This window comes from Drosophila simulans, chromosome 2R, assembly GCF_016746395.2.
Source record: "Drosophila simulans strain w501 chromosome 2R, Prin_Dsim_3.1, whole genome shotgun sequence".
NCBI classification, from domain to species: domain Eukaryota; kingdom Metazoa; phylum Arthropoda; class Insecta; order Diptera; family Drosophilidae; genus Drosophila; species Drosophila simulans.
The window spans coordinates 3,005,440-3,149,618 of record NC_052521.2 but is presented as its reverse complement, the minus strand read 5'-3'; the positions used below and the strand labels follow the sequence as shown (position 1 = coordinate 3,149,618).

At 38.5% G+C, this 144,179-nt stretch overlaps 5 protein-coding genes and 1 long non-coding RNA gene across 14 annotated transcripts in view; 4 read left to right on the top strand and 2 right to left on the bottom strand.

Moving 5' to 3' along the window:
* Nucleotides 1-4,805, bottom strand: part of LOC6733154 (UDP-glucuronosyltransferase 2C1) — a 15,980-nt gene extending 11,175 nt beyond the window's left edge. The window contains exons 1-2 of the mRNA XM_016167504.3: nucleotides 4,723-4,805; nucleotides 2,887-2,944 (exon numbers count right to left, since the gene is read on the bottom strand). Of these exons, the coding sequence (XP_016026029.1) occupies nucleotides 2,887-2,944; nucleotides 4,723-4,801 (137 nt within the window). The 5' untranslated portion in view covers nucleotides 4,802-4,805. The remainder of the gene's footprint in view (nucleotides 1-2,886; nucleotides 2,945-4,722) is intronic.
* Nucleotides 4,806-21,823: 17,018 nt separating this feature from the next.
* On the top strand, nucleotides 21,824-27,758 carry LOC6733153 (troponin C, isoallergen Bla g 6.0201). Its single transcript, XM_016167488.3, has 6 exons — nucleotides 21,824-21,905; nucleotides 21,996-22,053; nucleotides 23,537-23,570; nucleotides 23,620-24,018; nucleotides 24,073-24,093; nucleotides 27,698-27,758. Exons 2-6 carry the CDS (start codon nucleotides 22,051-22,053, stop codon nucleotides 27,700-27,702), a joined length of 462 nt encoding a protein of 153 aa, XP_016026028.1. The 5' UTR covers nucleotides 21,824-21,905; nucleotides 21,996-22,050; the 3' UTR covers nucleotides 27,703-27,758.
* Nucleotides 27,759-35,863: 8,105 nt separating this feature from the next.
* On the top strand, nucleotides 35,864-64,170 carry LOC6733150. 5 transcript variants are annotated; one of them, XM_016167489.3, is made up of 8 exons: nucleotides 35,864-37,860; nucleotides 39,535-39,648; nucleotides 45,526-45,621; nucleotides 46,901-47,077; nucleotides 47,129-47,446; nucleotides 47,509-47,706; nucleotides 52,789-53,232; nucleotides 64,044-64,170. In XM_016167489.3, the coding sequence occupies exons 1-8, from the start codon at nucleotides 36,148-36,150 to the stop codon at nucleotides 64,152-64,154; spliced, it is 3,171 nt and encodes a 1,056-aa protein (XP_016026025.2). In that variant the 5' UTR covers nucleotides 35,864-36,147; the 3' UTR covers nucleotides 64,155-64,170. The 5 variants fall into 5 exon arrangements, with proteins under 5 accessions (XP_016026025.2, XP_039148323.1, XP_039148324.1 ...); XM_039292389.2 differs by lacking the exon at nucleotides 39,535-39,648; XM_039292390.2 differs by lacking the exon at nucleotides 52,789-53,232.
* An 8,931-nt stretch (nucleotides 64,171-73,101) lies between these two features.
* LOC27206146 (laccase-1) lies at nucleotides 73,102-109,495 on the bottom strand. Of its 4 annotated transcripts, none has more exons than XM_016167502.3 (8): nucleotides 109,366-109,495; nucleotides 102,647-103,118; nucleotides 95,299-96,059; nucleotides 92,495-92,679; nucleotides 91,454-91,649; nucleotides 91,189-91,401; nucleotides 80,044-80,274; nucleotides 78,739-79,981 (listed from the first exon to the last, which is right to left on the bottom strand). In XM_016167502.3, exons 1-8 carry the CDS (start codon nucleotides 109,493-109,495, stop codon nucleotides 79,833-79,835), a joined length of 2,337 nt encoding a protein of 778 aa, XP_016026023.1. In that variant the 3' UTR covers nucleotides 78,739-79,832. The 4 variants fall into 4 exon arrangements, with proteins under 4 accessions (XP_016026022.1, XP_016026024.1, XP_016026023.1 ...); XM_039292392.2 differs by lacking the exon at nucleotides 109,366-109,495 and adding an exon at nucleotides 107,046-107,085; XM_016167501.2 differs by lacking the exons at nucleotides 78,739-79,981; nucleotides 80,044-80,274; nucleotides 91,189-91,401; nucleotides 91,454-91,649 and adding exons at nucleotides 73,102-73,706; nucleotides 74,647-74,842.
* On the top strand, nucleotides 80,764-86,500 carry LOC120284445. The gene is made up of 2 exons (XM_039292393.2): nucleotides 80,764-80,800; nucleotides 85,402-86,500. The coding sequence occupies exon 2, from the start codon at nucleotides 85,423-85,425 to the stop codon at nucleotides 86,332-86,334; it is 912 nt and encodes a 303-aa protein (XP_039148327.1). The 5' UTR covers nucleotides 80,764-80,800; nucleotides 85,402-85,422; the 3' UTR covers nucleotides 86,335-86,500.
* On the top strand, nucleotides 105,477-114,013 carry LOC27207197. Of its 2 annotated transcripts, none has more exons than XR_005543704.2 (3): nucleotides 105,477-105,944; nucleotides 107,210-110,232; nucleotides 113,847-114,013. It is a non-coding gene; the product is annotated as an uncharacterized LOC27207197 (long non-coding RNA). The 2 variants fall into 2 exon arrangements; XR_001600321.3 differs by lacking the exon at nucleotides 105,477-105,944 and adding an exon at nucleotides 105,955-107,014.
* Nucleotides 114,014-144,179: the final 30,166 nt, after the last annotated feature.

Below are 144,179 nucleotides of genomic sequence, written 5' to 3'. Positions count from 1 at the left end.
TTTATGATTCGCGCAAAATTGGGCCTATATTACTTTTTTCCCGTTTTTTTCTTCAAAATAATTATTACAAATTACTTATAAACATAAAAAAGAACATTTTGGATTTGCTGTTGTGGTTTTGTATTTAGTTGTGGCCATGAATCATAATTATGAACATGAAATGTGTTGGATCGCGCAGCCGCCAACAATTAATAGCATTATTATTTATTTGAAGCCAACTTTGGATACACAATTAAGCGGGACCTCAACTGTGCCATTATCTTTCCTTATCTAACCTCCTATCACTCTCTCTCTCTCTCGAGTACTTATTCTTGTACTCTCTCATCTAGAATTTGTCTTAGCGTCCTGCAACTATTAAATTTCCGTTCGGTATACTCAATAAACATCTTTTAATTGCTAAAGACATTTAATAAAAAAAAAGCCTGTTTCCAACGTAGGTCCAATCTTAGTTGCCAATGGGGCATCTTAGACTTTCCGTAACGCAATTTCACGCTCGTAGCTAAGAGTTAATATAGCAACTAGATTATATTATTATCCCCAAATATCATATCATCTTAGACTTGAATAAATAATGAACTATGTCCTGCTTGTGTTGCATCCTTTTAGGACAATAGGCTCATGCCATATTTGTGTGCCTTTTAAGAACAGCTTCTCTTGCATTTAATCTCAACCGATTCCTAATGCTTAATACGAATAAATCAGGGGACATTTTCTAACGTGAGCGAAGGGTCGGTGAGCTCCGAAATTATTTTAGCTTTTGTAAAAACCAGCGTTGGTTATTAGAAAATTCTTTATTACTTATACTATGTACACGAAATTATAAAACTCGTTTCTCTTCGCGAATAATTTTGTTTACAATTTTTTTGTGTTTTGCTTACTCTCTCTATGTTCCAAAGTCTAAAGTTCTAGGACAGCAGTCTTCGCTTTAGCGACACATTTAACAGCTCGCTTTCAAGTTTTGATTTTGTGTTTTTGTACAGTGGTCCGTTCAAATCAAATCAAGAGAGAATGCTATAGTCGAGTTTCCCAACTATCAGATACCCGTTACCCATCATTATTCTCTGATATCGATAGATACTAGAAAATTTTGGTTTAAGAAAGCGATAGAAAAGTACAAAACTAATAAAATTATGAAATAATATTAAAAGAGTTAAAAAAAAAAAATCATAAAAAAAATTCGACTCGGCTATTGATCGTAATCAAGAATATATATATATATATTTTTATATATATGATACATATCAAACCTAACTAACTCCTTTAACCAAATTTACGATTGGTGCGACCACTCTGGCTCAGTCTTATCAAAGTACAAGTGTCAAATCATCCAAATCTTCCACAAGCATAACTTCATCGCAAAATATCCCAACAACAGGTACCATAAAAATCCTATGCCTCACAATAAGCCATAATTATAAGTGGCACTCTCTCACATTCGGCCACGCAGCCAAATCTCACCTTAATCAGCTGAAAAGTACTCTTAACTTTGCACTTAGAGTTGGACTGAGGGCATTTCGTTCAAAGCCAGTATACAAGTTACTATTAGAAGCCAACATAAGCACTATCGAAAATAAGGCAGACTTCCTAACCGCTAAACTATCCACAAATCTGCATCAAGATGTCAGGCAAATACTCCATTTGTACTGAATCCCTCTTCTCCATCTCCTCTATAACCAACCACAACGATCACTCCCACTACGCCACCACTGCCAGTAACCTAATCACTAGACACCTCCCTTAAATAACAATAATCTGGATTCCGAGCCCTATATGTAGTCGATGTAGCCAAATAGGCATACCAGCTTCTATTAACCTACACACCAAACAATAACTCAATATTCATATCGCACTTCCTTAAAAAAAAAAACAACATTTTAAGCTACTCCTCAGCTTAACGCGCAGTTGGTTCTAGCAGAACTTTAATCCCTCCATCCCTAACACAGTCTTCAATTCGCCCTTGACTAAGAGGGGGAGCAATTCATTATAACAAGACTTAGATTAGGTCACAGCAATTTAACAAACATTATCAATGCACGCTTGGACGTCCCACACGTAATCTGCTTCTGCCCCTTGCATAACTGCCCAACGCACCCAAACCTTCCAGAACTTAAGACCCACCCTAAGCCCCAACCAATACAATGCCAAAATGGTACTAAAATTCCTTACCAAATCCCAAATTATAAAAAATAAAAAGAATAAATAAAAAATAAAAAATAAAACAACTTCAACAATGTAAATGCAATTACGTTAATAATATCTATTAGTTTAGAACATTAGCTTAAGTCATTTATTTAATCATGTTTCTTTACTTAGCCTGTAACTTGTAATTTCTTTTTAGCATTAAATAATAATAATAACTTATTGTGGTTAAATAAATAGAAAATTATATATTTAATATACCCGGATTTAGTTTGTAATATTAGAAGGATTAGAAAAACTGTTCTTTCATTTTGAGTAAAGCTTACGAAGGTATAGTAAATAGTAAATATTCTCAAAATCTTGTTTTTAAATGTTGAAGGTGTTTTGGAATAATTTCACTTTCGACTGGAAATACCGTTAAACGAAATCTAAAGAAAACAAAAAAGAACTCGTTAAGCGTGGCGATATTCCAAGGTGATTCTAGTGCGTTTGGATACGCTGTGTAGACGCTTCAAAGTTCTCGAGATTAATCTAACATTCCAAATTTGTTTATTTATGATGTCATCGATGTCCCTGGACAGACGAACGGACGAACGGATATGGCTTATTTACAATACAAGGACGGAAAGTTACATAATTTTAACTTAGGAAAAACAACATTTACTTCAAAAGAACAGGTTTTCAAAATAAATAAATATTGTTAACATAACATGATACAAACATTTTTAAATAATTATTCATATATACCTGGATATTAATCCCTTAGCCAATTCCCAGAATGGTATCTTGTGTGACTTCGTTCCGCCTGAAAATTGTTAAAAATATAGTTTTACTTTGCTTATCGTATTTTGTAAGCACTAGAAAATAAAGTAAGAATTATACCGTGACTCGTGGAAGAAAAAGGTATACTAGACTTGTTGATAGGTATGTAACAGGCAGAAGGAATCGTTTCCGTCCATATTAAGTATACATTTTCTTGATTAGAATAGCCGTGTCGAACTGGATGTGTCCGTCTGTCTGTCCATCCGTATGAACCTCGAGATCTCGGGAACTTTAAGAGCTAGAATGTTGAAACATAGGCACAGCGCATGTTACCACGCCCACTCTACCGCCCAAAAGTGCCAGGCACACACTTTTGCTAAATATTTTGATAATTTTTTCATATTTCTATTAGTACTGTAAATTTATATCGATATGCCCACAAGCCATCCAAAACTCCACGCCCACAAGTCATCGAAAACTGCCACTCCCAAATTGTTGAAAAATGTTCCGATTTTTCTTCGTTTTATTGTTTTTCTTGCCAATTTCTATCTGTATACCAAAACCACTTTAGACGCCAACACAGCTTAGGCGTCACTGGAATCTACAGGCTTAAACTAAAATTTCTAGATCGTGTAGCTCCCACATCGCTTATACGGGCGGACTGACGAACGGACATGGTCAGATCGACTTTGCTTGAAATTAGCAGATTTCACAGACACACACGTGGCGCACGTTTATAATACACGTTACTCGTAGAGTAGAAGGGTATACTAGTTTCGTTGAAAAGTATGAAACAGAAGAAGCAAGCGTTTCCGACTATATAAAGTATATATATTCGTCGAGATCTCAGGAACTATAAAAGCTAAACGGTTGAGATTCAGCATACAGATTCTAGATTCAAACATGCAGCGCAAGTTTTTTGACCCATGTTGCCACGCCCGCTCTAACGCCCTACAACCGCCCAAAACTGCCGCGCCCTCATTTCGAACCAGTTTTAAATTTTTTCTCATCTTATTCCCCAATTTCTATCCATATCCCAGAAAAATGATGTAATTTCGCGTTCGCATTTACACTAGCTGAGTAACGAGTATCTGATATTCGGGAAACTCGACTATAGCATTCTCTCTTGTTTAGTGAGGTTGCCACGCCCACAATCCAACCATTTAATTTCATTATTTGACTTGCCATTTTATATTATATTATATTATATTATATTATATTATATTATATTATATTATATTATATTATAAATCTTAAACATTGTTGACATGCTCCTTTCTAACGCCCACAAGGGTTTTATAATTTTTTTAATTACTAGTCGTCCAACGAAAAATGTGAAAGTTTTATAGTTATCAATATACATATTGACAAATAGTTTTTCCCGACAACGAAAAGTACAACTCATTTCAACCAATTTGGACTTTTGGACAATGGACATTGTTGTTGCTCAACTCGAAGAACAATCAAATAAAATGAGTAGGAAAAGTTCGTTTTGTAATATGCATTAATAGCAAGAGCGATTAGAAAACAAAACAAAAATGAGCTCCCTTGGAATATATCGGTGTATGAAAATAAAGTTGCATAATATACTTTAAGGAAAACGCCAATGTAATTTATTTACATGATGAGATAATGTCATATCGGTATCAGAATTAACTGTTAAATGAACTATTTAATCAATAACCCAATATAGACGCATATAAATTTCAATTGAATAGAAGACTTTTTTTGGAGAAACAATTTGAAGGAAGCTACCATTTCGATTTTTAACTACTAAAACTACCAAAAATCAAAAATTATGAAGTCTTAGACTATTCTTACCTTGTGTGGCCATTAGGATGTCCGCAGCCAATGTGCCGCAACTCCAGATAGTAAGAAGCAATGCAATTTTTTGAAGCATGTTGCTAAAAAAGAAGTTAATTTCTATTTAGTGGACTTCGGACGTGGACTTCTTAGATTCTACACGGGCTTTTTTGTTTTAAAACATTTGCCGCGACGTCAAGTCAGTACGTGGGCTTCGGCCTAATAGACTTTTTATCTATTTGGCTTGCTATTTAAGTCTTTTAATCGACCGTATAGTACACGGCTCAAAATTACATAATGTATATATAATTGATGCGATTCCATTTAAATTAACTTTTAATGTCGTACAGTGTCAGCAAAAAGTCAACAGGGTAGTAAACTGGATTTCACCTAAAAACAAGCAACACACACTTGGGTAATAAAAAGGTGTAACTCCAAAACGAAGACCCTTTTAAAACCCATACTTCCTAGTCTCTAATTGCATTTTTTACTACTCGGCGCAAAAAACTAATGCTGAAAAAGTGCTTTAGTCTAAGCGATTACAGTACTGCCCCCGAGTATATAAGATTATTACACGAGAACAAAAATACTTTAAAAAGCCATAGCTTTAATACGCTTTTTTCTTTACGCCTGAGACAAAATGTGAAAAAAATGCATAAAAAACATTGAGAAATTACATTTAAAATCTTGGAAAATTTTAATAGCAGATAATAGCAGACAAATTTTTAAATCAATAGGCGATCAACTTTTAAAATCCATTGAAACAAAGGAAAATGGCATTGTGTTTTTCAAAGGTAGAACAAATTTATCTATTAAGCGTAGGAATATCAAGAAGATATTAGATATATTGCTATAGTTTAGTCCATTTACTACCAGCTCAGTTAATTTCCAAATAAATATTCATTCTAAGCCGCTTCACTATCTTAAACTTTAACTAATTTCATAATTATACAAGAAAGGAAAATAGGCTCACCCGAAATACCTTTACACTATATATATAATTAAAAAACATGATATACTAGACTATCAGAAGCTGGGAGTGCGAACGAGAAACTGAACTTTTTTTGGCAAATCTATATAAATTGCGGTTTGTGGGCGTAAGATGTATGCCGACATACAAACTATATATAAATTTACATACCAAATAATAAAACGAAAAAAAAAAAATTTATTTCAAAAGTGTGGTCGTGGCCACGTTTTTTGGCGCATCGGTAGAAATTTACAAGACCAATGGATAATTATCAATACATTAAAAGTGAAATCGTGGTAGTTTTATGCGGTTGGGCATTACATTGGGCGTGGCAACTTTATAAAACAATGGCGTTACTAGAATCTTAACTCTCTACCTCTTATGCATAGTCCCCCATATCTTCACATTCATACGGACGGAACTTAAATACTCTTTAACAAATCTAGTTTACCCGCATACTCTGCGAGAGGTATATAAAAGGAAGTACGGAATACAATTTTCTTTTCTATTATTTTTCTGAGTTTTTTAATTAAACAAAAGCATATAACTATATAATATAGCTGCCATAGAATAGTTGAGAAAAAAAAATAATAAAAGGGTATACGAGATTCTCTGAAATGTATGTAACTGATAAAAAGAAGCAAATCGACAGAAATTTAAGTGACTTATAAAATTATGAAATATTATCCAACAATTTTTCAAAAATGTGTACGTGGCAGTTTTGAGCGGTTTATGGGCTTTAGAGCAAGCGTGGCAAAATGGGTCAACAAACTTGAGCTGCGTATATGTCTCGAGAATATTTATGCTTAATCTAAACATCCAAGTTTTTACAGTTCCTGAGATCGAGCCGTTTATACGGACAGACGGAAATGTGTAGATCGACTCGGCTTTGATCCTGGTCAAAAATAAAATCTATATAGTCGGAAACGCTTCCTTCTGCCTTTTACATACTTTTAAACGAATGTAGTATACCCTTTTACTCTCCGAGTAACGGGTATAATTACGAGTATGCCTGATTGACACAGCGCAGGTTTGTTTTCAAATGTTGTCACGCCTACTCTAACGCCCACAAACCACAAAAATATTCCACGCCCACACTTTGCAAAAAGTTTTGATATTTTGTCATATTTTTTTTAATATTTCTTTTATTATTTTTATTATTGTTTATCTTGTAGACTTCTAGCGAATTGCCAAAAAACTTTTTGACACATCCAAAACTGTCACGTCTACACTGTTGAAAAATGTTTTTGATTTTTCTTCGTTTTATTATCAGTATACGAAAAAGACTAAGGCCACGCCCCTCCTTTCACTTACAAAATATTACCTGATGTCCATCGATATCCCAGAAAAATTTTTAAATTTTGCGTTTGCATTTCCAATAGCTGAGTTACGGTTATCAGGTAATCGGGGAACTCGATTATAGCATTCTCCCTTGTTTTAGGTCAATTCGTCATGTGGCGAAAACAGGACGCCCAAGAATTTAATAAAGAATATAAATATAGTGACGTTCGAACCTTAAGCATGCAAAAATGCTGACATCATATCATGACGTAAAATTATGTATTGTAGAAAATTATCAAGTTTTTTAAATTTATTTTAAATAGTATATATATTTTGGCCAAAGTAAATTGTTTTCCTCACAATAGTTAATATCAAAATTTTACGGTATTAAATAAGTTTTAATTAAATGTGTATTACGGACTTATACTTCTAAGTTCTTCAAAGGCTTTTTAGTTATAAACAATTTGTCGCGACGTCAGGGGATCTAGCTTGCTATGTAAATCTTTTAATCGACCATATAGCAGACCTCTTAAAATCACATAATGTATATAATTGAAGCGGTTCTATTTAAATTAACTTTTAATGTCGCACAGTTTCATCTAAAAGTCCACAGGTAGTACATTGGAATTGGTAATAAAAAGATGTTAGCCCAATACAAACACATTCTCAGCTTCAAAAAACTAATGTTATATAACTACATTACGGCCTGTGATTATAAGACCCCTTAAAACTACACTGTTAAAATATTATAATATGCTATGCAAAGGTCAAATGAGCATACAGCCAAAAGTATATTTATACCCTTTTTTCGTAGAGTTACATGGTACACTAGATTCGTTGAAAAGTATGTAACAGTAGAAGGAAGCGTTTCCAAAAATGTAAAGTAGATATATTCTCGATCAAGATCAATAGCTGGGTTTAACTGACCATGTCAGTCTGTCCATATGAACGTCTCCGTCTCAGGGTAGACGCAGCGCAAGTTTCTTTCCAAATGTTGCCACGCCTACTCTAAAGCCTACCAACCGCTAAAACCTGCCAGGCCTACACTTTGGAAAAGTTTTTGATATTTTTTCATTTTTGTATTCGTCTTGTAAATTTCTATCGATTTGCCACGACCACACAACGGCCGCAAACCGCCCGAAACTGTCACGCCCATACTGTTGATATTTAACAAGAGAGTTTTCGGACTATCAGATACCCGTTAATCCGCTAGTGTGAATGCGAACGCGAAATTTCATAATTTTTCTGGGATATCGATAGATATTGGGTAAAGTGTGGGCGTTTTGCAGGTGAAAAGAAGGGCGTCGCCCCAGTGTTTTCAGGTAAAAATTGGCAACCCAATGCAGAAAAATCTAAACATTTTTCAAAAGTATGTGCGTGGCAGTTTTGGGGGGTTTTAAGAAATTAGAGTGGGCGTGGCAAATGTTTTATGGTAAATCGATAGAAATTTACAGGACTAGGCAGTTTTGTGCGTTTTTAGGGCGTTAGAGTGGGCGTGGAAAAGAGTATCTTGGCAAATCGATAAAAATTTACAAGACTTATAAAATTATGAAAAAATATTCCACACTTGTTTAAAAATACGAGCGTGGCAGTTTTGATACGTTTTAGGGCGTTAGAGTGGGCGTGTCAAAAATTTCTTTGGCAAATCGATAGAAATTTACAAGACTCATAAAAGTATGACAAATATATTTTTGCAAAGTGTGAGCGTGGCAATTTGGTACGGTTTGTGGGCGTTTAAGTGTGCGTGGCAACATGGGTCAACCCCATCTTGCACTGTGTCTATGTCTCTAGAATCTGTGTCTAACTTTTTTAGTTCCTGAGGTCGAGACGTTCATACGATACGAATATATATACTTTATAAGTTCGGAAAGGCTTCCTTTTATAGTATCGAAGTTTATCAGTTATTCATTAACAAATATTTTGCTAGATCTCATATTATTTACCCGTTTATGAAGTCACAAAGGTTATCTGGTACAAAAATGCGTTACTCAATGTAACTTTGGGATTATATAGAATCATATAGTTTTTATGTTTGTATTTTCATTATATCAATACTTGCATATATGTGTTGTTTCACCGATTTATGGCGATGTATCAAAAGTATCAGGCATGCTCCAGTAATCGTAATATTTTTTAGATTTCGATTTGAGCAAAATCTGTCGATTTCTTTTTCAGTTGAAATGATTTTCGCAAAATTTTTTGGACCGGAATGTTTTGTAAACAGTTAACACCTGTTTAGCTGTTTTCCATACCATTCAGGGTTTTTTTTTACAGTATTAATTCCGATGTGGGCAATTACTTTTTTACGTTTTAAATCGAAATCGTAAAGTTCTTACGAATTCGATTACCGGAGCATGTTGCCAAAACCAGGCCACCTAAAAACGAAACCGAAAGATTTCGCCGAAATCGAAGTCGAAAAAAAATTACGATTACCGGAGCATGCCTGATGAAGTATATGTATATAAATAAAAGATAAAGTATAACAGGATTGCAAGCTGACTTCTCCAGATATAGTGTGTAAAAATCCAATTATTTATTAATTACAAAACAATTGAAAACTTCACACCATCTATTTATTAAAATTTTCCATGTAATTTGTGGGCCTATATTTGCTGACTTCTTTCCTATACAATCGTTTCCTTAATATCCTCAAATATATGTCCTGTGCAATAAAGAGATATCGGGAACTATAAGCTTGCAAATTCAAGGAAGGCGACTTATTTACGTAACTGCTATTTGAAAGTCAAGGTACTCTACTAAATCGATCTCTCTTTTTCTGAATATTTTCCACGTGCTATAATATTCAACATTTTGGTTTTTTGAAATAGCTCGTTTCCTAATCTAAGTATACTCTGAACCAAGACTCTACGAAAGACCAACATATTAACATTACTATTTCTTATAAAATATATGTCTATTAAATTTATATTTCAATTTTAGATTATCTTTAGAATTTAAAATCCATTGAAACAACAAAATAATAAACATTTTCCGACGGATCTGTTTTTATTACGCGCTCTTACATTTCGCCGTCTTCTGAATTCCCAGAATGTCCAAAATCTAAATTTGTCCGAAATCCGATAGGAACCAATTGGTAGTTCTAGGTGATGGCACTCCGTGGTCCCCAGAAGAAAAATCGAAAACTTTTTGGTCGATATTGGATCTTTGTCTTGTAACAAGTCCCGAAAGGGTGTTTCTGTACAGAGTAACACCTCTTATTCAATCGGAAGATCCACATCATCCTACATTCGAGATGACAATAGGTACCGCAAAAAAAGAGAAATCATAGAAGTCAACCAAGCGAATTCATTGTTTTCGAAAGGCAAACTTTCTGAGGCTAAATAATTTTATAGCTGGCTTTAATTAGTCCGATCTTTACTCCTGCAACATAATGGAGTATGTCGTGAATATTTTTTATACCGCAATTAAATTATTTTCAAATTCTTGTGTTCCGATGTCATTGGTTTAATTAAGAGTGACACAGCTAAGAAATGTAAAGTCCAGACATTAGACAACATTTTAAAATGCCGGTTCTCAGTCTATCCTTTTTAAATATTTAAGTGGAAGCAGTCCTTTGTGATCCCTCTCCAAAAATAGGTAGCAATTTGGATGCAAGCAATTACTCAAAATTGTCAGCTTTTTGAAAATGTTATCACTCCTCATGGGCAGCACCTTTGTAGGTCAATTATATCACCATGTCAACACAGGTTTATGAAACGCAGTTCAACAACCACTAACCTTTGGAGCTAACTCGTAATACAGGGCTAAAAAAAAAATCTTCAAACAGATGTCATCTACGCTTACTTCAGTAAAGCATTCGACTCTGTTAATCATTCTCTCCTAGTAAGGAAATTTGATTTATTAGGTTATCTGTTGAACTTCCAAATTTGATTTTAAGTTATCTGAATGGCAAGGGAGCCACCTCGGTCCGCTTCTTCTTAGCTTATTCATTAACCACCTTCCTTTAGTAATAAAACAATTTTTGCCATTTGGACTTACAATCCGATCTAGATAGCTTTCAAATATAATGCCGTGATAATGTACTAATCTTTAATGACTCCAAGTGTAAAGTTATGACCTTTTGTGGTGTCAACCCAATAACACGACTAACACTTTAGGGTTCGCTCTTTGGACAGAAAGAATAACACGGGTTGATGATCTTGTTGTTCTTCTGGACCGTAAACTAACATTGTCAGATCATATTTCGACTATTGTCCATAAGGCCAGGGTTGTGGTTGGTTTTTTAAAAAAGTGGTCAAAGAAAGCAGATTCATTGAAAACTGCACACCCATAGACTTAAATCATTATAGATCTAACTATGAGTTGCATGACCCTTACAGAATGTTCTGACTATAATAGACTTTATCCTATTATCTGTAATCAAATAGGTAATTTTAATAATATATATTTATTTGCTTTAAATAGAGAATATATGTATATACTTTATAGGATAAGAATGTTTCCTTCTATCAGTTACATAATCTACGAGTAACGGATTTAGTTAAATCTACGGGAGTTGGGTTATTACCGAATTGTATTAAAAATCCGAAAATGTATGGAAATTGCATTCAAAAGATTACTTTCGCAAAAGCCTATGGGTTTAAGAATTTACCGAACCAGAAACAGTTTTCCCATAATTGGCTTTTAGAAAGCATAGGTTCATAAAATTGTAAGATTTGATTAAAAAGTTTTGCATCATAATCATCCAACTTTATGACCTATAATATCATGAGCCGTTACGTTTAGATTACGAGCAACCATAAAACTAGTGTGTGTGTCTTATGCAACTGCTTAAGCTTACAATAAACGTTTCTTTTTTGATTATTTCGTGCAGATTGCCTATGAAGTGACATAGAAGGAAACGCAATCATATTTTTTTACCATTAATAAGTTAATTAATAATAACAATATTTATTTTCCAATAAGTGCAACTTCTTAAATCCCTTCCAACGCAAAATACCTTGCTCCCTGTTGTATTAGTTTTGTAAACTTCTATCGATATGCCAAAAACGTGTTGCCACGCCCACAAGCCGCACAAAACTGCCACTTTTGAAAAAATGTTTTAATATTTATCGCTTTTTGTATTCGTGTTTTAAACTTATATCGATATGCCCACACTTTTGAAAAAAGTTATGATATGTATTTATATTTTTATTAGTTTTGTAAATTTTTATCGATTTGTCAAAAATTTTTTTGCCACGCCCAAAGACCGCAAAACTGGCACGCCCACACTTTTAAAAAACGTTTTGATATATTTCTTGAAGTCTTGAACATTTCTATCGATATGCCAAACCACTTTTTGCCACGCCCACTCTAATACCCTCAATTCCTCAAAAACTCCCACTCCCACACTTAAAACTTTTCATTTTTTCTCATTTTATTTATTAGGACAGTGCGAACTAGAAATTTCAACATTTCTAAAAAAACCTTAAAAAGTGAAAGCGTCGCAGCAATAAAAAATTTACAAGACAAAAAATTCGCATTTTTTAAAAGTGAGTATGGAACCGTTTTGGGGCGTAGCAACACTTAGGATAAACTTGCTCAGCGTCTATGCCTCTGGAGTCTTCATGCTTAATCTGAACTCTCTAGCCTTAATAGTTCCTGAGATCAAGGCGCTCATAAGGACAGAGGGATGAACGGGCCCATATCGACCGACTGTTGTTACACACTTTTCAACGAATCCTGTATACCCTTTTACTCAACGAGTAACTGCTATAATAACGAAAAATAGCGTGCTGGGCACGAATCTGTGGTATACCAATTATGTGTACATAGTACAGACATAGCGGCTATAGCGATAATAGATCGTGTAATTATTACATAGTACTCATGTGTTCTTCGGCTTGATACCGTTAGTTTCCTTCTTGCCTGCTGTATTCAAACAATTTCAAAAAAGAATCTTCGTTCGGCTTGCCAAAGTGTAAGACCTTGCTTCTATCCTTGCAATTTGTTGTTATAATTATACAAATGTGACATTGTAATACAAAAAATTCATCTAAATATCTGTTACCGTATCGATTGCAGTATAATTTCATATAATTAGATGAAATCATAATCCAAAATATGTTCCTTTTCTCGGGTTATTCGTACCAAGTGTATAAGTGGATTCAAAAGTTTATGATTCGAAAAAGTAGGACACGCTTTAGTAGACAAATACTCATATTATTAAAGTATCACGTTAATTTTTGTATTTATTTTGTTGCACTTTAATACCCTATGCATATGCATTGCAGTGAGATAATCTTTCTGAGTAACAGAAACAACAGTAATGCTACTGCTGCGTCTGTGTTTGTTCACGGCAGTATATAAAGCTACACGAAACCGTTAGCACACTTTCACCAGGGTAAACGAACTTTAAACACACATTTTAATCAATTTTAAAATACACATATTCCATCCTAACAGCTTATCGCACTGCGCAAGGTATAAAACCTTTTGCAATTGGAAAAGAATGCGGCCCTCTTCCAAACTATCTCATTAGCACATGACACTTAGCCCGATAAACCAAAACAAGCCAACAAGCAGTACGACTTTTAAATTTTCTTTAAAGCTTAAGCTCTTGCCCGACGAAGTTTCTCCGCGAGTTAACTGAAACAAACTGAACGTTGAGCTAGCTTTTTTGGCTCTGTTTAACGTCACAGAGAGAGACCGGTGTTACAGCAATATATGCATACAACGTGTTTAGGTTACGTTTCAATAAATTTAAGTTGACGGCGCTGCATCTGCGCTTCGCAATTTGGAAACTGATCGAATTCCTTAAACTTTGTATAAGTAATTGTTATATTACAGTCTTGTAATAATCACATTTTAAACCAATATGTCTACACTTGGATGCACTTCATAGCCGTTAACTGTTTTTTTTTGTTTTTTGTATCTTATCAGTAGGCATGGGCATGATAAACAAATTCAAATATAGAATTCTAAATATTTCATAAATTAAAATAAGCTAGCATTGGTAAGCAGGTTAAATAATAAATAAAAAACACAAGAGACAACACAAAAGTCCCCGACTATCATATACCCTTTTTTCAGATAGTGTAATAATGTATTCAAAAAATAGGAAAACGCTTTACTTAACTAGTGCAATTGCGAGGGCAAATTTTTAAATCCTTTTGTAATATCTATAAAAACTGGTAAGACAAATACCATTTAAGATAATGAAACAATAAACACAACAAATTAATTATACCATATGCGCGGACTTACATAATGTGCGTATACTAATTGATTAAATGCTAAAATTAACTTTTGTATTGTATTCTGTGTTGCACTGAGTGCAGTCAAAATGCGAACTGCGTTTCTCTCAAGCTCTTCGATATATGTAAGTGCATCTTTTGTCCTATACATCGATTCACAGATCTTAACCGCAGCCTTAACTTCCTTCATCGCCTTAACCTTTTATACCCGTCCCTTGTAGGGTATACTAGATTCGTTGAAAAATATGTAACAGGCAGAAGGATGCGTTTCCGACCATATAAAGTATAAATATTCTTGATCAGGATCGATAGCAGAGTCGAACTGGTCATGTCCGTCTGTGCCTCCTTATGAACGCCAAAATCTCAGGAACTATAAAAGCTAGAATGTTGTGGCAAAAACCGCACAATCCACATCCACTCATTGTATACAATCCATATCCCAAGCGAGCGATCTCGCTCCCGAAATAATATAAACAAATGGGCAACATGTGACATATTCACATAAATAGCACTTTCGGAAGAAATACAGAGTGGCAAATCCTACGCAATGTACACAATCCACATCCGCTAGCTGTATACAATCAATATCCCAAGCGGGCGATCTCGCTCCAAAAATAATGTAAGCAAAAGAACACTATAAAAAAGACGTTTGTCACTAACATTAAGTCATAAGCTGTGATCAAAACAATAAAGACGTTAAAACTATTAGTCCTATAAATTTTTTTTAAGCGTTGTCCTTAGTCATCTGACGGGCCATTAGTTGGACTCAATATTATAACAACTGTTTTACTATATATTCTTGATCAGGATCGATAGCCGAGTCAATCTGGCCACGTCCGTCTGTCTGTATTAAGGTCGAAATTTCAGGAACTATAGAATCTCGAAGGTTGAGATTCAGCACACAGAAGTTTGCTGACCCATGCTGCCACACCCACTCTAACGCCCACAAGCCGCGGAAAATTGCCAAGCCCACACTTTTGAAAAATGCGTTGATTTTTTTTTTACACATTTTTATTAGTCTTCTAAATTTTACCAATTTGCCAAAAAACTTTTTGCCAAATTTTTGTTCTAAGATAGCGATAGATATTGATGTAGATATAGATATTAAATTAAAATATGGAAACTGTTTATTTGCAAAAGTGATTTCTTGAGGGACGAAGCGCGGACAAAAGCAGCAAACAAACACTGTCTTCTTAATTTGTCATAGGTCGCAAGCTGAATACTGCCCATTAATCAAAAATAATATAGATTTAAAGTCTAAGAACTTTTGAAGAGAAGGGCATATTTTGTCAAATTTACAATGCATGCGTAGAAGAGAGCTGCTTGCTATATAGGCATGTCTGGAGCCAGCTCTAGATCCTGCACCAAAAAATCGTGTGCAAAAGGGGTTGGGGATTAGGTAATGCGTCCAACGACTCTTAACCAGTGGTTCCACCTGCGTTGCCTTGTCGCCAGGGTGGGCAGCCCGAGTGTTTGTCCTTTTTGTTCTCCACAGCGACTACGTCCAATGGCGGCGTTCTAACAAGTGCTACCTTGTTAGACACTGAAGGCGCTGCAGATGCGTAGCGTCGACAGCTACAGGGTAGCGATAGCCCTGGGCGTAGCCTATTATATTGAGCATTATGGATAGTGTTCTGTTGTGGGTTATGATATTGGTTTGATTTCTTTTTTCTACGTTTGTAATCTGGATTCTTGTCTGTTTATATCCATGAGATTTTTTGTTTTTCGCAGAACCCTCTTTTCAAAGAGTACCAAAAGGAACATTCAGCTTTCGAGTGTATCCTTTAAAGCTTCTTCAAAGGGATTCAATCCGGGCATGAAGTGACCCAATAGTAATAGGCAGAATTACGAAATATTGTCGACTTCGGAAGACTGCTGCTAATTCTGAATAGCAGGATGCAGTTTTCTGAAGGTCAACGAACTGGAGGATCGCATCATCGTAATGCACAGAAGCCCAAGCTCATCAGCACCAAAACATACTTGCCAAAGCCAAGAGATACAATATACTGTTCCTATACCGAATCAAGGGGAAGCATGGACGTAAGCTCAAGCTCTATTCTACCAATCCTCCTAGATATTAGCGACTTCGGTTTAACAAATATCAGTTAGTCAAGAAGTTAGTGTAATTTCTACAAATCGAAATACAGATTTCGATTAGTCATCATCCTCTTTCGTAATCAAGAAGGCTTACTCTTAATTTCTAGGCTTTCTATTTTCCAAATAAGTTTCATTTTGTCCGGTAGCATTAATTGTGGGTCTGGTTGTATGCCTCTTAGCTTTCTCTTAGAGGATATGGGTTGGCGTGAGGTTTTATTTTCATTCCAAAAGTGTCTTCATGCCAATAGACTCATGCATGCGAAGGGTATAATCAATTCGGATCATTTGTTAATCCCAATTTCGATGATTTGTTGCTGTCATTTACGTGACTCGGTTTCTTCCATAGCTATGGAATAGTTATACCTATGGAATACCTATGTATAGGTCAAAGGTTTGGGGACAACCGCTATAAAACCCTTAGGGTCAGCCTCAAAACCAATAATAAACGTCCATAAGTAAAGTTTTCGGAGGAGTTCCCTTAACTACCCGAAATCACCCAAAAAAAACCCGAGATTCTTACCTCCAAAAACTCAGTAAAGTCTATAACTGATTTTTCTTGTTTCGCAGTGATCCGTGCTCAGAAGATCGTTAGTAACGAGATAATCTCTATTTTGATTCTTTGCGAAGGCAAGTTACGATTGTTTGTTAAAACCAAAAAAGTCGCTGAGAAATTTCTAAAGATCACGCATTTCCCTGACATATGCGATATCAAATGCAAACTCCATGACTCCCTTATTTTTGTGAAAGGCAAAATATATGCGCCGTACCTTATCAACATCCCAGAAGAAGAGATTATACAGGGTGCGACAGAATAATTTTCTTTTTTCAGAGCTCAATGAAAACTATTGTAGACATCGGAAAATATTTATTTATTTTTATAATGTAGGTACATGTCTAAAGTTTTTATTTTTATTTTTTTTGAAGATGGCTTACATCGGTTTACACTACGTAAACCGATTTCTGGCGTTTGTCGTGACTCTTGTTAGCATAGCAGGTGTTATGTTGGCCATTTCTTCTTGGACGTTGGATTTCAAATCTTGTAGGGTTTTTGGACGGTTCACATAAACACAGTATTTAAAAAAACCCTATAGAAAAAAAATACAAGGGCACAAAACTTTGCAGTAGTCCCTCTTGAACGGGGACCACAAGCGCTCCGCTATGAAATCACCTAACTGAATGGCGCGCATTTTGAAAAAGGAAGATATGCTGCCGCACCCTGTACAAGTGATCAAGACAAAAAATGTACACTCTGTGATTAAGCTCTCCAGAACAGTAGTCTGCATCTCTAAACACACAGGAGTTATACTGATCATCTTCGATCTATATAGTCTACCCATCAAACTGGACGTTTCATGGCATGCCGTCAAGGTTGGGGAATACATTCCAAGCCCAATGAGCTGCAAAACATGTCAACTGAAAAGCCACACATCCAATCATTGCAATAACCCCGCCTCATGCGTGTCATATAATCTTACTTCTCACCTCCCCGAGCCGTGCACTTGTACTATCTGTGCAAATTGTTACGGCGATCATCCGGTCTCCTTTTCTTAATGCCCACAACCTTAACTAGAGGGAGCTCTTTTCAACTCCTCAACCTCTCAAGCTGCTACGGCAGCAACCCAACAAATAACAGCAAACTCAAAAATAAAAACATGAGCTGCGACAAGCTGATAGCCTCTCACGCGAGCGGTAACGTGCTCGCCGAATCGGTCGGTGTTTCTTTCGGCAATTCTGCTAGCACTCCGATCAGTCAGGCAGACCAGTCGGTAACCACATCCCCATCTATCTCAAATGAGAGAAAATAAGCTATCACCGAATAAACTCGTGCTGTCATATCAGAAGCACAAGAATTTCTACTATCTACCCTAATCTTAACTCATAGTCGGAACCTTTACCATTGATATGCCCTTGCTATCTATAAAACACATCACTTTATACTTATAATGTCCTTTAAGATTTTACAATGGAATATAAATGGTATTTTCAAGGCATACACTGGCTATCTCTACAACCTGCCTTGAAACGCGTCGTCCAAGCATGGCGCCGGTGTGCTCATAAAACGACACATCCCCTTAGCCACACTATTATTAACTCGAACATTTTCTTTTCCGCCACACAGCTTTGTCTTGGTAGTATAGTTACCATTATAAACGCATACATCCCTCCCTCCCAAGGCTTTACTATTAGGGAAATCAATGACATTCTCAACCAGATCCATGACCCCATTATAATGTTACGGCACTTCAACTCATGGAGCCCGATCTGGGGATCTCCCCATTCTTGTGGTAAAATCGTGGAACGCGCCATCACGGAAAAAAGCTTGGTACTAGTACTTTCACCCATGTCGACATCTCAATGGTATCCGCACAAATAGCTTCGATAATCTTCATGGGAGTGACCACTTCCCTACATCAATGTGCCTCTCTATGATTTTAGCCCAGATTACACTCCTTCTCTACATTACAAGACTTCCTTTGGTCCTGATTAATTATAAACCTAAAAAAAAGATGAAAGTCACTCTCCATATACACATACTCTACTATCAACACGAGCTGCACCAAAACTTACTTCTCACCCAACCTCGTGAGACGAGGATCGCGCACACCCAATGCACCCACAAACACCTGTTAGCCGAAACCACTCCAACTCCGTGCCCATATGCAGGGAAAATCTATCCGTCGAACACATTTTGGACACTTTCAATAAACTTGAGAGCATTAAGTTCTCTCAGTTTGCTTCCCAAATCCCGTCCACCCTTTTAAACATTCCCTGAAAAGAAAACATTATAAATCTGTAAAAAAAAAAAATTGACCCATCAGTCCAAAAAATATTACGCCATTTGGGGCCTGGCTGATCTTATGTAGGTTTTAACGAAGTTAAGCCTTGTGGTCGTCTCCGAATTGTAACGTCGCTGATTCCAAACTTCAGCTCAGACTTCATGTCCCTAGAGAATGCAAAAGGATTGACTTTGCTGTAACGAACAATGCGTCGATCCTCTATATCTTTGGTTTTACGTATGGCACAACGGTTTTCGAGCTTCCATTCATTTTTAATGGCATTGGATGCCATTTTGGCAGAACATTCAAGGATTTTTTGAATTTCTTTGTATGGTTTACCGTCCTTTCTTATCTTAAGAGTGAACATTCTTTTCTCCTAGGAACAGTGCTGTCCTCTACCCACTAAAATAAATTTATTTTTATTTTGTATTTTTTTAATTATTGCCCTTTTAAATATTCGAGTTAACTTAACCAAACTCACTTTTTAGAAAATATTGATATTATCTAGACTTTACGTTTGACAAAACCAGACACTGCTATTCTAATGGACAGCTTATAGGTTGTGAATTGCTCAAGAATGTAAAAAAACAAAGGATAACATGAACAAATAACGGAAATTTTATATTTTGGTATCTACACATTACATTTTATAAAATTAAGTGGAATAAAAAGTCGCTTCCCAAAAGGGACATGGAAAAATAATTTTGTATTTCATAGTTTCTCTTGCACTGCTATTTCATTCTTGATCAGGATCCGTCTGTCCGTATGAACGTCGAGACCTCAGGAACTATAAGAGCTAGAAGATTGAGCACACAGATTCTAGAGACAAAGACATAGCGTTTTTTGGTACGCCCAATCTAACACCCACAAACCACAGAAAACTGCCAATGTTTAGATATTTTCACTCATTTTTATTAGTCTCGTAAATTTCCATCGATTTGCCAAAAAACTGTTTGCCACGCCACATTATTGAAACATTGTGCGATATTTTTTTCATTTTATTCCGTAATATCTACCGATGCCCCGAAAAGTAATGATAATGAACGCGTTCGCATTCACACTAGCCGATTAACGGGTATCTGATAGTCGGGGAACTCGACTATAGCATTCTTTCTTGTCTTGCCTTCATTGGGTCACTTCCGGTCTTGGAAGTGGTCACACTTGGTCACATTATGCGATCGGTACATCGGTATGTAATCAATAAGACCGCTGAGTTAAATCCCTTATTCTCAGCGACCCTCTCTAAAATCTTCAAAATTCTTTGACAAAATCATAAGCCGAGGTTTTATCACGATCTTCAGGAAGTCCAGTTTAAATATAAGCAACTAAGCTGAGAAATGGCACGAATTACAACAGCAAGAGGCTGGAATTGGAAATAGGTTTCTGATCTTGACACCGATTAGGTTGTCATTAATACAAATTATTTCAAATACAGATTATAACCGTGATTCGGTGCAATCTGGGTGTTTGATTCGTACACTCTGCTTTATGGATTCAGTATGACCAGGTACGTGCACTTCCACCTGTGTTGGTGGCGAGGAGATGAGCTGCTCATAGCAAAATGCAGAAAACCCGTAAGAATTTGGATATTGGCAGTAATAAAGTTGTAGTTTTGCGCTGTTTGTGGGCATTATATTATATTATATAAGGCAAAAGAAATTGAAAAGAACTCAACAATTCTTCATATGTGTGCGCCTGGCAGTTTGGGACCACAAACCCCGAAATGGTTGGGAATTTAAAATAAAATTTCACTGCTTAAAATGTAATGCTTTGTCTCTATCTGTCTGGTAATCTCGACCTTCATACGGACGGACAGACATACTCCGATCAAGAATATATACATACATACTTTATACGCTCGGAAACGCTTTCTTCTACGTGTTACAAACTTTTCAACGAAACTAGTACTTTCACTTTACGAGCAACGGGTACAATAAACAATGAGATCACACATTTTTGAAAGTGTGAAGGAAAAATTTGATTCGTGAAGAACTAATTCTACGATAAGATCATATTATTTAACAGCTTTCAGTGAATTAATAAAATTTAAATAGCTTTTAACCCATTCTTTTACACTACGTGCTTGATGAATGTACCTACTTTTGTAAAATATGTGCAATGGTACCGTTTGATACTCATCATCTATCGCTGTTGTGTGCGCATTTAAATTAAGGTAGACCCAAACATTTTCAATAGTGCATCTATAATTTTCCATTGGCTGCGAAGCGCTTGCAAGTAAGACACACTCTTATTAAAGAATACAAATATATGAATTAAAGAGAACCATATTCATGTATGGTTTATGTAGGCTGGTCAAAACCTAAACCCTAAAAGCTTATAAAAATACTGTGGTAAAGGAGGAATCTTTTACCATGACTAAGTACATTAAGACGAAACAGTAACAGGAAAGGAAGTATGATTCAGTAAGTATATTAATTTGGAGATATAAATATTGCTGCGCAACGAGGAACGCGTAAAAATATAAGTTCCGTGTCAAGTCAAAGAAAAAGTTTGTTACTTCCCTTAAAGATTAGGCGGTATGATAGATCATTATTTTAGGAAATATGTTGCCTTAATTGTTCATATATCAAAAACTCTTATAAACATAAAAAAATAAAAAGATAATTAATATTGGATTATTGCTTTTACAATTTAAGGAAAGTTTCGGCATAAAGACCACCCTTACTCTTCGAGCGCTTCTTGCTCTTATTTCCTTATCACCGATTAGGATGAAAATTTAGCCGTTTGTATACAGATGTAGTCGCTTACATTTTTATTGTTAGCGTTCGTTCGGAAAAGCTTTGGCATTTTCCATTGCCGATGAACTTAGCTAACATAAAACACAAATCGAATTGTTTAAAAGCTTGGTGATAATTGAAAGTAGCGTACCCTGTTTCTTTTGCTCCTCTTCTGGGACACTTTTTAGATTATCAGAAATATAAATAAAGTATTTTTATATTATATTTAAAGGGCATTCTTGTACCTTAGCGGTGTAAATTGACTTAACATACAACAACTCTTTAAAATGGTAAGTTACAATATTATAACTTTGGGTGAACTAAAATTTAATGGAGTTGTGAACTGCTCACTATGAATTTCGTAGAAAAGATTTACTGTTGACATATAAAATAATATAAATATAAGTATTTACTTTTCGCTTGAAAAAGCACAATTTATATAAGTACAAGTCCCACACAAAATAAAGACAACATTATTTTCAAATATTAAAGAAAAGTATTAAATTTGTTGAACATAAGCTGTCAAGAGAAAGTGTCAAGGAACTTAATAGTCATCACATCCGTTCAAAACATGAAATGTGGACGCCACTGTGCGCTGTATGTTAATAACCATCCAGTGAAGAAGATATTATTCCTCAAAATTTTTAAATTTATCATTAACATGTAGTTATTGCATTGCATATGTGCGCGTTGCAGCGAGCGTAGTCTACCTTTATTATACCCGTTATTCGTAGAGTAAAGGGTATACTAGATTCGTTGAAAAGTATGTAACAGGCACCACATAAAGTAGATATATTCTTGGTCAGGATTAATAGCCGATATAGCTGTCATGTCCGTCTGTCCGTATGAACGTCGAGATCCCAGGAAATCTAAAAGCTAAAAGGTTGATATTCAGCATACAAATTCTAGAGACAAAGACGCAGCGCAAATTTGTTAACCCATGTGGCCACGCCCTTTCTAACGCCCACAAACCGCACAAAACTGCCAACACTTTTTAAAAATGCGTTGATTTTTTCATATTTTTATTAGTCCTTTTGCCACGCCCACTCTAATGCCACGTCCACATTTTGACCGCCGAACGGTCACGCCCACACTTTGGAACCATTTTTAAATGTTTTCTCATTTTATTCCCAAATATCTATCGATTTCCCAGAAAAATTATGAAATTTCGTGTTCGCGGTTACACCAGCTGAGTAATGGGTATCTGATAGTCGGGGAACTCGACTATAGTATTCTCTCTTGTTTTTATATTTGGGTTGTGCCCGTGTCCTAAAAATTAACAGTGTCCGAGGGAATTATTCTCCGTATTTCGATTATGTGATCTTTGTAAGCTTACGAGCACTAAATTTATAGTGCATGAAAAATAATTCGTTTCTCTACCGTTCGTTAGTCGCTAATACGGACTGTAACAAGCTTAGCTGTTGCTTGATCGTAAGTCGATCGCCCTGTGGTTCCCTCCTAACACATTCGGGTGCCAAATGGATGGTCGCAAACCGCGTAATTCAATGCCCTTTTAAACTTTATTGAATTTTATTAAAAATGTTTACATACCTAGAAGACACTTACTTGAATATATGTAATATCTTTGTACAATATATATTGTATAATACAATATATATATATATATTAACTTGGTTAACAAAAAATACGCAACGTACACTTTTTGAGCATGAATGACATTCATCTGTGTGTTATGACATTATTCTTATAGACACCAGGCTGACATATGTTCATTATCTTAAAGATTTTATTATATATCCATACTTCTTGCAGGCTGATGGAGAATACGACAAGGAACAATTGAGAAGTAGTATCAAATTAAACTTTTATTTACTATTTAAAAAACGACGTATTAGTCCTTAGGAACGCTTTCAAGGCTTTCGACCACGACGGTGCAGGAACGATCGAACATGCTGATGTATCCAGCATTCTTGAAATTTTGGGCCAGAAATTGGAACCACCTGCGGTAAAGGCCCTTATTAAAGAGGTCGACAAAGGAACAACTGGTAAATTGGATTTCAGCCAGTTCTGCAAGCTGGCAGCTCGCTTTATTGAAGTTGAGGAAGATGTGGGAGCTCTTCAAAATGAGTTAAAAGAGGCCTTCCGTGTATACGATAAAGAGGGGAAAGGATACCTGACAGTTGCAACACTAAGAGGCATTCTTCACGAATTGGACGATAAGATTTCTAACCAAGACTTGGATTTGATAATAGAAGAAATTGATGCGGATGGATCCGGTACGGTTGATTTTGACGGTAAGTAGTTTTATATATTTAATCAAACATTCAATAATAACATTTTCATTGCAGAATTTATGCAAGTGATGACAGGTAACACATGAAACCCTTAAACAAATATTAGTTCTTAGTTCTATGTAAAAAAAAACACATTCAAACCAAGCATTATTATTCTGACATTCTTTACGGTTTGCCGTTTAGGGGTAAAGTGACGATAGCACCCACCTACAAAAAATAGTCAACTTTTATGACTACAATTGATTTTCCATATAAATTATAAATTCATAATATAAAATTTACTCAAACGGCGTCCGTTTTTCTAAAGTTATTCCTGTCCACCAGGACATTTTCGATTAAACGATGTGTTATCGTATTACCGTGTAAGAATGTCTTTTTTTCTATATTAATAATTTTCCACTGATTATTTAAGTATACATCAGTATAACAGGTTAAATGTGTTCCGTGTCTTCCGTAAAGATAGGGTCTTCGGCACACTTGGTTTTTAATCGTCTAAAGTAATGACATAAGCAACATCCGTTTTGTCTGTAAAAACTTAGTGTCTCTTTACTTACGGAAAAACTTGGAACACATTCAGATCAAAGAAGAGAGAACGCCACAGTCGATTTTCTCGCCTATCAGATACCCATTACTCTGCATTTCACAATTTTTTGGCAAATCCAAAAAAATTTCACAACATTTTTGAAAAGTTTGGGCGTAGCAGATTTTATCCCGATTCTGCCACATCGCAGCCGTATAATTTTCAGACTTCGATAGGCTTTGTTTAATTATTTTTATAATTATGTTAATTATTTTCTTTGCTATTGTGCCTTGGGATGGGGCAATCTTTATCTTTAGTTTATCCTTCCCAATAAAAATTGCTGCTAGTACGGATTCATTGACTTGTTCACTATTGTTTGCACTTGGCAAATAGTGCATAAGTGTGCAATACTTTATCGACTTAAATTTTTGATATTTTTAAAGCCACCTACAGCTAGCAAATTCTAAAATTTGGCAACAATTAATGGCAGGCTTTGCCTCGTCGACGTCGACGGAATACTCTTTTAAGGTAATTTGTTAAATACACCTACTGGTGTCATCTGTTACATAGGGAATATATAATGTTTCGAAGCATTCGATAAATCATCTTTTTGACCTACATAACGTTCGGAGACTCGTTTTGTCTATTATCATTTTCAGTTGCCTAATATTAATTCGATGTAAAGGATGCTGTGTGAATTGAGATCGGACAGAGTTTTTAACACTGGCGTAACAGAAGATACTGCGAACATCGAAACACTCGAAGAACCAATGTCCTAATTTTAGCAATGCCTCCGCATCTCTGGCTTAAGTTAGGAAAAGGATTTTCTTCCTGTGATCAATTCTGATTGCAAAACTGTCCGTGATTACTTATCTCTTCTCTTAAATTTACTAGAGTACTTCGCGGCCCAAATAAGAAGTTGGGGCAGAGGCTCATCGGATATCCTGGAGAGCTTATTATAAATTCCTTCCCATATGGGCATTCTGTGGAGAATCCTCTGTTAGTTCCATTACTTCGTGTTTGCGTAGCGTTGCGTTGATCGTCGCTTTATCGTCCCACTTTTCATACGACATGCAAGAGGCAACGATATCATTTACTGACATGCCAAATGTTTATTGTCTTTTCTGAGACGTCTACAACATCAGTTTATGGTAATTTCTAAAGTCCTTAAGTCTCATGCAGTCATCCCTACGTTTGACCATGAGTCTGATATATGATCCCAATTGGTCTGAGGGATGCATAACAAAAACCAATGACATATTATTGGGTAATGGATGTCTGCTGAGTTGATTTATCCCAAAAAAGAAGTTAACTTACTTAGGTCCCCTGTTCAATTCAGTAGATTTTTATATATAGCTTTTGCATTGCATAGTAGATGACAACCCTGGAAAGTGGTACAAGTGAAGCACAAAAATTGATAAACTATATGGAAATAGAAGCACTAAAGTAGGCAGTTTAAACTTTTAACAGGCTTTGGCTTGAGTGTTGCTCACCGTACATTAAAGGAGGAGTTGAACAAAGAGCGCAAAGTGATACCTCAATGAGAAAGAATGAAAAGCAGTACGAAGTAAACGGACTTGTTGCGATCAGTGTGGAGTTGGCTTCAGATTAAAGCGAAAATGTCAAGGTCCATACAACGAAGTAAAGAGTAAAGAATCAGATGTAGAGAAGGTTGGAAATGGTGAGGGTCCTTTAAAAAAATCCACCATATCTGAGCTTATGAAGGAGTTCGTGCCGAATAGCCAGTTAAATGGACCAAATGTTGAAATCAGAACCAAGCAAGAAGAGCAAGTAGGCAGAAAGACTGTGGAGCTGTCGTTTATATGTATTAACTTCAAAAGAGCAAGTGTTACAATTGGAAAAGATGAATGCAATAAACTACCATTCAGAGCCGAGATCTCAGCCGTAATCCGTTGCACGAATCCATTTTTGTAAACTCATTAAAATAAAAGCCGCATAACCGTAAATTGATAAATATAATATAATGAACATTAATTATAATATAACGATGTCAAAGAAGTATTTGTCACCAAAAAGAGCCCGGGGAGTCACATACATTCTTGATCAGGATCACTAGCCGAGTCAATCCGGCAACTACATCGCTGGAAGGTTGAGATTAAAACGAGGAAAACTCCATCGGTCACTCTTTTAAAATTTGTTGCATTTTTTATTACTTTCTATAGACTTGCACAGAAAGTGTCAAAAATTTTCGTTCCCACTTCCACCAAATAAGTAACGAGTATCTGATAGTCGAGTTACTCGACTAGAACGGAGATGACAAAATGATTTTTGTATACCGATAGAAATTGGTAGAAAAAACAAGATAGAATGCTATAGTCGAGTGCCTCGACTATCAGATACACATGACTCAGCTGATAAATTTCAAAACAATGAATATGCCTCCATATATTCCGCTCTTATTTTAGCCGCTCGAATGCGCTACCGATTAAACTGTTGAAATCGGTACCCAGGGAACACCACGTGGAGGTGATTTACAGCAGGGTCGTTAAAACCGAAATAAATTTTTGGCACCTACGACACGATTTGAGTTTAATAACTTTGTAAAAATGAGAAAACTCCTTGTTTCCCTAGTATATATGCTAGGAAATGCCAGTTCTTTAAAATAAGCATCAAGACTTACGTCGATAGGCTTTTGGCCCAAGCCTGGATCTATTGTGGGCATCAGAGTAACCAAAATGCCTTTTCCATATCGATAGAAATTTGCAAGGCAAATGATTTGATTTGGGGCGGCTTGAAGGCGTCAGAGTAAGAGTGGACAACATGTGTTTCGTATATCGATAGAAATTGGGAAGACAAATAAAAAAACCAAAAATTTCAACACATTTCTAACAAATGTGGGTGTGGTTTTGATTATACAACAAATTTTTGGCGACTCCCCTTCTAACACCTATAAAATGACCAAAACTGTCACACCCACATATTTTTACTTTTTTATATATTATTCCCCAATTTCTATCGATATGTCAGAAAAATGATGAAAATTCCTTTTCCCTTCCACTGGCTGAATAACGGGTATCTGATAGTCTGTCAACTCCACTATAGCATTCTCTCTTGTTATTACTCATATTTCTTTTTTAACTCTCTTATTTCCTTATAAATATATATATTTTTTTAAACACTAAAACTTTTCATTTCTAGGTTGACCCCGATTGCTCTTATTTGACATGCTGTGCAAAAGCTATGGCAACCAATGCAAAATCAAAAATTTATAAAACAATATTAATAATTGGTATTTAGTCAAATATAATATATAGCATCTGATTGAAATGTATTAGCATTATATTTCTCTTATCGGATTTAAACATAAATAAATACAGCCTTTGGCATATAATTAACGCTTTGCAGAAACATAAAATTATTTATTTTGGTGATTTAATTAACAGTGGCAGTAACATTGGAAAATATGCCAAAATGGAACTCATCGCGGGGTTATTTATGTTCAGTCTTAAATTCCTGTCCGATATTTAAAACAATCTTACAGTGCTCATTTTATAAGATGTTAAATATATCGTGCCAAAAGTCCGAACCAGATTATTAATGCTAGAAATATTTCAGGAGAGTTCAACTGGACGCTCTGCAAACAGCTACATTCTATACTACTCTACTCTGTTCTAGGAAACGCGGCATTGTTCGTGCCTTTTTTGTATAATCAGAATCTTGAAATATCTAGCGCGAAGATAGATATTAAGAAACAAAACAATATTCCATATTTGCAATTACACATCTGTAAGCATATGGCCACAGTCAGATATGAGCATTGTGGCCGTTTGGCGTGTCCAAAATGTTTCTGGCTCATCGGTATTGGGAATTACAAAATCGATACACTATTAAAAATAAGGTGGACAACTACACTCCAAGTCCTGATGACCCGATATCAGAAGTGGGATCTGTGCCGCTCCCTGCGTTTTCCGAGGTGCAGTGGCGTGCAGTCCTCGAAATGCAAAATCGGAATTTCGCTGAACTTGCGAAAATCGTGCAAGCATCGCCGTCTCGTGAGCAGCAGCATAATCATGATGTAGTAAATTGATCATGGCACTGAGCAACTGCATGGAGGGAAGCGCATCACAGTGGCTTAAGCAAATTTCCTATCTAGGTATGACTTGGCTGTAACTCTACAGCACTTATTTCTCCAACGTTTCGAAACCGAAAGAACCCAGCTGCAATGTTCTTCAATTTACTCAACATTCGCCCGACTGGCTTTATTTACCAAATGGATACCTCATACTCGAGTAAATACAGGTGAAATGAAAATTCGGTTAATTGGCCCAATTGGGACCGTTTAAGAGTGAGAAATAGTACGAGTACAGGTGGGCGAGTTAATAAAGTGTAATATTGTCCCAAGTTGCTCTCCCTTTGCTAGCCCCATGTTGCTCGTCAAAAAGAAGAACGGAAAGAACAGAACTGAACTCGAAAACTATTTCGGATAAATACCAGTTGCCGCTTATCAGTAACAAAATAGCTAGACTTCGCTGAGCAAATTATTTGACATATTTGTAAGCAAATTCCGATTCACTCTGAATCTGTGGAATATACTGCATATGTGACACCAGAAGGCCAATTTGAGTTTATGCTTTTTGGCCTTAAAAATGCGCCATCGGTCTTCCAGCGCGCAGTCATGAATAAACTTGGTAATTCTGGCCGTTCTTTTGTAATTGTTTACATGGACGATATAATGGTGGTGTCACCAACCGAGGAGATGGGTTTGGAAAGGCTAAAAACAGTTTTGAATGTTCTTACGAATGTAAGAACGGAGCGGGAGAGATTCGTCCTAGTTCACGAAAGATAGTTCGTTAATCTCCTTGCCTTCTCCTCAAAGTGTTACTGGCGTTAGACACTTCATCGGCTTGACCTCGAATTCTCGCAAATTCGTGCCTAGTATCTCCCAGAATATGAATCCTCTATATTCGCAATCATCTGGTAACGGCGTTACATGGAACGCTGAGCTTGAAGACAGCAGTTTTAAAGTTGTGACGATTCTGTTCTGGTGATTTCCGACACTGAATATCCTATTAAATTGCACACTGATACGAGTGCATGTGGATATGGATCAATACTTTTGCACCGAGTACACAATAAGCCCCATGTGATCGAATACTTCAGTTTAAACGACTACCTCTGTGGAAACCAGGTACCACTCCTATGAGATGAAAACCTTGGCCGCGAGTTCGTAGTCTACACAGATTGTAATTCATTAAAGTTCGTCGCTGGAGGGCCTATTTACAGTCATTTCATTTTGATGTACAATATAGAGAGGGTGAGCGTATGGCTAACGTCGACTTCTTGTCAAGAAATCCCTACAAGTTTTAATTCGTTTCAAATTACATAGCATCACCCTTGGGGAATGTTCAAGCGGAACTGCAGTGTTTACAAACCAACTTTAACTTATCCGAAAAAATACAACATTTTTCTGCCCGATCCACAAATTAGGTATTTGTTAATACATATTTTCGAAACAAGCAGGTCATATCAGTTCCAGCGAGTTTAGGTCCTTATCCTCAACTTTGAATTTAGTCTACGGACTTTTCCAGCTACTGATACTCATAAAAAGATTTTCCTCGACCACTAAGCGAATCTTCTTTCTTACGATCTTGATTGGCAATGAACTATGTATCCCTGTGTCCAAAGTTAAAAACAAATTAGTGTTTGTGTATTTATATATTTTAACGCGTTAGCTTACTCTGTTACTTAAATTTTACATGTTTAGAATCAGCTTCCGAGTCTTATTAAAGAACAGCTTCCGTACCTTTTTAAAGAATAGCGTTGTTACGTCTGCGAATTAGTGCCCTCGTACCGGAATAGGACTTGGGCCGAGGGAGAGGCATCGGATATCCAAGCACCAGGTTGCCAAAGTAAGATCGTCATATTCGGGTCGTAGGATCTGGGTAAGCCTGTCATTGCATCGTAGTTGAATTGGCTAGTACCGTGTGTAATAGAGGAAAATTAAATGCTAGACAACAATTGGTTTAGCGAAGAGTATTGAATTTACCACCGGCCAACGGTGCACACTTCAACAAAAGTTATTGGCTATTCGCGACTACAAACGTCACTCTGAGGGCTCTTTTTTTTGTATTAGTCATTAAACATTTAATTGTTATCAAAGAAATGCACTGTCTGGAAGAGGTTAACACTGAAATATCTTCTATGCCTAAAACCCTTTGGTGTTTCGTTCGCAATTAAGTCGCTCATTACCATTCGCTATCATTAACTTGTGCATATCGCATCGTTGCAAAATCTCGTTCGCTTTCGTTTGAAATCGCTATATAAGCCTCGTTTTTCATTGCTTTAAAATAGATATTAAAAAAGCTTATTAGCTCAACAATGTCTTCTCTGGGCTCTTTGGACTTCTATTGATCTTGACTACGAAATGACCACCTTCCACTTTGGACCGAAATTTCAGCTCTCGAGACTGTCTCCTTTAGGGAATGACTCCTTTGGGCTGTCGCAACCGCCGCCTACCTAGAAGGTCTCTTCCTGAGAATTCTCTGCCCCATCGGGGGTTGAGGTCCTTTAATACCTTGCAGAACATATTTTGAGTGACAATGCACTACTGATGAACTGTGCCAATTACACAGGAATTTCTATGTGAACGATGGCGGCCACTCGTTTATGGTCGGACTGCATTTTTTGTTGTTGCATTTAGTGTGGTTTAACCAAAGACACTAGAATAGCAAGATGCGTACATTAGTTTGGCAATATGCAGCCACTTTTTTGGTGACGGCCAAAATTGCTCTCTGTCCGCTCGCTTACGCTGAGAGCGTAAGAAATCTAAAAATGGAATTAGCTTGCTTGTGTGAGTAGAAACAATAGACGAGAACGTGAGTATGTGTGTGCGTACTTGTGCTAGAAGACGATTTTCGGGCCGAAATCAATTATATCACATACAGTTGTCTGCTATCACAGTATGCGTAGAAAAGACCTGTTCGCTGTAGCGCTCTCCGCTCTCTCGCTCTCGAACAAAAATTCGAGAGAGCCTGGAGTCACCTCTAAAGCCACAGCGAAAAATCGTGTGCCAAAAAATCGTATGGCGTTACGCATCTTGTTTTTCTAGTGTCTTTGGAATTACGAGGTAGCTGAATTTGTAATCATGTTAGGAATTATGGTCATGAAGGTCATGAACTTATTTACATTTTTCACTTACATCCATAAAAAGTTTTTAAAATTAATATTAATTAAAAATAATTTAAAATAAAATAATTTTAAACAACAATGGATTGGTCGGTTGGCGGTGTAATTAACCTACTTAAAAAAATTTTTTATCATTGTCTTTGATAACGAATTTTTCTTAAAATTATTAAACAATACTTTATATTATAAAACTCCTTTAACTATATGATAACAAAAGAGAATGCTAAAGTCGAGTTCCCCGACTATCATATACCTGTTAACCAGCTTGTGTGAATGCTAACGGGAAATTTCATCATTGTTCTGAGAAAAAATTTAAAAATTGTTGAAAAGTGTGACTGTTACCATTTTGGGCGTTTTGTAGGTGAAACTGTTTTTGGTATAAAGAAAAAAATTGGCAAGAAAAACAATAAAACTAACGCTTTTCAAAAGTGTGGTCGTGACAGTTTTGGGCGGCTTTAGGGACATGGCAAATCGATAGAAATTTACAAGACTAATAAAATTATGAAAAATATCCAACAATGCACAGTGGTTCCCATTGTATGAGGAAAGCGGCCAAAAATAATTCTAGTTGAGGTAGACACTTGAAACTTATCACAAAATATTTTTATTTCTGTAGCAAAATTATATGAAAAAATCAGCCGGATCGGACCACTATATCATATAGCTGTCATATGTCATATGAACGATCAGTTTGAAATTAGGTATTAGTATGGAAAACTTTTTTGTTTTCAATTATTTTGAAAACTTGGAATTCTACATAAGAAATTAGTATATATATCCAGGGCGAGCGAAAGTAAATTGTATGCTATATCATATAGCTGCTATAGGAACAATAAGTCGAAAATCGTGATTTTGTTTGAAAAATCATTTTGTAGCAAACAATATTGGATGCAAATTTTTCATTCATTTAATAACAACAACTAGAAAATATTTTTTTAGGTTATGTACATTGATATACTTATATTTTAATTATTCAAAATTAAAAAAAATATAATACATTTATATGTGCATATGTACAAGTTGAAACAATATATAATTTAAAAAGATTGCTCAGGTAAATCAATGGCTGATTTTAAAAGCTTTGACTTGGGTTTGCATGGAAGTTTTCTTTGACCAGTGATAAATGTATCAGAGCTCAATAGAAGTCTGTTCAAAAGGTCCGTATTTGTCAGAACACTTGATATTTTTCGCGTATGTCTCATTCTAAACAATTTTATGTCCTTATTTTGTGCCTCCGCAGCTTCTTCGGAAAGTTCTCCAATTCTCCAACACTAAGCAATTTTCTTTTATTTCTGGTGCCTGTAATAAAACCTTGTTCACTGAGGGAGGAGGTAGTACCAAGGATATTTCTCAATTAGAAGTTTTGCGGTGTCTAGAGCATAGTCTCTGAATTTTGACGGATTTATGTTGTAGCGGGTAACATGGCTTACAAAATCGATGAGCATCTTATAATCAAGTTTTTGGCAAGGCCTGTTATATTGGCAGACATGTCAGGATTGCTAAAAAATTTCCTGGCAGTATTTCCATCATTAGACGTCCCGCTTCCGTCTGCCTTCTGTACGATTAAGTCCATTTTTATTTTGAATATTTTTTTCCGGATTAATAGGTTTTCCTTAGCTTTTAGAGACAGTATTTGCCAAACTTTTTCTTCCAGTCTATATTATACGTGTAGAAAGTACTCAAAACATCCTATGTACGAATGCAATGGCGACAGTCCAAATTCATACCGTTATTCATTTGCGTTGGAGTTGCTTCGCATGTATAAAATTTCGCTGATGATGTATCGCTTAAAGCAATACATATTTTGCGGTCAACCATATTGAGTTGTAATGAATTGTTGAAGTTGAATTTAAATTTTTTGATCTCCTTGAGAAATATTGTGGGTTTAAGCTAGGCACCTGTCGGAACTTAATTTAAACGTTTTTTTAATTTAAAAATATTAATAAACAATACACAAACAAAATTATTAAGTTACTCCAACGAAAGATAACAAACATAAACAAAGAACATCTGCAACTATATAGTAAACAACACTAATTTACGCAAAACACAGAACGTCGTACAAATAATTTTTGTTTTAAAAATATACTAAATTAAATTATTTATTTATATATATTTATAAGGTTTTTTATCGACTTTACGAACAGCTTCACTTGCAAGTTGCTCCCGATTAATAACAAGCTGTCTCTTTTAATGCTATTCTTGATCATAACAAAAACATGAATAAATTTGAATAGCTAGACCAATTATGAGAAAGTAATAATACATTTAAAGTCAAAACTTGGACTTTGATTTTTTTATTTTTGGCCTACGGGGGGAACTACTGTGCAAAGTTTCAAAAACAGTGGCAGTGTTGGTCGAATTAAAGAATTGGTGAAAGCTCTTTTAAATAAAATAAAATATGCAAGTCAGTTTACTTATTTGTCACGTATTTTGATCATAAATGGTTACTATTCGGTAGGCACCACATTAAGAAATATAGATATAATTTCTGTTATATTTTGATTAAAATAACAACATAAAATGGGTGTAATTAAGGCAGTCGGGATATGAATTGAGAATAATAGAAAGGATATCACAGAATAGTTCTTTTTGATCATTATGTGGTCTTATTATAATTATAAGATTTATTACTGATAGGTTCAATTGAGACGGGCAGCTGTTGTTAATGATTTAGAATATATAATGCCCCTTCGCAAAGGGGACTTTATTACGTTGCAAACTATTACGTGAAATTAATGTACCCTCTGCAAAAATGTGAAAATTAAGAGAAATAGTTATATTGTTTACATTTCTTAAAACTAATTGTTTCTCACAGGAAATGTAGTCCGCATTCGTATCGTGTCGGGTCAGAAAACTTTGTAATAAGTCAAAATGCAACACCCTGTTTTATTTAAAACTACAAATTAATCGGGAAACCGACTTTTAACTGACGTCTTATTGACCACGATTCGCCACGATGGTATACATATGGTACTTATTATTGATGTAATCGGACTTTAAAAAAATAAACATTCAATAATTTGTTTAGGAAATCAACTTTTCACATGCAGTGGTGCTATTATTTTAACCGCAGCTGTACGTCTTACAACATATAGTTACTTTTTATTGATGTTCAGTTGCAATGTAACGCAGCCAAACTGTAGTATTTCAATGTACAAAACTTTTATTCCGAAGACATATGTAATTTAAAGTTGCTTCTGTCATTAAACACATAAAGGCATTTGAACATCTCAAAAACCGGCAGCTTAAAGCTTACTCGATCCAAATTCATATACATATATGTATAGCATGGGACAGATATTACGGCCAATTTACAGTTTAATCTTGGCCTCAAACAAAAACTTGCTAAGAAAGCCTGGAGTAAGTGAACTCTAAACAAGTTTTATCAAACTTGCAGTAACAGAAAACTCTCCACAGGTTGCTGCTCTTAACAGAGCTGTAGCGCCAAACTGGTTGCGATAAACGCACATACCCGACCCTAACACCATGATGGTACACAAAACAACATACTCAAACCAAAAACCTTAAATATATATCCCAACTAAATGGTTATCTCCAAAACAATCATTTGTGCATAATAAGATGCCATTTTTACCGAAGCTTATCTTGCCAATAAAACAGCGCCAAAAATCGTAATATTATCACAAAATATATCATAAATTGATTTAAATATAGAGTAACGGACAGAGAGAGTTTCGGTGAGAGCGGCATAAGCAACCGGCTTCGTGAAGGTTTCGGGAAATGCTGAATTGTGGAAATGCAGGGAAAAACTTATGCTTCAAGCTTAGGCTTTGAACGAAAGTAAATCCAATTAACTTTTAAGCATATCGTAAACAAAGTTTTCGAATATTGCTTAAATTTACGGACAGAAACAACAAAACTAAAAGCAAATGTATCCCTAATGTTTAGAAATCATCAGTTAAATACATTTTTTTCTCTATTAATTTTTTTTTCGTACGTGTCGAAATTAAAAATAAATTTGTAAATTTTAGATTGGAAATTAAAAAGACACTTTTTTAAAAAGCTTTTCTGAAAATGTATACCCCACCGTATTAACATCCAATTTGGTCTTTAAAACGAACTCTCTCTTTTCAAACAATCTATCCCAATCATCAGTTTGGGGAACATACCAGACCTTAACAGTAGTTTCTAACAGCGGATGTAAAATCACTGAGAGCGCAACCTCTGTTACTTGCTTTCGCAGTAACAGTGTGATTTGATCTTTTGATGTAGCAACTACATTGCGTCGCGTCGGAATGTTTTTGGACGCAAAGGCGAGTGCCTGGCTTCAACAAAATAAACCCTATTCGATTTTGTTTAAATAAATGTGCAAAAAAACCCAGCTTCTCTATGTGAAAAGAACAAAAGCACCAGCTTTTTAAAAATGTTACAAGAAAATAATTAGTAACAAGCCAGGCGCGAAACACTTTTTATTGTATCACAAACCATTTAACCAAAATATGTCTGCTCCCAAAATGCAAATGCACCCCCCGACTAAGGTGGAAGAAGATTCAGATTCCCGTAACGGTGCCTATGTACCCAAAATGGAACTGCTTATGACCCATTATATACACGAAGGCAAGAACGCTATTATGTACAGGTCGAGCGAGCCACAGTTCGCTGCGCGTCGTAATAAAAAGACTCGTTTTGTAGGAAACCGCCGGCAACTAAGAAATCTTTCTCAACCCGAGAATAGCCATAAAACCAGTCGAAGTCTCTGCCCTGATACCGCTAAGAGTGAACCAAAAGTTTATTCTTTGCGATTTGTTTTGAACAAAAGTGAAGACAAGGAGTATAGGTCAATGCTCAAGGCGCCGGACGATTTCTCACAATCCTCTTGCCTTTGCCACAATCTAAGCAATGCCAACACAGAGGCTGGTTATCAAAATGATGGTAGCTTAAAAGGGCAGTGTGACTATTCGGATTTTCTGACCACGGCTGGCGGAATTCAATCGCGAGCAGATCGCATCGCACGCATTGAGACCTGCGGGATAAGAACTCATCTACAACCAGAGGCCCAGATTCTTAAGCCGGTAACGGAACTTAACGAAACTCGCTTCGATCAACATTCGCCAGACTGGGTATTTAAAAACTCAAGAATTGGAGACGTCAGTAACAGCAGTAAAGTAATCGCCTATAACTCCGAGTCACCTCCCGAAGAATATAAGGGGAGAACTCTATACCAGGCAACAAAGTTAGAATGTGCGTATAAAAAAAATCGTCGGCCGCTGATAACCACTGAGCGCAAGATGTCCATTGCAGAAGCAGAACGTCCCCAGACCAATTATACCGATATAAAGTGCGACTACAAAACTTGCTCAATTTCCCAAGGCTTACATCAGAACAAAGCAGTTCTTAATAAAGTTCCTCCTAGCAAGCAGTGCAAACCTTTCCACAGCGTAGATTATGATTATTACGAAAATATTCAAAAACTGCATCTGAGCAAGGAATCTGAACGACAAATAAGGGACAATGGGGACCCAAACGATTTGCAGAACTTTTTGAAAAAGAATTTAATTAAGGCTACAACCAATGAATTGCTTAAAGCTGCCGCGCAAAGCACAAAAAAGTGTAACATTGACTTAGAGCGCAAATTAAATGATCTGAATATAAGAGAAGAGGATCACAATTTCAATGACAGCGGAAACTCCTACAAGAACGATCCCTATCTAGTATCTATGAGCAAAATGAACTCTTGTAAATTTATGAGATCATATAATAGAGATTGTGAAACTATTTTTCCCACTGATGACCACAGTGACCTAAATGAATTTAGAAAGTCTTTTAGGCCACAATCCGTTGACTTATCATCAAGCGCTTCTGTTTCGTTGTCTAGTTGCGATGGGTCTTGCCTAAACAACGATTCTATGTGCGGTTCAGAAGAAGATTGCTGCGAATGTAATGAATACCAATGTATCGCAAGTCCGCCAAACGACCTTTCCAAGGATTGCCTAAATGCAGTTGAAGGTGTTTTTTGTAACACGGAGTATGATGACTTTCCTGAAAACATAACATCTAGCTGTTGCTGCAGCGGGTCTTTGTGTAATGATGATGATGGTGGTTCATACTTTGATGAAGGTTTAAGCGTTGACATAAAATCCAAAAACGTACAAAGCCTACATGAGAGCGGCGCAGATGAAAAACTTACACGGAAAACAATTCTTCTGGTAAAGGTTAGTATTATAGAACTGAAGAGATGATGGTGCACTTTTGTAAAATAAAGTGAGAAATTCTGTAACAACGAACCAAATCGAAAAGTCTGCTTTGATAAAATTTGCAATTGTTTCACACAAGTTTCTGTTTAAAAATTTGATGGTATACATTACTTAAAAAAAAAAAGAAATTTGTGTCATAAAAGGAAAAACTTTGATTACGCTTTCTGTTGCTGTTCGTTTGCGTTTTAAGTGCAGTCTCTGAATATACAACAACAATTGTGATGTATATACATATGTATATATCGTGTGTAATAAAATTTTTGTCAGCGATGCAATTGAGAGAGGAGTTCGCTAAGGCATGTGTTAGTAGTCATTAAGTATCAGTGAAATTAAAAAATGGAAGAAAGTGAGCTCTGGCAAGCCTTATATACTTATATATATATATTTATATATGTACATATATAATATACACAATCTATGACCGCAAACAACGAAGCTCTAAGATTTCTTTTCCATTATAATCTAGTAATTTTTCAATTATTTCTATGGCAGATATTGTCTTATTGTCTTCCGATGCTTATCAAATTAAAACCAAAATAAAATATAATGATTATTGTTTCAATATTTATACCCGTTACTCGTAGAGTAAATTGGTATACCAGATTCGTTTAAATAAATATAACAGTCATTAGGAAGCGTTTCCGACTATATAAGGTAGATATATCAGGATCAATAGCCGAGTCGATCTGGCTATATCCGTCTCTCCGTCTGTCCATATGAATGTCTCGATCTCAGGAACTATAAATGTTAAGAAGGTTAAGATTAAGAATACAGATTCCAGAGATATTTATATATTCATAAATTTATTAGTCTTGTAAATTTCTATCGAATTGCCAAAAAACTTTAGTATTGTAAATTTTTATTGATTTGCGAAAAACATTTTTGCCACGTCCCTTTTAACGCCCACAAACCGCCCAAAACTCTAATGCCCAAATTGTTTTTCACAATTTCTATCGATAATTTTTCCTGTTCTACTTGTCACGTTTAATAGTAAGGCATAAATAATTCTAAAAATTTATCCCACGCACTCCCAGTATCTGAGTAACGGAGTATCTCTTAGTCGAGGATCTTTTTTTCTTTTTATACCCGGTACTCGTAAGATAAAAGGGTATACTATATTTGTTGAAAAGTATGAAAAAAGGCAGAAGGAAGCGTTTCTGGTCATATAAAGTATACATATATATTCTTTATCAGGATCAATAGCCGAGTCGATCTGGCCATGTCCGTCTGTTCGTCAGCACGTATGAAAACTAGATTCAGCATACAGATTCTATTAGACTTGTAAATTTCTATTGACTTGCAAAAAAAATTGTTTGCCACGCCCGCTCTAACGCCCTAAAACCGCCCAAAACACATTTTTGAATATATTTTCATAATTTTGTTAGTCGTGTAAATTTCTAGCGATTTGCCAAAAAACAATTTGCCACGCCTACTCTAACGCCCTAAAGCCGCCAAACCGACAAACATTTTTTATATCTATGGATATCCCAGAAAAAGTATGATATTTAGCTTTTGCATGCACACTAGTAACGGGTATCTTATAGTCGGGAAACTCTCTTTCTTTTGTTTTCTCTTTTTGAGTTTTTTTTTTTTTTTTTTAGTTTTAAGTTTAATTTTCAATTTATCTTGCAGACTGAGGATATAAATGATGTAACACAAGGAATCAGCGATGGCACCACTTATTTCACTGGCTCTTTAAATATAACGCATCTTCCAAAATCCAGTGAAATATTTAAGAGTCCGCAGGTAATTCACTTTTAAGTCGGATACAATTTTAAATGGAAATAGGGTCATTAGTGGCGAAAAAATTCAAATTGAGGGAGTTAATGTTTTGGATCGTTTTGTAGGCGTCGGAAGGGCAAAGTGTTTTAGGTATAGCAAAACCTTTTTTTTTAAAGATTCGGGTGTTAGACTGGGCGTAGCAAAAAAAATTATTTTGAAGGCGCCAGAGTGGGCGGGGCAACATAAGTAAGGAAACTTGGGCTGCGTCTATGTCAAGTAAGCACGGTAAAATTTAACCAAACATTTAAAGTAGAAGACTGTACTAGTTTCGTTAAAAAGTTAAAAGATCTCAGGAACTTTATAAGCTAGAATGGAAAGATTAGGCGTGCAGCTTTTCCAAAAACATAGACACAGAGCAAGTTATTGAAAAATGTTTTGATATTTGCTTGTATTTTTATTAGTCTTGTAGATTTTTATCGATTTGCCAAAAACTTTTTGCCACGCCCACTCTAACGCCCTAAACTTTTGAAATCCTTTGATATTTTTTCATTTTTTCTCTGCTTTTGATCAGCTGAAGACTCCTGGCGATCATTTGCCGGAGGCTGCGGGGCAAATTGTGTTTCTGAAGGGCCAACTTGTGCTGGCAATCCGGACCTGGCTTGTTGCAGTAAGAAAAATGTAAAAGAAGCGATCGGGGTCCTGAAATATCGCTAATTAACAAAACAAACTAACGGTTGCAAACCAAAGCTATTAAAATATACGTAGAGCTGAGTAGTGCATTGCGGCAAGGCCTGAAAGAATGTCTCCATAAAGAACACGAATCTAGCAGAGAGTAGTGTAGATAAAGAAGCTACGGGGCAAAAAACTTTAAGGGTAATGAAATAGGAATTCTGGCAGAAATGAAAACGATATCCGTGACGTCGGAGGCGAGGGGACTAAAAAACTTTCTGAATCTTCTCATTGCGTTGAAAGGGATCTTTGTCAGGAACACAATGAACACGAACTGGCGGTACCACAAGTGAAAAATAAATTAATAGCAGTGCACGGCATCCATAATTTCCGGAATCGACTAAAGATGCGTACACATACTGAGTATTTTCCATTTTAATATCTAGTCAAGATCGACTCATGCTCAGCATCTTAGATCGATATGAAAACATTCTCAGGTTGACTTTCGATAATTGAGAAAATGCCTTCTCCCTATCGAGACGAGCCGATATCATTATCAAGAAGGGCCCTTTGAGAAGGATGATTTCGATCCCAATTACCAATCCACAATACAAATTATTTAATTAAAAATGTATTTAATATTACACAAGTACACCTGCGACTCGTACAGTATAAGGTTATACTAGATTCGTTGAAAACTATGTAACAGGTAGAAGAACGGGATTCCGACTGAATAAAGTATGTCGTAATCAGAATGATAGCCGAATCGTTCAGGACATGTCCGTCTGTCCGTCCGTATGAACGTCGAGATCTCAGGAACTACAAAAGCTATTTAGGATTAAGCATGTAGATTCCAGAGACGTAGACGCAGCGCAAGTTTTTATCCAAATGTTGCTACGCCCCCAAAGTGCCCAAAACTACAACACTAACATTATTAGAAAAGGTTTTGATATTTGTGCACTTTATTGTTTGTCCCTTGATTTGTCCAAAAACTTTTTGCCACAACACTTGTTATATTTTACACCGACTATCAGATCTGCTAGTGGATAAATTGAAAAAAAATTTAAAAACTGTTTGAAAGTGGCCAAAAAGATTAGGTATACCGATAGAAATTGTAAAGACAAACAACAAAACGCGAAAAATCAAAACATTTTTGAAATGTGTTGGCGTGGCAGTTTTAGGCGGTTTTTGGGCGTGACAACATGGGTCAACCAAATTACGCTTAGTCTGTATGCTGAATCTCAACCTTCTAGCTTTTATAGTTCCTAGGCCTCTTAAATACGATCGCAGTTTTAGAAAGCTCTCGAATTCATTTGTCTTTGCAAATAAATCGCTTAACGCTTGCCTACTTTTTAATCAGGTTTTTTAAAATTAACCAAAAATGCGTTCCAGAATTTCCCGTAAACAAAAATAATCACATTTTACTTGTATTTAAATGGCTGCATACGATTGGGTTAGGATATTCAATTGATAATATTTGTGATTTGAACTGTTTATAATTTAGACAGCTTAAATTATTAATCGCCTGTTCTAAATTCAATCATTTGAACTATAATAGTATGCCACAGATTCGTTAGGCACAATGATTAATTCAAAATTACCTTTTTCTTTTATTCTTAATGAACAAAAACTAATACATTTGTTAAGCAAGAGTAGTTTATCTGCTTTATTTTATATTAATTAATAAATTTATAAAACGTATCACTGTTTATGGGTTACACCAGAGAAATCTCCATCTAGAGTAATTCCAATTGACGTTTATTTTCGCTTTTCTTCGATACTAACGATAAAGCACGATAGTGCCAAATCCATTTTGTTTTGTTTATTTTGTTGTTAAAGTATATTTATTCTGCATAAGGATCACCAGCCGGTTCGATCTGGCCATTTCCGTTTGTCCGTCCGTATTTACGTCGCGATCTCAGAAAAGTTATTTGGAACAAATTTTCTATTTTGATTATTTTATTTTATTCTTTTTTTATTTGTCAATTGTAAGAGCGGAATTTTGAACCGTGGGCTTGGAAGATTTCAATGCTTGTGCGTGGTGAAGTAACATCGACATCAATTAGATTTACCTTCAAACCTCAATTTTTGTAGCTGTAATAGATCTCGAGATTCCTTATGGATGGGGCATATAGATCGACTTAACTTAGTGTTGTAAAAATACATCTATTATTCCATCATTGTCTTAAGACCATTACTTTTCTTATGTAGGTCAATATATCCGGCGTATCATAAAATTTTAAAGACTACTCCAAATTTCTTTCCAAGTGTAGAGCTAAAACAAACTGTTCCGAGTTTGCCCTGACCTAACACTTCGTCGAGTGTAAAAAATTTTGACATCCAAAAAATCTTGTACGGCGAAAAGTGGTTTAATATTTTCATAGATCAATGCGAAAATGAAACCCGTTACTCAGCTAGTGTGATTGCGAATTTCATAATTTTTCTGGGATATCGATAGATATTGGGAAATAAAATGAGAAAAAACATAAAAATCTTTACAAGGTGTTGGAGTGACCGGCTTTAGGGCGAGGAAACAAGTTTTTTTTTTTGTAAATCGATATAAATTTACAACACTAATAAGTGTATGAAAAAAATTTGAAATTAAATTTTTTGAAAATAACTGTCCTTGGAAAATAATGTTAGGATAGTCCTGTCCTATTTTATGCTATCCAAGCTGCCAAAGCCCAGCTAAAAAATTACGAATTACGAATTACGTTACGCTCGAATTAGTTACGCTGTACGAAACCCCAGCGTAAAATCACCGGTGCTCCGTGGTATATAACGAACTCTGATATAGAACGTGATCATAAGGTCACAAAAATAGGAGACAAAATCCAGGAGGTGACCAAAATAGAGACTGTATTAACACCCCAACAACCTAGCAAGGTAACTGGGCAACACGGCACCGCGAAATGCAGATCCCCGACAAGAACCCGAAGAAGACACCACTATCAAACTCTGTCAGACCGGATTTTAACTTAAAATGTATGAACAAAGTTCCCATTGTATTCATGCTATCTATAGCCCCAACAGAACATAAATCTATATAAATATTTAAATAGCAGTAAATAATTGTGTAAAAACAATTTCTCATTAGATTAAGCTGCCTGGATTACGCTTTTCCTATAAATAAACTGTGTTAAACTTACCTCGATCATTGTTAATCCATCCGGATTCAATCGCGAGTCCGAAGTGTCTTCGGCATGCCGCTCAACTACCGCTAAATCGCGAAAACTTAGTTAGTCTGAGGGGGGAAATACAGCACATACTCACGTTGGTTCGCACTTCCCGTCTTATCCCTTGAAGCTCCTCAGGATTAGGTGACGCCATACGTATGTAAGTACGTCTCCTGTAGTCCAGTGGAAGCACCGCCAAGCTTCCTAAACTTGTCGCTTTAACCGTTCCCAGAAGGAGTCGACGATCAAGGCTGATCGCAGTCTGATGAAGGTATTGAGGAAAATGTAAATAAATGTTAAAATTAATTCATAATTAACGAGAACGAGAGAACGTTCCAGAACGTTTGAGTGAGTGTTCAGTGAAGGAAATTGGGAGCCATCATATTCGCCTGGAACGACACCGACGTATTTATAATGGGTGATGTCCCATGATGTCCGGATGTCTCCGGGCATCCTAGATTGGGCGGGGGCGCGTGGTCACAACATCTGCGGCCACCGGAACTTTAAGGTTTCATCATTTATTTAAATTTATGTTTTTTTTGTTCGTTTGATTATTAGTATTAGTGTTATTTAGTGTTCGTATCAAAACTCCGCCCTTGTGAAAGTCTTAGCTAGCGGCACTGCCATAAGAAATGGAAAGCAGTTCGTAACAAAGTGCCTTAAACTACTCGATTTTGTAAAATTCTCGAAGTCTTAAAAATATGCTCCACAAGGCAGTTTTGGGCAGTTTGTGGGCTTTATCAATCTCAGCCGTCTAGCTTTTATAGTTATTGAGTTCTTGGATTACTTTATATGGCTGGAAACGCTTTCTTCTACCTGTGACATACTTTTAAACAAATTTAGTATACCTTTTACTCTTCGAGTAACGGGTATAATAAGAAAATTAATCTAAATACTAAATACTCTGAAAATAAAGAATTCTCAGTCGGAAGTTCGAGAACACGCGTCACGGGTCCCGAGTCGTAATGGGGCTGGAAAGGAAGAGCAGAGCAGGCCAGAGAAGGGGAATTGTTAAGGTCCGCCGCAAGCGTCTAATTCCTGCCTAATCGGTAACCCATTAGGGTCAACCACAAGAGAATTAGACATTACTTGGGAAACCGTCTTAAGGTCGGCCACACGGGAGAGAGAGATTACTTGAGAAACCGTTGAAGGTCAGCCCCAAGCACGAGAGAGATCCCTTAGGAAACCGTTTAAGATGCGCCACAAGCGAGAGAGATCACTTGGAAACCCGTTTAATGTCCGCCACAAGCGAGAGATGACTCACGAGTCCGATGCGTCCGATGCTGAGTGTGCCCGTCGCCTGCGTGGCATTTCCCTGGATAACTGTGGCCAATCTGCTCGGTCCAGTGTGACCCTCGCCCTCAAATACTTAAATTTAAATTTCTTTAATGATGAAGTCATCATTCTTTATTAGTAATTCTTCACATATTTTTTCTTGATTGCGTTTTTGTTCAGGTGCCTTTTTTTTTATTTTGAATCGTCAAAACTGCAAGATTTTTAAGATATTTTTCGTCTCGAAACGAACTGCCACTGAGCAAGTTGAGCTCAAACGACTTGTGTTTTTTTGTTCTCAATTTTTCTGGGTGTAGTAGGGCAAGTGAATGTATCAACGCATATCAACAGCAAACCTATAAGGCCACGTCTTACAGTTTTAACAATTTTATGTCACTTTTAAAAAAATCCAGAAAATCAAAAAGCTAGAAAAGTATACAAACGTCCACTCTAAGATGATTAGAAGTTTTATGCAATTCTAGAGTTCTCTATGGCAGTTATAATGGTTGTAGATGTCTTAGGGAGACATCAGTGTTATATTATTGCTGTGTCCGTTTATATGCCCATTACAACAAAGTGTTTAAACTTCATAAATCTTTGCTTTATTAGCATTATAACTTAATAAATATAAAAAAGAACTACCATATATTCTTATGATTCTTGTTGTGGATTCTGTACCTTGGATTAAACTCTTTCTTTTTAATTTAATGCAAAAATATTAGCAACTGTAAATTAAATTTTATTCATTACTTATCTTTAATTAATATAAAATTATACTTTTTAGGACCCAGAAATGCAACGACACAGACGTGGTCATGTTTTAAAGGAACTTTTTGAAACGGAGAAAATCTACGTTAATGAAATAGCGTCAATCTTAAAGGTAAGAAATATATTTGTTAAAAACGCATTACATGTAAAACAAGAAAGAATGCTATAGTCCACTTCCCGACTATCAGATACCCGTTATTCAGCTAGTGGAAATGCGAACTCAAAATTTCATAATATTTTTATATATAGTTTTTAGTCAAATCGATAAAGCTTTATAATAAAAATATGAAAAAATATAAAAACATTTTTCATTAAGACGTTTATTGAAACTAATAAAAATATGAAAAAATAAAAAAAAAGTTTATAAAAGTGTGGGCGTGGTAGTTTTATATCGCATTATAACGAAATTATTGAAGATATAAGAAGATAAATCTATTCGAAGAGGGGGTGTAAACGTTTTGCGGTTTGTGGGCAAACAACTGGACATGACGGAATTCTGAAATTCCTTGAGTGAATTTTGCTCTGGTAAATCCCTTCGCAACGAAGGTTAAGGTCCTATGAAATTATAAAGAATACTTTCTGTCTTCTGGTTCTTGCACGGTTGCTATAATTGAATGTATGTTACTTTACAAATAAAACCAAAAGTTTCAACGCGTGCCCGCAAAGTAACAATATTTTAATTTAATAATTTGATTCATATGATGCATAGCCAATAAATACAATTTAAATGCTTTTCTGGGATTACTTCGATTTGTCTATAACCACTATTGACCAGTCTCTGAGTGTTCTGATTGTGATTTAAAATTATAAAAACGCCTCAAGTCCAGCCTATTCTGTTGATGAGTGGGCTTAAAAATATCGCTTCCTTGGCTGCGGTAGACATGCATTATAGTGAAACGGTTTTTTATCTACCAGCTTGTAGATACCAGTTAGTCAGCTAGTGAGAGTGCGAAGTAGAAATTTTAACATTCTTTTTGGCATATCAATAGAAACTTGTAAAATAAATAATTAAATAAAAAAATAAAACAAATTTTCAAAAGAGCGTCTAGGCGTGGCCAAAAATAATTTGGCATATCGACAGAAATTGGCAAGACAAATAATAAAATGTAAAATTCCAGACCACTTATCAAAAGTGTAGGCGTAGTTTAGACGGTTTTTGGGCGTGAGAAATAAATTATTGGCATGTCTAACCTCAACTTCCTAGTTTGATCGACTATTGATTTTGATGAAGAATATATATACTTTATATGCTCGGAAACTGGAAAACGAAAATGGAATACAATAATTAAAATATTTGGAAGCAGGATTTTTAACTAATATAGTTCACAGTTCATATATATAAATATCATCATTATATACATAAATATGTTAAAATTACTAATTATTTTTAGGGCTACTATGATCGCTTGAAATCGGATGAAAGTGCTCCTGCCAGTCTGCAAGGTAAAGCAAATGTGCTGTTCGGAAACCTTGATGAGATCTACTCATTTCATAATGATGTTTTTCTTAAGGACCTTGAAAGCTGTATATCAGTCACTGAACGCGTTGCATTATGCTTTGTTAAAAGGGTACGAATAATCAAATTATGCAAATACATTTTAAAACCATTTACTTTACAGCGTGACACATTTTACCAATTATACTCATTTTATTGTCAAAATATACAACGCTCAGAGAAATTACGTGAAACCTTAGTGGATACTCATATGTTTTTCAAAGAATGTCAAATAGGTCTTGGTCATAAACTTCCCCTGGCTGCATATTTGCTTAAGCCAGTTCAGAGAATTACAAAATACCAACTTCTTTTAAAGGACTTGCTGCTCTTCACTGACAACGATAGCTGCATAAGTGAACTCAAAAAGGCACTGGACTGTATGTTAGTCGTTTTGAAGTGCGTAAACGATTCGATGCACCAGATTTCAATAACTGGGTTTTCGGTAGGTATTTATTATTCAAATAAATAATATATCATAAATAAGATATTAATTGCGTTTTTAAGGGTGATTTAGCGCAACAGGGTGAACTTTTGATGCAAGACTCATTCCAGGTATGGATAGAGTCTAAAAAGGACATTCGTCTTCGAATGAAGCCAAAACGGCGGCATATCTTTTTATATCAAAAGTCCTTGCTGCTTTGTAAGCAAACATCAAAATCGGGATATAACAAAAGCAGCTATCAATTTAAAAGCGATGTTAAGGTGAGTCATATCATGCAAGTAAATATGTTATATTTCTATACATTTGCATGGAAAGCAAAGCACCATATCAGTTTTATTTGCATGTTATTGGAGAGTGTATAATATCATTATTATTATTATTATTATTATTATTATTATTATTATTATTATTATTATTATTATTATTATTATTATTATTATTATTATTATTATTGTTATAATTATTATTATTATTATTATTATTATATTATATTATATTATTATATAAAACGATTACGTTACGATACGTTAGTAAGTTAAATGTTTGCAAGAGGGTACGCTATAGTCGAGTTTCCAGATACTCGTTAATTAGCTAGTGGGAGGTTCATATTAATATTATTCTTTATAAGGCCTGATACAGTTTCATCATGTTGCCAACCCACTTTAACGTCCACAATGTGTCACCTACACACTGTTTAAAAATCAATTGATATTTTTACCCGTTACTCAAAGAGTAAATCGGTATACTAGGTTCGTTGAAAAGTATGTAACAGGCAGAAATAAGCTTTTCCGAACATATTAAGTATATATTCTCTTGATCAGAAACTATAAAAGCTAGAATGTTGAGATAAGCGTGCCGCTTCCAGAGACTTAGACGCAGCGTTTCTAAATGAGTCACGCCCACCCCTTTAAATAATATTAGTCCTGTAAATTTCGATCGATTCAAAAAAAATTATGAAATTTCTCGTTCTCACTTCCACTAGCTGAGTAACGGCTATCTGATAACTCGAACTCGACTATAGCATTCTCCCTTGTCTTTATTTTATGGTTAGTCTTTATCTTTTTGTCTTTAATATTAGTCAAAATTGTTTATGGCCTAGTAATACATACTTGTAGTTCCCAGAAAAATTGTGTATTTTAGACAATCGTAAAATTGGCAAGCTGAAAGGCTAGCTTTATATGTTGCATACTTACCACATTGATTCTGGGGTCAATTTGACGACACAAGCCTTTACCAAATTCCGCTGGTTTTATCCAATGAGGTCTTTGGCAAAACGGCTTATATCTCATCGGACCTGGGATCAGCTTACCTTCCAAGATTTTATACAATACTGCGACTAAGAAAAGAATACGGTAGTCAAATCAACGTCGGGTTCGATGTTCAAATAGTAATGTTGGAACTAGGATGGTCGAAATATGTGTTCATCCTTCGCCGAATAGCTTAAGCCTTGGCACTCCTGCGATGACAACGACGAATATAGAGCGGACGTGCTTTTGTTTGAGCTCCGGAAAAAATATTGAAAAAAGTGGATGAACTATAGAAAACTCCAAGTATGTAATGCTAGGGTGTTCCAAACATTGCGAAAAGACGCTAATCATTCTAAAACAAAAGAAAAATATATTCTTCACTCAGAACAGTGCATATTTAATTTAAAGTAAAAGTGCCATATTAAGCTCGTAAAAAAGAGCAGCGATCAAAAGACTGAGGGTAGAAGCTACGTAAGTTAGAAAAACGATTGATACTCTACTTCTCTTCACGCGATAACAAATCAAAAAAGAGCGACCCGGCTCTACTGACCGTCGATAGCAAGAGGGCGAGTTTTGTTCACCCACTCTGCCCACCCCAACCCCAACATCATGGTGTTACCAAACGCCACGACCGATGGGAGACGCTCCAACAGCTAGCAGTGCGCAAAATGCAATGGCAGCAAAAACCGCCAGCTTTGATAAGCAACGAACGATCCCGGCCATACAGACCGGAATAGATCGCTATATCCAGATTAAGCGTAAGCGTAGTCCACTAAACACGGTTGGTAATAAGGCAAAGATCAATAAAAGCAACGTACATGCTAGGAGCACCAATGGCAACCGATTATGCATCTTAGCAGAGGCCGAGAACAACCAAGCAAAGCTGGGGCGATAGACGTAAAAGAAAACAAAGCCCCCATCTATTTATATTAGGGCAAAAAGCTCAAACGACACAAAATTGTTGCGCTGGTCGGGTACGAAAATTTCTAGGTTGTTCGGCTTATTAATGTTATCATCCACGAAACCAAAGTTCAAACGAAATCCGGAGAACATTTTCGAAATGTGTCCAAAGGTATTTGGAGGTGGGAGGAAACAAATAAGAATTTGTTCTACTCCTATAAACTAAAAAACAGGAATGCACTGCGAGTCGCCTGTGATATTCAAGAAGCCCTTAAAGACAAGGGCTTATGTGCCAAAAATGTAAGCATAATAATAAGCATTAACAAAACGACAAAACCACTTTTCAAGATCGAGTTCGAACCAGATAGCAAAGTCATAAAGAAAAAGGAAGTGCACCCGATCTACAAGCTTCAGTTCTAACTACACAAACGCAACGGACCTGTACAATGCACTAACTGACAGGAGTATGGTTACACCAAGACTTACTGCACACTTTGGTCAGTGTACGTAGTCTGCGGAGACTTTCACAACTCCGCAAACTGCCCCGCTAACAAAAGATAACCAAATGAAAAAATGTGGAAATTGCGGAGGAAACCATACGGCAAACTACGAAAACGACTATGCAAACCCTTGTTTAGAACCAGAATGTGATGATTTAGTTGCTCTTAGCACAACAGTCCAAAAAATAAGTGTATAACCTACGTATATTCATGTGGAATGCATTTCACGGCATAAACTTGAAATAACGCAATTCGTAAATGTGAAACACATCGACGTCATGCTGATGACGCATCTCACAGATTTAACGTCCACATAAGGGGTAATACTTTCTATCGCACAGCTCACCAGCAATAAGTTGGACTATGTTTCTCCGGCTGCCCTACATATTGGCCAGCAGACCCCAAAAAGATACCAGATCTAATTGCGGTGCCAAAAAATATCCCATGCGATCTAATTAGCGCCGAGGCTCGATCGGGTCTTGATAACCCTTCCTCAAAGCCAAGAAATCACAGATCACCCCTACATACTGACGTCACATAAATACAACAAAATGTGGAAATAAAGAACTTTAAAACCAACCTATTAATTGAACAAATACTTCTGGAAAAAAGGCGTCTGCAACGGGGGAGGCAAGCCAGAAAATCGCTATGCCCAAAGCAACGCCTAACTGATGCCACCCTCACACTAAACCGGGCTCTGAAACAAGATACCGAAAATGCACAACTAAAATATATCGAAAAACTGTCGCCAACTAGTACAAAGCATTCCTTGTTGGGGGCGCACCCAAACCTAAGCTCTCCGATTGAAACCGTCACCAGTATAAGAAATCCTTCAGGTTGCCAGGCCCGCAGTTACAAAGACAGAGCTGAAGCATTTGCCTTACATCTCAGGGATGTCTTCCTATGATTTTCCGCAAATCCAGTCTGATCCCAAAACTCATCAGGGAGCTAAAGCCAAAAAAGGGTCCAGGAAATTCCGAACTGTGCTATTGAGGTCATCGGCAAACTCTTCAATGGAATAGTAGGTCTCGGATACTACCCAAGTAAATATAACAAATCTATTATCATAATGATACTGGTACCGTCATCTTACAGACCAATAAGTTTATTATCCTTCTTATCCTTTTTTATTTATCTTCTTTCGCGCATATAACCATATATGGAAGCTCACAATTTATGGAAGCCCATTAATTTGGCTTCAGAGAAAAATATGGAGCTATCGAGCAAGTTAAAAGATTAACATCAGTAAAATTAGGCTTCAGACATAGAGAATATTGCACCACGACATTCCTCAATGTATATCAAGCATTCGACCGCTTCTGGTTCAAAGCTCTCATTCATACACTTACCTGGGTCCACTCATGAATTCCTTCAGTCGTACTTCAGAATCTTCGCAGTAAGGTGCAATTCAACGATATCCGATAGCTACACTATAAAAGCTGGAGTCCTATAATTCGCCCAACTCTATGTCTTTTGCATAGCTAAAGTCTTTGCTTATCCGGCAACTACATCATCTTGTCACCAGCTCTCTAAAGGAAAGATCGATCTGTGTAACTGTAAACGGTATCAAATCATAGGAAAGGCCGATTTACGCCTATATTGTATTCCTTGTGCACTGCTGATATGCCAACTCCAGGATCAGTCAAAACTGTAGACACTGATGACGTGCCCTTGCAACATACGCTGATACATACACTACAGTCGTAGTCAGAAACCCCTCCCTGGTCATTGCCGACGAAGACTTTCAGGAGTATGTTAGTTTCTTGGATAAATGGGCGCAGAAATGGAACATAGGCATAAACAGTAGCATGTCACGTTTTCGACGATATAACTCATCTTGGGTCAGTGCTGTAGCATTTATAATGACAGAGTCATTATAAATATCTTGGAAAGGAAACTATACTACATTGGTGAAGCATACTATGTTGTCAAAAGCTGCGAAAATGTCGTGGCTCATGTCTCCTAGGTTAAAGCTCTCCTTAAAGAACAAGGTTGCCATAAATAAAACAATCCCCAGCTCGGCTTGGAGATATGGCCTTCAAGCTTATGGAATTTCTGCTAAAACGCACATAAACAAATTCCGTATAGCTCAGAGTTAAACACTGAGAAGAATGTGGAACGCTCCCTGGTACATGCGTACTACTAACAAAGAAAGAGATCTGGCTATAGAGTAGGTTGGTGGCGTCATTCAAAGACTAGGCAAAAGTGAAACTTTTGTTGAATTGTTTGAAATTAAATACCTAATGATATTATAAAAAAACCATTAAGCCATTAAAACTGTAAATCATAAGAATTTGTTATCCTAACCCCGCAGGTCCTCCCAAGCACTGCTATTTTTATGAACACAGCTGTATTATATTATTTCCTGCAGTCGTTATTACACTATTTTTTGTTGCGTAGTTGTTGTCCCACATTTAATAAACCTTTTTGGAAATGGTAAATAAAATAAATTAAGTTTGTTTAAATAAATTGTTACTAAAAAACAAATTAAAAAGCGGTTTGGACAGAAAGTACACAAACAAGTACAATACTTTGGCTGGCACTGGTAAAAAGATTTCAAATAAGCACTCTAAATTGTAAATTTCTCCTGCGCTTACACGCAGAGTGTACAACTTGTTTAATATGACCAATAATTAAATAATACTTTTGTTAAATATTTATGAAGTTGATTACCAAACATTGTATTACATTGTAGATGTCTCAAATTGGCTTAACTGAGTCCGTGAGCGGCGATGCAAAACGATTTGAAGTATGGCTCAAAGGGCGCCAGGAAGTTTATACGTTGCAAGCATCGACAATCGGTGTAAAAGAGATGTGGGTTGCCGAGATTAAAAGGGTGCTATTTAACCAACTCGAAAAGCTCAAAGGCGATCAAATAGCGAGGTACAACATACGCAATCAAAGTCTATGGCAAAAAAGTTCTTGCGAAGCTCCCAACATTACCCATTGTTCATTAGGGCGCAAGAAATGCTTTGAATTGCCTCCTAATGATTCCAACCGGAACACGAATATCAGAAGCGTGAAAACGTGCTTATCAGATCAAAATATTCTAAATGGTCCATTTGTTCATGATCAAATCGAAAATAACAGTTGGAGCTCTGATTGTTCCGACATTGATGAAGATAAAACAAGTAACCCGGTAAGTAATGCAATTAAACTCCAAACAAATACATTCTTTTTAGTTAACATGGTGAGACTAATAAGGAGGAATGTAATTGTTTAATCGGTTGTACGATCCAAATCGTAAAAATCACTTCTTTCTACTTCTAAATATGTTTACAAAATGCAGCGGTAACACTAGATAATGCAATAGCCGATCTATTTACCCAGTTTTTCCAAAAAACATACTCTTTGTTACCTCATTCTGAAGACTTTTATTCCTTATCACAAAAAGGTAACAAATTGGATGCAACCAATTAATTAAACTTCTTTAAACCTACAGCACCTTTGTATCTCAAATATAACAAAATGTTAGTACAGTCTTATAAAATGGAGATCAACATCAATTAAACTTTTGGAGCTTACAGACCTACTTCGCAGGTGTCATCTACACTAACTTTAGTACTGCACACACCTTCGTTTTATATACCCGTTGAAAAGTATGTAAGAGGCAGAAGGAATCGTTACGGACCATATAAAGTCTATATATATTCTTGATCAGGATCAATAGCCGAGTCGATCGTGCCATGTCCGTCTGTCCGTATGAACGTCGAAATCTCAGGAACTATAAAAGCTAGAAGGTTGAGATTCAGCATACATACTGTCCAGACCTCACAGATGACGTTAGCTGAATCAGTCGGATGTATCCCTTAAGGCAAATATCGCCCGCACGGGTCAAAAAAGGTTCGTCGCATTCGTCACCACGATTTTCTACATGATTTAAGGAGGGAATACTTCTATAATTTTATAATAAACGTCATACTTTAGAAAATGTTTAGATATTTCTTTCATTGACCCGCATGAACTAAGAAACTAATCGGGGGTTTAGTGCTCCGGTGAAATAATGTTCGTATATTCGCGAGTAAAAAGCGTGTGGTTTGTGAGTTACTTGCAATTAATTATTGAAAATTTTCCATTGTGGACAGCACGATTTGCCAGGTGAGCTCTTGGGTCAGCTGTTGAACAGCTGGGTCTTCGGTTCGTGACTGCGCTACCAGCAATAAGCTGATTGTTGGTTGTCACTCGTACGGTCTGTGTCTCGGTACGATTCGGCGTTGCCAGACCGGTGTATTAGTTGCTCTCTACCAATAGGTGGAGTTCGAGCACTACAGAAACTATCTCGTGACAGTGAGCACACGGATGCTGGAGTCGACGGAAGGAGCCACTATCGGGATAAGTCCCATGGAAAGCGACAGCAGCGCGAGTGCCATGAGCGCCATCAGTGCCTCGAAGACGTCCTGTCGAGGCAGGCGTAGAAGCCATCAGTCTTCTAAGCGAAACTGTCCTGGCATCGAACGGAGTATTCGAACACTGGAATAGGCGTTTACGTCGCTGAAGGACCCCTGTCAGTCGCCGCTCCCGCTGCCACTATCTGCCACTACTATCGCTGCTACCACCGCCACAGCTGCCACCGTTACCACCCTTACTGGGGAGGCAGCCATGATGGCAGCTCCTACGCCGGCGCCGCGGAAGCCAAGGGAGACCTGGTCGGCTGTGACCCACAGCAAGGATACGAATGTCTCTGGAAAAGAATTGACAGGTAAAGTCAGCAAGGAGATCGCTTCGTCACTTGGTGCCGGCGAGCGAGATTAAGAAAGTGGTTGCAAACAGAAAGTTTGGACAGATGCCTAAGATCTTCAGCAACGTTGATACAGCCACGACGCCGGAAGACTTCATGAGTGACTTGTTCAAGAACAATTTTGAACACAGGATGGACATGGCAGCATTCACAAAGGCAGTACGTCTGGAAAAAAAAATAGTCGCATGCTGATGGGGAAACTGTCAAGGTGACGGTTGATGTCAACTCCGAGGCTTTAGATGTTTTGGATGGAGGCAAGGATGCCACAGGTGCGTCTGATTTGACCACCAGGTCCTGCCGGTTCGCCGAAAATGTGGCCGACAGTGCGGACAGACAGGCCGTAGTGAACGAAGCCGGTGGACTGCCGTTTCAAGGGGTATGCCTCGGGACACCATATACTGTCACCTAACTGCTCACTGTATTCGGCAGTGGTCGAGGAGAAGCGACCACGAGTGACTTGGTAGCGCGAATACTGGAGTCTGGTAGCCTGTTCGCACTTGTCCAGGAGCCCTTCCTTAACAGTCTGAGGACGAATGTGCTGCCTGACGGGATAAGGATTTTCGCGGATGACGAGGGAAGGCAGCCATCAAAGTCAACATCCAGTATGTCATCTGCAAGTGGAGCCCCTCAATAACGACTGTGGCGTATGCATGAACGTGAAATGGAGTTCGAGCTGTTCCTCAGATATATGGATGCGGTCTTACTGCTGGCCAGCAGAACTGCCGATCCTAGGCCTAGATGCGAACACAGCATCCCCGATGTGGCTTAGCAAACTCTCTCGCAGCGTCGATAGACTAGCAAACTTCACCAGAGGTGAGCTGCTGTCTGAATGGATAATGGCAATAGGAGCTGATCTCCTAAACCAGGCAAGCGAGGTGTACACGTTCGACAACTATAGATCCCACAGCGATATCGACGTGACGACAGTCAACTCGGCATCATCTATTTGGGTCACATACGAGTGGAGAGTTGGCGAGTGGGAGTCGAGTGACAACAACATGATTACTGTTGTGGCAAATCCGAGAACTGCGAGTACAGTTGCGTGCTGGAACTTCTCCAATGCAGTAGGGCCGAACTTGCGGGAGAATTATCGTTATCTTCGCTGGACCAACAAATCTTTACCCTGCGCAGGAGTGTACACGACGTGTGCAATGATTTCTGTGACGATGTTGTAATATAATTGTTTATTGTATTACTAATATTTAGCTTAATTAGTTTACAAAAGTGTGTGGTTCAATGAGTTACGCTCGCGTACGGCACTTTAAAAAACAAAAACACTCCGTGTCTCTTGCTATTTTTTTGTCTGATTTCTACATAAATCGACATCGACATACATAAATCAAAAACGACATTTTACAAGTCGTATTAATGGCTCAGCTAAAATAGGCAAGTTCAACAAGGCACCATAAGTAAGCATCCGCAAATTGGTAGAAAGCTTTCATGAAACACGCCAATTACAAACAAATTTCACATAAGCAGCCAAGCTTTTTAATAGCCTTCGAGAAAATCTACTACTTATAAAACGCAAATATAAATTGTATGTATTTAGAAACAACCAACAGAAGGCTATATAAATTTAATCATTTGTATTATATTAAAAAATATGAGTACCAAATCAACGGTAACTATAATAATAGATACAGGTGCAGATATCTAGCTGCGAAAGTGCAGAAATAATAAATTAAGTAATTTATTTTCCCAGAAAGTGACTAATGTATCTCGACTACTGTCGATGATATAAATGGTTTCGATTTTATATACGAATAAAAATGTAATTTAGAACTTCATGACCAGGAAGAAAGAAATAAAGAGCTAAAAGTTTCATAATTATGATGCTTATAATGCAAATAAGAAAGAGATCTGAAAGTTACCCTTCTTGGGGATCAGATTAATTTCCACAGCAGCCGTTATGCCGACAGGCCTTCCTTTTGTACTTTATAATTAAGATACAACTTGGTCTCATTTATATGCTTAATAATTTGACCGACGTCTTCAAATTATGTAGACAGCATAATTTACAACTACATCCATAAAAAAGTACTTTCTTTATAAAAGAAGTTACAAATTTGGGTTACAAGTGAAAGGTAGATAGAGGTATTCCTCCAGATGATTCGATGTAATCAAAAACTACCCCAACCAGCAAATGCAGGCGACGAGATGATTCGCATTTTGCAACTTACAGAAGATTCATTCAACATTTTTCAGAAAAATCACTTCTCTTAACGTGGCTTTGCAAGAAGAACGTACCATTTGAATTTGACAACTGAGTGTCACGAGGCATGCGAATAGCTTAAAGAAGAATTAATGAAACCAACACATTACGTATCCAGATTTTAGGAAACCAAGCATGTGGAGCGAAACTATCTCAAGACAATAACGGTCCACAGCTACCAGTGGCATACGCTTCAGTAACCTTTACAAAGTAATATGTCCACAACAGAGCAAGAATTAGCAGCCATTCATTGGGAAATAAATCATTTCAATCCATATACAGTTTGTCAAGAAATTGTTTGCAAATTGTATTTTCTGCCTTTTTATGTTGTAGGTATTTCTTGGTTCAAAGTGACCACATTCCTTTTACATACCTATTTTCAATAAGAAATAGCTCAAAAGAATGCGGTTGGACTTGGATAAGTAAGAATTTACGGTAAAATACCTCATAGGGAAGGAAAACCACGTAGGAGATGCTCTCCAAGATAACAATAAACGAACTTACAAATATATAAACAGAAGTATAAGCCAGACTACTGCATCATTCGCCTCTTCATCTTCTTAAAAAAACTAACATCTAATCTTACTACCTCCTCTCGAAATGCTAGAGGCTTGCGTAGCAAACTAACCAAATTGCATTGTTATAGCCTCTCCTTTGCATCCCATATAATAGTGTTCACAGAGACTTGGTTAAAGCCGGAGATACTCAACTCCGAAGTCTTCCCAGATATGTACACAATATATTGGTATGACCGTCCCTCCAGACGGGGAGGTGGAGTCTTAATTGCGGTTAGATCTACCCTCGCGTTGGAGGAGTTACTTTTGGACGATTCCCGTAACTCAGAATTCTTATGTGTAAAGCTGTTTTTTCCGACAGATCAGTTTATATTACGTGCTCGTATATTCCGCCATCTTCTGAATTCCCAGAAAATTTTTGGAATTTGGAAATAAATTTTTGGAGTCTTTACAATTTTATTGCTGGCTTTAATTGGTCCGATCTTTACTCCTGCAACATATTGACGGATGCCATTAATATGTTTTATACCGCAATGAAATCATTTTTTGACTCTTGTGTTCCGATGTGCTATCCGTCAATCTCTAAACCTCCTTGGTTTAATAATGAGTTGACACACCTAAAAAATGTAAAGTCCACACTTTATACAAAATTTAAAAATACCGGTTCTCAGTCCATCCTTTGTAAATATTTAAGCACTCGGTTAAACTTTACCGTGCTTAATGCTCAGCGCTACAGGAATTATTTAAACCGTTGTAAATTCCAGTTCGCACAGGATACGAAACAGTTTTATAATTTCGTTAACACTAAGCGAAAAACTATTTCTTACCCTTCTTCGCTAGTTTTTGAAAACACTACGGTAACATCGGATCAGGCAACAGCCGATCTATTCGGCAAGTTTTTTCAAACAACATATTCCACGTTACCTCATTCCGAACAGCCATGCCCTTATGCGGTATTTAAGTCGAATCTAAAATATTGCCCCAGTATAAACGAAAGCTCACTGCTTAACGATCTTCAGCGTGTTAAACCGGTCTATTCGCCAGGTCCCGATGGATTCCCTGGCTGTGTGCTCAGATTCTGTGCGGAAGCCTTGTGCAAGCCTCTACTGAAACTGTTTACCTTATCTTTGGAGTCTTCACAATTCCCTCATATATGGAAGGAGTCCTTTGTGATTCCTCTTCACAAAAAAGGTAGCAAACTAGACGCAAGCAATTACAGAGGAATCTCTAAATTGTCGGCTATCCCAAAACTTTTAGAAAATTTTATGACTCCTCGTTTGCAGCACCTTTGTAGACCAATTTCGCGCCACTTGGACTTACAATCCGATCTAGACAGCTTTCAAATATGGTGCCGTGTGCCGTGATAACATATTAAACTTAAATGTAAAGTTATGACCTTTTGTCGTGTCAACCCAATACGCACGACTTGCACTCTAATTGGGTGCCCTTTGGACAGAATAACACGGGTTGATGATCTTGGTGTTCTTCTGGACCCAAAACTAAAATTTTCGGACCATATTTCGTCTATTGTCAATAAGGCCAGGGGTGTCCTTGGTCTTATAAAAAGGTGGTCTAAGGAATTTGATGATCCTTACATGACTAAAACCTTATTTATTTCGTTAGTCCGTCCGATTCTTGAGAATCACCTGTTTGGAGTCCACAATACGTAGTCCACTCGGACCGCATTGAATCGGTCCAAAAAAACTTATTACTTTTTGCCTTGCGGCGCCTAACCGTAGAACTATGCTTGGAACAGTCTTTATTTGTAAGCTTATTCGTGGGGATGTTGAGAGTCCCTACTTGATTAGTCGGCTTAACTTCTCGGTTCCAAGTAGAGTCACTAGAAACTATATACCCCTTATCTTAAATCATTGTAGATCTAATTATGAGTTGCATGACCCTTACAGAGTTTTATGTTCTGACTATAATAGACTTTATCCTATTATCTGTAATCTTGACTCTCTGCCGCTATTAAAGCAATCCATTTTATCTTTTCTATTACATAATTAGATCCTACTAACACTAATATTTAACATAGTTATTAATTTTCGTTCCTATTCTATTTTTTATATCGCGTCTATATCTTCTCGCGAATCGAGCCGTACGATACACGGCAGCGCCCCTCGGTCGGTTGGGCGGGAGGTGTGGCCGTGGGACCCGTGCGATAAAAAAAAAAAAAAAAAAATAATAATAGACTTTATCCTATTATCTGTAATCTTGACTCTCTCCCGCTCTTAAAGCAATCAATTTTAACTCTTTTAATACATAATTAGATCCTAATAAGACTATCACGACTGTCACTACCAGATATTAAAGTAAGACCTGTGCAGAAAAAGATAATAGCAAAAAAAATGTAAATAAGAAAAAATGATTAAAATTTTTAAAAATTTTGAAAAGTGTGGTCGTAAGCGTTTTCGGCTTTTTGTACATGAAAGATGGGCGTGGGTTTTTGGTATACCGATAAAAATTGTCAAGACAAACAATAAGAAACATACAAACCAAAATACAAACCATACTGTGGGCGTAACAGTTTCGGGCGGATTTACGGCGTTAGAGTAGGTGCGGCAAAAAGATTTTTTTAAAATCGATAGAAATTTACAAGACTAATATAATAATTGAAAAATAACCAAGCATTTTTCAAAAATGTTGTCGTGTCAGTTTTTGGCAAGTCGATATAAACTTACAAGACAAAATAAAATTACGGAAAAATATCAACACATTTTTTAAAAGTGTGGGCGTGGCAGTTTTGCGGTTTGCGTTTATATCTGTAGAACCTCTTTATTTTTTTTACTTATTATTACATACGGGGAAGTCTTGAAGCCCCTTTGTGTCCTTCTTATCTATTAATTCAGCCCATTTGGGCTCGCCGGCTAACTATAGTTAGCTTTTTCAGATTTACAGTAATTTAACTACAATTACATAACTATCACATATAACAAATAGGATTTAGGATTTAAGATAAGCGTCAGCTTCTGCGGACCCTTGTCAAAGGAGATCGGGTAATGAGATCCCTCGGTTGCCTTCTATTGAGCCTCCTTGGTGGGCGAGATCTGTTTAGAGCGCTGGCCAGCCGATTTCTGTGGCGCTCCAGCCTGTCATGGTATCTGCTCGAGTGCTGGTTTATTTCGTCAAATACCGTTGCGAGTTTCAGGTCTCTGTGCAGGGTGGTGTTTCGAACAAACCACTCGCAGCCGGTGATGAGTCTTGCTACCTTATTTTGAATAGCCTGGATCCTTTTGATTTGGCTGTCGCATGCCAAGCCCCAGATTTGGCACCCATACTTCCAGTTTGGTGCTAAGATCTGTTTGTAAATTGTCAGCTTGTTGGATAGCGACAATTTACTGCGCGACAAAGTAGCCAGTAGTGCTTCGCCACCTTAGCACGCAGGCGCGTTCTGATGTCGGTCACATGCCTGGCAAATGTGAGTCTGCGATCCAGAAGCACTCCAAGGTACTCCAAGGTCCCTGACTGAGTTCGACCTAAGGGAGTATTCGGTTTTGCCGGATTGTGAGAAGGCCTTCTAACTTTCGAGGGGATTCCTAAAAATAGGTCCTTAAAATAGGTCAATCCACGTTCAGATCCGGTAAAAAGTTATAGAGCGCGCTGATATGCCGATGAACGATATGTAGGCACCATCGAGTATGAACTCACACGAATGAATCAGGAAAATCAACCACTTGAGGACTTCTACTTAAAAATGAACACCAGTGTTTCTCTTATCATTAATCCAATGAGAAGCATGAATGTCTCCGCGAAAGTGGAAACGCTCTTCATGGACACAGGGAAAAGGCATGTATTTACATTTATGAGAGGCTTAGAGGCAATGTCTCTTGACTGCTGTTGTTTTGTAAGGCTGCGACGGGCGTGCAAGAGGCGTTCTCAATTTGCTTAAACAGAAAATTACAGAAAATGGAGACAAGGAGCCTACACCAAGATTTCCGAACCATCTTTCAACTCGAACTATCGACAAACCTCTTCCCCAATATAGTGCTCCTGATCACCGTACAATTAAGGACCGAACCGAATTGCGGGGGTTTACGACTATCATTCCGAAAAAGGCAACGGAACCGAAACTTTCAGAAAACGATCAAAATACCCTTGTCAAAAAGGTAGAGTGCATTAACTCCATCAACTCCTCTCTAGCGTACCATACTTAGAGTATGGTACGAAAATATGGACCAAGTTACAATTCCTAATAGACACCGGTGCTAACAGAAATGTTATAAGCCCCAGAAACAACACCCTTAACCTTCTCTGTCCAGTCTGCGGGCGATACCAAAATCACGCATCGCCTCACCGAGCAATTTTTCAAAGCAATTGTTAACAACACCGTTGTTAACCTTCTTCCAGACTTAACTCCATTAAACGCCGTGAACGACAGAAAAAATAACACTCTGAACGTGCACCCAATACTGTATGCGATGCGCTCTAAGTGAGCAAGAGACACTAACCGCTTTTATCGCCGAGTATTCCGAAGTTTTGAGCCACTTCCACCCGGAGGTGCCGTGAAAACGTGTGCTAGGGCTAAGATTCGAACCAGCACATTAGACCCGGTGTACACCAACAGTTATCCCCACTCTGACCTGTCATCAGGAATTCAGCAGATCTTAATGCCAGCAGTGTTTCAAAGAATAATCGACTATGTTCATTGGCAAATATGCTATACCACATAATCGTCTTCAGTGAATATTATGAAAGTCACTAGAAAAACCTACGGGCTGTCTTCGACAACCTAACAAGAACGAAACTCCGAGTCAACCTCGAAAAGAGTCACTTCGTAGCAGCTATGTAAAGACGTCATGGAAATTAATCTCCTACCAACGTAAAGAAACTGAAGAGTTTCCAGATCATAAAGTCCTATTGTAGGAAGTTTATTAAAGTTTACTGACGCGTTAAACGATGCCACTGGAGCAGTTCTATCATAAGTGGAAGACCGTCCGTATCAGGGATAGGCAAATTTTAGACAACAGACCATAAAAAGGTATCCGAGGTCTTATCGAACACAAGCAAAACATCACTGATGACAAGAGGAACAAAAATAGGAGCAATTCTATATCATATGAAAAAAGTGATACCGTATTTGTCGCCAATAAACAGATAAAAACAAAAGAAAAACACAGGCTTGAGGCCGAAGAGGTTCAAAAGGACTGCAGAGTTACAGTTAGCACAAGATCGGTGAACATTTTTTAAAAGTCCCATCTAAAGCACTAGGCTGTTTGTTAAAAAAATAAAAAAAATACATTCATAGAGTACAGTACTTGTAGTCCTCGCCTTGCTAAACCACTTAAGTCAACCACTGTGTACTCGTGTAAAAAATAACAAGAGAAAATGCTATAATCGACTTCGCCGACTATCTTTTTGGCAAATTGTGGGCGTGGCAAAAAGCTCTTTGACAGATCGATAAAAAATTTACAAGACTAGTAAAAGTGTGAAAAACTTATCAACACGTTTTTCAAAAGTGTGGGCGTGGCAGCAGACCTCTACGTTCGTACGGACCGGGACACGGACAGGGCCAGATCGACTCGGCTATTGAACTAGGCTACCCAAACCTGTTACATATGTTGTAACGAATCTAATAAAGTGCGCAGCTCCCAGGATAAAGATTGCCGCTAAGATTACAATTTGTTTAAGGCATTGTCGTCGAGATGAATTGAACTCTTTCTTGATTATGAATTTTTTTATAAAATTTTATAAAAATTCCCTCCTTAAGTAAGGTGACGAATGCGACGAGGGAACCTATTTTTGGCGATATTTGCTTTAAGGGATAGATTCTACTGATTCAGCTTTCTTCATCTGTGAGGTCTGGACATACACATCAATTGATCAGTTCCGTATGACATAATGACAGAATAATATTCTAGTGACGCATAATTTGGTGCCGTACGTACTTAAAGTAAGTTAGAAAGGCAAGTCAAAGTTCGAATATACAAAAACCATCAACAACATATCACATATGTTTAGCGCCGATGTTGTCGAAGCTTTTGCTTAATATTTATGGAACAGATTTTTTAAAAGTATGTAACGGGTGGAAGAAAACAATCATGACCCTATAATATATATATATTCTTGATTAGGATCACCTAGCCAATGCAGCCAGGGCCGTTTGTCCATCTGCCTGTCTGTATGAATGCCGACATTTCGGAAAACTAAATAGTTAGCTTTAAGCCATACTTACGTCGAAATTAATGGGGATAACGTTTTGAGATGCAGCCAAAAGTTTTTAAGTTTGAGGCATGAATCAATATCGGTATACTTTTTATTTTTGAGAGGAAAGTAAAGTTAAATGGAGCAAATCGCTATATACCACCATTTCCTTTGTTTAATAAATTTAATCATATGATATTTCGACATGTTTTAATCTGCATTTGTACATTAGCTTTGGTTTTCCCATAACCCTCTTTCCCTGATTTAAGTGTATTTTATTTTATAACCGACGTTATTTTTAATTTGAAAATTAATATTTTTAATTTGGATGATGCTTACAGATACTAATGCAGAAGACTGGACAACAGAAACTTTTATGGAACCGATCAAGTAGTCATCAAGTCTTCATTAAAAGCAAATACATCTTAAGTAGAAAGACTGTAAACAATTAAAACTTTAAAGTATCAACTTGTGTTTGCATTTAAAGCGTGTCAATGTAAGCGCCCATCCACAGTTAATATTCTCAGTGTAGTTGATCCGCTTAAACTTGACCATTTAATAATTTTATTGCATTCCTGCTGCGTATATTTATATATGATTATACAGTCTACTCATCTTACACTTCTACTAAATAATAATTAACTGTGTAGTTGAGAAATAAATTAGTATACATAACTACACAAATAAAATCTATACAAATCTGCACAAACAATGTTAACAATGAATCGCAATCGAACATATACATAACCAATCTGCAGGCATATCCACATATGAACAGTCTTCCGAGATAGAGCCCGATGCACTGACGCACAATATTACTCTTTAGCTAAGTGCTCTTTCTGGTCACTAGGGGCAAAGGCGCTAGACTCAGAAGTTCTTTCCAACCGGGCGGACTTAATGGTCAAGGGTACGCAGGGAGTCGGATGTCCTCAATGCCTGATCACGTAGCTGGAGCCCCTTGAATAAAAAAATGCATAATCGTGATGCTGATATTGTGGAAACCTATAAGATTCGTCTACCGGCGTGAACAAGAATTAAATCAGTCAAGACACGTCGAGTAAAAAAAAACAATTCGGAATTTACTTATTCCGAGAAGATTTAGTTTACCGACAACGAAAAATAAAATAGCAACGCAATGGCTTCAAATTCGGACGACGTTGGGGCCCACATTCGTAAGCAGCAGCTAAAAGCCTTGTGAACGAAAGCTTCACAAGCCCATCCGCAGCAACGTGGCTCAGGTCTGCCCTGTGAGCGTGTCTCGGTAAAGTTTCCAAATTTCGCACGTAATAATCCTCAGCTGTGGCATGGCACATGTTGAACGCCCGATAAGATAAGTTCGATTTAATAACCGTCAACTTGAAGGAAGATATAATTTTATATGTACAGGATCTAGTAACACGACCTCCGTTGGTCAACAAATATCTTGCTTTCAAATTTCGGCTGCTGTAAGAATTGTATAAGACATCACAGTCAAAACTCTATCGCCTTTTGCGTCGAGACAAGGCGACTGGCCTTAAGTCATGCAAGATTTTAACATACATACGTCGCCTTGAGTTGGAAAGGGAGCCCCAGTCGCCAACAATCGCCCGCTTCCGGAGGTCTCCTTCGCATCCCGGTTGTGCTGGACACGGGCTCGAGGACCTGGTGGTAAGCAGCATTAATCGGTCGTTGCGTCTGTGTTCCAGCTGCCCACCACCCGGCTGTGAGGTGACCAGGTTGGCTCGGAGACTATCCGGTCCCGAACAAACCGCTTTTAACTTAAGGTCGCCCTAAATATCGACCCCAACGGCTAAGAGCCAAATTTGACGACTTACGTGTCGCGGACGCTAGCATCTTGGGCCCAACAACAAAGTTGACGAAGCCCAAAATCGACTCGTCGGCTGCACCTATTTCCGCTGCGGCTTTGCCAGCATCGAAATTTGCTGGCATAGCGGGTATGGCGGAACCAAAAACATTAGAGCTGGCTTCAGGTTCTCTCGAATTTTTGTTCAAGAGGCAGAGAGCGGAATGAAGTTCGCTCACCCGACCACCTGTAGCTGATTAAACCCGTTATTCGTAGAGTAAAAAGGTAGACTTGTATCGTAGTATGTACCAGGTAGAAGGAAACGTTTCCTACCATACAAAGTATTTGTTTGGGACAAGACAGCCTGTTTTCCACTCTTCATTTACCATTGGAGCATTCGTTAAATTCTAGAGTTCTTATCGCATTCATTCGTACAAATGTATCGGTTCACTTGTAGACTCAGAGTTTTCCTTGTGCTTTTCCCTGATAAGTAACCGGCAACTTTCAACTTATGATCATTTCACCGCGTCAGTTACATTTTTGTTCTTTAAAGTCCAACTGTGGTAAGTTCCAACCAATAAAGATTATAAAAACGAATGCAATAAGAGCGTTTCATTTATAAACATAAACTTTTTGGTCCTTCGATCCGGATCGCCAGCATGGCGTTTGATTTTCGACACTTGAACATTATGGCGGTTTTGTAGACGGTGATGTATAGATTCCTATATCGTATAGAATTTACCCCTATTTTCAGTCGCTGTGTGGAAAGTGATTTAACAGCGTGGCTTCGCAAAAGCCAAATTACTCGCGCGCATAATAATGCCATCAAGTTTGTGGAGGACATTCAATCTGTCAAGGCAATAGGAGTTTGTTTGGCGCAACTACAAGACATTAGATTCGGATTGTGCGGTTCTCGTAAGAGCAGTAAGCCTTCCAGGAGGAATTATATTAGGAAAACACTGACGACAACTTTGATGCGTGTGAGGAGAAGCATTACTCTACCTACGCCATTCTTAGCAATATCCTCGAAGAATTACGGGCTATGACCAATAGTACCCCGACTCCAAATACCACATTCAAACTCCAAATATGCAGAGCATCCTATTTATCAGAAACGCTCACATTAGTTGAACATATTGCAGTCACCAATGAAAACTATTGTTAAGTTTGGGAGCGGCTTCACCAATGATATGACAAATCCTTTCTAATAATCCGATCGTTTTGAAACAGCTATATTGCGCTGCCTGCTGCTACAAACCCTAACACAAGTCAACTACGTAAGGTGGCTGACGCGCTCATGAAGTTATTCGTGGGTTACAAGACTGTGAGGAACGAAGTCCCGAGTTAATTTTCATATTGTTAGCAAAATTGTATTCTAATATTCGCGAAGCCTGGGATCAGTGTCCCGACTCCGAGAAAAAGGGTGTGAGCATCGACCAATTTTTAAAAGTTCTTACATCCCGTTGCAAGACTTTTGAGGCTTTTTAACTCGTACGCACAACCCAAGCTCAAAGATCATCTGTCAGCTGAAATGTCCATCGTTCATACAGAATCATCCACTGCTTAGGTGCCAACAATTCATCGGACTGGATCGTGCATAGAGGCGGGAATTTCTGAAATTAAAGAAGCTCTGTTTCAATGGTCTCAGTCCAGTATGGTCCAATGGTCTCAGTAATTGTACATTAAAACACACGTCGAATCTGTCGACACAAGCATCACACGCTGGTTTATGGCTCAAGGCAGCCATAGCGCGGACAGCGCCGACTGCCTTTCGACTTCAGGAGTTGGTTCCTTAAAAACACAGCCCGCCTCTACAACAACAAAATTACCATTTCTAATATGGTTTCGGCTGCTGACAATAATTATACTCATCACACCATAGAAGCTTGTACGGTCGGAGGGTTGCAGATACTTTTTCCAACCATTATTGACAACCATTTTTCGCGACGCCTGGGGAAATATTACGACGTGCAGGACACTGGATCTGCAATAACACTGGCATCAGAACCATTTTTTCAGAGGATAGGCGTGCGTCGAGTGCACGCACGCATTTCCGTTCTTGGTCTCGCAGCCAACAGCGCTGGTGTCATCCGATGACGCGCAAACTTTAAGCTGAACTCTCGCAATGCGGATCAATCCTTTGAATTAGCCTCTTTCATTTTAACATCGCTGACGTCATCACTTCCACTCCAATCGGTTGATACGTCTTTTTCTACGTGGAATCAGATCCCTTAGCAGATCAAACATTTCGAACGCCGGGATCAATCGATGTCATCGTTGGATCGGATCAACTCTGTTCTGTTTACACTGGAAAATGCAAACGGTTTGGAAACGATTATTCTATCGCTCTAAATCTTTGGTTGGTTATTCCAAGTTCGTACGTCTTTTTCTATCTCTCTAAATCTTTGCTTGGTTATTCCAAGTTCGTACGTCTTTTGTGATGCTCACCCAGCTTCTGCGATTACTCATCACGCGGATTTTTACACTATGTGGACAGTATCTGGCATAGCCGGGGTCTTTTAGACTCCAGTGATGCCACGGATTGACATTTTGGGACCCATACACGCGCTCAGAGAACGGTGTCTACATTGCCAAGTACCCCTTTAAGACTGGGGCGCCGGCCATTGATTCGACTTTAAGAATGAGCAGCAGTACGAAAATTTCTTGGATGACTATCTACAACGGGGTCATATAAAACTGCTCACACCCGCTCAAGATCAATAAATCGCAGAAACGTGTTATTTGTTATAAAACTGGATGGTCTGACTTCCAAGTGTCGCGTGGTGATTTTGAAAAGATGTTCCGAGGGATTCATCATGGACGCGTCTCATACGGGTAATTACCTACTGTTATCGTTTTATTCAGACTTTTTGTTTTCATCAAAGGAGCAGTTCTTTACCTCGGAAAAATTGATGTTGATGCAGCACGGCGCCGAACAATTCACTTTACTCTTTACCCGGGAGTACATGCAGCTTCTAAATCGACTCCATGTGAACGCAAAATCTCTGTTTATGCAGTTTTCTGGAGCTGTCTACAATCAACTACAATGTCAAACAACCGATTTCGATCCCAATGGATTCATCCATTGCTAACTTACTAGTTAGACACCTTCATGCAACATTTACGCATCTTCGTCAACAGTACTGGATTTTGGGTGCTCGTCAGAAAGATTGCATTTCAATGCTAATTATGCTGCCTCCAACGCAAGTACACCAGTTCTCAAATTCTGGGTCCGCTCCCCATTCCTCGAGTTCAAGTCAGTCGTTGTTTCCAACATACCGGTTTGGATTACGATTGTTAGTTAGCGACCTAGCTACCAAAGCCTTAATCGCAGCTTTTCAACGATTTATTGCTTGTCTATCGAAACATGAGAAGGATGGTCATTAATCAGACCAAGGACTAGGAATCAGCTCAATAAGACTGCACTTGCGATCTATAAGTAAGGATAAGATAAGGATTTTTCCATTGTATTGAGGCAAATCTTCAATAGTGCGGATAGAGATAATACTTTGCACCCGCTTTCACCTTTCCATTTCTTTACTGGAGCTACTGCTACCCTAACCAAGCCGCCTGGAGATACCGATGAACCGAATGCACTGTTGGAATCAGCTGAAAGACATCGTCCAAAGTTTTTGGAAACGTTGGCATATGGAGTATTTGAGGTACCAGAGGCATTGAGAAACTGACAACTTATAGGTCAATAAGCTGGTAGTGCCAAAACGGCACGAATGTTCATACAGGTCAAGACGACAAGGTCCGGGTCGTTACTGTGAAGACTGCCCCAATTGCTATAGTGGCTGTACTGCCCCTATGGTCAACGTCCGTTCAGGGGGTCCGGTATGTTTGATCGCAAGACACCCTGTTTTCCACTCTTAATTTACTTTTGAAGCATTCGTTAAATTCTATTAGTTCTTATACCACTATAGCCGCTCATTATCACAATGTAGACTCATCAATTCACTTGTAGACTCAGAGTCTTCCTTGTGCTTTTCCATGACCAGTAACCGGCAACTTGTTTACATCATTAGCATAAGCATCTTATGATCATTTCACCGCTTCGGTCAAATTTTTGTTCTCCGAAGTCCAACTGTGTTAAGTTCCAACCAATAAAGATTATAAAAACAGATGTACTAAGGACGGAGAGACCGTGAACTAACGGTACCGCGCTGGACCTTGGACTCGATCGTGCCAAGGGCACAGGGGTCGAACGGTAACGGTGCGGACGTCGGACACAAAGAAGACGCACCGTGAATTAACGGTGCCGCGCTGGAGCTTGGACTCAAGTGGAAGCGTCAGGCAGCAAGAGACCCGCAAGACACGGAAGAACGAGCAGTGCAAGTTGAGAGTGATCCTTGGAATGCAGGAGAAAGGACCTGGTGTGGTTGAAAGGTCAGTGGCGTCAGTGGTCGGCAATCGTGGTCCCAGGCCGAGCATAGCCTTTACCCGCGGACGATACAACCTTTCCTATAACATCTTAATCTTATTCTAGCCAGGACGTGGTCCGGTGTCAAGGACACACAGGACTAAGAAGGCAAGGCGTCGCAGTAGCAACGCCGCGCAGCAAACGGCGATCACCGGAGGAGTCAGCTGTAAAATACTACAATAAAGCAACTTTATTATAAAACTCTGCCTTCTCATTGGTCGGACAATCACACAAATCACAAATTCTATTGTCAAGAAGATCTTCTCCTGGAATATAATAATATAATTATAATTATATTATTAGTAGCTATTAGCTCATTTGATAGGACGATTCCAAATATTCCAAAGATTCCAAAGATTTTCCGATAGGTATAGGGTGTACAAGGCTGATAGCGAACATTTAAGCCTTTTCCGCGCTAGAGTGACACCAGCCAACGAATAGATTTTTGATATCCGATTTTGGGATGGGCTGAGTGGCGGCTCCACAGTGAGCCGTTTTTGGTCACGTCAGTACCCCCGTTATCCAAAAACCTATCCAAATGTGCCAGCTTTCTTCGAGCTGGGAGCCTCTACTTGATGTTGAGTTCTCGGTGCAGCAAGCAAAACAGGTACACAGGAACAGGAACACATGAACAGGAAAACAGGAACAGGAACCCAGGAACAGAAACAAAGGAACAGGAACGCAGGAACAGGCATTGTCAATATCCACCGTGTCCCGGACTTGTATTTTGACCTTATTATTGTTCAAGAGTTGAGTTATTTTAAAAGACTCTGAAATATTCAGTCCTTGTTTTAGATTCAATCTATTTTATATGGTTTTAAAACTTATTTGTGAACTAGGAACATATGGATGGATTCCTTTGATAAGCGTCCTTAAGTTAGTAGTGTCTGGTTAATAATGCTTTTGTTAGGAGAAATTTATGTGGAAAATATTTTTTTTTTTTCCAATGTTGTCACGCCCACTCTAACAAGGCAAGACTGCCTTGCCCACACTTTTGTAATATGTTTAGATATTGTATTAGTCTTGTAAATTTTAAAATAGATTTGAGTTTGTATTGAAAATTTCTATCGGTATACCAAAAACACTTTGGCCACGCCCACCTTACACCTACAAACCGCATAAAACGGTCGGGGAACTCGACTGCAGCATTCTCTCTTGTTTGGTTTGGAATCAATGCAAACAAAAATTAAAGCAATAAACTATAAGAAAAACAAGAAAACACATTTTTGTAGAGTTTCTCGACTAACAGATACCAGTTTTTACCTCGTAGTAGTGCAGAAAAGAAAAAATTCATAATAATTAAACAATTTAAAACATTTTAAAGTTTTAGTCGTGACACCCTGTGGCAGTTTGTAGGCATGGACGTCGAGATCTCAGCAACTATAAAAGCTAGAAGGTTGAGATTAGGCATGCATATTCTAGAGGCGTAGACGCAGCGAAAGCTTGTTGACCCAAGTTTCCAGTCCGACTCTAACGCTCCTGTCTTGTAGATTTCTATCGATACGCCAAAAAAAAAAAATGCACACAGCTGTCACGCCAACACTTTTGTAAAATCTTTTGATAGTTTTTCATATTTTTATTAGTCTTGTAAATTTCTATCGATTTTTCTATCGACATTTTAAACATATTTAAGGTGAGTGGGTTAAATGGGATACTGAGAACATAAATCTTGGTTCAGTCATTGTAATGTAATGAACGAATGAATTAATTAACATTAAAGTAACATTTATGTAAACATTAACCTGCTGACGTAAGGAATATGTGCTCATAGATGTACCATGTATAACTAAGCAGTAAGCAGGCAAATTGAGAAAACGAAATTAAAAGACCATTGTCACACTAACCATGTTACCGCCGATTACAATCGGTGTGGGCAAAAACTGAACGGTCACTCTTGATCGCGCCAGAACCTATATAAGCGCGACCACTGGACGCAACACACTTGCTCGGCCCGCTGACGCTGGAATGTAGGGTTTTGAGCTTCACAGACTTATTGCAGTACATAACTAACTTTCGCGCCTTTCGGGCCTCTCAGACTTCTCAAGGTACTGGATCGGAGACATTTAGGCCTTCCGCCAGCATCAATATTAGAAGCCTAGCCTCAGGGTCTCTGTCCTTTCGCACTGAATTCACAACACTTCCCAGAGCTCCCAAGGCCGGACGTCGTGACTATCGACCGTTTTACGACGCTTAAACAAATAGAGACAGAGTTAAACTTTACGGCACCTCACCTGTACAGCAGTGTCTTCGTTAACTAGGCAGGGAAGCTGCAAAAGCATCTAAGCTCGCCATCGCCGCTCACGCGCTCTCACTCTTTCTAGTACTCTTGCACCGGCACATTTGGCTTATCGTTCTGTTGTTCGCTCTGCAATTAAGTCGCTCATTATCTTTCGCTTTCGTAACCTATGCATGCGCGCATCGGTGCTAAATTTCGTTTAAGCCAATTAAACAGAATCGTTCAAAATCGCTACAAATAAATCGGCTTTTTATTTCTTTTTCAACTATTATAATAGCTTTGTCGATAATAATGGTGTTTTGAACGACGTTTCTTCGATTGGTATGCATTGCGTTTTAGTTTGCTTTAAATAAGTTTGCCGACAAGTCGTCGCTTCTCCTATGATTTCGTTCAATTTCGTTTTCTTATGCATTACGTTTTTTTCTTCTTAGGAATTCAGTGGTTCAGGGAAGATGAGCTTAGACCTGTGTTACAGCTTCTTAAAGTGCTTTAAGCTTCGATGGTATATAGATAAAAATCGTATGCCTTATTTAACTCTTCCGTTGAGATAACTACGTGTTTTAGATTTTCCTATTGTTATTGCTTGTAATTCCATTTATTAATATTTGGAACTCGTTAAAATCGTTTTTGTTTTGCTGTTTTAGAAGCATATTTATCTTTCATTCTATTTTTTTATAATTCATCATCTTTGTGGTACCGCTACATCACTTGCACGATTTCATAGTCTCACATACTTGCTAGTGGGCTTACTTGGCTACCACCAAAATACACGTTAATCTAATATCTACCACGATTTATTTATTAATTAATCCAACAGTTCCAAATATGTGATATGCCTTCCTTAAAACATATATTAATCTTCCAATTTGATTTTATTTGATGAGAAGCTGCAATCGTAATTCCTAATTTAATCTTGCCTATGTTTTCATTTATGGATATGAAATATCTAAGAATAAGGTGCTTAAATAGGCTCTACGCCATTATGGGTGGTAAATGATTGCCACATCGAGGGAAATTAGGTGGTACCGGAGGCAAGTCTTTGGGAGTACCTATTTGAAACACCAAATTCATGCCTATTACAATGTGGTATTGGAAATGACAATGAAAAAGCCAAAATCCAGGGTTATCTGCACGAAAGCGCAAAACTGCGTATCCATTGTTTGGTACAGCAACAGTATCCTTCAGGGAAGGCTTCAAATATTGTCTTTCCAACAATCCACGTTGGTCAAGCTCCAGGGCATGCTTTAAGTTCATTCGTTGAATTTGCTTATCCGGGGAGCGCCCAAGTCCTAGTACATAAAAAGATGTACCGTGCAAATGAAATGGATGGCTTATATTTATCTGTTGAACTTCATCCACCAGAACGACCTCAACTATTGCATTAAGAGGTACATCTATTTTATGAGTACATTGGCAGTTTTCGCCGCAATCTACTGGCCGATTATCCCCATTACAGTAATACTCTTCAGGTATATCATTATACTGTGATAGCATCGGGGAAGGTGGTGATATATAAGATACTTCATCAATAAGCGATATGAGATGATCAGCGTCCGAAGCGACTATAAATTAGTAATATTTAAAATATTTTAATATTTAGAAACGAATAATACAAAGTTACATTGCTTAATGTTTTCTGTTTATAAGAAAGTTTTATTGCTTCTATTTGAATGTAATGTTAATAACCTAAAACAGTAAATTTTTACCTTTCAACAGCATTGTGATAATGTTACAATTTTGTTATATTCAAAAAATGGTTAACTTAGCAATAAATTAGTTATTAAATATATCTTAATCATATGTTAATTGAATATATATACCACTGGACTAGTACCATGTAACCGGCGGCACATGGTCGCCACATGTGGGAAATCGTGGTGGAACTGGGGGCAGGTCGGCTGTAGTACCGATATGAAAGATAAGGTTCATGCCTATGACGATATGAAAAAGGAAGTGACAATGAAAAAGCCAATAACCAGGGTTATCTGCGCGAAAACGTATTACAACATATCCATTGTTAGGAACGGCTATGGTATCCTTAAGTGGGGGCTTAGAAAAATGACGCTCAAGCATTCCCATTTGATCAAGTTCCAAAGCATGCTTTAGGTTAATTTTTTTTATTGACTTATTGGGCGATCGACCTAGTCCGACCACATAAAACGCTGTGCCATGCAAATGAAATGGATGACTAAGATTCACTTGCTGCACTTCATCAACTAACACAACTTCAACAATAGCTCCAAGTGGTATATCAACCATGTGTGTACATTCACAGTTTGGTCCACAATTTGGCGGTCGGTTGTCCCCGTTGCAGAAGTATTCGGGTGGAATGTCGTCAATTTGTGAAAGAGGGGGTGCCGGTGGCGATATGTATGATATTTCATCGACCAAAGATGTCAGATGATCCCCACTAGGCACAACTATAATATTGTATAACCCATTTCAAATATTAATATTTTGTTAGTCACTGAAATAGTCATTATTTTTTTCAAAAGTACATACCTAAAAACCTGTTGTAGGTATTTGGTATAAAAAGTGCCCTGGGCTCATATACAAAAAATCTGAAAGGTAAGAAGATTTTCACATCAGGGCGTTCAACCAAAACGCCTTTGTCGACCTTTTTAGCATTTTTTAAATTCGAAACGCAAACCGCATCGGGCCGCTTACGGTCACAAATTGCATCCAGAGGGTTGAGAATCTATAAAAATATCATTTCGTTAGTATACTTTGGCTTTATGAAAACGGATATTTTAAAATGTTTATAATTGAATGGGTCGTTGCGGGAGTCGTCCCAACGTCATATAAAAGAACAAACAAATTTTAAGCGATATAGGCAAGCAAGCTTATAGACTATTATATTGCTTAACAAGAAAGAATGCAATAGTCCGGATTCTTCACTTAATAAATAATAATTTAAAACAAAAAAAATAGTCGAGTTCGCCGACTATCAGATACGCGTTAGTCAGCTGAATGTGTGATCTGGAAATAATAATATAAAAAAAAAAAAATAAACTTTTTTCAAAAGTGTATGTCAACGGCACACTTTTAAACCCCGAAGTTAGCTGTACACAGTGGTTAGGCGAAGGTGCAAAGGCTAAGTGAGATCTCATTTCGGCCATGTCGACATCGGAACTAAGGCATACTAAAAACAGCGAAACTGCAAACGACGTACATATGTAAAACGCTGCCTAACACATCCCAGTCTACCGGGCCAGCCCGCAAAGCCGCACTGTTGAAATCCCAGATTCTACTGAAAATGAATGCAGGCGGTGATATGAGAAGTCACACCGATAGGTTTTCCGATTTAGTAGACAAAATAAGTGAAGTTAAATGCTACTAAACAGTATCACAGAGGAATACGAACAGTTTCGAATCGCGATTTAAACTCAAGAAACCTTAATCACAACGGAGGCGCTTAAAATAAAGTTATTAAACGAGTACGAAGCAAGAAACAGAAGTCCAAACGAGTCAACGCCTGGAGCATTAATGGCGTACAATCCCAAAAAACAGAACCAAGTAAGCACTAATCAAAAGTTTACGTTTAAATATTACAGCTGCGGAATAGTCGGCCACCGTGCAGCTGAAGCTCGCAAAAGGACTTACACAAACCGAAGACATTGATTACGACGAGACCTTCTCTCCAGTGTCCAGAATGAGCTCAATAAGAATTTTAGTAGCCTTAGCTACGGAACTCGGATTAGGTGTTCATTATTTCGATTTTAACAGCGCCTACTTAAATGGAGATATCGAAGAAGAGCTCCACGTCAGTGTTCCATCTGAATTCCAAGAAATACTACTTAGACTAACTAGTTAAGAAAGGCTGTATCTAGCCTAAAGCAGAGTGTACGCCAATGCATTGCATTACCATTGCAAGGGTACAAAAAGCTGTACAGGCAACTCAAAGAAATTAACCTTAAGCGTGAACAAAACGGAATCCTTATCGTATCGCTTTACGTAGACGATCTCATAGTCGCGAATAATGACACCCGAAAGCTGTCGCAGTTAAAGCATGAATTGGCCAACAAATTCCAGGTGAAAGATTTCGGAAAGCTATCGTATTTTTTGGGCATAGAATTTAAACAAAGTGAAGACAAGACAGAGTTCACCATGGGCATCAGACGTCCTGAAACGTTTTAGCATGGAAAACTGCAAGCCTGTAGAAACGCCAATTACCTTAATCCTCAAATATAACTATTTCTCAGCGCAAAATACCAACACTTAATACAATTATTATTATTATTATTATTAATTTTATTATTATTATTATTATAATTATTATTATACTTATTATTATTATTATTTTTTCTGTTATTATTATTATTATTATTAGTATAATTATTATTATTATCATTATAATTATTTAGTTATCAGTTAGCTTTCCGGGCAAAGGAAAAGTCGCAATCGGAGAACACAAAAGCAACAGGAAAGAGACAAATCAAACGAAAAAAATCGATAGCCAAAGAGAGAGAGCACAAGAACAGATCATACACAGTAGAGCCTGCTAGTGACGTACGAGAGTTGGAAGCGTCTAGCTGGTGTCTTGATAGCCGGGCCTACAGCTCATATGTGTTGCACTCTAAATCGATTACCAATTTTATCGAGCAAGTCGAAGATATAATTTTGGCAGACATCAACGTTCTAGGAAAAGTTGATGTGGTCTTAAAAACAGATAATTGTATGTATATTTATGTGCAGTTTCTTGAGGATGTACTGTAATATTTCGCAAAGACTGTGTTATTGCACACCAGGATGGAGAAGAAGTGTTGAAAGGGCAAAGAAAAATCCACTGTTTATTTTCAAGAGCACTTGTTTCGGCGCTATACAAACCAGTGAAAGTTTCTGGCGTAATCGATATGGACATTTAAATTATGCCAGTTTATCAGAGTTAGTAAAGCATTCAATGGTGCGAGTCAGTGCCTGTTGTGTATGAAGAGCAAGATACACAGATACATACACAGCCCTGTGCGAAGCACCAACAGGAATTGGTTCACATGGGTGAGTGTGGCCCAATGGAAACAAGCCAATTGGAGGAGCTATTTTGGCACATTTATTGATGATATTGCCCGCCGTGTGTTTGTTAGCTTTATAGGATCCAAAGGCGAAGTATTTAATTTAAATTTATTAAATATAGTATTGAAATAATATCGAATAAACTTATTATATTAAACAGTTCCTGAACTGCCATATAATATGAGTACAGGAAAACCCTTAAGTTAACAATTACTTTAATAGCACACGTCATCAAAAAATTACGACAATTTTCGACTACAAACGTCGCAATAAAGGTTCCCGTTTCTATTCACTTAAAAACAAGGATGATAATCGGCCCTGAAAAGTTCACCTTTTTACTAATATTATTAATAATGAAGCTTTAAGAAGTTGCCAAAAATATTATTTTTATGCGCTACATATTTATTAAGTAGTTGTTCATAGTAGTGAGTAGTCGGACTCCACTCAACCCTTACTTTAGAACTTGCAGTATTATACCAGCTATTCAAAAAAGTCAAAAAACAGGTTAACCGAATAGCAACAGTAATAAGACCTGCATTCAAGAACAGTCAATACTGCACACCTGTTTTTGTGGATGTATCCCAAGCATTCGACAGAGTTTGGCAAACCCACAAACTACTCAAGTCATAGTTACGAAAGGAAGTTCGCAGTAAGAAGCAATACTGCTACATCCAATGACCACATACACAACTGACCTACCAACAAGAAATATGTCTGACAACACCCACCTTAGCAGTTCCAGATGCCCGACACTAGCATCAGCGTCACTAGCTCTTCACCTGGTGGACGTAGAGAAGTGGCTCTTAAATTGGAGAATACAAGCACGTCACCTTTTAAACAAGCAGGATCATCACTTTCCATCACTTTCGCTAAACAACACATAAGAGGTAACATATCTGGGAGTACAGCTCGACAGACGTCTCACCTGACCCAAGCACATTGAAGCAATAAAACCACTTAAACCTCAAAGCCAACGCCCTGAACTGGCTTATTAACGCATACTCCCCGCTGAGTCTGGGTCATAAGGTACTTCTCTACAACTCTGTACTGAAACCAATTTGGACCTATGGCTCTCAACTATGGGCAAATACCTGCAATATCAATATGTAAATCGTTCAACGAGCTCAATAAAAGATCCTCAAAACTATCACTGCAACGAAAACATGCAACGAGATTTGAACATCCCTCCAGTCAAAAATGCAATAGTTGAAATCATTGAAATTCGTTTTGAGTTCATGATTGATTTGATTGACATTTTAAAAACCAAGACCCTAATTGTTCCAACTTTAAAGAACATTTTTTTTTAATTTTCAAGAATTTTTGGTGCGACCAGACTCGCATTTCTTGAATCAACAAATTTGCAGATCCTCGTTGATCTTCTCAATAACATAATATACGTAACAGATTTCTACATTTGCTTATACGTTTATGATTTTATAATCAAAGCGGGCGCGTTCCTAATGTCTTCATGTTCATATGGAGGCACACGTAGACAGACGTGCAGGAGGTCCCCAGATCATGAATATTTTTAATTTACATAACCTGTTACATAATATATACTGGAATCTAATACATCCTTTTCCCTTTTTTAAATAAATTTATATATTTTTATTGTATATATATTAAACAATTTAACAATTGAGTGTACATTTATAATTAAGGGATTTTTCATTGTGAGCATATTTTAATATATACTGTGATATTACAATTTGGGGCGTAAGGTACAAACATTAAAACCAATTGAGTGGACCCAGGATTCAACAATAAGGCACCATAATGACAGGTATTCTTGTATGCAAATCAACTTTGCTGTCACAATATTCAAAAGGACATTTTGTTTTACATGCGAAAACATGTGTGGTATTTACATTTTAATAATAAACAAAGTTTCAGTAAAATGTGTAAGTGGCAGTACATTGTACATTTTGATTTGTTAGATTGCATAACAGAACGTAAAATAAAAAGACATCTGTTTAGGAAAATATTACCAAATTAAAAAAAATACAATATTTTAGCTTGTTCATATTATATTCATTGTTAATTATTACAATTATTCCTAAAATTTAGTAAAAATAGCTTTATTTTGTACAGAAATGTTACATTTACAAGAAATTATATCGATAGCATAGCTTAGTCGTGAAAAAACTTTGTTTCATTATTACTTAGTTAAATACAAACCATTTTACACTGTTTCTCTGAACGCAAATGTATTTGAATATAGTTGTATATGAAGATCAAGTAAATATGAAAATGTTACTACTTTAAAAAATACGCATCAAGGAAATTTGTATAAAATAAAACAGAAGTGGTTGGTTGCTTGCAGTCATTTTCAACAATAAAAAGGATACATAATGGCTTTTTCATAAAATAAATTAATGTATTGTTATTTTTGGTTCCTACAAATACACACAAATAATAAAATATATACATTTGATAGTAAGCTACTGGGTGAAAATAGAAGGAAAGGTATATTGTTATTTATATATAATTGGACATTGGCAGTGTTTAAAATTATTAAGAAAAAACAGTGCATTGTGCATTTTAAATATACATATATATATACAAACTGGTTTCATATTAGTGATGTTTACAAACTGTTTAATCAGTAGGTATGTCCTGTTTGCTTTTTTCAAATTTGTCGCCATATGGGTTCATTTACGTGTGCGTCGGGTAAAATATTAATTTATTGGAATGGATGGTGTGTGGTCCCCACATGTTGGGAATCCTGGTGGAACAGGTGGCAGATCAGCGTTAGTGCCGACCTGCAGGATCAAGTTCATGCCAATAACAATGTGGAAAAGAAAATGACAGTGGAATAGCCAGAAACCTGAAATAGTTATGTGTATTAATAAGAATGAAAACAAAACCACCTTGTCTTTTGAAGCATACCAGGATTGTCAGCCCTAAACCGCAGAACAACATAGCCGTTATTTGGTACAGCAATTGTATCCTTAGTAGGCGGTAAATTGTACTGACGGTGTAAAAGTCCCCGCCTGTCTAGGTCCAAAGCGTGCTTTAAATTGATCTTTTTCACTGAAGAATCAGGAGAACGGCCAATACCAATGACACTGAATCCGTAACCATGCAAATGGAAAGGATGTGACAGGTTTGGTTGTTGAACTGAAAAAGAAATTAAGGTTCTTATTAATAAAAATAAATGTGTAATTTTTCAGGAGTGTTAATACAATCGACAAGTAGTCGCCGTTTTGTTTCCTACTTCGATGAACATTTTTTTATTAGGCGTTAGGGATATTTTTAGTTGTTGTTCACGCCAGAAGGGCGCAAACAGTTGAGCGGCAGTGTAAGCGGCCAATGCTTTTACTCGAAGCTCCTCCACGGCTCGCAAGCACCGCTGCTCGCGCTCTCCTTCTCTTCTCTCGCTCTCCTCCCTTCCCGCAAGGTATTCACCACTCCGCGGTCCCGCGGTATTGCTACTGTTAATGTTAAGGTAGTCTTAAGTTACAAGTGCGCGAATAAAGACCGGAATTCTCGTGAAGTCGATCCCGAGTGTTTCATTACAGGGAAAAAAATCAGCAGCAACCGCAGCAACCCACACCCAGGATTTTTCCGCCCACTCCATTTCATGGTCCTTCGAGCCGGATGAGCTCTGATCCTGCCAGCGCTCCTTGCGGAAAATTCAAGATAAGTACGGCTTTAAATTCTATTCCGTCCGTGGTCGCCATTTTCGTTTTTCCAACGGCGTTTATTCTTTCCGTCCATCCGTATCAAGTGAAAAGTGAAAATATATAAGTACATGCGCCCAGCCACCGTGATTACTTTTTTTTTAAGTGCATAAACAAGCACTTTGCCAATACCGGCCTCCTAATTACGGTGCTCCGCTGATATCCAAGCGCATGTACACACATATATACACTGTCCAAAATTCACTGTTATCGTCCGCTGCTAAACTGCTGTTTTTTTTGTGTGTGCCTCAATAAAATATACAACCCAATACAAATAAAACTAAATTAAATTAAATATACACATATATATTAAATATATAATTATTGTAAATTAAATATAAACATACATATATTCACCCAATATATTCACATACAAAATATTCCAAATAAAGTTCACATACACACAAATACCCATAGCCATATACACATACATTACGACATATCCATTGTCAGACCTAGCTTCCAACGATATTGACATACACACAGTCGCGACTTACGCAGACTTTCCAAGTGCAAGTTCTTTCGTCTCCTCTTTGTTCGTTATTGCCCTGACAAAAACCAGCGCATAGCGACGAGAGAATACCCTATTGTCGAGACATAAAATAAAATAAAAAAGTCCGACGATAAAATTTAAAAATAAATAATTTAATAAAAAAAAAAAAAAGGGAAATAAACGATTGTTTTAATTATTATTATTATTAATTATTACTTAATAATTATTTAACCCAAATAATAATTTTTTTTTTACAAGCTATTTCTGGCTCCCATTTCTGGTTCCTAAATTAAAATAATAAAATTGTGGTCCTAAATCCGGTAGCTATTTTTATAAATTTAAACTTGAATTTTCTAGCTATTTTCCATATATTAGCTATTTTTTTTTTCGGGATTTCCAGTCGATAGCGATTTTTTATAAATCCTTGGCTATTTTCCAGACTCCAGCCGGTAGCTATTTTTATAAATTTAAACTTGAATTTTCTAGCTATAGCTAGCTATTAGCTAGCCAATTTCTAGCTATTTTCTAGCTATTTTCTAGCTATTTTCTATATATTAGCTATTTTTTGGGATTTCCAGTCGATAGTGATTTTTTTTATAAATCCTTGGCTATTTTCCAGACTCCAGCTGGTAGCAATTTTTTAGCGATTTTTTCAGAAATTGCAATTCATAGTTTTTTTTTATATAAATTTGAGCTATTGTTTTTCTAGACCACCAATATAGCGATATCTTCTTGTGGACTTCACTCTAGCTGTTGGTTTTCTTTTGTGAATCCTCCTAGCTATTTTTTTTCACACTGAATTTTAGCTATATTGTGCTTCATTTAAGCTTTTTTCAAGTTGATTGAAGATCTATTGGGCCTTATTTCACAAAGACTGCGATTTTTGTTTCTTTCGTGCTCCAATCTCCAGATCCCAATTGCAACTTTCTCCCGAATTCCGACGGGATCCTTTGTCCATCCAGATTTTGGTGCCCTCTGTGTCTGGTTCTTGTTCTTTTTTTTCTCAATTCCACACTTTTTTTGTTTGCGGCGTGCAGGCCTTCTTGACTTCCTTCTCTTAGGGCATAGTTGAGCATGCCCCTAGAGGGAGACAAGAAAAAGACCACCGCACCTGAAAAAGAACAAAAGTTCAACCCGCAATCTCCGCTATCCACTCGCGGTAAGCCAGCATCCAAGTCCGTTAGTCCTAGGGTCAAACCCGCGACTCCCACTCCGAAAGCAAAGGTTTTGCCATCGACCAGTTCGAAGACAACTCCTAGGTTGGTCATTTCCCGACCTGTGACTCGAGCGTCTAGTGAGTCTTCTCTATCGAGAAAATCCGAGAGTCCCTCCGCTGTCGGGACTGATTTCCTCCGCGTAACACGCTCTAACACAAGGAAAATGGCATCCTCTGAGCAGCCAACGCCCGCAAACGCAGCGTTGCATAAATTCATCGCCGTCAGCGATCGCGTAAGCCTTTTCGAAGCGAAGATCAACACTCCTGATCAAGCCTCTCCGTCCCTACACACGTTACAAGTCCGTCTGCAACAGGTGCGAGCCTTATGGGACAAAGTGGAAAGAGAGTACGAAACATGCTCTGACCTAATGGCCCAAGAAGGATCCCTCGACACAGTGCCTATTCTCCAGGCCAAATATGACTACTGCTACTCAGTATACGAGTCATGTGCAGCACAAATTGGCGAAACAATCGACAGAGCAACGCCTCAAGTCGCGCAAGCACCCTCTCAGCCGCTAATTTCGTCCGGCTGCCGCTTACCTCCATGCGACACGGAAGTCTTCGATGGCGACTACCTCCGATGGCCCACTTTCCGGGACCTATTCACGGCAATTTACGTAAACAACCCCAGGTTGACTCCGGTCGAGAAGCTATTCCACCTCCTTACCAAAACAAGTGGCGAAGCAAAAGCCATCGTGGCGAAATCTCCTCTCACGAATGATGGTTTTGCTTCGGCTTGGGAGGCGCTTCGAGATCGGTTCCAAAATAAGCGACTTTTAGTCAACAGCCAGCTCAAGCTTCTTTTTAACTTGAGCTCAATTTCGCAAGAATCTGGTCATGCTCTAAAAGAGCTACAATCCACGATTCAGGGGTGTTTAATAGCACTAGAGCATTCCCAGGTATCCACAGAGAACTGGGATTGTATCTTGGTTTTCCTTTGCGCGAGTAAACTGCCCAAGCAGACCCTGTCCTTATGGGAACAGTCGCTAACTGCTAAATCCGAGATCCCAGCTTGGGAAGAAATGAATGCCTTCCTGAGCGAAAGGTATCGGACATTGGAAGCCATCGAAGATATGAAACCGACTCAGGCAGTTCCAAAAAGGCTTCAATCCTTCGAGACAAAGGTCAGCACCAAACAGAAAGGGTGTGACTTATGTTCGAAGGAGAACCATCCGGTAAGATTGTGCCCGCGTTTTCTTCAAATGTCTGTTGACTCGCGCTCCGGGTATATCAAAAAGAAGCAGCTATGTCTGAATTGTTTTGCCAGAGGTCATCAGCTACGTGACTGCACAAGCACGCACAGCTGCTTTACATGTAAGGGCAGGCACCATACGCTGCTGCATCGCAGCCCCCCAAATTCCGAAAATGCGAGTTTCTCAACCTCGCCCCCTACACAGCAACTTCCGAGACCCTCTAGCAGAAATGCATCGGCAAGCACCTCAGCGGTGCAAACTTTTTTCGCGTCCGGCACTTCAGCCGTCCTACTGAGCACAGCGATGATTGACGTGTGCCATTTGGGGATGAGCTACCGAGCCCGAGCCTTAATCGACTCGGGATCCGAGGCGACGTTCATTTCAGAACGCCTGTTCAACCTCATCAAGTTGCCATTCCGCAACACCCAGACCCAAGTCTCCGGGTTAAATCATTCAGTCTCCGCGAAGTCCTCGAAGCTGTGTCACTTCGGGATTCGCTCTCCTACTAAGCCAGGTCTACAGTTAGACACTGAAGCTTACGTCCTTCCGGAGCTCTCAGGCAAACTGCCCTCCTATCCGATCCCTCGGAATTCTTTGAAGGACCTGCCCGCACTCCGCTGGGCAGATCCTACCTTTTTTGAGAGCTCTCAAATTGATGTATTGATCGGGGCTGACATTCTACCATCCATAATGTTGGATGGCACCCGACAAAATATTTGCGGCTCGCTCCTGGGCCAAGAAACTATTTTCGGGTGGGTGCTAACGGGGCCGATTTCCAAGGGTAAGCCGAAACGGGTCGCATCCTTCACGACCCAGGTGCACGAAATAGGCGACCCTGATTCGCTCGACACGCTTCTCAGCAAGTTCGGGGAGGTGGAGAATCTACCAGTAAAGATGGTAAAAGAGTCGGACTCCTATTGTGAAAGGAACTTCCTCCAAACAACGCTCCCGTTCCGGGATCCCGAGAATACCGGATCCGATTTAGGATATTCAAGGTCCATTGCGCTAGCTCAGTTTCTTAGAAACGAAAATCGTTTAAAAAGAGACTTTCCATTAAAAGAGCAATATGACAGCGTGATCCAGGAGTACCTGGATCTGGGTCATATGAAAGAAGTTCCGCCGACTCACAATTCTCCATCGTATCATCTTCCTCATCACGCGGTAGTTAAGCCCGAAAGCACCACTACAAAGCTTCGCGTTGTATTCAACGCTTCGAGTCCGTCGGCAAAAAATGATATCCTTCATGCTGGTCCAGTCCTACAATCCGCGGCACGCCGCAAGAAAAAAAAGGCACAACATCAGCAGTTTAGTGCACGGTGGAAAGAGGAGTATCTTAAGGAACTCCATAAACGAAGCAAATGGCAATTTCCGACCAGGAATCTCCAAGCCGACGATATGGTAGTTGTCAAGGAGGACAATCTACCACCGCACGAATGGCGGCTCGGCAGAATCGTTTCTGCCTTTCCAGGAGCCGACGACCGCATTCGAGTCGTCGAGATCCGTACGTCTCGCGGCACCATAAAACGCCCTGTCCACAAGGTTATTCTGCTACCGATGGAGGACAAAGAGTCCTCCGTTCCTAGGGATTAGGGCACTTCCCCCATTCCGGGGCCAAAAGAGTAGTCGGCTCATACTAAGCTTCTTCATTTCTTTTATTGGCAGACTTACTCACTTCCTCCAATAATGGCTCCGCGACCTCGTGCCACCCAGTCGTTGGAAAGCAGACGTACTCGAGGTATCAAATCCTACCGCTGCCGAGTCTGCTCTGGAATCCATGCACTTCGGAAGTGCAAGAGGTTCCACAAACTGAGCGCTGAAAAGCGCCTTCGGGCAGTACTTATTAATAAGTACTGCTCGAACTGCCTCGCCCATCAGCACTCAGGAGGAGACTGCCGAAGCCAAGAGGGATGCAAGAAGTGTGGAGGAAACCACCACACTCTACTCCACATGCACGAGGTCCGTCCCGCTCCGTCCCCAGCAGCGCTACCAGCTCCGACGCGCAGAGAGCGCCATCCCGCTGCACCTCGTCCGGTCCGGATTTCCCGCATTCCGCCACCAGCCCCAGTCGCCAACAATCAACGGCGTCCGAAGGTCTCCGTCGCGTCTCCGGCGGTGGCAACGGGGCAGCAGAAGGCTGTTCCCATTCTGCCTACAGCCATCGTCGTGCTGGACACGGGCTCGAAGACCTTCGAGACCGGGGCCATGATCGACCCATGCATGCCGGTGAGCAGCATCGACCGGTCGTTGGCGGCTGCGTTCCGGCTGCCCATCGCCCGGCTGGGAGGCAACGAGGTCTGCTCGGTGACACTCCGGTCCCGAACAAGCACCTTCCGACTCAACGTCGTCCTGAAGGTCGAACCCAGCCTAAGGATCCGGACACCCATCCAAGCTCTGAGCGACGCCGCCAGGGCCAAGTTTGACGGTGTTCGTCTCGCGGACGAGCGCTTCCACCGGCCGGCCTCCATCTCCCTCGTGTTGGGATCAGATGTATATGCCAACTTGATCCAACCGGGGTTCCTAAAAATTGATGATGGCTTGCCCGTCGCGCAGAACACGGTGTTCGGATGGACCGTTTCTGGAGCGTGCACGGAATGAAGAGGCCGATCCTGATGTCTAGCCGGCCAGGGATACCTTTGCCTACGCAAGGGGGGGGAGAATGTTCACGCCAGAAGGGCGCAAACAGTTGAGCGGCAGTGTAAGCGGCCAATGCTTTTACTCGAAGCTCCTCCACGGCTCGCAAGCACCGCTGCTCGCGCTCTCCTTCTCTTCTCTCGCTCTCCTCCCTTCCCGCAAGGTATTCACCACTCCGCGGTCCCGCGGTATTGCTACTGTTAATGTTAAGGTAGTCTTAAGTTACAAGTGCGCGAATAAAGACCGGAATTCTCGTGAAGTCGATCCCGAGTGTTTCATTACAGGGAAAAAAATCAGCAGCAACCGCAGCAACCCACACCCAGGATTTTTCCGCCCACTCCATTTCAGTTGTAAATATGAGTATCCCATGATAATTACTCAAACACTCGAATTTTCAATGTAGTTAAATAATTAACTGTAGTGTATAGTATAGTTATGTTTTCTAACGTAAGGTTTTCGAAAATGCTTAAGTTGTATATTCCACCATTGGACCAAAAACACGGCCATACATTGGTTTGGCACTATGCAGCCACTTTTTTGGTGACGGCCAAAGTTGCTCTCTGTCCGCTCGCTTACGCTGAGAGCGTAAGAAATCTAAAAATTCAATTTGCTTGCTTGTGTGAGTAAAAACAATAGACGAGAACGTGTGCATGTGTGCGTACTTGTGCTAGAAGACGATTTTCGGGCCGAAATCAATTCTGATCGAAGAAACGAATTTACATTTTTGGAGTTTTGGCCAATTTCATAGCAATATGATAAAATAAAATAATAATTAAAAATTCACGCCCTGACAATTATAATTTTTAAGTTTTTTAAATTCGTTTGTTAAAATCGCCGGTCGAATTAGCTACCGTTTACATATTTATATATATGCTGATAATTAATTATGTGTAATATATATGTCGCAGCGTTGGCATTTTCTTGCGCCTGATCTTCCATATTGGCAAATAAACTTTTCGAGTGAAGCGAATTCCAACCGGCGTGCGCGATCGTCTGTATGCAACTGATCGTATTTTCTACGCATCGATCTATCCTTTACACACGCTAGCTGGACTACACTTGGCGACAGCGCGACAACGCAGTCGCCTCACTCGTAACGGTACTTTGGCGCCCGTCATATTCTACGTTGAACGGGGTACCTGACAGCGTCTTTAGCTGCTCCCTCTCCACCGCAAACCTGGACCAGTGCATAAACACATGCTCTGCTGTTTCCTTGCAATAGACGCAGAACAGTCATTGGGCTGACTCTACATGGCGGAACCGGAGTAGATAGGCCCGAAAGCAGCCATGGTATGTGAGGAACTGGCATTTGTGTTGGCACTCTTCCCAAACCGCCAACTCGGGGATGAGCTGGTAAGACCACCTCCCTGTTCAGCCACTCATCCAGCAGAAACTCGTGGGCCTATAGCCGGAAAGCGCCACGCCGTGTTAGGCCGAGAGCCTTGATATCCAGATCAAATGGCGGCAAGCCTGCCAGAGCTAGTGCCGCATTTTCGTATATAGTCCTGAATCCTCTTATGAGCCTGAGGGCCATGGACCGTGGACCGTTCAGGTATGAACCCCTGCTAGTGGCGTTGCTCTAGATTCGTGCAGCGTATATCAGCGAAGCCTTTGCAACCGCTACCAGCAGATTCCTGGTCGGATATCTTGATCCACCGACGTTGGACATTAGTCTAGCCAATGAAGGCGTAACTCACGTGGTCCTTGAACGATGGGGTGTGGTCTATCATAGCACCCAGGTACTTTAGAGACTTTTGGGAGGTCACCTGTGTCCCATTGACACAGACTAGCATACTCTCCACCTTTTTCTTGCTGCTTAGTAGAACTGCGTAGGTCTTATGGGCCGCTATTGCTAGCCCAGCATTCTCAAGCCAGTGGTTGGCAGCTTCAATCGTGCTGTAACATTTATTGTGCAACTCTGCAATTCTTTTTGCGACTGCTGTAATTGCCACATCGTCCGCAAAACAGTGCAGCTCTACTCTCAAGGGCCTGTTGATGCCCAAAACCCCATCGTACATGATTGGTTCAAGGGGAACACCTCGAAGCTCGGTATATATTTTGCCCTATGTATACATTCGAACAGTTTTCCAACTATATCCAGTAAAAAAATCCAGGTATAAAGTGCGCTAGCTGTTTGCAGTATGTGCTGGTCCCTTGCATTTTGGCAACAGGACTAGTTTCTGGGTTTTCGACCTTGTTGGTAAGATTCCGTCCGAAACACATTGCTGGAAGGTGGCCCTGAAAATGTCAGGTCTACAAAACGCCACTGCTTCAACAACTGCTTTAGGAATTCCATCTAGTCCATAGTGTGGTGTGCAAATTCTACCACGCATATTCGTGAGGTCTATGCCTCCCCATTTGGGATTACAAGGGTATTGGTTTGATATGCCAGTAGGTCCTCATCGATCTTCCTAGTGTCCCATGCTTTCCCGTCTGTTTTTCTCTGCCGTCTCCTAGGCGTGCCCTCCGGGAAGAAACTAAAGGAAATCAGAGCGTGGTCGATCAGCGTTACGACGTCGTGGACCATCCAGTTATTGTTAGTCACAACCCCTCTGCTGATAAAGGTACGTCGATAAATGACGTACCCCTATCGTTGTTAAACGTCCGTCGTTCAGCAGTATCAGGTCCAGTATTCTCATAGCGTCTACCACTGCTCGGCCTCTGGGGTTGGATACACTGCTGCCCCATTCCACTGCCCAGAAACTCCTCGAGCTGGTCGGGGACGTCCTTAGGAGGAGCTAAGCAGCTTTACATATGCACGTGTTTTAGCTTCGCATATGCAATTCCACGCTGCTGCAGATCAGGCATTTTGGTAGTGCACCACACGCCTTTGCCTTGTGGCCACGCTCGCCGCATCTAAGACAGCTGTCTGTCCTATCAGTCGCCTTGCAGGTCGCTGCTCGATGTCCGTAGCCCAGACACTTCTACCATCTCGTGGGCCGGACATCATGGGTTATGCTACACCTTGACCATCCAAAGGTTCAGGTGCCCTATTGTAGAACCACATTCGCATCGTTCGCGTTCATGTGCACTGAAGCAATCTGCATCCCATCCCGCATCCTGCGAAGGCCGCTGACATTCTCTGGATTTAACTGTAGGCCCTGGAATTGAGCGACGGTGCAGCTGTGGAGCTCCCCTGCTGTCGTAGCCTTGTCCAGTCCGCTGCAGGATAGTGCTATTCTTTGAGCTCCCGTGCACACAGAGACCAAATCCTTGAGCGTCGCTTCTAGATCGCTCTTATAGTTGGCAACGCAACAATTCACCTTGCTGAGTTATCCGAATTTTACGTACATGTCTGCCCAGTTTGCTTCGGTTCCGATCTTAGTTTCCGGAGCATCTCTGCATACGAAGCCTCACCCGTCTTCTTCACGATCAGTGCCTCAGGAACATAGGCTTCACCTTGGTCCACTACAGTAGGCTTTTGCACCTCTGTCTGGGTAGCACTGCTCGTGAAGCGGTGCTCGCTAGTGGCCCCTTCGTAAAACTCTATAGTCCTGTTTTTAAGGGCTGAGAGTTCAGAAACTACGGCCTTGGTCTCTCTTATGACGTGCCGTTGGGTCTCAAATGAGGATAGCATGATGTTTATCTTGCCATTCATCGTAGTGAGTATGCACTTCAGGTCCTCGTTCTGGAGAGCTGTAATCAGGTCCGAAGACCAATAAGGGGTTCCAGCTGGGGACTTCACTCCCGCCTTTTGAGATGGAACGGTAATGTGGTCCATCGTCTCCTGGCTTGTTGCGATAGTAAATGCTGTAGGAGCTAAGTTCTCTACCTCTACAGCGGCACTGCAGTCGCTAGTTAACGGCGGCTGAGGGCCTGCTTGCTCACCCCTCGCTCCCGCCGGAACGGAGATTCCGTCTCCCTAGTCGGGTTACCGACATATATATGCCCTCCACTTTACAAGTTTTTAGGCTTTAAATCGGTATTATTTTTAATCGCTATAATTTTTTTGGCACCATGTTTTGCATTTCCATAACGTTAGAATTATATGAAAATAGCATAGAAATAGTAATAGACGAATCTCTGAACATAATATCACATAATAAATTTCAAAAATGATTTTGTATTGGATTGCGACGTGTGAAAAACATAAATTAAAGGAATTAACACAATAAGCATTGAGCAACGCTTATTCTTCCGCTATTAGCCAATTTTGTCTGGCTGACAATAACGATTTGCGCACCATTCCCCCCTCTTGCGGACCTGCTGAGACGCTTGTGAGCCTGACATGACTGCTCTGAACTACAATTGTATAGACGGATAACAGAAAGTAAAGAACAGCATCCGGCATCTTTTGTAGATTTTGTAAAAATTTTTTATTTTTTTTTAATAGCTGAGTCGATCTACCCATTTCCGTATTTCCGTCCGGCAAGCAGACGGCCAGTTCACCCGTATGAACGCCGATATCTTGGATTCTTTATAAATTAAAAAATTAAGATTAAGCACGAATATTTTAGATTTATCCGATTAATATCGAGCTTCCAAAAGTTTGACCTTTGTTAATCTTGTTGAAAAGGTAGAAAAACGGAAGCCAGGGTGCAGTAATAAAAAATGCATATGAATATCTAATATTTTTTTTTGCACATAGCTTTTTTTTTTGGCTACTATATGCTTCTTTGTTGACTATAACCTTACTTCGTTTTTGAAATAAATATGTTCAAATTACAGTTAAGAATAGGAGGAAACATACTCAGAGAGGGTCCGACGAGAGACCAGAATGGATGATCAAGAATATATACATATAAGCTTTATGGGGGCATAAATAAAAGTATACCCTCTTGCAAGAGTTTTAAAATATATCTTTAAAAAACAGCTTACCTTCATCGACTAAAACGACTTCCACAATTGCGTTGAGTGGAATATCTATTTTATGAGTACACATACAGTTTGGCCCACAATCTGCGGGACGATTGTCCCCGTTACAAAACTGATCTGGGTTAATATCATTATATTGAGAAGTCAGTGGCGCTGGAGCCGATAGGTACGAAATTTCATCGATAAGTGAAATTACATGGTCGCCGGTGGGTGCCACTGAAATATTTGTACTTAGTGATTATATTAAAACATATTTTTTGCTACGTACCTAAGAACCTGTTATAAGTGTTTGGCTGGAACAGATCTTCTGCCCGGTATACAAAGAACCGGAAAGGTAAAAATATTTTTACGTCTGGCTTCTCTGCCAATATACCACGATCAATCTCAAGAGCGTTTTTAAGTTGGCTTACGCATATGGCATCGTTACGTTGACGGTTACATTGGGCGTCCAAAGGATTCATAACCTTTGCAATTATTTATTGCGTTTTGGACGGTCATAAAATACAACGGTGTTTGTGTTTTTATATACAGGTGCGGTTAACCAAAGTTTAAGTGGTTTTCGGTTTGGTGATAATATACATATTGGGTATTAAAAGAAACATAAAAAAGAAAATTTGATTTTATTTATAATATACATATATACATATATAAGGTTTTTTAGTAAAGAGATCGTTTATCTATAAATACTCTATTTTTAATACTATATTCACAACCATGAACATCACCTGAAATACACAGCACCACTTAACTAAATTATGTATATATTTTAATTTTTAAACGTCATTTAACCAGAGAAAATAAGAAGCAAATCGAATTTGCAAAAACAAATAAAAAATTGTATTCCGTGAGTCATCGAATGAATCGAATAACTAAAATATGTCAAATAATAAATAGAAAAGTTAAAGGCTCTACTAAGCTTTTTAACGCGCCCTATTTCGATAAAACAATTAATATGATATTATATAATATGCCTACGACCACGTACAAACTAAAGAGAGATAAATTCCATTTCTGGGCTGCTGATGCTTAAATATAATTATGCCCCGAATAAATAAAAAGTTTCTGTTTAACATTTCAAACGGATTTCAAATTAAATAAACTAACAATCAAAATATAATATTTTTTTTTCAGAAACCTATCCTCATGAATGTATTTTAGAATAAATCTCAAAAGAATTTTATAAAAAACAATTGCAGGCAAAAACTACCAATTGCATATGCATTTTAATATGGAAACATATATACTTTTCGAAAATATTCAAAATATTCAGACAGCATTTAAGGATAGTTTTTGGCCAATAAATACTTACGACTCCTTGCGGTATTCCAACATCGTACGTTGGCGGCGAAGATGCTGGCTGATAAGGTCCACGAGCGTAACGCAGGATAGCCAGTTGTTGAGCTCTACGAATACCACACTCACCAAGTCCACGTAATTGTATCCAATAAGCTCCAACAGGTTGATCGGCGCTTATAACAAAATCGTAGCGCTCACCTTGAATGTATAAGTTTATAACAAATATAGTTAGCAAAAGACAGGAGCATCATGTTTTTAAGTGGTTATCATTATAATGCCATTAAAGGCCATGGTGTGTATTAAACACATTCTCGTCAAAAATTAAAATTTGGGTGAAGAGCTAATGTGATTCACAAGTGACCATTGTGTTATTGACGTGACAGAGCAGAAGCTAGCAAATGACAAAATTAAAATACAAAAAAAAAAAAAAATACAATAGTAAGAGGCCATAAAAATGGCACAAACGATCAACAAGAAAGTGAAGGCAAGCAACAGCAACAGCAACATGGATTGAAATATTGAAAAAAATTTCATAACTGTGGAGGTATCAGTTTTGGGCGGTTTGTAGGCGTCGCAAAATATGTTTTGACAGATCGATAGATCTGTGGACGTTGGTGTTTTGCGCGGTTTTAGGGCGTTGGAAAAAGATCGATAGAAATTTGTAATTTGAGGGTTCCAAGTGAGAGGTCAAGTGAGTAAATACCTCAATTAAGAATTTTAATTTTCTTTTAGTTCATTTTAAGTTTATGCTTTTTTTATTTTGAACGACTTAATATAGCTGCATCATCAGCAAACGTAGATGTCATTGGTCGCTGGTTCGTGGGTATATCTGCCATATAGGCTAGTTCTTAGGCAAAACTTCTGCCGCAATGTCCAAACCTGGTTAGGCAGCTTTTGGGGCGCAGCAAAATTAATCGGTATAAAATTGAAGATTTCATATGCATATGTTTTGGTCTTATAGAAAAGTGATCAAGCTTCTAATTTCAGTGGTGAAGCGATTGTTTTGGTCAAAGGTTCACTAAATTGGTGATCCGGAATGAATGTGGCAAACTATGCTCAAGAATTAGTTTTTTAAAACGTTAAGAGGCATAACAAGAAGGCTAATGAAGATTAAAGAATTGTACATTGGTTGGGAAAAGTGAAGCTTCTTAGATATGTTATGACGTTTTTTTGATTACAGGTGTGATCTAATAAGAGTGCTAGAAGTTGTGTTATCATTTCAGTTGGGAAAATTATTTCGCTTATGATTTTGGAGATTTTAGTATTCTTGGTAAAAATATGGTGAAAGTGCATACGGCAGGGTATAGTTTAAAAACGTTGTTTTTTTCTGAATTGGTATTAGCACAGAACCCTTATTGGTCCTGCATGGGTCAGCTGTCTCTGGTGGACATATATGGATATGATTTTTCCAGAGTGATGATTCTGTGCTTGTATATTATATATTTCAATAGTTCAAATTCTTTTAAATGCATTATTATTATTGTAAAATATTGTATGTTGGAACAACATTCGAATAGTATATAACCTTTGGGCATATTGAATTATGGTCCGGTTTTATATATTTGTCACATGTAAGCACGAAGCACTCGTGCATAAGTAATTGTGTCAAGCGATTAGTATTTGTGTTCATTGGCTATAGCTTGTCTTCATTGTCATTCTTCTGATATATCAGCACTATCTTGGTAATAACCAGCATGCTGCTTAACTTAACGTTTTTGACTGTATGTGGAAAGCTGAATTTTGAAATTTTCTAAGTCGAGTGAATGAAGGGTATCCGTATGAACGTCAAGATCTCATGAACTATAAAAGCTAGAAGATTGAGATTAAGCATAAGCGCATACACAGCCACGCCCACACCCCACAATGTTTCGATATTTTTTTTATGTTTTTAGTAGTCTGGTAAATTTCTATAAATCTGCAAAAAACGTTCATACTTTTTAATTATTCTTTCATTTTAATATTTTTTTCCCAATTTCTACCGATATTAAAAAAATTTACATTTCTCGTTCACACTTCCATCGGAGTAAAGGGTATCTGATAGTCCGGGAACTTGACTATAGCATTCTCCCTTGTTAATAATACTATTCAACTAGGTTTTTCTGGCCGTCGCAATACGCCTGTCAGGTCTTTCGAGAAGTTCTGCTTCAGAAAGGTTTTTAATATTATGCAGTCGTAGGTATAAAAAGGTTGTCATAGGTTTGGGTAGCGGATTGATGCTCGTTTTTCGATGAAAATCTGAGGGGTGACCATCCATAGACATAACACTATTTGTTTGTACCAGGCTATAACTAAAATAATGACTAGGGCAGGTGACCGAAATAATCACTCTGCCCCGAAGCTATTCGATTGTACACAGTCAGAGAACCAGGTCGATAGAGAAGTTCAAGTGCACAAAAAGAAAATAGTGAGGCTGCAGTCCCCTAGCTTAACTATCAATTGTAGTAAGAGAGTTGGAGTAAACCTATAATCGTATTCCTAATGTAAAACTTTTTAAATCTCTGCAAGTTTCATACCAAAACCAAATATTGAAAAGCGAAGACACCCAAGTTTCATGGCAATGTTAAAGTGGTTTCTAAAAATTTTCGTGGAGTTTGAGTTTTGTAAAACATATTCAAATAATGAAAAGCTTGACAGATTTCAAACGTAATGACAGATGGTGGGAAGTAAATTGCACTAGCTATTTATTTCTAAGTTAATGATTTTTGCCTAACATAATGATTAAGCAATCTGTAATAAAGTAATCACTTTTAAAATAGTCACTACCTAGAAATCAGTATAGAAATTTGAAAATATCTTTTTAATAAAAAAGCAACTTACCTGAAAAGGAAATGATTGTATTAACATCAACAGGATGCACAGGCTCACCATCGGTGGCTATAACCGTCATGCCGTGACCCTCAATCGTTACCTGTGCTGGACAGACTGAAGCAAATGCATTTATCATTCGAAAGCGGTAACGACGTCCTGGCGTAATTGTGAATATTTCTAACGGAGTATTAGTCATAAATCCAGTGTTTGGGTCGCGAAACTGGCCTTTTCCGTTAATCAACATAGACTCCGGATCTTGGCCTGTGTTAACAGCCAAACGTCCAGGATAGCGCTCTGCCGCATCTTCATGCAACCAATCACTGATAAGCATTATATGTGTTGTTAAATCAAAATCATATAAATGGGAGTTAGGGTCCCTTGATGGTGGCTGCCGAACCACGACGCTGCCGTAGAGTCCATCTAGTTTCTGTAGACCGGTATGAGCATGCCAAAAATGTGTTCCGGCGTTTCCTGTCCACTGATAACGGAAGGTATTACCCTGCTGAATGGGGCACTGAGTGACAAAGGGCACCCCATCATAATACTGCGATCCACGTTGCCATATACCGTGCCAGTGTATAGTTACTTCCATTCCCTCCATATGGTTCTCCACATCAATAACGACTTTGTCGTTTTCACACACTTGAATGCTTGGCCCGGGTATCATCCGATTCGCAGTTAGAATTCCACGTTCAACTCCATCAGCTAAGACACACTGACAGTGGCTCCAAACCGTATTCGTTGCGTTTGGAGTACATACTTGGCACGCACTGTGTGTAAATAATTATAATTATAATTAGGTCAATCCGATAAAAATATATTGTTTTGAACAGATAAAATTAAGATTTACTTATAGCTTGCCCGATTGTAATGAAATACATATTAAGTGTAGGAGCAAAAGTCGATTATTTGGCCATTTAGTTAACATTTTCAATAACATCCAATAGTATAATTTATACAACTTTTTTAATCCATGAAAGCTACTTTTCGAACACAAGTGAGGACCCACAAATAATAATTTTAATATCCAACAAGAGAGAATGCAATAGTCGAGTTCCCCGCTTATCAGACACAAGTAACTCGGCGTGTCTGTTTTGGGAGATTTGTTTCTTTCGCCTTAAGGATAAGAATTGGCAAACAAACAGTTAAACGAAGAAAAATCCAAGCACTTATTTTAAGTGTATGCGTAGCAGTTTTAGGGCGTTAGAGTAGGCGTGGCAAAAAGATTTTTGGCAAGTCTATAGAAATTTACAAGACTAATAAAATTATGAAAACATTTCCAAAAACTTTTCAAAAATGTGAACGTGGCAGTTTTGCGCGGTTTGTGGGCGTTAGAGTGGGCGTGGCAACATAGGTCAACAAACTTTTTGATAAGTGTGTGGCTTTGCTCTGCTCACCCGGGTGTGTGTGGCATCGGGGCTCCAATTTTGTGAGTAACGTGGCAATCTTGCAGTTCTGATACCGATAGAAATTGGCAATCCAGATAAAACGAAGAAAAAGTAAAACATTTTTTCGTTCGAGTGAACGTGTCAAAAGGAGATTTGTTTGGCGTTAGTATGGGCATGGCAACATGAATCAACAAACTTGCGCTTCGTCTATGTCTGTGGATATTGTATTCCTAATCTCAACATTCTAGCTTTTATAGTTCCTGAGATCTCGACGTCCATACGGACGGCAGACGGAATAATCACTTCCTTCTGCCCGTGACATACTTTTTAATGAATCGAGTACCCGTTTAGTCTACGAGTAACGGGTATAAAAATATACCCGACAACACTTGATCAAAAATACCAAAGATACCAACAGATTAGCTTTGCTGGCAGATACCGCTGAGGACGTGCCATTGGAACCCGTCGACAATCAAACAAAAAAAATAAGGCCTCCCAAATTTATATCCGCTAGAAGAGCACAAGCGGTATGGTAAATACTCTTGGCATTATTAGAAAGGATAGCATTCATATAATTCCCTAGTAAGAGATACTATTAATAAAATCAAACTTCGAACGAAAAGGGAGGACAACTATAGAAAGGTCGCAAACTACCTTACTGTAAAAATCGTACGCATCTACACGTGCTTAAAAATAGCAATGGTCTACAAGTATTATTGAAACGCCAATGGTGTTTTACAGTGCAAACTTGCGCTACCTCAATTCCTACACTAGAATCACATTTCGGAAACTCCACTACACTTCATTGCAGCAGGCGAATTCAATGCTAAACATACTCACTCGTGATCGCGCCTTGTGAATCAAAAAGGCCATCAGACTTCAATAAGCTGCCTGACTTGATCGACTTCGCAGTTACGAAAAATATTTCTCGCAGCTTGGTTTGAGCTTAATGTCTGCCAGATTTGTCATCTGATCACTCGCCTCTACTAATTCACCTCCGCCGGTAAGCAAAAAACGTAAAACCACATTACATACTGACTCCACACAAAACAAACTCAGGCTTAAACAAGAGAGAATTGTGAGTCTTCTGTCGAGGTGTACTTCTAGGTACGTTACCTCATCTGCTATCGGGAGTGGTATGTTGTTCAACAAAACTGATGGGCAATCTTGTTTCAAAGACACTAGAATAACACGATGCGTAACGGCCATACATTGGTTTGGCACTATGCAGCCACTTTTTTGATGTTGGTCAAAATTGCTCTCTGTTCGCTCGCTTACGCTGAGAGCGTAAGAAATCTAAAAATAGAATTTGCTTGCTTGTGTGAGTAAAAACAATAGACGAGAACGTGTGTATGTGTGCGTACTTGTGCTAGAAGACGATTTTCGGGCCGAAATCAATTCTGATCGAAGAAACGAATTTACATATTTGGAGTTTTGGCGAATTTCGTAGCAATATGATGAAATAAAATAATAATTTAAAATTCACGCCCTGACAATTAAAAATTTAAAGTTTTTTAAATTAGTTTGTTAAAATCGCCGAATCGAAAATGAATTAGCTACCGTTTACATATTTATATATACATATGTTGATAATTAATTATTTGTAATATACATAACATTCATTATTTATTTAAAACAATAATGAGAAAGAACTACTTTCATTTGTGCATTGCTCAATAATAAATTTTTTTATAAACATTTGTTTTTTATTATTTTTAAAAATATTTCAAAAACTTTAATGTGTATTTTACAAATATTAAAAAATAAGATCAGATGGTGCCATTAGTTTCCCGAAATCCAAGTCTATTGAGTAATAAAAATTTATAAAATAAATAAAAATATGAAAACTGTTTATTGCAAAAGTCATATCTTGAGGCACGAAGTGCGGACACAAGCACTCAACAAGTCTTATTAATTTTTCACACGTCGCAAGCTAAATTCTCTAAATACTCTCCTATCAAAATGTTAGAGGCTTGCGTAGCAAATTAAGCAAATTGTATTGTGATAGTCTTTCATTTGCATCCCATATAATAGTGCTCACAGAGACTTAATTAAAGCCGGAGATACTCAACTCCGAAGTCTTCCCAGGTATGTACACTATATATCGGTTTGACCGTCCCTCCAGACGCTGAGGTGGAGTCTTAATTGCGGTTAGATCTACCCTCGCGTTGGAGGAGTTACTTTTGGACGATTCCCTTAACTCGGAATTCTTATGTGTAAAGCTGTTTTTTTCCGACAGATCAGTTTATATTACGTGCTCGTATATTCCGCCATCTTCTGAATTCCCAGAATATTAGAATCATCTGTCCGCTATCCAGTCCATCTTGAATAAACTTTCTGACAGGGACCAATTGGTAGTTCTAGGCGATTTTAATATACCTGGCACAACGTGGTCCCCAGAAGAAAATTCGAATATCTTTCTTCCTTTAGCACAACATGACTTTATTGACGGCTTGCTCGACTTATCGTTGTCGCAAGTTAATTATATTCGAAACTCTCTTTGTCGACTGTTGGATCTATGTCTTGTAAAAAGTCCTGAAAGTGTGTTTCTGTTCCAGGGTAGCACCTCTTACTCAACTTGAAGATCCACATCATGCTACTTTCGAGGTGGAAATCGATATAGGTACGTTATTAAAAGTAAATTCAGAGAAATCAACAAAGCGAATTCATTGTTTTCGCAAGGCAAATTTTCGGTAGCTAAACAATTTTATGGCTGGCTTTAATTGGTCCGATCTTTACTCCTGCAACATAATGACGGATGCCATTAATATGTTTTATACCGCAATGAAATCATTTTTTGACTCTTGTGTTCCGATGTACTATCCGTCAATCTCTAAACCTCCTTGGTTTAATAAAGAGTTTATACACCCAAGAAATGTAAAGTCCAGACTTTATCCAAAATTTAAAAATACCGGTTCTCAGTCCATCCCTTCTAAATATTTAAGCGCTCGGTTAAGTTTTACCGTGCTTAATGCTCAGTGCTACATAAATTATTTAAACCGTTGTAAGTGTCAGCTCGCACAGGATCCGAAACAGTTTTATAAATTCGTTAACAAAAAGCAAAACACAATTTCTTATTCTTCTTCACTTTTTTTTTTCTTTCTCCAATTTTTTTTTTTTTTTTTTTTTGAGAACACTACGATAACATCGGATCAGGCAACAGCCGATCTATTCGGCAAGTTTTTCCAAACAACATATTCTACGTTACCTCATTCCGAACAGCCATACCCTTATGCGGTATCTAAGTCGAATCTAATATTTTGCCCCACTATAAGCGAAAGCTCACTGCTTAACGATCTTCAGCGTGTTAAACCGGTCTATTCGTCAGGTCTCGATGGAATCCCTGGCTGTGTGCTCAGATTCTGTGCGGAAGCACAGACTCCTTCTGTGGAAGGAGTCCTTTGTGATTCCTCTTCACAAAAAAGGTAGCAAACTGGATGCAAGCCTCTACTGAAACTGTTTACCTTATCTCTGGAATCTTCACAGTTCCCTCATATATGGAAGGAGTCCTTTGTGATTCCTCTTCACAAAAAAGGTAGCAAACTGGATGCAAGCAATTACAGAGGAATCTCTAAATTGTCGGCTATCCCAAAACTTTTCGAAAATGTTATCATTCCTCATTTGCAGCACCTTTGTAGATCAATCATATCACCGTGTCAACACGGTTTTATGAAACTCAGATCTACAACGACTAACCTCTTGGAGCTAACTTCTTTCCTTGGGTTTCAAAAATAATCTTCAAACATATGTCATCTACTTTGATTTTAGTAAAGCATTTGACTCTGTTAATCATTACCTTCTAATAAAAAAAACTTGATCTTATAGGTTTCCCTGTTGATCTTCTAAATCGTATTTCAAGCTATCTGAATGGCAGGACACAACAAGTCCTCTTTAAAAATTCTTTATCTTTTATTCTCCGAGTCACATCCGGTGTCCCACAAGGGAGCCATCTTGGTCCGCTTCTTTTTACCTTATTCATTAACGACCTCCCCTTAATAAAAAAAAAGGCGTGTGTACTTATGTACGCAGACGATGTTAAATTATGCCTCCAGTACAAGGACACTTCGTGCCATTTGGACTTACAATCCGATCTAGACCGATTTCAAATATGGTGCCGTGATAACATATTAGACTTAAATGGCTCCAGGTGTAAAGTTATGACCTTTTGTCATGCCAAACAAAACGCACGACTTACACTCTAAGTGGGTGCTCTCTGGACAGAATAACACGAGTTGATGATCTTGGTGTTCTTCTGGACCCAAAACTAAAATTATCTGACCATATTTCGTCTATTGTCAATAAGGCCGGGGTGTGCTTGGCTTTATAAAAAGGTGGTCTAAGGAATTTGATGATCCTTACTTGTCTAAAACCTTATTTATTTCGTTAGTCCGTCCGATTCTCGAGTACGGATCACCTGTTTGGAGTCCACGATACGCAGTCCACTCGGACCGCATTGAATCGGTCCAAAAAAACTTCTTACTTTTTGCCTTGCGGCGCCTAAATTGGGATGCAATCCGTATATTACCTCCTTATTCCTACTACCTACCTACCTCCTACTTTTATTTAATTTACCGTCCCTAGCTAACCGTAGAACTATGCTTGGAACAGTCTTTATTTGTAAGCTTATTTGTGGGGATGTTGAGAGTCCCGACTTAGTCGGCTTAACTTCTCGGTTCCAAGTAGATTCACTAGAAACTATATACCCCTTATCTTAAATCATTGTAGATCTAACTATGAGTTGCATGACCCATACTGAGTTTTATGTTCTGACTATAAAAGTATTTATCCTATTATCTGTAATCTTGACTCTCTGCCGCTCTTTTTTTTGTCATGTACATAGATTCGGCTATTACTATTTCTATGCTATATTTAAATAATAATAACGTTAAGGCAATGCAAAATAATAATTTTTCAAATGGTGCCAATTGTTTTAAATTAATATAGATTTAAAATCTGAGAACTTCTAAGTTGAAGGGCATATTTTGTCAAATTCACAATGCATGAGCATACGTGTGCACACATACAGTTGTCTGCTGTCACTGTATGCGTAGAAAAGAGCTGTTCGCTGTAGCGCTCTCCGCTCTCTCGCTCTCGAACAAAAATTCGAGAGAGTCTGGAGCCACCTCTAGAGCCACGCCGAAAAAATCGTGTGCCAAAAAATTGTATGGCGTTACGCATATTGTTATTCTAGTGTCTTTGCTTGTATTATGTCTTTGGTAACACCTTAAGCAAAAATAAATATTCATATTAAATTAAACCCAAACACTCTAGCGTTCAAACCTACTGGACAACAGTCGAAGTATAAGGAGACTTAAAAGATCTCACCCAATAGACCTTCCAACGGAAGAAACCAACTGAATTTACCACTATCCATATCCCAGCCCTTTCCCCAATGCTATACTAAAGACACACAGTTCCTCGCAGTTCCCCGTTACACAGCTAGTGTGAATGCGAACGCGAAATTTCATATCGACAGATACTGGGGAATAAAAAGGAAAAAATTTGAAAACGGTTCAAAAGTTTGGGCGTGACCAGTTTGGCGCCAGTTTTTGCAAAATCGATAGAAATTTACACGAGTAATAAGATTATGAAAAAATGTCGAAAAAAAGTTCAAAAATTTGGACGCGGCAGTTTTGGGCGGTTTTAGGGCTTTGGAGAAAACGTGGCATATATATATAATATCAACAAACTTGCGCTGCGCCTATGTCTCTAGAATCTGTATGCTGAATGCTCAACCTTCTAGCTCTTATAGTTCCTGAGATTTTGACGTTCATATGGAGAGACGTATATGATCGACTCGGCTATTGATCTGGTTATCTGGTTATACCAGATTCGTTGAAAAGTATGTGATATATATATATATATATATATATATATATAGAATCTGGTATAATCTTTCAATCAACGAGTAACGGGTATAAAAACTGCCTATTAAAATAGGAAAAAATTTTGGAATTTTAAATACTTACGCTCCTAATACTGTGTAGTATTCCAACGTAAAATGATAGTAGCAAATTCTCGGAGGCTCGCCTTCGCGACAAGCGCGTGCACATTCATCAGGAGCAGATAGCGCAGGATTTCGCCGCAACTCAGCAGTTGCACTAGTAGAGAAATCTAAGTGGCGAAATGGAGATTTTGGGTTGGGTTCGACGACGGTTCCTGTGATCTTATTAGCTGGATAACGTGCAGAGGTCGGTAGACTCCCGCGTGAGTTCAGGTACCCGCTTCCAGCGGTTAGGGCTGGCTTAGTACCAGCTCCAGTCCCAAGGCTATTGCTATTTAATGGAGCGGGCCCAGAGTGGCTTCCACCTAAAGACGGGTGAGTCTGCACAAGGCCGTGTGTTGCCGAAAAAAAAGGTGAATCAAATGGAGTTGAACTACTAGGAGTGGCCACATGTTGCTGCCAGAAGGACCCCATTGGTGTAAGATCTGGTTGATTTTCTGTTTAAAATGAAATAAATTAAAAAAATATATAACAATATAATTTTGTCTCGATTTAGCTTATCATTATACCCATTACTCGTACAGTAAAAAGGTATACTGGATTCGTTAAAAAATATGTAACATGTAGAAGGAAGCGGTATAAAGTATAAGTATTAAGTATAAGTATAAAGTACTCGACTATATCATTTTCTCTTTTTTTTTTTTTTTTTTTTTTTTTTTTGTCACCGAATGCCGTTCTGTATCGTTCAGGGCTGTTTAATTTATATAAAAGTAATTTAATGTAAAATGCCACGTATTTACACTTCTTACAATTAAAATAAAAGTGGGCCGGGACCTCTGACTAGAGAGCACAGGAACTCATAGTCATTTCTCAATGAAATTCTCAATGTTATTAAATTAACTAGGACTAACTTGCTAGGATATTAGCAAGGTTGTATATGCTGAGGAGTTTAAGCTTGTGTATCAGTAGTTCATAACCAAACGAATCAATGACTTTGCTGCAGTCAAATTAGTTTGCATTAAGAATTGGAAGCCTAGGAACATAAAGGTTAACCAGGGAGATTACAGTTCAATCGACTTAAAGAAAACCGTGTTACCAAGGATAAACTGTGGATCTAAAACTGGTGTTGTAGGTGATCAATGATTAATTTTCGAACAGCCTCTGACATGATATATAGCGAAAATTTCTTCATTCTCGGTGTCGGAAAACCTGCATTGCTCAATGAACTTTTTGAATAACAATGTAAATTGAACACTTAACAAACCTTCAAAAAATATGAGAGTACAGATAGACACCTTAATTTCACGGAGGCTTTCAAAACGCTACTTTCGGCTATGAGGGACGGATTACAGTATTATTATTGATTATAGCCTACGTGCTTATGCTGACTATGTAGTGGGGGAGTCGAAGTTACTGAAACACATTTAACTTACAGCAGTATAGGATGTCATCGACATCATTGCTGCTTAAAAAAGATTTATGGAGATTTGGAAAAAGATTTGTGCAGATTTGAAGAGAAGTTTGATGAAAATCATCCGGAACGGATCATCAAGTAGGGTGTATGACACATGCATTATATAAATCGAATATGAAATCAAAGTCCAATAACATTTGACATTCACTTTGGGTCCCGAGTGATCAGTCGATAAGACCAGTCACTAAATCATTTTGATTTGCTCGATGCATGGGATCCAGAAAACAGATGGAAGATTAAAATCGCGTAATAGTATCACCAGTGAATGCGGAGATAAGATGGATGGCAAAGAAATGCTGGCGAAAGATGAATGATTACAGCAAGAAGGGCGAAGCGAGGAGAAAATTTGCGAATAGAGAGGAATATTTTTACGGATGGTGACTCAATGTAAACAACGGAGTTTTTTAAAGAGAACAGCAAGAAGAAAGCCATTAAACGCATAAATATTCCTTTTTAACTTTAATGTCGCCAATATTGATAAGACGGCATAAGCGTAGATAATGTGTGGTATTAGTAAGTGTCCGAGGGATTGCAAGAGGCACGTCTAGAAGTGAAGCTGAAGTTATTGGGTCTCTAACTAATCTATGTGGCATTGAAGTAAAATGAATTATTCTATTATGAAAGGAGTTCAAAACGGTTGATCAACGTCACAATTGAAGCACCTGGAATACAAATAAGCGGTGACACCATTCTCTATGATCTGCGAAGAGTGCACCGGCATTATATAATTGGGTTCAGCTTTTCGGTAAGCGATCGGTTGCACTTCTCGCTCACTCTCGATGACTGTTCTCGCACTTCTTCAGTCTGGCAGCACGCACCGTCCTTTACTTGATCTGCGTCTGATCGACTATCCCAAAACAAATATACTTCAACATATAGGAAAGTTTTATGCAATACTATAGACCATATATCTTCTTTCACTAGGATGCAAACCTGATGACTGAAATAGCTGATACTTTGCAGTGCAAGTATTGCTTGTAATTACTGAAATCATTATAGTTTTTTTTCCGGAAGGGACTTTCTTAAAGTTTTATTTTTGAAACTCTGCTGAAGATTTCTATAGCATTGGTAAGCAAAGAAACAAAAATATTTTATCAAGTTTTAGATCTTTTCAATACAGATTTTATGTTATATTTAGAAATGTCCCTTCGCATTTAGTATTGTAATTGTAAAAACAAAAGCTTCATTTAAAGCAACACGTCGCCATGTAAAACCCACCAGAAAAGTACATAGCGAAAAACCAATCTCGCCAGCTTGCATCTTGAAAGTATAGACTATGTACATACATATGTATGTACTGTTTAATCAATCGTTTTCAATACTGTCCTGTTTATCTGTTAACTTTTTCTGATCTTGGAATCCCATTAAGGCGGAGAGTTCCGAAATAAGCACTCATGTCCGTGCATGAAATTTTATTGTTAATATTTTAATAAATATTCTATATACGCAAGATTCGTTCTTCTAGCTCAGCTTTTTGTTTGAATATTCTCGCTAAAGAAGTCCACAAGCAACAAAATTATTAGCTTTTTGTCTGTTGTCGTCAACTAGTTTTTCTGTTCCATTTCGTTGGGCTCCAAAGACAGCTTCATACATAGCATAAACATTTCACACAGTTAAAAATTTTTGTACACATACATATGTATGTATATGAATTACAGACACAGTTTTAAAGTAAACCAGAAAACTGGCTCCTCAACTTAGTCTTGTTTTGTGAGTTATTTTGTGTTGTATTTGGTCCGCAATTTCTAGCCGTAATAGACTTAAAAATCAATGGGAAATCTACATACAACTATACATGCAACCATATTTAAAATAAATTTATATAAATAATTCGAGAATCATTTTTATGGTAATAAAATTACACATTTTGTTTGAAAATTTGTTCAAATATAAACTTCAGATTGTTGCTAAATTTGTTAAATAACACTAGCTTTACCGAAAAATACTTTAGAAAGACCGGTTTTCTGATTTTCGAAATATTTACGATATAAAGAAGATATAGAGTTTTGATTTAAATTAAGTTTTTTTAATCGTACAATTCAAAAAACGGTCCGGATATGGATATACGGATATGGTCATTTTGAAATAATTCATTTATTACCATATTTATTTATTTAGCTTGGAGGGGTGAAATCAAAGACATTAGAACAATTATTTTAGTGTCTTTGGTCATATGGGCGTTTTTAAAAATGGATGTGGATATATGAAACGGGTTAGAGACAGTAAAAAAGATATATGTACTACTGAAAAAGAAATTGCATTTCTAAAAACTCTTTAAAAAGGTATCACAAAAATGTGTCACTCTGTATTGAAACATTTTAAGTTTTTTATACAATATATTTTGTACGCTAGTGTAATCAATTACGTTATTTCGAAACATTTGCACTAGCGGACATACATATTTATATAGTATACATACGTACATTCATATGTCTGTAGGTATATATTGGGACTGTATAAATGCAATCGGAAACCAGTCCCACATTCCGTACGTGTCACATATGTATGTTAGTCTGTTAGTTTGTATTCATGGAAATAGAGAGATGGCTAGCATTCGTTTACCTAACAATTTTATCATTTTTTCAGCCACAATAACATTACAAAAAAAGTGTGTTGATTAAAAGAAGCATTTCTGTTTTGCAAGTTGAAGTTTAGTAATGTAATACCATTGTATTGTCTTTAACATTAAATAAATATGTTCGGATCCCCGTACATACATACACGAATTTTCAGTTTAAAGTCACCTTGAATCAGTTATAATTTAAGGCTGCACCATTTAATACCCCTTGCAGACCGGTTTTAAGCTTAATAAATTTGTATTTTGATGTTGCATTCATTTCAAATAAGACATTTGTATTTATTGGTTAAGGACCACTTAGAAAAATGTTAATTAAGGAAGATGCCAAATTATACTATAATGTATGTATATTCAAATCATATCTGCACATACTTGAATTATCAAAAAACGTGTGCATCGACTATCAAATACCCGTTTATCCGTTAGAAAATTTCGAAATAATAACGTATGCATGTATTCCTAAAATATCACTACCAGCTAGAAAAGAGTGAAATCTGACGGCAACATACATGATCTACTGATATTATTGCTTCTAGATATGTTTAAATCGCGTACGTGGACAAGTTCTTTGGTCAGCTATGAGATAGAGCGAGGCTCAAATGGATGGAGGACATTGTTTGTCAAGGTAACTTGGATAATTGACAAGAAACCCAAGAAACTTCATCGCGCGACCAGCAGCTAGGTTAATTTTTATAGACCCTACCACAAATAAATAAGAGTCTATTAGTAAGTGCAAAGTGGGCAAAGAAAGATATAATGGACAGAAAATTAATTTATAATAAGTAAAAACAGCATTAAATATAATATATTTATTTAAAAATAACTTTCAAATAATGAGTTTTAATGACGTAGCCTAAATTTAGACTTTCCCTTTCACCCTTTTCTACAAATAACAAGCCGTACTCAAAGTGTAATGCACAAAATTTTTGTGATCACCTTATTTTAATCATATACATATACAATGAGTTGAACTCGCTTTTTATTTTAGGAAGGTACATGTAGTTTTGAAAAAGGGTCAAAGATTCGATCAGCTCCCTGGGTTAAATTGTGGACATATTATTACTAATATTGGATTTGAACACTTAACAAGCTTGTTTATGTATGGCATAAATCTCTAGCACAGCTATTAAAAGATGTGTAGATTAAAATTCATATTATAATTTCGGTTGAGCGCCAAAAAAGTTTTTTCAAGTGCGATTTCGATATCACTTTTTTTAACTTGTGTATATTCTAGATCGAAAAGTAATCGATTATTTTTGTTAATTAATTAAAATTACAATCGATTACAAAAAACTATGGAATGTGTTTAAAGAGATCAAAAAAATAAAATGATGGAAATGGCGACCTCCTAATTGAAAACAGGAGTCAACTTCAATGACGATCGTACGTAAATACTTATCTGCTGATCAAATATTTTCCACGAAAAGTGCAAAAAAACTATTTTTAAGACTACCTCAAAATAGTTAAACACCATTCTTAAAGGGTAAGAATTCACATTTTTTTCTCAGCTTTAAAATTTACGAAAAACTCTTTCTAAATTGTCTGACAAAAGAAATCACTAGTATTTATATAATGGCCTGAAATTGATTACCAACGACTGCAATGTTGTATATCTTTATTTATGGTGGTTGCTAAATTCTTTTAGTTTTGTAGTTAGAAACTATTAGCAAAGAACTTAATACGTTTTTTTAATGCTTTCCAATTTAAGACTGAAATAAATAAATCCTGTTGTGTTACTTTAATCTTACAGAGTTTTCTTTCCATCGGGGTTTCAACGATTGAATAGTTTGAAACTTGTTGAATTGTTCGCACTTTCGTAATTTTTTGGGAGCAGCATGCTAACATCTGACAAGGTCAGCGATTCAGCAATTAAAAAGTTGAAGAAATACCATTATCAGTAAAATTAAAAAAGTATAACATTATTGCGCAAAGTAAGTGGTAGTCGAAACCGGAGTAGGCTTATGAAGGCTAAATATTTTTCTTTATTTATAAATTTGCTTACTTTTATATATATTGATGAAAAAAACTATTTAAATAAAAAAAGTTTTAATGAATAACAAAAATGTAGTCAGATACAAGCGAAGTTTTGTCGTGTACGAACAATAGAAAAGAGTGATAGTATTGTAGCTTGTTTGTTTCAAACAAATTAAGTGTAGCCAACATAGCCATTTTCCATTCCATCCCGTCGAATGGGAAAATTTGGAAAGTACGTTTATCTATATACACTGGGTCCAATATCGCGCCAGTTCTCTAAACTTGCAGGCTTGCTCTGCTGCTCTTTCTCCTAAACCATTCAATTATACTTCAGTTTGAATATTTATTCCCTTTCACTTTATCCACATATGTATGTAATTAATTGTGTAGAATTTTACTATTCTATTTCGTGTAGGTTGAATAAGTAAAGACGGTATTTATGTTTTGATATGTTTTGATCCCTATCATATATGGATGGCCGCTAATCAACATATAATTTTAATATATGATCTTATGAAAACGATAACGGAAAGCAAGATCTATCCCCCAAATCTTTGGAACACCCCTTCGAAATATAGACATGTTTAGGAGTATACGAGTATATACGCATTGGACCTAAATTAAAATTTGAATGATAGGAATAAGTACTGTCAAAAATCACAAAATGATATTTCAAGACTTGTTAGGTGAGAAAATTACCAAGACGGGATTTCCTTACCTTTCTTAGGTTGATTTTGCTGTGAGTTGGCAACACGTACTGCAAATACTTCAGGAAAATTGGAAAATGCACTCCATATCAGGAACGAAATTAAAGTTTGGTAAAATCCGTTAAGATCCATGGCTTTCATAGTCGTATGAATGGCGTATAATTTGATTTTTCACTATTCTTGTTGTATTTTTTTAAATTCCTTTAGCTATTTAACTATACTTTGGGTGGATGTTCACAACATAAGACTATATATTTTTAAAGTATGTGTACTAAGCAATAGCAACACCACCTGAATTGATTACAGCTTAATGAAGTACGAGCAACGCGTTTAAGCACCAAACTGAAGCGGTAGCTACATACGTACGACTATATAAAATGTTTAAGTAGAAAAGTTACTGCAAAACGAGCTTACGAATGAGCCAGGGAAAGGAATGGCTCAGTGAATCATGACATGGCTCAGAGAGCGCAAGAAATTGCAGCAGCCAACTTGATCACGATCTCAGAGCAAGTTGGTCGAGTCTAGAGCTACCGCAATCTCACAAAAGCTTTACCAAAGCATAGAAAAAGAAAATGAAACGAAATATAACGGATCTTTATTGTATTGTTGTTGCTTAAGTCAAATGAAGGGAATGTTTTAAAGTTCAGACAAATAGATCTCAAAAAAATGAATACTAAAGTGCTGTGTTGAGATTTTTGCATGTAGCTTTTACTTTTACTCATTAAATGCTTACATATGTATAGGGCACCTGCAAAAAGTCAGCACATATACGCAGATTCTTAAACACGTTTTAATATACATGATTAAACTATTACTACTAATATAAACAAAAGACATGTGTACAAAAATCAATTGAAAAGAATGGACGAAACTAAAAGGTATGCAAAACATGACTACAAACATAAAAAGCTAAACATAATAGTGCAACGAAAGTGTAATTATAAATACATAGAATATTAAAGCTAGTCGGTGGAGATGACTGCATGTTATATTTTTTAATGAAAATATGCATGAACTAATTATAATCCGATCAAAATGTATTAGGAGAAACAAGATATAATTGTTTACTTATAGTAAGGACAATTTATGATTAAATACAGCAAAATATAGAGTATGCTTATCAAAAAATTGTTTAAAATTATAAAAAGAAAGGTAACATATTTTGTTATATTTTGTCTTGATAATTCCAATGGCTAGATCGCTTTCGTCCCGACTTCTAAAGTATATAAATAATAGATAAGAATATATAGAAAATAGAAGAGGAAGCACATAGGTTTAGAACTATACATAATATACGATACTAAATATATGAATATGTATAAACTTTATATGTATATGTACTTACTTTGACTTCATTACTGCGCTGCAAACTGTTGAGTGAAATGAATATCTTTCTGCAAGACTTTCAGATACCCCTTGCTTAGCAAGGAGTCCGTTATTTTACAATTTCAGTGTTTACAAAAACTCGAAGCGCAGGTACAATATACAATAAGAATATAATACCAACAGGTTCAACGTAAGTACAAGGCAATTATGGGGTAATGTTGTTTTTCGTATGTTTTATTTAAAGATAGAGGTGCAAATCGATGCAAATTAGCGTATTAAATATTTAAAATCATTAATAATTTTTTTCTGGTACTTGGTCGTCAGATGTCGCCACTTTGGAATTATTTTAGTTATTTTTTATAAGCTATTTACATTTATTTTTTTTGCATCAATTAATTAAATATTTAATCAATTAAGTAATAGAATATTAAATAAGGAAATTTAAAAAATGGCTAAATGAAATGCTGCTTGGTTGGCGAAATTTACAATTAATATAGTCCAAGCTTCTTTGTCACTGTGGATCTTTTGTAGTGAGTTGTGTTTGTATGTAATGAAGCATAGAATTGGTGAGGACATGAATTATATAATGAAAACAATGAAAAATTGGATTAGCAAAGTTGTTCGTGTGAGGATAATGAACGAAGAACAGCTTTACATGAAATCGTATCGTAGTAGCACTTAAAGAATATTGAGTGATACAGGTCGTTCTAGTTTTGTGCGTGCCGAATGTATCGCATGCAGGACGTATCCGGCAAGAAGCCCTGGCAAACAAATGGTGGTTTGTTTCCTATAATAGGCATTTACGGGCAAACAGAAGAAACAGTTCCTAATCATATGTATCTATAACACACGGATATGCGGGGAACAAATAATAGAGAAATATTCTAGTGTGGGGCGCACCAGTGAAATGTATAGGAGCTTCCTCGTGTATCATTATATGCCTTAGACCCTTATAATCTTATAGCTTATACCCTTATGGCTTTATTTGATATTGTTTAGAACAGATTTTATATTATCAAAATCTTCCTCGGTATCTAGGCGTTCGTGTGCCGTTTAATTGACATAAAAGTAAGTTAATGTAAGATGCCATAGACTTCCACCAAAGACTCTAGAATAACAAGATGCGTAACGGCCATACATTGGTTTGGCACTATGCAGCCACTTTTTTGGTGACGGCCAAAATTGCTCTCTGTCCGCTCGCTTACGCTGAGAGCGTAAGAAATCTAAAAATAGAATTTGCTTGCTTGTGTGAGTAAAAACAATAGACGAGAACGTGTGTATGTGTGCGTACTTGTGCTAGAAGACGATTTTCGGGACGAAATCAATTCTGATCGATGAAACGAATTTACATGTTTGGAGTTTTGCCCAATTTCGTAGCAATATGATGAACTGAATTAATAATTAAAAGTTCACGCCCTGACTATTTTAATTTTAAAGTTATTTAAATGTTAAAAATGTTTGTTAAAATCGCCGCTCGAATCCGTTTACATATTTATATTTATTTATTTTTATTTTATTTATATTATGTTATGTTAATTAATGATGTGTAATATATGTAATAATCGGTACCCAGGGAACACCACGGGGATGCCATTACAATTGTAATGGGGTCCTATATTTATTAGACCTTTTTCTTCCCACTCAAAAGTGCGCGCTTTTTAAAAATATCAGATTCGATAGACAAAAAAAAAGTCATATGGCTTTAAAAATATACTAAATAATTAAAGCAAATACAAAGGAAATTAAACATAAATTTTCCAAAAAAAGGCATTAAATTGAGATATAAATATTTCATAAAAATAATACGTAGTAGAAAATACAAATTTATAAAATAAATAATAATATGAAAACTGTTTATTGCAAAATTAATATCTGGAGGCACGAAGTGCGGACACAAGCACTCAACAATCATTGCCTTATTAATTTTTCACACGTTTACTATACGTTCTACTATAAAGTTATTTTTAAAATTTATTTTGTGATATTATGATTCGGCTATTACTATTTCTAAGCTATATTTAAATAATAATAACGACAAGACGTTAACGACAACGACACATTTTTCACATGGTGCCAATTGATAAAAAATAATATAGATTTAAAGTCAACGAACTTCTAAGGAGAAGGGCATATTTTGTCCAATTTAGAATGCATGAGCATACGTGTGCACACATACAGTTGTTTGCTATCACTGCTGCGTAGAAAAGAGCTGTTCGCTGTAACGCCCTCCGCTCTCTCTTTCTCGAACAAAAAGAGAGAGCCTGGAGCCACCTCTAGAGCCACGGCGAAAAAATCGTGTGCCAAAAATTCGTATGGCGTTACGCATCTTGTTATTCTAGTGTCTTTGCTTCCACTTATTATAATTAAGCATCTTGTTGGCGGGCACCAAATTTAAAAGTGATTTAAGTCGTTAATAAAGAGTCCCAATAATACCGCACCAAGATAACTGACTTGAGAACACCTTAACTCACAGTCATATGAGAACATATTATTAAATTGTACTAGGATTCGGTAAGTAGAAGCGTATTCATATTAGCAAGGTCGTATAAATTAAGAAGTTGCGATAGCTGACGAAAGACATATGCGCAGTATCTTAAAGCTCAAAGGGCACTTTCATTAAACATAGTTTAGGTATTTTATAATACCAGGTTTTAACCTTTCCCTTTTTTAAAACGGCTGCGAACAGACTTTTTAAGTTTATGGTCAGTCAAGATCCCATTGCTAGATCCAAATGACTTTTAAATGGCAAAGCCGTTAATAACCACGTGGTTGACCATGGCTTTGGGCCGCACAAAGGACCTAACCCGTCACCACCACCACCGATGCCGATTAAGTACCAACATTCCAGCCACGATCATTATTCCCACTATTATTATCATTCTTATTATTTGCATTTTGTTAATATTACGTTAAGCACTAGACTAAGGACACGGAGTCCATTACGTATTTTTTAGAACAAGAAGTCCCGCAGGAGAAGTGTAATTTAAAATAGACTAAGCTGAAATCATCGTATTAGTATTTCGATAGACAAGAACCAACCCGAACCGGTTCCGATCTATCGATAATAATATCGTTCGACAGGCCCAGAGAACGACAATAGTGCGATAGCTTTAGCATCACTACCTTTTCAACCGTTGCATTTGGCTCTCTCTCTCTTTCGTTTCAGCCAGTGAGGGCAGACGTATTTTTCCGTGGAACTCGGAGCGAGTAGCAAGCCACGCCTTCCGCAGTGTACCCGCGACCGCGTGAATCGGGCTACGCCACGCCAACACCTACAGGGCAGCAGCCTGGGAAAAACAATACCTTTTGAATAAAGAAATACTGAGAATATTATCCACCGCATTTTTTATTCCAAACTGCATTTCCCCTTCTCCTCTTTGTCATCCCTTTGCATTAAGCTATCTCGCATAGCCTCCGATATCAATCGGAACAGAAGCCTTCCCCGTAGCCTCCGAAATCAACCATAGCAGTAACCCCTGCGTGTATCAGTTTGGGAGGGCCCTAGTCCCGGCGCCCAACCCCGCGACCACTTGAGTCCCGCTCCTGTCTCCCGAGACACTCACCGATCGCAAAGTTATGGGTACGCACCACTCAGTGCGACCCTTACCCGCCAAGGAGACCCATGGACCTAATTATACCGCTGCCACTTGCCAAGCAGGGAGATCCGCCGCCACCAGTGGCGTATTGATAAAAATACCAGAAATCTCCGGCTACTATCGCCGCCGCGGTGAGCGTGTCAACAACGGGGTTCATTCAATCGCTCTCAGGCATCTCATAGTCTCATATACAATTTCCTAACAACAGGTTCCACCCCTTCTATATACATTTCTTGTGTAGGTTCCTTGGTCACGACTGAGTTAGCAGAAAACTTTGGGTGTTCAGCTGAAAATTTGTTTGACACCTCTGACACGATGAATTATAAGTGTTGCGAGCGCCGCACCCATAGCAGAACACCTTTAGGGAAGGAGAATACAAGATTCATTCAGGTAACTTAAAATCCGACTTAGAAGATGAACAGGGAAACCAAATAAATCAAGTTTTCTTACTAGAAGAGAATGATTAACAGAGTCAAATGCATTACTAAAGTCAGTGTAGATAAAATCAGCTTGACGAAGGAAATTAGCTCCAAAAGCTTGTCTGCGTTACATTAAACCGTGCTTATATAATTGACATACAAAGGGTGCTGCAAATAAGGATTGATAGCATTTTCAAAAAGCTTTGGAATAGCATGCATCCAATTTGATATCTTTTTAACGAAAAGGAATCGCAAAGAGATAAGGTAAAGTGTTTCAGTAGAGGCTTGCACAAGGCTTCCGGCCATAATCTGAGAACATAACCAGGGATTCCGTCGGGATCTGGCAAAAAGACAGGCTTCACACGCTAAAGACCGTAAAGTAGTGACCTTTCGTTTAGAGTGGGACAATATATATATATATAAATATATTTATATATAAATACGACTTTGATACTGCATAAGAGTATGGCTGTTCGGAATCGGGCAACGTGGAATATTTTGTTTGAAAAAACTTGGCAAATAGTTCGGCTATTGCCTGATCCGATGTTACAGTAGTATTTTCAAAAAATGCAATCGTAAGAAAGTGTTTTGCGCTTATAAAACTGTTTTGGATCGTGTGCGAACTGAAACTTACAATGGTTTAAATAGTTTTTGTAACACTATGAATAAGGAAGGTACAATTTAGCCGAGCACTTAAATATTTACTAAGGATAGACTGGGAACCGGTATAATCCTATCTTTACTATTTATACCAGCTATAAAACAAAACAGAATGCTATGCTATAGTTGAATTCCCCGATTTTTAGATACCAGTTACTCAGCTGGTGTGAATGCGAACGCGAAATTTCATAATTTCTTTGGGATATCGATAGATATTGGGGAATAGAATAAGAAAAAATTTAAAAATTGTTCCAAAGTGTGGGCGTGACCGGTTCGGCGGCTTAAGGGCGTGGCAAAAAGTTTTTAGCAAATCGATAGAAATATACAACACTAATAAAATTATAAAAAAAATTTCGAAAAATGGTTCAGAAGTGTGGGCGTGGCAGTTTTGTGCCGTTTGTGAGCGTTAGAGTGGGCGTGGCAAAATGGGTCAAACAACTTGCTCTGCGTCTTTGTCTTCAAGGAAATCACGAATCTTGTGGGTGCACATTCATATCTATACAAAATTTAAAATTTTTTGCGTGCTCACTAGACACTAGTGGTAGCTATGCAAAAGGAATGTAGAATAGATAGGGAGTTTCTCTCAGTGTACACCCCAAGATGTCAGTAGGGGTGATAATTGCCCCCTCTGCCATGGCCAACGCGATTCCAAATTTATTCTGCATTGGCCTCTTTTATACAATTGAACTTATTTATAGGTTAGGGGTTATAGGTTATAGGTTAGTGAAAAAGAAAACTTGTAAAGCGTTAGCTCAATGAAACGGGATCTAGTCGGCGTTACATATCGGTTTTACAAAATCCTCTAACGCCAGGTTCTGGCCAAAACCCCGAGTGCACGTTGTCGGCAAACTGCTGCCAGACGCCAAGCAACCGCTCAGGTCGAGAATAAGAATCGGAAAGAGGAAGTCTTCTATCTTCGATTCACCATGTGATCGCTCTCTAGAGGTGTACTACGGAAGATTTTATAGCGTTAAAGCTACTGAAAGCCTGCCTTTCTGATTAGTGTGTTGCAAAAAAGAGTATTGGATACCGTCGTTAATTGTCGCTAGATCTGGCTTTACTGTCCGTTACATACATACTGAGTAGGAAACCTCTCGCGATCTTAAGTTATAGCGCTCTCGACTCTTGGTTTCCTGCCGTTTTGCAAGATCAACAGCCTGTCAAACATCCTGATCAACATCCTTTCAAATGCCACACCTCTATCTTGCAACACCTGCAGCTAGCTCAACAAGGCATATGTTCCCCCCGATGTGACCATGCGGTGGCCAATTACCATATAGTATGGCGACCTTAACGCATAACATAACAAATGCTGCTTAGATTCGCATCCCAGTCAATTTCCCTAGCATCAACATACGAGCGAATTGCTGTTATGATTGATCGGTTCACTTGCTCTGACGCGTTTGCTTGCTGTGAATTTGTGTTAACTTGTCTATAATACGATGCTCCCTTAGCAGCTTCTGAAACAGCTGGAATCCATTATCCGATACTATAGTCTCAGGAACTCCGCATAAATGAGATAACTCTTCCTTTAGATGCTATACTATTACAGACGACTCCATATTCTGGTCAGCCTTTACAAAAACAAACTTTGAAAAGTGCTGTGAAAAGTGAAAAGCACTATAAACATTGCGATATTACGTATGGGCTTAAATATTCTGGACTTCGAAAATGTTCGGAAGCGACATCTACTAACAATCCATGAGAAGCCTCAATACATGCTAGTTCGTCTTCGTTGACACTGGAAAAGGCATCTGGAGCAACGTTAAGCGATCCTCGGCGGTGTTCTATTTAAATATGAACGCTTGCAACTTAAGATCCCACCTCGCCAGACGGGAAGGTCTGTTTGAGCCATCAGCCACTTGAGAGGAGAATGGTCTGGGACAATGGTAAAACGGCCCTCTACGTATGAACGAAACCCCTTAACACGTATTATTGCTGCAAGATTATCTTGAGGGATAACCGAATAGATTCTTTGTGTCTTATTGAACTTTTTGGAGACGAAAGCGATCGGGTATTAGGCGCCCAACTCGTACACAACTTTTGCTGGCATCGCAGTGGATATAGAAAGGCTTCAAAAAATCAAGACTCCTAAGGACTGCTGAACATAGATTGCGTTTCAGCTCCATAATTGAGCGAAGTTCCTCTTCGCTCATTGAAAATATTCGTTTGGTTTTTAGCAAGTCGGTTAAGGCAGCAGATATGGTTGCGAAGTTGTCAACAAATTTGCGGTACCAGCCCGCGAATCCCAGAACGCTTCTTAAACTTTTTAGAGTTCTTGGCAACGGAAAATTTTCAATTGCCGACCATTTTTCTGGGTCTGTGCGAATCACGCCCTCACCCATCTTAACTTCCTGCACCCAGAACATACTTTTTTGGGCATTTATTGTAAGTTCAGCTGCTCGCATGCAATCATAGACCGTCTATAGATGTCTTATATGAGCATCAAATCTCTCAGACACTAACAATAAATCATCAAGGTATATGAAAACTTCATTTCGTAGCGACTCTGGAATTACTTTATCCATAAGAAGCGACATTGTTTGTCCATTACATAAGCCGAACGGCATTACCTTGAATTGGTAAAGTGGTCGTCCTGGAACCGCAAAACCCGTTTTATGTCTGGGTCTAACACAGCTGCCAAAACGCGTCCCTAAAATCTACTACGTATGTAGATCGCTTTTGGCAACCGACTAAGGATACCGTCAATCTGCGGAAGCGGATATGCGTCTTTGACAGTCACCGTGTTCACTTTCCGGTTGTCGAGGCAGAGCCTAACTGTTTTGGTTTTTAGCCAAGACAACTGGCGAAGACCATGCGCTGCCAGACTCCTCTATAACTTCGAGCAGCAGCATTCGGTCGACTTCACCATAAATCAGTCTTTCCACGGCTGGTGACACTGGAAAGTGACGTTGCTTTATGGGCTTAGCATCTCCCACATCGATCTGATGTGAAAGAAGGCTTGTCCTTTCCAACCCAGGGATTGCAAATGACGGGAATTGATCCACGACTCCTTGTAAGGTTTTCTTCTAATCCACGGTGAGGTTGTGAGCATTAAGCTCAGAAATTTCAATAGCAATAAGTCGAAGATTCTTCAGAAATCAACGCCTCAGCAGAGGTTCTGTCTTAATGAAGGGACAAAATATAAATTTATATGCTTTATTGACCCTTGTACTCTATGTCTGTATATAATTTACCTACTATATCTAGCTTGTTTCCATCCGCTGTCGAAATATTTTGAAATATTCTCTTGTGAATGGACGCTGGTCCACGCATGAATTATGCAGAGCGTTTAAGTCTTTTGTTACCTTCCAAAATCGTTAAAGCCTTCTTGTGTTTCGTGATTTGTTTATATTTCGTGGATTTTTAAATTTAAAAATTTAAATTTAAATTTTTTACTAACACTAACTCTTCGATGCCATCCCACTGCGAAGAAATCCCCAGAAGTATTGCGTGCACTAATGTTGCTGGTGTTCAGTGTTCGTCTCTCCTGCGCAAATTTCGCCCTAATATTTCTATCAAAGATTTTTCTTCTAGTGGACCGTCAGACAATCAGTCAACTGAACCACCGCATCGTAAAAGGAATCAAAACTTTCATTTCCATTTTCTTTGCAATCTCTAATCTAATAATTTATGATATTGCCAATAGAAATCATTTCTTTCAAACAATGCACTTCCGTTTCCACACAAAACTGAGTAATTTCCTCCAAGACTTTGGTGAGTCAAAACCTCACCCTGTGTATAAAATTATCTTTGCTTATTCTTCCCGTCACACCGCGAATGAAGTTCTTCCTGGGCTCTATTAAAATATGCTTCTGGAGCTCTGGATACCAAATTGGCTTGCATCAACATAGACAATTTTTCGGTTAACTGCGTTAATAAGTCATTTTGCATTCCCCTAAGTGCATCTAGCACCTGGCCTTATAGCTCTTCTCGCCCACTAGGGCACACCACTGTGATGATCCATCCCTTATTCGTTATCAGAGTGGTCTAGTACCATTATAATAGAACCTATAATCTGTTCTAAGTTGTTTCAACCCAATGATGTGATCCGAAATAGCAGTTTCTCCGTTCCGGTTAGAGCTCTATTCTACGCTACTTTCTCTGAATTCACTTAGTTGTAGACGGAAATAAAACCAAACCAAAAAAATATAAAATAACACTATATCAAGCCACGCAAACAGTTTCCTCGCTTGCACAAATACACGAAAAATATATCTTCTAAACATTTAAGTCCATGTTTAACCGAACTCTTGTTTCGACCAATTGCTTTATTTTTATTTGAGAGAGTCGTAAAAAGAAAAAAAAGGGAAATTAAAGACGCAATGATAACTTTGGCAAGCGCGGCCAAACATGTGGCCTAGTCACGACACACACGCGATTGTAGATCCAAGCACCCTGCCTTCACAATTCATCATCGCTACCGAATTTATTGCTTCTCGACCACGGCGAGGCTTATGTAATCAGCACCATCTCGCTCTATACTACTGCAGTCGCTTCATGTTAGATATAGATAACATTCTTCAAAGGAAGAATACTTGCAATACTTGCATCGTGCTTACAAAGCAACATTCTAAAACGATAGGTACGACATTCCAAAGCAAAGGAAAGATTGATTGAAATGGAGAGGGATGAAAATAGAAAGGGATAATATAGGAGTTGCATAACCTTTTATTATTTTGTAGAGCTCTACGATACTGACGCCTCATTATTCATGATATTAACTGTTTTTAACTTTTTCTTAACTTTTCTCACTTGGTGCCTTAAGATATCTTAACATACTTAAGATAACGAACAATGTTGAGCTGGTGGTATTCCCTGCCGCTAAGCCCGTACGCATCTCACTCCGGCTCTATATCGTCAGCGAGTGTCGTGTTGTGCTTCTGAAGGGGTTGCAGCATATGGGTGTTTATTCATATCTATACCAAAATGTTGTATTCGTGATCATTGTATAAATATTGTATGCGTGATCACTCGACACTAGGGTAGTTAAGCTCCAACGGATATCTACTTGCGGCAAACTGATCTGAGGCTGAGGTATTTCGAACGTAGAGGGTGCATGTACACATCCAGAGAAATTCTAACGGGCTGGAGCCGACCGTCAAACGCCAGGTTCTGGCCAAAATCACAAGTGAACGTTGTCCGTAACATATCTTTTGCTGCGAGATGCTGAGTAATTTTTTGTTTGTACCAGCAAGGCCAAGAAACCGCTCAGGTCGAGACTCTGAATCGGAAAGGGGAAGTATGCTATCTTTGATTCAACATCGCTCTCTAGAGATGGACTAATGCTAATGCACGCCGATTAGTGTGTTGCGAAACATAGTATCTGACCGTAGTTAATCGTCACTAGGTGTCGCTGATCTACGAGATATTTGTTGGCCCTCAAAGTACCCATCCCCCATTTGTGCTGCAATTGATATCAGCACAACAACAATTAGGATCAAGCCACGAAGGACTTAATTATCTGTGAATTGTTCCCATCGTCGAACGTTGACCGAAAAAAGCTGCTCCGTAGAACTTAAAACATTTCAAATTATCATTATACTAATCTACATAAGTAGCACACACCCTCAGAAAGGATCTTTTGGACGTAGAGAAAATTATATACGTGCACGTATCAATATATTTTAGGGGAATTTAAATTAAGTTTTAATGTAAGGTGGCTAATGAAAAGAAAAGGAGAGAAGAGAGAAAATAGAAAAGAAAGAAAATGGAGAAAATAACTAAATTAACTAAAAAACGAAAATTATTTAGACATGCTATACTAGTTAATAAGCTTCCTAAATTTCTGTAAATCCGCTGATGTTTATTATTATTAATTTCTTTTGCCCACATTATGATGATTAAATTTGTGGTTAATTGATTTCATTTCATTTGTGCATCTGTTTAATAAAATATAATTCGTTTAACATAAATAAATTATTATTATACAAAGTATAATAATGTATTGGGATACACTCAGAAAAAAATGAATTCATTTACATGGAACTATTTTTCCTAATTCATCTCGGTTCGAGTTGCAGCGGCTAGCTCAGAGAGTTTGTGTTTTCGTCCCACCAAATTTATGATTTGTGTGATTGCCCGACCAAGGAAAAGACAGAGCTTCTTTTGTAGTATTTCGCGACTGACTTCTCCGGTGATCACCGTCTGCTGCGCGGCGTTGCTCCTGCGACGCCTTGCCTTCTTCGTCCTGTGTGCCCTTGACATCGGACCACTTGTCGGCTAAAGTGGGATTAGGATGATATTGGGCTGGGTGTATCGTCGATGAGCATAGGCAACGCTTTGCCTGAGACTACCTTTGCCGATAACTGACTCCACTATCCCTTTCAAACACGCCAGGTCCTAGTTTGCCCACTACCAGGATCAATCTCCACTCTCCGCGTTCTCATTCACTGTCTCCTTTTTCGCACGTTCTAATTCACTGACTCCTTCTCCACACGTTCTAATTCCCTTTATAAGCCGCGGGGATCCCGTTATTCCCCTTTTGGGCACGGCCCGCTCAGGTACAAGGTCCAACTAATGAACCGTTAGTTTACGGTGCGTCCTCTTTGTGCATGTCCAAAGTCCGCACCGTTACCGTTCGTCCTCCGTGATCTTGGCCGGCTCGAGTCCAAGGTCCAGCGCGGTACCGTTAGTTCACGGGTTCTCCGCTATGCCGGGGTCCGGGGTCCAAGGTCAATTAATTACCGTTCGACCTGACCGCCCTTGACTCTTCTTGCATCCCAGCCGTCTTCGCTTCGTAGCAGGGTCGTACCTCCGACTGGATATTTACGGAAGTTATTTTACAATAACGTCTCTTTATTTCGGCTGTCAGTTCAGAACTAGGTAATACGAAGAGGGAGAGCTTAAGATTACCCTATCTCGCACAGATCACGGCCGCCGACCAGCATCCGCAGCTTTTTCTGATGTTACTTGTTAACTTGTATTCTACAAACTATCGCTTGGAACCTCTTTTTATAATCATGTGTCAGTATTGTTCACCATTTTTCAGATGAGATTTCAGTTAATTGTGAATTGCGTCTTTTTCAACCATTATAAGCTATAGATAAAGAATATACAGATAAAAGCTGTTTTGAATTCTCCGGGAAACAATTCATTTAATTTAATTATAAAATATAATTCGTCATATTTAGTTAAATGAACAGATTCCATTAATATTAAATTCCAAGGATGCATTTTGCATTCCTCACTAGATTTTGATTTTGTTGTCTTGGTCAATTAAAGTTATATGAATCGTTATTGTTAATATCTAGTTGTCCAATTTTTATACTTACAAATCTTATACGTAATGATTTAAAAGCCGTTATAAGAGTGTTAATATGTTACTTATTGCCCCCCTACAAGCGATTTCTGGGTAAACACAAGGGCCCAAAATGCTGACCAGAGGTCTGCATAGTCTCCGCTGCCATCAACGCCAGCGAACGCTTAAAGTGAGACATCAACACTTCGCCGCTGCCGACGCCCGCTGCGACGCTGCCGACGACTTCACTTGATTGCTAGGGACTTAGGGAAATATTTTGTATGTTAGTTTTAGTTTCAAATGATCAATTACAATAAACGGTTGCTTGCGATCTACAAAATTAAAGCAAATTAATCGTAATTGTTAACAGGCGCCCGAACCAGCGAATAAACGCGAACGACAGACAAAAATTCTAAGTCGCGGACCAAAATCAAAATTTTGCTAAAATCATTTGTTGGGTAAATTGTGCAGCAGAAACTCTCGTGAGTTAATAAAAAACAAAAAATCACGGTCGGCTATAAAGTAAAACAGTTTAAAAAAAATTTTGGTGGATCACATTTTCTGGAGTGCTGACGTGGATTCCCCGGTAGCCCAGACAAAAAGGATAACATTTACCCAGCCAGGAGGAGTGACCGCAACAATTTTATGTCATTAAACCGCAAAACGAAGAACAGCAACTTCGCCGAAAAGACACAGAAAAAAAGTAGAAGTGGAACGCAGAGAACTAACGGAACTACAGAAGAGCATCACGGATAACAGTTAACAGTGCAATCCAAAAACGGTGAAACGACGAGACCGCGCCAAAAAGTTATAAAGTAAAATCTGAAAAGTAAAGGCAAAAGTAAAGACGACGAACGGCGGAGAACGCCTGCCTGATCCAAAGCGCGGACAATAGGAAAAAAGAACAACTGCAGCACAGCATTAGCAGCAGCAGCCTTGTAAAAGGAAGAAGAATAAGAAGACGTCGACGAAGAAGAAGCAAGACGACAAGAACCTCGAAAAGTACACAGGAAAAAGTATAAACATTTAAATACGCTCGAAGTCGGTAGACAAGAAGTGAGCTAGCGAAGAAAGAGAGGCGAAAACTCCCAAACTCCGAAATTAAAAGACCACCACAACGCATCAACAGTAACAACAACAACAACAACATCATCATCATCAACAACAACATCAGCAATTTAAATTCAAGAATCCACGTATAATAAAACATAAATATGTCGCATCAATATTAGTCTTATTTTTATTTTCTATGTTCCATCTCTAATAAACATGTCATCTCTAATAAATAAAATTCATATCGAGCTGTTCTTGTCTTCGTTTCTTTTTGATCGCTGTTCGCTGTGTTCCGTTATGCGAGTTTAACGGATTTTGCTCTGCGTTAGAGTGAGACAAATGCTTGTCTTGTGGTGAGTTCGGACCAGCATGTATCAAGCGAGATAGAGCGATGTTGAAATGTACACGAGTCACTTATGTTTGAAAACTCTGAGAAAGCAGACGCGTGAATATGTCGCAACCGAGGAAGTGTACGACTCGCGGGCGGAGCGCGGCAACAGAGGACCCCGAAACAGTTAACTTCCCGACATCAGAAGTGGGATCGCCTCAGCCCCAAGCCATCACTGATGATCGCCTGTCCACAATTTTAGAAATGCAGCATCGTAATCTATTGGAAATTTTAAATGCCTTGAGGGGCTCGCAGACAAATTTGTTTCGCCGGAATGACTTGGAGCCAATTCCAAGAAATGTTCCTTCAGCAGTATGAAGGCAATGAGACGCCAGCAGCAACAGTCTTTAATGTATTAAACGGGCGGCCAAACGACGGCGAATGTCTTGCGCTGTATGGTAGCCGATTAATAACAACACTTATGGCAAAATGGAAGTCTATGACCGCAGAAGAAATTGCAGTGTCTGTTGCCCTGGCACATGCTGCAAATATAGATGGTAGGCTGCAACGCACTGTGTTCACAACTACTGTCAAAACACGCAACGAGTTGCAGAACGAGCTAAGAGCGTTTTCGTACGGCAAGAGGAAGGACCATCCCGTTCCAGAAAATTCTACCAGCAAAAGAGCTCGCCTACACCCAAATGTTAAGTGCCACTTTTGTGGAAAAATTGGCCACAAGATAGCTGACTGCCGCTCCATGAAAAACAACTTAAAGAATCAACAAGGATCTAGTTCGAGTATTGGGCGCTTATCTGACTCTAAACCTGGGTCAATTACTTGCTATAGATGTGGAAACCAGGGGCATATGGCGTCAGCTTGCCCTGCAAGACAATCGTTGTCAAACCAAACTAAAGCCGACGAGAAGCGTGTCAACGTGTGTCACGTAGTCGAGCCAATTGGGACATTGATATCATCTGGTGAGTCGTATCCATTTTATTTCGACTCTGGAGCCGAATGCTCACTTGTAAGAGAATCTGTGTCCACCCAACTCTCGGGCACACGAATTAACAACATTGTAGTTTTAAAGGGTATCGGAAATAATACTGTTACCAGTACATTACAAATTTTGTCAAACGTAACAATAAGTGGTTACTGTCTCGAAGTGCTTTTTCACGTAATTCTTAATGATTGCATTAATTATAATATTATAATTGGACGCGAAATTTTAAGTCAGGGATTTAGTGCTACTATAACAATAGATAAAATAGAGTTATGTAAAACAAGGTCTGTGCCAACCCTATCTGCTTTGAGTAGTAGTTTTAGTCTTGAAAATGTTAATACCGAATTGTGTGGCGAGGATAGGAAAATCTTGGTAAATCTTTTGAATGAATTCTGTGACTCATTTATAGACGGTTTTCCCAAAAATCGTGTTACAACTGGCGAATTAGAAGTACGCTTAATTGATCCAATAAAAACTGTACACAGACGACCGTACCGACTTAGTATAGAGGAAAAACAAATTGTCCGAAACAAGGTTAATGAGCTGCTGTTAGCTAACATCATCCGTCCTAGCAGCTCACCGTTCGCCAGTCCAGTTTTACTCGTTAAAAAGAAAAATGGTTCTGATCGTCTTTGCGTGTATTACCGCGAACTAAATACAAACACAGTTGCAGAGAAATATCCCTTACCACTAATAAGTGACCAAATATCTAGGTTTCGTGGAGCAAGTTTCTTTAGTTGCTTGGATATGGCCAGCGGGTTTCATCAGATACCTATTCACGCAAATTCAATTGAGCGCACGGCTTTTGTGACACCTGACGGCCAATTCGAATTTCTAACTATGCCCTTCGGGTTAAAGAATGCCCCATCCGTGTTCCAGCGTGCAGTTATGAAAGCTTTTAGTGAGCTTGCCCACTCTTACGTTATCGTTTATATGGACGATATAATGATTATCGCAGAAACAAAAGAAGAAGCTTTTGTAAGGTTAAGGACAGTTTTGAAAATATTATCGCAGGCTGGGTTTTCTTTTAATATCGGAAAATGTTCATTCCTGAAATCTTTCGTTGAATATCTGGGGTTTGTGGTAAAAGAGGGCGAAATAAGACCAAATCCATCTAAGATAAAAGCATAAGCCGCTTTACCGCCTCCGCAGTCTGTTACCCAACTAAGACCTAGCCTCTTATTGGCCTAGCCTCTTATTTTAGGCAGTTTGTGCCAAAGTTTTCAGAAATCATGAAACCCTTATATAGACTGACATGCAAAAACAAAATATTTGAATGGAAACTTGAACACGAACAAATTCGTCAAAAAGTCACTAAATTGCTTACAGATGAGCCCGTCCTTGTTATCTTCGATCCTCGGCATCCCATTGAACTGCATACAAATGCCAGTATGGATAGCTACGGAGCAATTCTACTCCACAAAATAGATAATAAACGTCGTGTAGTAGAGTATTACAGCAAACAAACATCCTTGACGGAATCTCGATATCATTCATACGAGCTTGAAACTTTAGCTGTGTATAACTCCATGAGACACTTTCGTCACTATTTACATGGGCGACGATTTGTTGTTTTTACAGACTGTAATTCCCTAAAAGCTACTCGCAACAAGACTGAACTAACGCCGAGAGTACACCGTTGGTGGGCATATATGCAGTCCTTCGACTTTGACATAGAATATAGACCTGGTGCCAAAATGGCACATGTTGATTTCTTGTCACGCAATCCACTGCCAACTACTGGTGAGGAAGAAAAACATGTTCTATTGGCCAAAATAACGGACAACTGGTTACTTGCAGAACAACAAAAGGATTCAGAGATTTCCACGATTGTTTTTAAAATACAGAACAATGAATTGGGTGAGAGCTTGGCAAAAAGTTATGAATTACGCTCAAAAATGCTTTTTCGCAAAATTCAAAGGAACGGTATAACTCGTTGCCTGCCAGTTGTCCCCAGATCATTCAGATGGTCAGTAGTGAACCATGTCCATGAAGCAGTTGTACATCTTGGGTGGGAAAAGACTTTAGACAAAATGTACGAATTTTACTGGTTTGAGAACATGGCCAAATATGTTCGTAAGTTCGTTGATAATTGCATTACGTGTAAGTTAACTAAGCCTCCGTCAGGAAAATTGACAATCGAACTCCACCCCATACCAAAAGTAGAAATTAGATGGCACACGATCCATATAGATATTACGGGAAAATTAAGCGGCAAGAGGGATCAAAAGGAATATATTATCGTTCTGATTGACGCGTTAACAAAGTTTGTTTGTTTGCACCACACGGTAAACATTAATAGTGAGAGTTGTATAGACGCCTTGAAGGCGTCAAAATCCGTATTCGGTGTACCAACACGAATCATTGCAGATCAGGGTAAATGCTTTACAGGCTCTTGTTTCAGTGAATTCTGTTCCATGCAAAAAATTCAACTACACTTAATTGCAACAGGGGCTAGTCGTGCCAATGGAGAGGTAGAACGCGTTATGAGTGTGCTTAAACGCATGCTTACGGCTGTAGAGAGCAGCCATCGTTCTTGGCAAGATGCCTCAGGAGAGATACAACTAGCTATAAATTGTACTACAAATCGCATAACGAAAGCCAGTTCTCTTGAATTACTAATCGGAAAAGAATGTAGACCATTTAATATGTTACCAATATGTGAACAAGTTAATAAAGTCGATGTAAATATTATAAGAAATATCGCGAGAGAAAATATTAAGAAGAACGCCTTGTATGAAAAAACTAGATTCGATAAGCACAAAGCCAATTTGATAACTTTAGTGTTGGCGATTATATTTTACTTAAGAACGAAGAAAGGCACCAAACAAAATTACACCAAAAATATAAAGGACCTTTCCTCGTGACAGAGGTACTTGAGGGAGATCGTTATATTTTAAAATCTTTAACTAATAAGCGGACTTATAAGTACCCACATGAAGCTTTGCGCAGTATGCCAACAGAGGAGATCCCCAAAGAGTTAGATCTATGTGACGATCAAGAAAACGTTGAAAGAGACGTTAGAAATCCCTTGGTGGATTCCAATGTGGATGAAAACGTTGAAAGAGACGTTAGAAATCCCTTGGTGGATTCCAATGTGGATGAAAACGTTGAAAGAGACGTTAGAAATCCGTTGGTGGATGCCAATGTGAGCGAAAAGTTACTTAGTTGTTTGAAGACTCAAGTGAATGAGAGGCATTGATGGATTTCAATGCGAGATTGGGGACACATGCAACGTCGCCAAGTTGTCAGTGCTAGTAGGTACACGTGTTACTGTGTTGACTTATTTGATGTCTGGTGACTGGCGGCGTGGCGGGTTGAATTGTCCTAGTGTGTTGCTAATAATAACAAACGATCTTCTTGGTACTTCTGTCACTCGAGTTGGTCGATAACAAGAAAAATAAAATAAAAAAAAAGAGAACCTTTACTAATACTCTGAATTACGTTTAATGTTATCTTTCTAGATTAAGCTTGTTTAATTTCAAAACTTATATTACACACGAGGACGTGTGCTGGTCAGGAAGGCCGTGTAGCATCATTATTAGTCTTATTTTTATTTTCTATGTTCCATCTCTAATAAACATGTCATCTCTAATAAATAAAATTCGTATCGAGCTGTTCTTGTCTTCGTTTCTTTTTGATCGCTGTGTTCCGTTATGCGAGTTTAACGGATTTTGCTCTGCGTTAGAGTGAGACAAATGCTTGTCTTGTGGTGAGTTCGGACCAGCATGTATCAAGCGAGATAGAGCGATGTTGAAATGTACACGAGTCACTTATGTTTGAAAACTCTGAGAAAGCAGACGCGTGAATATGTCGCAACCGAGGAAGTGTACGACTCGCGGGCGGAGCGCGGCAACAGAGGACCCCGAAACAGTTAACTTCCCGACAAGTATAACAATAAATAAAGTATAATAAGTAAGTAATAAGTAATATTATTATTGCTATATAATTATTATTAAAATTATAATTAAATTATTATTAATATTATATTTTCAACCCGGTTCCTAGAGATCTTCGGAAAGAAACAATTCCATATTTACTGTTCCTTTTTCTCGTACTCTGTTTTCAAATTAAAATAGCCGGGGCGAGCTAAATTTGTATTGCATGCAAGATTGAAAAAAAATAAAACGAAAGAGAAATAACCAAACATATACACACGCATTCCATATTTTTCTGCCCACAACTTTTGTTAAGTTCGAATTGGTTTAGGTTTAGGCTTGTTTTGTGCAGGTGTTGTCCGAATTAAAAATCAGTATGGCAAACCCTAATAATATAATAAGACCATCAGCTTTTAGTTCAAATGAAAGACCGGTGCCCTCAGAAAGACACGACCTGCCTGAACAGCATCGCGTAGACATGAGTGTCGAACAGTTGACAGCCTTAATTTGCCAAACGGTGGCCCAAGTTTTACCTGGACTGATAAAACAAATGAATAATGACACTCTTGACTTTACTGACGTGAGCGATCAGGTCGTCGAGCCCGAATACAGAAATAATTTAGTGGACTTTGACAGGGTGCCTGATATCGTAAAATCGATTAGGCAATTTTCTTGAAATCCAGCAGAATTCGGCTCTTGGAAGAAGAGCGCTGATACAATCATGGAGATTTACACCCCATTCGTGGGTACTCCAAAATATTATGGTATACTTCATACCGTAAGAAACAAACTTGTCGGAAGTACTGATGTGGCACTCGAGTCCTACAGCATTCTGCTGGACCGGAAGGCCATGTCGAGATGTCTCACTCTACATTACGCAGATAAACGAGACATAACTACCTTGGAATACCAAATGCAAATTTCGGCACAAGACCACCAGCAGTCGGTTTAAGACTTCCACCAGGACGTCTACAAAAATCTTTCTCTTATTTTAAATAAGGTCGGCTGCATGCAAATGATCCGAGAATCCGAGCACTTTGTTACAAAAATGTACAGAGAAAAAGCTCTGGATACTTTTATTAGAGGCCTTCGAGGAGATTTATTTGGCAATAAAAGAGCCAGCTGATCTCTTCTCAGCTTTACATTATTGCCTAAAACTTGAAAACCAAACAAACAGATCAATCCATGCGACAAATAAGGGGTAACAGTCGAGTTTTAGGGAACACAAAAAACCCATACCGGCACCACGCAATTTTCAGCCGTCGAAAGCCTTTGGCCTCCACCGGTCCCTTCACGAAACCTCATGAGGAGAACACCACAACACTTAGGCTAACCATTCGCTGCGCCAAGACAATATGTGTCGAATTTTGGTAATGCACCGTTCGCCGCGCCCCGACAAAACGATCAACAGCAATGACAACAATATAATGCCCCACCCCGTCCCTTTGCGACCAAACCACAACTAAGACCAGAACCAATGGATGTGGACCGCAGTATACAGACGCGAAACGTAAATTATATGAACAGAGCACATTTTGACGCCAGCAAACAACCGAGCGGTCATATTTGAGACATAAACAAACGACAAAGAAACTAAAACATCCAAACAATGGACATGGGACAGCCAATAGTAGAAATAGCTGGGTCCAGTTCAAGCATGGCAGGCTATCAACAGTCGATGCAAGTATATGAAACCCAAAACGACATAAACGGCACCCAGAATGAATATTGGTTATGGACAAACAGGCAATTTGGACGGCGGGCAACGAGACCACGTGTTGCATTTTTTAGAGTAGAAGACTCCTCACTACCATACTTTGAATGTAGAGTAGTGGGGAGAGGAAAGGTTTTAAGAGTGTTGATTGACACGGGCTCTAACAAAAATTACATCCAGCCCAATTTGCAGTCGAACGCGAAGGCTTTTGACGCCATACTTGGCAAAGATACAATGAAGGGAATGGGAGCGCAAATTGACTTAAAAAACCTAACCATGACACTGGAAAATGGGAAAAGAATCGTCCTCAAAGCAAAACAGTTTGAGGCTGTTAGCACAATTAGTCCCAGAGTAGAACACTTAGATGTAGAACAGAGAAGGAAATTAAATAAAATAATTGATTCTCATCCAGGTCTCTTCGCAGACCCCAATCAAAAACTAACCTACACCTACCAGTGTAAGGTCACCAATCTGAACCACATCGGATACACCAGTGTACTCAAAATTCGATCAGTACCTAATGTAAGCTCTTACACGATGGCATCATTGGACCCTCAAGGTCATCATACAATTAACACGTGTGGATTGTACCAAAAAATACTCGACTCCTCTGGTAAGAAAATATACAGGGTGGGGTGGTAATTGACTACCAAAAACTTAATATGGTAACTTTAGCGGACAGATATACATTAATGAAATGTTGGCCCAATTGGAAGACAACAAGATTTTCTCAGTTCTCGATCTGAAAAGTGGGTTTCACCAGATTCCTTTAAAGGAATCTGATATTGAAAAGACCGCCAAGTCTTTAATAAAGATGATGAAACACACTACCAGAACCTGACACCTTGACACCATTTTCAGAACTCTTCAGCAAGCCAACATGAAATGTCAATTGGGTTAATGCGAGTTCATGAAGAGAAAAGTGGAGTTTCTAGGTTTCATTGTGTCCGACAAGGGGATTGAAACCAGCCCAAACAAGGTACAGGCAATCTAAGACTTTCCAATTCCAAGAACACTCAAAGAACTGAGATCATTCTTGGAATTATCCGGATATTACAGGAGATTTATTCCTAACTGCGCTAAGTTAGCAAAGCCACTTAGCTCGCTTTTGAGAGGGAAGGATGGACGAATTTTCAAGACATCATCGTCAAAAAAAATCCGCAGTTTGGTTTCTCCAGACGTAATACTCCACTACCCAGACTATAAAAAAGAATTTCACCTAATAACGGACGCTTCCAATTTCGCAGTAGGCGCTTTTCCTTCACAAGAGATCAGACCCATCTCATTTTTATCGAAAACATACTTGAAGGCGGAAGAAAATTACGCCACAAACGAGAAAAAAGTGTTATCTGGGCCCTAAAAAAGCTCAAAATTTACCTTTACGGTAAAGCGAATTGGAATGCGAGGAATAAAAGATGGAAAGCATACCTTGGGGAATATGACTTAGAGATTTTCTATAAAACAGGCAGAGAAAATACTGTAGCCGACGCTCACAGATAAACACAGTCGCCTCAACAATGCAAAGCTCCGACAGTTCGAGCCATGGGCTGATATGTAGCGTTGAAGCCCCTAAAAATGCACTTAAAAATCAAATTTTCTTCAGGAAGTCCGAGTCAGAGAATTACTCATTTAGCATTCAATTCCCGACATTCCATAGGCATTTAGTAGATCATAAAATGTTCACACCTGATAGCCTATTGTCAGATTTTAAGGAATATCTTTACCCATCCGTGATTAATGGAATTTCACATCTGAGGATGTAATGGGTAAAATACAAATTCTCTACCCCATCGAATTCCAGGTTTTAGGAATAGATTCTCTCAAACTAAAGTCTAAGACCTCGTTAACGAAGCCGAACAGGAGGAAGAACGACTTAGGACACATAACAGAGCACACAGAAATGCTGTGGAAAATACAGCTCAGTTGTCCGAAAGAGTATACTTTCCTAAAATGAGGAAAAAAGTTTCGGCTATCGTGAGTCAGTGTTTGGTGTGTAAGCCCTCTAAATATGACAGACATCCCACACATCCACAAATAAAAGAAACTCCCTTGCCAGAATACCCCGGACAAATTATCCATATTGACAGAACGACATCTAGTGCTCACGGCGATTGATATATGTGGCGACCGGCATTGCCAACTACCAAGATCGAGAGCAGCGACGGGACAGGCGCTAACGATCGCCCAGCGTCGGAGTGAGAGAAGGGATTATTCTGGTGCGAACTGCGAAGCGGCGTGGGTGTGCGAATATCATTTATCCAAATAAACGAACTCAATACAAGCGATAAATCCCAACGTGTATTACTGTGATTAAGCGGGTCATTACAATATATTTTCCAAACTGGTCATGGGAAGAGTCCAATCCAAAGATGTAGAAGACATTAGGAAAGCCTTAAGAGATATCGTGTTTTATTATGTAGTGCCCAAATTAATAGTAATGGACAATGAAAAGTCCCTCAACTCAGCCTCTATCAAATTCATGTTGACAGACCAGCTGGGTATTGAGCTCTACAAAGCACCTCCGTATAAGAGTACAGTAAATGGACAGATAGAAGGGTTTCACTCCACACTCTCTGAAATAATGAGATGTTTTAAAGGAGATAAAACACATAGACGCTTCGAGGAAGTTCTCGATAGAGCCATCTATGTATATAACTACTCTGTCCATTCGGTCACAAAAAACTACCTCTAGAGGTGTTCTTCGGCAGGATAGCTACCGTAGCTCCAGAAAAATATGGACAAGATAGACTGGACAATATAGACCGACTTAAGCAAAAACAGGAAACTGACATAGAATACCACAACCGGACAAGAAAGCCCATAAAGACCTATATCAAGGGCAAGAAATTTTCGTTAGGGTTAATACAAGATTAGGTTCTATGCTATCAAGTAGATTTAGGAAGAAACTGGTAAGGAAGACCGAAGTACTACAATATTAACAGAATCAGGGAAATTAGTACATAAAAGTAACATTAGATCATGATTGCTTTCAGGATACTTGTGGCCACATCAATAGACATGTAGAACACAGAATGAGCATACTGACTAACGTGACCACGAGAATACAGAATTCAATTAGAAAAGATTCGACTTTGAGAGATGAGTTGGCCATAGGTTGGCAGAAATAGATTGGGCTCGTGAAAGAAGAGATACCGTTGTGAAAGCGCTTCTGCTGAGCGAGTTTAAATTGAATGAGATCAGTAGCCTACTTGAAAAAAATAATATGCCGACTTCTGCCTTGACGGTCGAATAAACTTGTATGTCATTAAAATCCCCATATTGAAATCAGTTAATTTCTTATTTCTTATATTTCCAAACAAGATCAGTCAAGAAAAATAATAATTTTAATTATTTTACCAACTAAAGAAAGTCGAAATTTACGGAATCAATGCCTTCTGCAAAATTTCCAATGGTCTAAAAATATGTAAAAGTTAATTCATTAGTACTTTTAGATGGAAAGCAATCAAGGTGTGAGTACAGCAATGCAAAACACATACCAGCAATAGAGGAGATAGACGACATGCCTTCTGCAAAAGTTCCAATGGTGTAAAAATATGTAAAAGTTAATTCATTAGTACTTTTAGATGGAAAGCAATCAAGGTGTGAGTACAGCAATGCAGAACACATACCAGCAAAAGAGGAGATAGACGACATGCTGATATTGCTCAACGACTTCAATGGCACGGCGAACTGGAGGGACATCAGGAGACGATTGAGCGGCACTTACTTGATAACGTTCCTGAACGAGACCCAACAAAACCAGCGCCATCAGTAATACAGTGACTCCATACGAGGTGGGGCGCCTACGGATTCTCTCGCTAGAAGCACTCGAGCAGCAATTTCATCCGAGTAACACATCCTCGAAGGCAAACGTCAATTAAGAGGGGAGGAGTTTTTGCCCTAAAAGCGATTCTCCCACTTCTTGTATTCCTACATTGTTTCTGGGTAAACACAAGTGCCTTAAATGCTGACCAAAGGTCTGCATAGTCTCCGCTGCCATCAACGCCAATGAACGGTTAAAGCCTCCACTTGATTGCTAGGGGCTTAGGGAAATATTTTGTATGCTAGTTTTAGTTTCAAATGATCGGTTACAATAAACGGTCGCTTGCGATAAAGCAAAATATCTGTACTTATTAACTTGTACGCTTAGTTTCAACTTATTAAATTAGATCTGTAACGCCCCTTATTTTTCAGAAGTTACAATATCGCCGTTTTAAGTGGATTTCCTGCTTATTTTAATATTGAAGGACTGATCGAGGTAACACCATCAGGTCTTGTTAAATATATCTACAACTATACGATTTGGGATCTCTTGAATTCACACATGGCTGGCCTCCTACCGGCCGATCAGTCTCCTCCCTTCAATTTCGAAGGTGTTTGAGAGACTGATTGCTGTCCGGATTGTAAGGATTATGGAAGCCCAGGGGATTACCCCTGAGCACCAGTTCGGTTTCCGTGCTGGCCACTGTACTGTCGAGCAGCTCCATCGAGTCGTCGAGCAAATTCTGACTGCCTACGACAGTAAGGAATATTGTAACAGCCTCTTCTTGGACATTCGAGAAGCGTTTGATCGAGTGTGGCACATTGGACTCCAACTGAAAATCAAGCAGACTGCCTGCTATACACTGCCTGCTCCATATTTTGGGTTGCTAAAATCGTACCTGGAAGGAAGGAGGTTCGCTGTGCGCTTTCATTCAGCAATTTCCACCGAGCACAACGTGGCAGCTGGTGTTCCACAAGGTAGTGTCCTCGGCCCCCTGCTCTACTGCCTGTATAGCCACGACATGCCGCAGCCAGATGTAAGCCTTTACGGGATATCTATGTTGGCCACATTTGCCGATGACGTGTGCGTCACCTACAGGTCCCGATGCGAGCACGACGCAGCCGATGGTATCCAGGACTTTGCATACCGGTTCTCGGAATGGGCAAGACGTTGGAACATTGGCATCAATAGCAGTAAATCCAACAACGTCTGCTTTACTTTAAAGCGGAGAACGCCACCGCCCGTCTACATCGAGGAAGCCCCCGTACCACAGCCGAACGCAGCAAAGTACCTTGGAGTGCTTCTGGATCGCAGACTCACATTTTCCAAGCATGTGACCGAAATCAGAACGCGCCTACGTGCTAAGGTGGCGAAGCACTACTGGCTACTTTCGTCGCGCAGTAAATTGTCGCTATCCAACAAGCTGACAATTTACAAACAGATCTTAGCACCAAACTGGAAGTATGGGTGCCAAATCTGGGGCTTAGCATGCGACAGCCACATCAAAAGGATCCAGGCTATTCAAAATAAGGTAGCAAGACTCATCACCGGCTGCGAGTGGTTTGTTCGAAACACCACCCTGCACAGAGACCTGAAACTAGCAACGGTATTTGACGAAATAAACCAGCACTCGAGCAGATACCATGACAGGCTGGAGCGCCACAGAAATCGGCTGCTCGGAGGCTCAATAGAAGGCAACCGAGGGATCTCATTACCCGATCTCCTTTGACAAGGGTCCGCAGAAGCTGACGCTTATCTTAAATCCTAAATCCTATTTGTTATATGTGATTGTTATGTAATTGTAGTTAAATTACTGTAAATCTGAAAAAGCTAACTATAGTTAGCCGGCGAGCCCAAATGGGCTGAATTAATAGATAAGAAGGACACAAAGGGGCTTCAAGACTTCCCCGTATGCCTTAATAAATAAATTAATAAAAAAAAAAAAAAAAAAAAAAAAACACTTGGCTGGAGAAATACCCATCAAGCCATAGGACGGCCTGTGGAACACTTTCGAAGTAAGTAAGAAATTTTTACTACCATGTAATTATCAAAAAGATATATATTATTAATTTGGTGTTTGCAGTTTTACAAATTCCTAACTAAAGCTGCAACAAATCGGCTTGCATCTAAACACATAAAGACTTCGTTGTCTAGAGTAATGTACACGACCCTCTGCTGATCTTCGCCTCTAAGATCTTCGGCTAAGACTGCATAAACTTGCCTTGGGATAGACAATAAATATGGCTGGGTTTCAAACACATTCCCTCCACTTCGCACAACCGCTATAATTCTATAATCCTTATAATCCTATAGATTGTGACAGGATTAAATATATAAATAGTAACGCAAAACGAAACTGTGTTCAGGAAAATTTCCCACTTTTAGCCTTGACGATACGATTTCGTCTCTCTAGATCCCGTGACTTGGGAAGTTTTAGGTTCAATTTATGCTTCACATTACAATTGAGAAAACATTAATCACATATATGTATACTTAGAAAAAATCGTTCTTAACGATGTCGATTTAAGAATTTCGACTTCAAAATAAAGCCCGTTACTCGTAGAGTATACATCAGGTAGAAGAAAGTGTTTGTAAATCAGTGAATTGATTAAGGGTTAATGCTTGGATCAACTTAACCTACACAACGAGGAGACTAACCTAATTGCGGTCATAGCTCTACTTTACCTAGCAGCTTACATAACGTCTAACACGTGATCGTTAAAATGCCTACCCCAGGAGAAGAAAAGAATAATAGCGGATCACTATCGGATTCCCAGGTGAAGCTGGGCAACCAGGAGAAGTTTGGCTGTCTGGGCTGATGTCTACGCTACTGAACGCGTGAACATCTCGCCTGTCGACGGCGGAGCGGGAAATATGAAAAAGATACACAACGGCGAACTGTTTAATCAAATAGCAGGACTCGACGTCACTGCTACCGGAGGCTATTCGGCTCGAAAACAGCCAATTAAAAGTAGGCTAGGTGAAGCACTCTTGGGTTCCTGGAATCCCGCCGGCAGCATCCCGCTTGACCAGGCCGTGGATGCCGCCGCTGGACGTGGACGTGGAACTGAACCCGGTGGTCTATTGGCGGTGGTGATGCACTTAACGCTGACGATCTCCTTGCCACTGGTTGGCTCATGAAAATGCAGCCTTTCGAAACATTAGCCTTTTTTGGGCTAACGTGCGAGCTTCGGAAACGCAACCTTCACGGGGGGCCGTTCAAAATTGCTGTGCGACAATATTAGCAGTTTATCTTAGCGATTACCAACATGATCCAGCCATATTATGGGACCTCGGCGAGAAGCTGCCAAAGGTTTTGAAATTTGACAGGGGCCGATGGTTTATCGGCCTGGAATTTCTCGGCGAGGTGTTACGCGACGGATACTATCGGATAACGGAACGAATTTCAGAGGAGCAGACGGCGTTTTACGGGATCATATAGAGCGGATATCGACCTCTCAGATAGAGGACAAATATCGAACAAATATCATCCCACGCTAATTAGGAGAACTAAATGGTTGTAGTCTCCGACGAAACCGCTTGCTGCAAAGATAGATATATTAGTTGGTGATACAGCTGGAGGACGGGAATTACCAGAAAGAGAATGTTACGTCGAAAAATGAAATGTGTACGTCGTGCCGTAAGTCCGATGATATTAATCCGAGTCTCCGCCCAGATTTACCTGCGCCCTACATTATGCGCCCAAAACCGAGAAAACGCACTGCTCTTATTTGTATATCCTCGATATTTTACAGCAAGCTTAGAACTGTAAGAAACTAGAATACGGTGTGGACTGACGAAGAAAAGATTTCATTGATTTCACCACTTAACGATCATTTGAGATCCAAGCGAACACTCGAAGTCGATATTCCAGAAAAATTATGAAATTTCGCGTTCTCAATTCCATTAGCTGAGTAACGGTTATTTGATAGTCAGGGAAGAAAATTGAGAAAAAAATTAAAAATTGTTCCAAAGTGTGGGAGCGACCGGTATGTTGGCTTTAGAGTGTAAGAGTAGGCGTGGCAAAAAGATGTTTGGCAAATCGATAGAAATTTACACGACTAATAAATTAATCAAAAAATAATACGCGATTTTCAAAAATGTGGGCGTGGCAGTTTTGTGCGCTTTTAGGGAGTTAGAGTGGGCGTGGCCAACCGATGGACTTAACTGGCAGCATTCACCAAATGTGGTAGTCCAGTCGACGAAAGGTTAGTGAACGACGGAAAGTTTGAGTTTTGGGGAAATGCACAGGTCGAATACGGTCAGAAGTCCAACGGCGATGGTCAGTTCCATCTCCTCAGGTTAAATCTAAGAAGGATGTTGAATATATAATGAACATATATGTATAATGAACAACGATGTATGTATTTAAGAATCACTCAATTACTTGTGTACTCAAACACTCAAGTCGCCTGCGAGCAACGGTTAATTCCTTTTTGAGTGTTTTCGCTACTAATCGGCGATCACTCTTTGTTCATATATTTTGACGCTGCCTGTGTGCAGCAAGTATACATAATTTGAATTCAGTTACCAATAAACCTCTGCGCTGTAAACACGTTTATTAGGTTATGGGCCCAGACACAAGTTTGGTGCGGTAGCTCGAGTGAATTTCTCTTTACGAAAAAGAAGATTCGGAAAGTGACTATTAAAAGTGAATTTGTCTTTACGAAAAAAAAGAAAATTCAAAATGAGTATTACGGTCAAAATTGATAAGCTCGATGAGAGCAATTATGACATTTGGTCAATGTCCATGCGTAGTGTTCTGATAGCTTCAGATTTATGGGAAGTGGTATGTGGTAGTGTGAAGGAACCCGATGATGCGCCAGAGCCTACGAAATGGAACACTAAAGACGCGTAAGCTCTGTCGAGCATAATTTTGCATCTAAAACCGTCCCAAATGATGCACATTAAGTCGTGTGTGAAGTCGCGTGGAACATTTTAGAAAAAATACATAAGCCGGTCGAACCGTTAATTCAAATGCAGCTCTATTAAAAACTCTTTCGCTTAAAAATGAAGCAAGGTGATAATGTGACAGACTATGTGAATTCATTTGTAGAAATTTATGGAAAATTGGAAGAACTCGATATTTTACTAGGTGATAACCTAAAAGTGTTTATGCTGCTAACTGGACTTCGAAAAAGCTTTGAAAATTTTGTAGTTGCCATGCAAACACGCGATACTTCGCCCCCGTTTTCAACTGTAAAATTGAAGCTTCTCGAAGAAGCTGAACGACTTAGGGTGAACGAAGAGTGCGAAGAAGTTTTCGAGAAAAGGGCATACGTGACTCGGGTTGAACAGCCTACCTCGAAGAGCAATACGAAAAATATCGGTTCCTACGAACGACGTCAAAAGCAAAGTGTAAAATAGTTTAAGTGCTGGTCGTGGGGGCAGCGTGGCCACAAAGCTGTTAATTGTAGAGAAAGAAAAACTGAAAATAATAAAAAGCAGAGATCATATTCTGCAGTGTGTTATGGCTCAAGTGTGAGTGAAATGTCGCGAGGTACATGGTGTCTCTATAGTGGAGCCACTGCTCATTTGTGTTGTGAGCGAGACATTTTTTCGGAATTTAAAGAACATAAAGAGGGTATTCTATTGGCGGGAAATAACTGTATTGAGTCCGTTGGCCGAGGCACAGTGATTGTGAAATGCGCGAATTCGAAATAAAGCTGGTTGATGTTCTTTATGTACAGGAACTTCAATATAATTTTATGTCAGTGTCGAAGGCCATCGAAAAAGGTTTTTGCGTGAAATTCTCAGAAAAAGGCGCGAGTGTAATTGAGAATGACGGAACTGTAATACTAAAAGCAGAGAAACGTGAAAATTTGTTTCTGTTTGAGAATGCCAAGAATAAATGTTACAATGTGCAAAACAAAAATTCATCACAATTATCGCATAATAGATTCGGACATATAAATTTCAGAAGCCTTAATAAAATGATAAAAGAAAATATGGTGAAAGTCATGAAGTTCAATTTTAACTAAAACATTGCCTGTGAGTCGTGTGCAAAAGGCAAAATTAATGTAAAGCATTTTCCAAAGGACAGTGAAAATCGCGCAAAAGAAATTCTGGGTCTAGTGCATACTGATATTTGTGGCCCGATTAATAAAAAATCAAGTGGTGGTGCACGTTACTTTGTGACCTTTATTGATGACAAATCCAGATACGTAACGATGTATTTTATGAAAACGCGAGATGAAGTTTTTGAAAAATTTAAAGAATACAAATCATTTGTTGAACATCAAACGGGTAAAAATTGAAAATCTTGAGAAATGACAATGGTCGTGAATATTTAAGTGGCTTGTTGGAACAGTTTCTTATTAGTCATGGCATTAAAAGGCAGCTAACAGTGCCGCACACCCCCCAACAAAATGGTGTAGCAGAGAGAGCAAACAGAACATTAGTGGAAATGGCCCGTACCATGTTACTGTGTGCTGGCCTTGATGAATGTTTTTGGGCTGAAGCGACCAAGACAGCATCCTACTTGAGCAACCGTGCAGAAACAACAACGTTGCCTGGTTTAACTCCTTTTGAGGTATGGACAGGAAGAAATCCATACGTTGGGTCTTTGGTGCCAAAGCCATCGTGTTGAACAAGACACATAAGACGAAGTTTGCTCCGAAGGGTGAGGAGCATATACTGGTTGGCTACTCCGAAACGGCAAAGGCGTATCGACTGTATAGCCATGAGAAGAGGAAGATGATCGAAGCGCGGGACGTCATGTTTTTCGAAGATGACTTGGGCAGAAGTGGCTTGCCTGGTGAAACGGAGTTAAAATTGGTGGAACTCCAAGGCAAATCTACGCTTGTGGTTGGTGAGTTATCTAATAATCCTCCTAGTGAGGAGCTTGAGGCAGGCGATGACGAACTAGCAAGTATTGAACAAGAGCCAGAAGACGTGGATCCGATAAACGCGCAGCTTGAAGAAAAAGAAGCACAAAGAGCTCCTGGACGACCGAAGTTAGTGCGAACTGGTCTCCCAGGACGACCTCGCAAAGAATACCAGATGCTGAATGTCCTGACGACTGAGGACATTGCTGTTCCTGGAAGTTTTGAAGAAGCTATGAACGGTGATCACAGCGATAAATGGAAAGCTTCTGTGCAGAAGGAGATGAATGGCCTGCGAGCAAACAAAACTTGGTCACTGGTTGACCTACCGAAAGGCGAGAAGACTATTGGTTGCAGATGGGTCTTTGCGTTACAACGAGACAAGAATGGCCACATCGAACGCTTCAAATCGAGACTGGTGGCCAAAGGGTGCGCACAGCGCCAGGGTATTAATTATTTCGAAACTTTTCTCCCCTTGCCAGGTACTCCACAATAAGATTGGTGATCGCATCGGCAGTTGAACATGGCATGAGGCAACCCGAAGGTTTTATAGATGAGCAGTTTCCGAGACGCGTTCTGAGACTCCACAAATCACTGTACGGTCTTAAACAGAGTGGACGCGAATAGAACGAGAGACTGAATGCCTTTCTATTGGAGATTGGGTTCACTCCTTGTCCTAGTGAACCTTGTTTGTACGTGCGCAAAGTTGATGACAATCTGGGTCTAATTGTAGTGAACGTGGATGACTTGATCATAGCGAGCTCCAACAAAGATGACCTAAACGAGATCAAGTTGCTGATCTCCAAGAAGTTTGACGTGGTCGACGGCGGCGATCTTAAACATTTCCTTGGCATGGAAATTGAGAGAGAGAGTGAAACTGGAAGTATCAAAATTGGCCACAAGCAGTATGTGGAGACAGTCCTTAACGATTATGGAATGCAAAATTGTAAGCCAAGCAGTATTCCATTGGAGGCTGGCCATCAGATAAAATGCGACGACGAGGGATGTGATCGTGTGAATAAGGAATCTTATCAGTCATTGATTGGGTCCCTTCTGTATCTGGCGATGACGACTCGACCAGACATATTTCATTCTACTGTGAAGTTGGCACAGCGGAATGCAGATCCTCATAAGGAGCACGAGGCGGCTGCAAAGCGTATCTTACGCTACCTGAGGGGCACTTCCGAGAAGAAACTACACTTCAGAAGAACTGGGCAGAGCATTCACTGCTACGTGGATTCAGAATGGGCTGGCGAAATGGGTTTCGGAGATGTCAAGACTGTGCAGATCTATAGCGACAACCAAAGTTCGCAATGCTTAGTTAAAAATCCTAGGTTTCATATATATACGGATAAAATTTTAAACATTAGTTATGTTCCCACTGAAGACATGATAGTGTTCTGTTTTTTTCATTCACCTTTTTTTTTTTTTGTATTTGTATTTATTCTAATCAATATTTCCATTTATCCATGGGAGAAGATCTTGAGGAACTTCCATGTTCTCGTATCGGGAATAGCGAAGGAGTGGTATTGGGTTCACGTTCGCCAGTCCAAAGTGGACACCTGGGCCCAGTTGCGCAGGTCGCTTATGCAACGGTTCCAGAGCCCTTAGACGGAGCATGAAAGGATGCAAGAGCTTCTTGAACGCGAACACCAGCCGGAGGAAAGTGCAGACGATTACATCCAATCCATGTAGCAACTTGCCTCACGCCTGAAAAAAACAATGACGGAACGGCGGAATAGCGCGATACGTATACGAGATGGAGGTGTTAATCGTTGATGGGCTTCGTTGTTTGACACGGTAAGGACTGCAGGGAGCTTATGGAAGGACTACGTGCTCCGGTTCAGTTTTACTTCTCTGTGGTACGGCGTCTGGAGAAGATCGGTCCATTATTGGACGCTTAGAATTGCCTGTGGATTATGGAGAGACAAGTAGGACAATATCTTTCTAACTTTTCCCTGACCTCGAACAAGCTGACTTCTTTAGAATCGATTTCTTGCGAGCGATCGGGTGAAGGAAGCAGATGAAATCCATGTCAGGGAAATGAAGCACTAAGCCAACCAAGAGGAGATGGACGAATCGAACGAAGAGCCTATACCGAGGTGCCTGTCGGCGCAGGAAAAGGAAGCCTTGAAAAAGGTAAAAATAAGTTCCTTACCATTGAACGGTATGGCTTAGGAGTGTCTAGCTTGGAAAGGCATTCAATCGAGCTAGTCGAAGGAGCCGAGTCTTTAAGGATCGACCCTATCCCATGCCTCCAGCGAACCAAAAAAACGTCGAGGATGAAGTGGGCGTCCTCCAAACACGGTAGGTAGTGTATCACGCCAAGGACATCCGGTTGCTATCTGCAGAATGGTAAAACAAAGTACCCAATGTCAAGGAAAAGACACTAGAATAACAAGATGCGTAACGGCCATACATTGGTTTGGCACTATGCAGCCACTTTTTTGGTGACGGCCAAAATTGCTCTCTGTCCGCTCGCTTACGCCGAGATCGTAAGAAATCTAAAAATAGAATTAGCTTGCTTGTGTGAGTAAAAACAATAGACGAGAACGTGTGTATGTGTGCGTACTTGAGCTAGAAGACGATTTTCGGGACGAAATCAATTCCGATCGAATAAACGAATTTACATATTTGGATGAAAAAAATTTAAATTAATAATTCACGCCCTGACTATTATAATTTTAAAGTTTTTTAAATTCATTTTTTAAGATCGCCGCTCGAATTAGCTACACTTTACATATTTATATTTATGTTGATAATTAATTATGTGAAATATATACATACATATAACATTCATTATTTACATAAAACCATAATGAGGAAGCACTCTTTTATTTGTGCACTTAATGCTCAACAATACATTTTTTTATATACATTTGTTTTTTATTATTTTTAAAAATATTTCAAAAACTTTAATATGTTTTTTACAAATATTAAAAAAAAGATCAGTTTTCCGAAGTATTAAAAATTTATAAAATAAATAAAAATATGAAAACAGTTCGTTGCAAAAGTCATATCGTC

Excerpts from the sequence above, each read along its gene's own strand:
- LOC6733153 (XM_016167488.3), top strand. Across the intron at positions 23,571-23,619 it reads CGACAAGGAACAATTGAGAA|TCCTTAGGAACGCTTTCAAG; the intron begins GTAGTATCAAAT and ends ACGACGTATTAG. Across the intron at positions 24,019-24,072 it reads CGGTACGGTTGATTTTGACG|AATTTATGCAAGTGATGACA; the intron begins GTAAGTAGTTTT and ends TTTTCATTGCAG.
- LOC120284445 (XM_039292393.2), top strand. The coding sequence starts at position 85,423 with ATGGCTCCGCGACCTCGTGCCACCCAGTCGTTGGAAAGCAGACGTACT.
- LOC27206146 (XM_016167503.3), bottom strand. The coding sequence starts at position 109,495 with ATGAAAGCCATGGATCTTAACGGATTTTACCAAACTTTAATTTCGTTC. Across the intron at positions 74,843-92,494 it reads TTGGAATACCGCAAGGAGTC|ATTCTCAACCCTCTGGATGC; the intron begins GTAAGTATTTAT and ends ATATTTTTATAG. Across the intron at positions 74,565-74,646 it reads TACCTACAACAGGTTTTTAG|TTGTGCCTAGTGGGGATCAT; the intron begins GTATGTACTTTT and ends ACAATATTATAG.
- LOC6733150 (XM_016167489.3), top strand. The coding sequence starts at position 36,148 with ATGTCTGCTCCCAAAATGCAAATGCACCCCCCGACTAAGGTGGAAGAA. Across the intron at positions 47,447-47,508 it reads TTTCAATAACTGGGTTTTCG|GGTGATTTAGCGCAACAGGG; the intron begins GTAGGTATTTAT and ends TGCGTTTTTAAG. Across the intron at positions 47,707-52,788 it reads AATTTAAAAGCGATGTTAAG|ATGTCTCAAATTGGCTTAAC; the intron begins GTGAGTCATATC and ends ATTACATTGTAG.